The sequence below is a fragment of the Choloepus didactylus genome, chromosome 22 (genome assembly GCF_015220235.1).
Source record: "Choloepus didactylus isolate mChoDid1 chromosome 22, mChoDid1.pri, whole genome shotgun sequence".
Classification (NCBI taxonomy): Eukaryota; Metazoa; Chordata; class Mammalia; order Pilosa; family Megalonychidae; genus Choloepus; species Choloepus didactylus.
The window spans coordinates 10,750,345-10,894,523 of NC_051328.1; the positions used below are offsets into that span (position 1 = coordinate 10,750,345).

The following is a 144,179-nucleotide window of genomic DNA, read 5'->3' on the forward strand; positions in this document are numbered from 1 at the left end:
GTCAAATGTTTTTATTTCTGAAAATAGCTTCATTTATAAAGTGTTTTTAAGAAAATTGGGGCCTAGATTGAAAGTTCTTACAGCAATCACATTTATTCCTGAGTTTTAATTGTTATTTCTAAATTCTGAGATGATGTGCTCTTTGTATATAACCTGGGGGTTCCCTCCCTGGAACTTTGGGTATCTCTGTGACACCTGAGACTCAGAGTTAGAGTTCTGAATCTCTGAAAGACAGCATTACTCTATACAGCAACTGTTAAAGAAGCCGAATATAGATCACAATTCAGTTAAAAATGTGAATGATGCTGATCTGGTTAGGACCAAGTAAATCAGAATGCAGGGAAAAGGATGATATTGTCTGTATTTTAAAACTTTGACTTCTGTGTGGAGACCAAAGGAAGAGATATTTATTTTGTTCAAAATTTAAATTTTCTATAGCGCACTATCAAATTTAACTTATCTGGTTAGTTTACTAAACAACCTAAAATAAGGAATTTGATCTTGGTACTCTACAAGTTAATGTAATACTCTGATGTATTTCAGAGAATTTGGGGCAGAAAATGAAAATGTGTTTGCAAAGTCCCTTGAGGGACTGGAGAAAAAAACATGGAACTATTAAACTTCCCCACCTGGGGAATTCCTGCTATTCTTTAAGTAATAGAGGCTCCCAGTTTAATAAGCCAAGCCCTCAGTCTTGAGTCTTTCCCCCGTGAAACATATTTCTGTAATGGCAAAGCTAAGCCTACTTAAAATTAATGCCTAAGAGCCACCCCCAGAGAACCTCTTTTGTTGCTCAGATGTGGCCTCTCTCTATATAAGCCAAACTCTACAAATAAACTCACTACCTTCTCCCCCTACATGGGACATGACTCCCAGGGGTGTAAGTCTCCCTGGCAACATGGGACATAATTCCCAGGGATGAGCCTGGCCCTGGCATTGTGAGAGGAGGGGAAAAGAAATAAAACAAAATAAAGTTTCAGTGACTAAGAGATTTCAAATAGAGTTGTGAGGTCATTCTGGAGGTTACTCTTATGCAAGCTTCAGCCAGATACGGCTTCAGCCAGATAAGCCACAGTATGCCGAGCCCAACCTACAGTATTCCTGAAAGCCCTAAAGAATACCCTGGGCTCTGTCTAAGACTCTATAAAAGTTTTACTTATTAAGTTTATTTTTCAGAGACATAAAGCCCCCAGATTGTTCGTACACCAGATAAGCCCTGAAACCCAGAGGTACTGTCTTTCTGAGGACAACAACAAGTTTCATTCCTCTACCCCGTAATGTCGACACCCCGTTTTAGCATGAAGAAGTTAGACTAGTCATCACCATCACCCAGGTATCCCTGAAGATTGAGAGAGTGATCAAATGAGATGGAGGAGTTGTAACAAAGAAGTTAGGATTTTACAAATGATTATAATTACTGAATCATTATATAGATGCTTCTTTTCACTTTCTGGTGTGTTAGAATAGCCAGAGGGAAATACCTGAAATTGCAGAACTGTAATCCACTTGCCTTGAACTCTGATAATGATTGTATAACAATATAGCCTTTATCCTGTGAACTTGTGATTGTCAAACCTTGTGACTGATCTCCTTGTATCTCCTTATCCTGCTTCCCAACTTTGGAGTCTTATGATCATCTCCTAGTGTTTATTCATGAAGGGCCCTGAGCCAGTCCAAAACTACCCCCACCCCCAATTCCAAACTATCTAGCTAGACGAAGGTGGATCTAACCAAAATTGGCCCACCTGACATGCACAGTAGCTTAAACTTTAATGTATCAGTGACCTATACCTCATGATAATACTAAAAATCATGCCTATCATCCTATTAAGGCTGCCACTTTCTTACATACCATTCTGTGACTAAGCATGTAAACTATCTGCACATGCTCAATAATTAGATCATCTCTAATCTCATCAACTCGGGCAATTGTGCTCTTTATCCTAAAACCTGCTCATCTTTTGATACTATAAAACTATCAGAGTTACTGCAATTTGGGGAGACAGAGTTTTTGCCTGATAGGGCATCTGATCTCCTGCTCCGTGCCTAGCAATAAACTCTCTCTCTTTGAAACCCTGGCATCTCAGGAATTGGTCATTGAGCGCATTGGGCAGAGGACCCACCACTTTTGATCTGTATCATGGCCATGCGGAAATTGGCACCCAGTCTTGCCAGATCATTGTGAATTTTTTTAAAGAAAACCAGAAAGTCAGATTTTTACATGACATTTCCCAAGTTTCAAAATGCCAATCTGGCTGGATTCAGCCCACAGGCCACGCGTGTACAACCACTGCTTTAATGAGACAACTTTTTCCATTTTCCGTCCCAGCTCTCAGCAATCCAACTTGGCTCTCCAGCTCTCCACAGGATATGGACATGAGCCAAATGGGGCTGGGCCAGGAGGCAATCCCTACCCCACCCCAGCCTGACCCCCATGACCTCAGATTCACCCTCCCGCAAAAGCCAAGGCTTCTCACTGGTTCAGGCTGATGGGCCAGGTCCCTCCTGCGGGGCGAGATCCCTTCCAAGAGGCTCCTTTAAGACTGACTCCTGGCAGCCCAGCAGCACACAAGCTGCCAGACAAGCCAAACTTGACCGAAGCCCACTGAGACCCAAGCTGCAGAGGCTTTTCCGGCCCTTAAGATAAAGGCCAGACCCATCCCAGTGACCACCAAGGCTCTCCGCAGGCTCAGTGCTGCCGACCCTTTCAGCCCCATGTCTTTGCTCCTCGAGCTGGTCCCCGCTGACCCCTCCAGCCCCATCTTGTCATCCTGCACCACACCCCACCATTGTCACATCCAGGGGCTTCCTTCCCCAGTGCATCTTTCCGTCTTTCATCTCAGGGTCTTTGCCTTTGTTGTTTTCTAGACTGGCTGAAACATCCCCTCTCCCAACAGTCCCTCCTTCAGCCCTTCAGTTCTCAGCTCAGGAAGACTTCTTCTTCCAGGAAGACTTCCCTGACTGCTACACTAGTTTAGAGCTAATGGCCAGGTGATGCCATAACCCTCCCAAGTCCCCCATCACAGCTTCTTATCACTTGCTTACTTGTCAGTCTTTCTTGAGAAGAGGGGGGCCCTCTCTGGACAGGGGCCATGAGTGCTGTGTTCCCCCGAGTGTGTCTGGCATCTAGAGCTACGCCTGGGCAAAGTAAATGTTTAAATACTTGCAGAAAGAAGGAAGGAAAGTGGGAAGAAAGAAAGAAGAGAGAACACTGACCATCTATCTTTGCTTCTGACCCTCTCTCCCATCCCTGACCCATCATCCCGGGGAGCATCCTGGACTGCTAGGTGCCCCCAAGAACCACTGCTCTCCAACCTCAGGAACTCAAGGGTCTAATGTTGCCCCGCTAGATGTTTCCGTGCAGCGATCCCCAGACAGTGAGTCCCGATTTTTTTTTTGGGGGGGGGGGTAGGTGGGGTGGTCGGGGGTGGGGTGGGTAGCGGATATAGGGAGTCTGCGCACTGATGATGGACTCAGAGGCCTAGGGTAGCTGGCGGCGGGTAAAGGAGGTGGAGAAAAAGAGGAGGAGGAGGAGAAGGGCGGGTTCCAAAGCGCCCCCCGCCCCCACTACGCGCTGCCAGCTCCCTCCCAGGCCAGCCGGCTACATCTGGCGGCCGCCCTCCCTTGTTTCCGCTGCATCCAGACTTCCTCCGGCTGTGGCTGGAGGCTGCGCATCTGGGGCTTTAAACATACAAAGGGATTGCCAGGACCTGCGAGAACAGGCGGCGGCGGTGGTGCGGGCTGGGGAGCGGGGGCCGGACCATGCGCCTCTGAGCCGGGCGGAGCGGAGCCGACGGAGCCAAACCGGCCCTCGGAGCGCAGCGCTGCGCGGCGGAGCAGGCGCCAGGCAGGCGGCGACGCGGCCACGCGCAGCGAGCCATCGGCCCCCGGGCGACGCGCGGAGCCCACGAGCGCAATGATGGAGGCGGGAGTGGCCTGGGGCGCGCTCGCCGGTCCCCTACGGGTGCTCTGCCTCCTGGGCTGCCTGTTGGGCCGCGCCGCCGCAGCGCCGTCGCCCATCATCAAGTTCCCCGGCGACGTCGCCCCCAAAACGGACAAAGAGCTGGCTGTGGTGAGTTGCCACATTGGCTTCAGCACGCCAAGTTTAAACAGACTTCTGAGGTGGAGGATGGGAGGGGGCGCAGTGGGCACGCGGCGGGGTGGTGGTGGGGCTTCAGTAAACAGACTGCAAGATCTTTGGCATACTGATGGAGAGATCTATTGCAAATGAGGGGGGGGTACTTCGGTAAATAGAGGAGGTCTTTGGTAAACAACTTGGCAACATTAAGGACACAACTGGGGACGGAGAAACAAAGCCGATGTGGGGGGGTTGGTGTGAGTGCTTTGGCAAACTGCTGGAAAGGGCCCCTTTTGCAAATAACCGGGACATTGTCAAACATCTGGGAGCTTTGGCAAGGGGAGCGGACTTTGTAAACAACTTTTGGACGCATCTTGGGAGGTGGCTAGCAGGGCCTTTGGCAAGCATGTTGATAGGCCTTTGGCAAACAGCTAACGGGGTCTCTTTTGCAATTGGGGAGGAGCTTTTGTGCCCCTGAAGGACGCTGGCAAAGAGGTTCTTTGGCACACAATCTGGGAAAACTTTGGCACGCGTAAGTATGGGAGCTCTGGGCAAAGCGAGGCCTGGCAGATGTCTGGGAACCTCTGGCGCACATCTGGAGAGGGGCTTTGGGCAATAGCTCCCGGGGACTGTTTGGCAAATAACTGGGTCTGGAGGAGAGCGGGGAATGCATCTTTTTCCCTTGGCTGGGTGGACAAGTTGGCCGGGAGGGTCAAAGGTTGCACCTCTGAGCCGCGGAGTTTCCTCGAACTTCTCCAAAGGGTCGGGGGACGGGTGGAGGGAGGAGCAGAAGGGCGCAGGAGGGCCCCTGGCGCGTGGGGCGGGGGCGGACTGAGCCCCGCTGGGGTCGGAGAGCGGCCAGCGAGCCCTCCTTCTCGGCCCGCCTCGGCTCAGATGCTGTTTTCTTTGAGCGCCGGCGCCTGACTCAGGGGACACCCTGGCCGCAGCGTTGCATAAGCCGGGCTGGGGGTTAGCGCACTCCCCTTTTGGCCCTGTAAGCACCTCCGCCCGCTCCTGGAGCCTCTCCAAGTGGAAGGGCTCCTTCCAGTTCACAGTACCTCTGCCCCCTTTTTGCTTCAGCCACCCTAGGAAGCTGCTCTCCTCCATCCAACCTGGTCCCCATCCTGCCCAGGACAGGACTCCCACGCCCTCTGGTCACCCTGGAACTCTTTCTCAGGATGTGACACCTCCATTTAAAGCATCAAGGCTCCTGGCCCCCATGCCTAGATAAGCTGGGAGACATCTTTACATTCTTAGGGAGTTGCCTTTCTTCAGGGGCTTAGAGTTGGCCCCATAATGCTGTGGCTGTTGGTTGGGGGTAAGGGTGGAACTTTGGAGCAATGACAAGCTCCCTGGGCCCCCACATCTTCTAAAGCATATGCAGGTCGATGCTGCCCAGAGGCAATTCAGTGGGGTGCTTAGGAAGGGGGGCTCTGGACTTCCACAGTCTGGCTTCAGATCCAAGTGTGAGCCAAGCAACCGGCCTAGCGAGCTTGGGCAAGTGATTTCACATCTCTGAGTCTCGGTTTCTTCATCTGCAAACTGGGGCTAATAATGTTACCTGTCTCAGCATTAGAGAGGTTGTCTTAGACCCTGAGAAGCTACCTGGCATATGGCAAGCACTCCATAAGCATTAGCCGTTGTTATATAATTATCAGTGGTAATATTATTAGTATTATAATTATTAATATGCCCTCCACTTCCCCTAATTTTACTAGCAAAAATGCCATTTTTCAGATATGACTCTTCAGGTCTTCAGGGAAGCCTTCCTAATTACCCTCAGCCCCCTAAACAGTGGGGTAAGGGAGCCATCATAAGGTCTTGGGGCCTTTTCACCATTGCCACATACTTATCATATATATAATTTTTGCATTTGTCTGTGATCCACGTCAGCTTCCCCACACTGGGCTTTGAACCCTAGAGACCAGAAACATTATTTGTCTTGTTCACCAGTTTATCCCAGCACTAACCTGGGACTCACACATAGTAGGTGTCAAAAAAGTATTTGTGACACGGTGCAACACGGATTGACCTCAAAAACATTGTACTGAGTGGAAAAACAAAGGCACATAAGGACAAATACTATGTGATTTCACTGCTATGAAATACCTAGAAATAGCAAATTCGTAGTGACATAGATTTGAGGTTACCAGGGGAGGGGGACGGGAGAGGTGTTGCTTGGTGGATATAGAACAATGGTAAATTTTAGAAATTTTTAAGTAAAACTAATTTTAAGGTAAATTATTTGCTGAATAAATGAGTTGGCTGGTCCGGGAACCTCTGTAGGGGTCTGTTTGGTTTGAGCCTCTGTTGGGCAGAGCCAGCTGCAGAGAACCGTGGTGGTTTTTTTTGTTTGGTTGGTTGGTTGGTTTTTTTGGAAATGTCAGATCTAGATTTGAACCCAGGTCTGTCTGCTGCCAGAACCCTTGCACATAACCCTTGAATCCCCTTATAAGAAAAGGGAGGAAAATAATCCGTATGTCACCAGCTGTTGGGTGGATTGAATGAGATGACGGAGGTAAAACAAGGTGGTAGCATGTTGCAGTTCCAAAGAATTTGGCCCTGGAAACAGATTACTTGGGCTTAAATCCAGCTCTGCCATCTGTGAGCTGTGTGATTTTAGGCAAGTTTTTTAACCTTTCTGTGCATTCATTTCTTTTTTCGTATGGTGGGGCTAGTAATCATATTTACCTTATGGAGTTGTTGTGAGCATTAAATGACTTAAGACATGCTGACATCATTGCCTGGGCATATTGTAAGCCCCTAACAAGTGGTAGCCATGCTGCCTACGGCTGATGTGTCACTCAGCTGGAGGGTGACAGCTGGTTTTGGAGCACAGGCTTTCTGACTGCCAGCAGGGCTCCTGGGCCCCCAGACTGCCTCCTGTCTGGGCTGCGGGGCTGGACTGGGGACGGTTCCTGCAGCCTGCCATGGCCAATGCTATACCGTCCTGATGTGGCTGCCCTCCTCGGGGTACTCATATCTCCTAGCAATACCTGAACACCTACTACGGCTGCCCCAAGGAGAGCTGCAACCTGTTTGTGCTGAAGGACACGCTGAAGAAGATGCAGAAGTTCTTCGGGCTGCCCCAGACGGGCGAACTTGACCAGAACACCGTTGAGACCATGCGGAAGCCGCGCTGCGGCAACCCCGACGTGGCCAACTACAACTTCTTCCCCCGCAAGCCCAAGTGGGACAAGAATCAGATTTCGTACAGGTGCTGAGGCCGGGCTTGGGGAGGCAGGGACACTACACCAGGGCTGGGGGGCCGGGGGACCATGGGGCTGGGGGGCCGGGGAGCCCTGAGTCTCCTTCTGGGCCTTACCTTCTCCACACTCTGGTATCTTTTGTGAGGCTTGGTGTCTTAATGGTTCCCATACAATGTTCTTAGGAACACTGATGCTGATCAGAAAGTCCCGCATCTAATGGCTGTGGGGCACAGGGTGGAGGGGTGGAAGGGTGGGGGAGTGGGGGGCGGGGCTTGCCTTCCAATGCTCGGAGCTTTGGCTTTTCCATCTACAACATGGGGCTCCTCACAGGGTTGCTGGGGAAATCAGCTAGATTGCATATAAAAAGGGCTTTGCTCAGTGTCTGGCATATAGCAAGAGTAGTGCAAATCTTAGTCATTTTTACTATTAGATGAGGTCAGTGGGGGATGGGGCAGAAGCAACCCAATGACTGGTTGCTAATTGGGCTTGGGAGACCCTCCCAGATTGAGAGCTTTGCTCTGTATGGCTGATGCTGGATTCCAAGGGAGAGATCCCTGCTCTGGATCCTATCAGACACTAACTGTGTGCCCCCCACCAGCCTGGAGTAGGGAGGAATGAAACTCCTGGAATAGGGCTTGGATATGTTGGCTGGTCTGGGACTTCAAGAGGCTTCAGACATTGGGAGGGCTGGTCTCACAGTAAGCTCTGCTTGACATGCACACACCTGTACCTGCACATGCACACACACAAATGCACACACCTGCATACTTGCATGTGCATGCACACACTTGCACACAAGTATACACATTCACATGCACACAATCCTACACACCCATGCATGCTTGCATGCATGCACACACTGGTGTGTGCATACTTACACTTTTGCACACTCACATGCACATGCATACACACACACCCACTCTTGCACATCCACATATGCATGTACACACTCACGAGCATTTCTGCCACCCCCAGGATCATTGGCTACACGCCTGATCTGGACCCTGAGACGGTGGATGATGCCTTCGCTCGAGCCTTCCAAGTCTGGAGTGACGTGACACCACTGCGGTTTTCCCGCATCCACGATGGAGAGGCTGACATCATGATCAACTTTGGCCGCTGGGGTAGGCAAAAGAGAGGACAGCAGGACATCAGGGGCAATTGGGACTATTGGGGGAATTATGGATACTGAGGGCAGCTCAGAGAGGAGAGTAGCAGTGTAGCTGGAGGCCGCACAGAGACTGGATGTGTCAGTTAAGGACATGGGGGCTGACCCTGGAGAGTTGTGGCGATGTGAGGGCAGATGGTGTATGCCATGGAGATCATGTAAACCTGCAAGTAAGTGGCCTGACTGCACTTCCCAAGGTGGCGACAATTAGGTAATTGTGGCTATTTAAATTTAGAATTCAATTAATTAAAATTAAATAAAATTTAAAATTCAGTTCTTTGGTCACTAGCCACATCTGGAGTGCTCTGTAGTCACACGAGGCTAGTGGCCATTGAATCGGATAGCACAAAGAACATTTTCCTCATCATAGAAATCTCTATTGGGTAACACTGAGAGACACCGAGGAATGGTAGCTATGAGTGTGGGACAGATACATTGGGGCAGTGTAGACGTGAGAGTAAGTGAAATAGAAACGGGTAGGGGCCACCGTGTGGGTTGGCATGAACCCTGGTGGTAGTGCAGGCATGTAGGCAGGTGGGAGAGAGGTTGTGAGCAATTTAGAGATGAGAGTGAGTTGCACGGGCACAGGAAACAATGTAGACACATGGGTGGGTGGTATGGATCTCAGTGCCAAAGTAGGCTTGAGGGGTGGTGGTATAGATGTTAGTGGTAGTATGGTGAGGTAGGTGACATGGTCAGGAGGGCAGTGTAGACATGAAGATACATGATGGTATGGACACTGAAGACGAGGTAGACATGAAAGTGAGTAGTGAGCCCATTGGTGTGGCAATGTGGGCATGTGAGTAGGTAAAGTGGACATGGGTGGCAGTGTAAACCATGCGAGTAGGTGGTAGAGGCACTGGGGGCCATGAGATGGTAACAGTCAAGTCAGCAAATCTCTATGACTCCGTCTGTTCCCAGTCCTGGGGAACCCCAAGGGGACAGGTGCTAGATGAGCTGAAAGGCTCCAGCCGTGGATTGGGGTATGGTTGGGTCTCGAGGCCCAGCCAGGGCAGCTAGAAGCTGACACCGGACGTGTGTTTCAGAGCATGGGGACGGGTACCCCTTTGACGGCAAGGACGGGCTCCTGGCTCACGCCTTTGCCCCAGGCCTCGGCGTTGGGGGAGACTCCCACTTTGACGACGATGAGCTGTGGACCCTGGGAGAAGGGCAAGGTAAGAAAACAACCACCCGTCTGCCCCAAGCCTCCTCTCCCATCCTCTGCATGCTCCCTGTCACCTAGCAACAAGGGCTATGGTTTCCCTGGCAACCCTGGGCATCCCTCTGCTCTGATGGGACCCAGGAGATGGGAGTGGGAGAGAGGGTCACATGCCAGGGTGAGTCAGAGTCCTGATCTCCAAAAAAAGACCCAGAGAGGTCCACCCGCCATGCTCCGGGCCACTCACCCTCCACCCCCTGCGTCACCCCCAGTGGTCCGCGTGAAGTATGGGAACGCCGATGGGGAGTACTGCAAGTTCCCCTTCCTGTTCAATGGCAAGGAGTATAACAGCTGCACTGACACGGGCCGCAGCGACGGCTTCCTCTGGTGCGCCACCAGCTACAACTTTGACAAGGATGGCAAGTACGGCTTCTGCCCCCATGAAGGTGAGTGCCCGCTTTGTCGATGCTTCCCCACCCCCCTCCACTGCCTCCAGCCTCCCCAGGCTCCACGCTGCCCCCCGGCCCTCCACATGCCCCAGGCCTGGCAGCCAGTCAGCCAGCGTCCCCCCAGCTGCCTCCCCAATTTGAGCCCTCGTGGTGCCCCTCTCACTTGCACAATTATTTACTTCCTATTTTCATCAGATCCATTCACTGTTTTTTTAGGTTTCACCATTAGCAATAATCATGAAATCACATTTGATGGACTAATTCATTTCTTACATCCCTTAGAATGAACTTGGAACTGGTAAAGGCCCTGTGTTTCTCTCAAAAACCACTCTCCGCCCCAGCCAGGACTGGGGTTCAAGGGCTTGAGGAGAGGCTGGGGAGGGACAAAATGCCCACGGTGGGGTTGGGGGACAGGACTCAGGGACTGGAGCTGGCACTCAGCCTGGCATGGGGATTCCCACCTGACAAAATTCAGCTATTACTACTGTCCTGGGCCTGGTGCCGCCTCTGCTAATGAGCGAGTGGGTGAGTATGCCAGTGTGTGTGGGGGGGTGTGTTTGCATAAGTGTGAGCATGAGAGTTTGCATGTGTGAGAATATATGTTGCGTGAGTGTGTGTGAGTATGTCTGTGTGTGTAAGTGTATGCCTATGCATGGGGTTAGCCCGTCTGCCTCTTCTGGTCTCTGTCTGTCTTTCTGTCCCTCCACATCTGTCCTTCTACAAGGCAGTAGGCCTGACTCAATATTTGTGTGCATGTGTGTTTGTCAATGCTTGAGACATAAAATTTCGAAGTCATACAGGGAGGAAAATGTGAAAAAGAGGCAGTATGTATAATTTCATACTCATCAAGCCATCATATTTGACAATCTTAGAGGTTGAGAGCCCAGAAAATTTGGAAAAATGTAGAAAATGCAAAAAAAAAAAAAAAGATAAATACTTCTTTCTTCCCATACAGACTCTTTAGCTTATGTATGCCTTCTTTTTGGCTATAATTTTAAGTAGATGTGAATCTGACCCCATTATGACTAAACACTAAGCACCAACCATCTTGGAAAAAGGAAAGATACAAATAATCAATCAATTGTGTCCCTGTTTACACTTTTATTATCAATGCTAAGCCTTGTATTAAGTACAAGCCCCAGAATTCTAATACAAGTCAGAATTTTTAAAATAAAAATATTTTACGTATCTTGCATTTCCCAGTAGGGATCCAGGTGGAGTTAACCCTTCCGTGTGTCACCCCCTCTGACTGAAACAGACTGCCTTAATAATAGAAGTGGAAACTGGCTGTAATTCATAAGTTTGGGAAAGGTTTTTCCCTGCATTGGACATTGGCCAGCATCGACTTGGTCTTTAGCCAGGCACAAGTACGCACAACATGCACGTGTTCTGTGCTTGGGGCAGAGGTCCTCGTTACTCAGTCCCGCCTGACTGCTGCGTCAGTGTTTGCTTCTCGCCATCCATGTTGGGGGCAGGATCTGAGGGGAGATAGGGACTTCCTGGGTGGTGAAATGCAGCTGATGGGAGGTCAGAGGTGGGGGCTGGACTCAGGCCAAGTTAATACTTTTACTGTCCCTACTCTGAGGGGAGTTGAACTCAGGCCAAGTTAACACTTTTCCTGTCCCCACTCTGAGGCCACTGAGGCCTCGGGCTCCATTTTGCCTCTTCCCATTGTCTCTGGCATTGCAGGAGAAGGTCTCTTGGTTGGGGATGGGAGAGCAGCAAGGATCAGGGACCCCCTGTCCTGAGCCCGCATCCTGAGATGGGGGGCCAGGCAGTGGGCTCCATTCTGGCCGTGGTGGAGTTAATGGGGGCTGATGAGGTCACTGCTGGCACTGCTGTGCGCAGATGGTCCTTGTTACGCACTTGTGGTTTTGCTAGTTGGCAGTTCCAGAGACACACCATTTTGTAATTCTGGGGTGGATGAGGGGACCCAGGATGGGGGGGAACCCAAGACAGACCAGCCCAGACTGAATCCCCACCCTCTCCCCCAAACTCTTCAATTCTGGCTCCTATCTTAGGGAGATCAGAGTAGGAGCCTGGAGTGTGTTTTAAGAAGTTCCCAGAAACGCCTCCCCCTCTCTCCCTCCCACTCTCCTCCTCTCCCTCCTGCAGGGACCACAGCAGGGCCATCCAGGAGGGGCCTGGAGTTGAAAGGAGGGGAAGATTTCTGTGTATGTTTGTGTGTGAGTGTGCATGTGTGTGTGACAGAGCAAGTGAGAGACTGAGATTGGTGCATTTGGTAGTTTGCTCTTGCAAACCTTATCCAGTGCTTCCCTTAAGGCGACCATGAGCAGTTCCAGAACCAGCTTTCTCAAAGCCTCAGTGTTCTAGTTTGCTAATGCTGCCGGAATGGAAAACACCAGAGATGGATTGGCTTTTATAAAAGGGGGTTTATTTGGTTACACAGTTGCAGTCTTAAGACCATAAAGTGTCCAAGGTAATGCATCAACAATCAGGTACCTTCACTGGAGGATGGCTATTGGTGTCAGGAAAACCTCTGTTAGCTGGGAAGGCATGTGGCTGGCATCTGCTCCAAAGTTCTGGTTTCAAAATGGCTTTGTCCCAGGACGTTCCTCTCTAGGCTGCAGTTCCTCAAAAATGTCACTCTTAGTTGCACTTGGGATATTTGTCCTCTCTCAGCTTCTCCGGAGCAAGAGTCTGCTTTCAAAGGCCGTTTTCAAACTGTCTCTCATCTGCAGCTCCTGTGCTTTCTTCAAAGTGTCCCTCTTGGCTGTAGCAAGCTTGCTCCTTGTGTCTGATCTTATATAGTGTGCCAGTAATTTAACTCAGACCCACCCAATGGGCCGGCCAACACCTCCATGGAAATTATCCAATCAGAGTCATCACCCACAGTTGGGTGGGGCGCATCTCCATGGAAACAGTCAAAGAATTACAATCTAATTAACACTGCTAGGTCTGCCCACACAAGATTACATCAAAGATAATGGCATTTAGAGGACATAATACATTCAAACTGGCACACTCAGTTTCCCTAGAGAGCAAATGGAGAGGTTCTCCCCGCCCTGTGAACCATGGGTGATGCATTTAGCCATCATATGGTGTGGGGTGAGGGCATCCACCTTGGGCTGGGGCAGGGTCCCGGAGGTGCTCTGCTGTGTGCCGGGTGTTGACCGTTTTGTTGCTGGGTGTCCAGAATGTCCCAGGGGAGGGATGGGGTTGACCAAGGAGGTGGTGGTGCACTCCAGGAGCTCAGAGAAGCAGCTACTTACCAACCAGTACAGACGGTTATTAAAATGTAGAGAACTCTCCCGCCTCACTGGTGCGATCCAGCAGGTGGGCGGCCAGCCAGCTCTACGCCCGCGCAGGTGCACGCGCACTGCCAGGTGGGAGCTCTCTCTCTCACGCGCCCTCCCCTGTCTCCCACCCCCAGCCCTGTTCACCATGGGTGGCAACGCCGACGGACAGCCCTGCAAGTTCCCATTCCGCTTCCAGGGCACATCCTACAACAGCTGCACCACCGAGGGACGCACGGATGGCTACCGCTGGTGCGGCACCACTGAGGACTACGACCGCGACAAGAAGTACGGCTTCTGTCCTGAGACTGGTGGGTGTCGCTGCCACTGTCCCCTGCCCCTCATGCCCCAGCACTCTGCCCTCCCACTGGAAACCCACAGGAGCACTGCCCCCCAGTCTCCTTTCCCCCAGGACAGGGTGCCAGCCGGGACACTTGATAGCTGATACTGCATGGGCGCCGAAATCCAGGCAGACATCAGGTGTCAACAACCACTTCAGCTGAACTGGCAGCGCTTGAATGTCAGGCCCACCCAGGGCCCCCTCTGCCTGACCCATAGCCTCCCTGACGATCAGTTCTCTCTCTCTCCCTCAGGCCTTGCAATCAGTCTTCCCTTGCCTTTCTCTGTTCCACTCTGCATCTCTACCTTTGTCTGGTTTTCATTAAGGACTCCTCCTTCCCTCCTCTCTCCTTTCTTCTCCTCCTCTCTCCCTCCCTCCCTCTTTTTCCTTCTCCTCCCTCCCTCTCTCCCTGTCTCCTTCCTTCTCCTCCCTCCCTCTCTTCTTCCTTCTCCCCCCCCTTCTCTCCCTCCAGCATGGATTTACTGAGTGCTTGCTTTGTGCAGAAGGCACAGAGGTTGATCCCACAGGACCCTGCCTGCAGGAACTCACCATCTAGGGGAGTGTGTTGGCACCGTCTGCTCTGCCCAGCTCCCTTTGCTTCTGGCTCCTCTACCCCCATCCATAGGAGGCTCATTAATTCTAGCCCTGGCATCCGGCTGCCTGGGTTTGAAGCCCAGGTCTGAGACTTCCCAGCACTCTCTCTCTCTGAGCTCCAGGTCCCCCATCCATGAACCAGGGATAACCTTGGTCTCCACTGCCCAGGTTTGTTGGGGGGTAGGTTAGATGTGCATAAAGCAGTTGACGAGTGCTCAGCGAGAGTGACTTAGTTAAGTCAGCACCCTCGTGGTGGTCAGGGCCCCTCGCTGCCCCCTGACCCATGATCCCCACCCACAGCCATGTCGACTGTCGGCGGGAACTCGGAAGGTGCCCCCTGCATCTTCCCCTTCACCTTCCTGGGCAACAAGCACGAGAGCTGCACCAGTGCAGGCCGCGGTGATGGAAAAATGTGGTGCGCGACCACGGCCAACTACGACGACGACCGCAAGTGGGGCTTCTGTCCGGACCAAGGTACAGGCCCTGGCCATTGGGCAGTGACACCCACCCCCCACCACTTATCTGGACAGAGACGCCACCCCAACCCCCTGCTCCCCTAGGCAGGGAGACTGCTGCCACCCCCACCAACTACCTGGGCACAGATACCCCCACCCCAACTACATGGGCAGAGACACTGCACCCCCTTCCACCTACCTGAGCAGACACACTGCCTCCATCACCACCACCCCCACCCCCACCTACCTGGTCAGAGCCAGCCTGAGAACAGACCCACCTATCCTGGTGGAGGCCTTGCCCAGCCCTGGCGGGTACACTATCCATCCCACAACCCTCAGACTTGCCCACCTGAGCAGACACTGCTCATCCCTTAGGAGACAGGTTACCTGCTCAGGCAGAGACATAGCCTGTTCAAGTTTGCTAATGCTGCTGGAATGCAAAACACCAGAGAAGGATTGGCTTTTATAAAAGGGGGTTTATTTGGTTACACAGTTACAGTCTTAAGGCCATAAAGTGTCCAAGGTAATGCATCAGCAATCAGGAACCTTTACTGGAAGGTGGCCAGTGGTGTCTGGAAAACCTCTGTTAGCTGGGAAGACACGTGGCTGGCATCTGCTCTGTAGTTCTGGTTTCTAAATGCCTTTCTCCCAGGATGTTCCTCTGTAGGCTGCAGTTCCTCAAAAATGTCACTCTTAGTTGCTCTTGGGGTGTTTCTCCTCTCTTGGCTTCTCCAGAGCAAAAGTCTGCTTTCAACAGCCATCTTCAAACTATCTCAGCTGCAGCTCCTCTCTCAGCTCCTGTGCATTCTTCAAAGTGTCCCTCTTGGCTGTAGCAAGCTTGCTGCTTCTGTCTGAGCTTATATAGTGCCCTAGTAAGCTAATCAAGGTCCACACTGAATGGGCAGGGCCACACCTCCATGGAAATTATCCAATCAAGGTCTTGACAGCAGTTGATTGAGTCACATCTCCATGGAAACACTCAATCAATAGAATTACAATCTAATCAACACTAATAGGTCTGCCCACACAAGATTACATCAAAGATAATGGCATTTGGGGGGACATAATACATTCAAAATAGCACACCACCTTTGAAAGAAGAACCCATCCTCACTCAGCATCCCTTTTCTGGGTGGAAACCAGCCCCCCATGAGGAGATATGCTCTTCCCAAACCACAAAGCACCCCCAAAGCCCTTCTACCTCTACCATTCCTCCAGGCATGCCTGTTTCTGCCCAAAAAATGTCTGAATTCTGGGCATAAGTTACCCAGCCCCAGAGAGATGATTCTCCCACAAGACATCCCCACTCCACTAAAGAGAGGCCTTCCCAGGAGCTTGGGCAGGTTCTCTGCAGGCCAGGCGGGAAGGTGGTGGACTTTTGTACTCCCTCCCTCACTAAGATGTAGCAGGGGCCCTTCAGGGGCCAGAGAAAGAGGGAGAAAGGAGTGGTCTTATCTTTGCTGCAAGCCCAGTGCAAGCGCCCCTTTCCCGCAGCCCTCTCTCTGCCCCATCAGCACCATCTTTGCCAAGTCCCTAAACAGCTGGTCCTTATAAGTACTGGCTGCTGAGGACACAGCTGGCTGGACCAGCTGTCTGCCCTCCTGGACTCACAGGCTGGTAGGAGACAGTGACAGTGTCACAGAAGAGAGCCTGTGACAGCTCTTTGTGGTCAGTGCAATGAGCAGGGCGCTGGTGCCATCATGTCCACTCGATTTTGCAGGACTCAGGTCATTTGGCTTAAAGCTCCCTGATGGCCCAAGATGGCAGGTGAAGGGGGCTGGTCTAACGTCTGCCAGGATTAGGTCGGCCTCCCCTCTGCACTTTTTTTAGTCCTCTCACTGGCAGTGAGATGTACCTTGCAGAATGCCAACTGACAGAGCTGGCCAAGGTTTATCTTATTCTACATTAAATGCCGTGCTGGGGCATAGCCTGATTTTACCTGCACTGACCAGGCCTTCTACCTGCGTTGGGATTCTCCATCAGCCTGAATGGTTTAAGGCTCCAGAGCTGACATGGCTCACCTGGTGATGGGGCATGACCGAGGCTTTGCTTGCTATCTGTGCTGAGCCTGGGCAGCTGCTACAAGTGGGGTTGCTTTTCACGGCTTTCCCTGGAGCAGAAAGGGTGGTCCCATGTGGCTAGCTTATTCCCACTCTCTTACCTCTTTGTAGGCTCTAAGGAGCAGGCTTTGCCCTTTGCCTTATAGAGAAGCACAAAATGCCAGGAAGCATGAATTTTAACCCATGGGGCTTTACACAGAGGATTTGCAGATGCCATCTGTCCTCTTCTTTATAGCACATGTGAAGCCCACCCTGGTTGCCTTTGGCTTATCCCACTTGCAAGCAGTAGTCATAGTCTGTTAACCCCAGAATTCCCGGGAGAAGGGAAATGACCTGCCATTTCCAGGTTGTCAGCCCCACAATGGGGATGTCCTCAAAAGTCTCCCTCAGGGCCGTGTCCTGACTCTCTCTCCCATCTTTCCTCCCACCTTCTGGTGGACCACAGGGTACAGCCTGTTCCTCGTGGCAGCCCACGAGTTTGGCCACGCCATGGGGCTGGAGCACTCACAGGACCCTGGAGCCCTGATGGCGCCCATTTACACCTACACCAAGAACTTCCGCCTGTCCCACGATGACGTCAAGGGCATTCAAGAGCTCTACGGTAAACTTCAGCTTGGGAGATCCTGGGCAGGGATCTGTGGAGGTGGCCTGGGGCAGCGGCTCCGAGGGTGGGAGCTGGTGAGGCCTCATGAATCCAGGAGGCAGGAGCACTGCCTGGTCAGGGGCACTCGGGGACTCAGCAGCATCCCTCAGACGATGGTCCCTCTCCTTTTCAAACAACACGGGTATCCGTGGCCTCCAGGGCCCTCCAGAGCCATGCCATGAGGCGGGCAGGGCAGAAACAGATTCTCCTTTGTTCAGGGAAGTAAACTGAGGCCTGGGAAAGGTAATCTTTCTGGCCCAAAGTGACACAGATTTAAGTGACCCAGTCGGGTCTGGAATCCAAGAGAGTTAGCGAAGTAGGGGACAAAATTTTCCAGCATGTCCATGACCATCCTTGATTATGAAGATGATTTCATGATACACAGGTGAAAGTTTCTAGTTTTCATAATTATGCCTTTATTTCATTGTGTAATGAAAACCATTTAAATGGAACCTTGAACCCAGATTTATGCTTGCAATGAGGCTAGAGTTTAAAAAGCAGGTCCATTAAAAAATTAAATATATAATGATATTGGTGGATGATATTAGTGGAATTTGGACCAGGCCAAAATAGAGAAAGTGGGGCTTGGAGCTCAGGGAACGTGGGACGTGGGAAAAAATCTGAGATGTGGTGCTAGAGGCTCCAGGATTGAGTGCTGCCCCCACCACTAACTACTGCAAGAGACTGAACGAGCCTTCACCTCTCTGAATCCAGTTTCCTCATCTCGAAAATGTGGCTGGTTATTGTGGGGGGTAAAAGAATAGTCCTTGAGGAAGTGCCACACTCCCAGTGCTGGAAAGGCAAATGGCCTCTGTCTGCTCCAACTGTCTTGTAGGCTTAGAAACCTGAGCTTTGGGTTTGGATTCTTGGGCAAGTCACAGAACCTCTCCAGGCCTCAGCTTGCTCATCTGTAAGATGGGAGTAACGAGGACACCGACCTTCCAGGGATAGAGGAAAGCTCTGGGTGTTGTGGGTGTTTGTAGGGTGTTTTGTAAAGTGCTAAGTGCCGTGGGGTTCTGGTTTCCCTTTCCTGTCCTTTCCCCCAGTCCAGGCAGCATCTCCCTGCCTTACCTGTGCTTACACTAAGGCCAGGATACGGTTTCTGGTGACCTTGAGCAGGTTGGGTGGGCAGCCCTGGGTGTTCAGCCTGGTGGGGAGGTCTCCTGGAGCTGGGGAGATTCTGAGGCCAGGTGTCCTCCCCCAGGGGGCTCCCCTGACACTGGCACTGGCACTGGACCCACCCCCACCCTGGGACCCGTCACTCCCGAGATCTGCAAACAAGACATTGTCTTTGATGGCATCGCGCAGATCCGCGGGGAGATCTTCTTCTTCAAGGACCGGTGAGTGCGGGAGCTCGCCTCCTGCCTTCTTTGCCCTCTGCCCCTTCTCCATTACTCCTGTGCCCTCTTCCCTTGCTGACCACCCCACTGGGGCTTCTTAGAATGCCTTGTATGAGAGAGATTTTGCTATGGCTCCAACAACCTCCAAATCCCGGTGGCTTACAACACCAAGCGTTTCTTTTGCTCTCTCATAGTCTGTGGGGCTACTAGGGCATCTTGGCTTCAGGTTGCAATTTGGGTTCAAGTCTGCTCAGCATGTCACTCACTCTCCTGGGTTAGTGGCTGCACCTTGCAGATGGTAGAAGGGCAAGAGGCCAAGTCAAACCACATACGCACATTTAAAAGCTCCCCTCACATCATGTCTAATATTCCACTGTCTAAAGCAAATCACGTGGCCAAGCTCAGTGCCTACTGAGCAGTATTACTTCTAAGTCACAGGGCAATGCACATGGATGCATAATTCTAAAATAGGGTTGGAGTGAAGAATTGGAAACAATACTCCAGTCTAGTAGAGACTTTTCCTGAAATGACTTTGACGTCAAATGGCCAGATTGCCACAGGTATGGGGAGCAAGTAACCACAGGGTAGAGAAATATGGTGACCATTCAGTTGACCAAAATCTGAGACTCCCGTGCTGCCCTATCCACCTTGGAAACCAATTCAACTAGTACTGGAGGATGGTATGCAGTATCTGGGACTGCATTAAAGAGTCCATCTACCCATCTATATACCATCTATCCATCCATCATACATCCATCCATCATCCATCTATATACCCATCTATCCATTTGTAACGTGCAGTAGTTAAGAGCATAGGCTATGGAGTCAGATCATCTGGTTAGAATCCTGGACCTCCTTCCTACTAGTTGCATAGTGACCGCAGGCAAGTTACTTATTTATCTCCGTTGTACCACAGTTTCCTCATGTATAAAATTTGGCGAATAGTCAAACCTATCTTATGGGGCTGTTGTGAGAATCAGTTAGGTTTAGTGCTTGGAACATTGCCTGGAGGCAGGGTGGCTGCTTAATATCCAGATCCTTGTTTCTTAAAGAAACATCCATGGGCCCCTTACACCAGGCCCACCTGGAAGGTGAGTGTTAAAATTACGGTTTCTGTCCCCCCACCCCTGGAATCTCTGGGGAGGGGTCCCAGGAATCCACATTTTAGCAAATTCCCCAGATGATTCTAATGTGCATTAAAATTTGAGCATCCCCAGCCTGGTTTGGGAAACAGAGACAGAGAACTCATGGCAGAGTGAAAGAAATGTGGTTGCAGAGGCATTAGCAAAATGCTTCTGCGGGCACTTGGGGAGGAGTGATTGTTGACCAGCAAGGCAAGGAAGACTTCACAGATCAAGGAGCTTTGACTGGGTCTTCCATGGAGAAGTAAGACTTTGGAGGATGGCAGTGGGTGACAGGGTGGGCCAGTGTTAGAGGTGGAGGGATCTGCAAGAGCAGAGGCCTAGACATGTGAAAGTTCCTGGCTTTGCCCAGGAGTAACAGAGCTCTTCATGAGGCTGGAAGGTGTTCCACGAACTTGTGAAGGGCCTCCTCTGCTCTGGGGTTCAGATGCCCTGCCCTTCGCTGTGTTTGTAGGCGGAAGGAGAGATGGCAAGAATGCAGAGATCCGCTCGGGTATCATGAGAAGTCAGGTACCATCAGGCCCCGAATGCTCGAAACAGGTAGTGTTAGATAGATACCTGTGCTGCCCCACAGCTGCCCATGATAGGGCTGGGGAGGGGGTGAGGCAGGGGGCCCCACTCTCCAGCAACATCACAGAGAATAAGTCAGGCATATTCTGAATTTCAGAACTGACAGTGACCTGGAGCACTTCTTAGTAGGGAAGCCCTGACCCCACACGCAGAGCTGAGACACATGCACCTGGGAAAGGCCGGAGCCCAGGCCATCCCTGGCCAGCAACATCACACTTTCTTTCAAAATGAAGTTGTTAAGTGTTTAACAGACTCGATAAATTCATCAGCACATATTTAAGCACAAGCCATGTGCAAAAATTGGTGCCAGGTTCTTGGGGGGTGGGGGTGGAGGACAAGAAGGGCAGTATTACAGGATGACTAAACTCAGACTTTCTAGTCAGACCTGGATTTGAATCCTGGTACTACCTTAACTTCTCTGAGCCCTGGTTGCTAAATAAAGATTTTGATGCCTTTCTGGATCAGGATGTTTTGGCTGCAAGTAACAGAAAACCCAACTCAAACCAGCTTAAACAAAATGGAGAAAAATTGCTCTTACCTGGTGGGAAGTCCAGGGGTAGGGCTGCCTCCAAGTGCAGGAGGACGGTTAATAATGCTTTCTCTGTTGCTGTCCTCTGCATTGACTTTATCCCAAGGCTGCATGCCCTCATGGTCACAAAATGGCTGCGAGTAGCATTTGGGGATACTGCCCTGCCCATGTCCAACAGTACAGGGAGATGATAAAGGAGGGAGAAGGGGGGTGAGGGAGGGAGAGGGAGATGGTGAGGCGGAGAGAGAGAGATAGGGAGAGAGAAAGTGGGGAAAATGTGTCGGTGGGTGGGTGTGTGGTGGGGGGAGACTGACTTCAGCCGAATATGAAATACAATTTTGTCTTCTATCTGATTGTGCCAACATAAATCATGTGACAACTACTGCATCAGTAACAGTTGCTGGGGAATGCTAACCTCTGATTGGCTTAGACAAGTGGTTTTCAAACTAAAGCATGCATTAGAATCATCTGGAAGGCTTGTTAAAATACAGATTGCTGGGTCCTAGCCCCAGGTAGTCTGTTCCTGTAGGTGTTGGGTGGGACCAGGGAATTTGCATTTTTAATGAGTTCCCAGGTGATACTGGTGCTGCTAGTCCACTGACCTCACTTTGAGAGCCAGTGGCTTAGAGTAATCAGGATCTACTCTTAGAAGGGACATTGGGGTTACCAGAGGGAAGGATGGATCATAAATCTGGGAGTTCCGTGAGAAAGGACGATGGTGGAAATGGATGCTGAGTAGACCTCCAAGAGTGCATATTGTCTTGTGATGTGAGGATTAAATGCTACAAAGCCTATTGAATGCTTGGCATTAATCAGCCCTCAATAAATAACAGCTCTTACTCTTGCCAAAATGTATGAATTATTTTCCTTTCAATTCAGGAAATGGTTTTGGGTGTCATCAGCCCCTGCAGCTTCTAATGTAGTAGACAAGATAAGACATATTTTTAAAAAAACCACAAAAACTGCTATTGCAGACTCGATGATTTTGAGAGGCTCAAAGGAGGGAGAGCACAGTTTGGACAGAGGGAGTCAAGGAAGGCTTCCTGGAGGAGGTGGGAGGTGAGGTGGGGAGTAAGGGGGTTGCCTCTTAGCCCTGGCGTCTTGCGGAGGGTGACTCTGCCTTTTCTCTAGTCCTTCTCCAACCTCCCTTTGATCTTGCCTTCTATTCCCAGGGAATGTTGGCTGGGATGTTTCTGGATGGGCTTGGGGAGTCACGTGTGGTTAGAGCTGCAGAATGACTGAAGTGTGATTTCCTGCACCCCCTTCCCCACCTCCAGGTTCATTTGGCGGACAGTGACACCGCGTGACAAGCCTATGGGGCCCCTGCTAGTGGCCACATTCTGGCCTGAGCTCCCACAAAAGATCGACGCTGTGTACGAGGCCCCGCAGGAGGAGAAGGCTGTGTTCTTTGCAGGTGTGTGGGAAGGAGCTCTGCACTGGGGCTCCCAAGGGGCCTGGACCCACTCCCTTTCCCAAACCATTTTCCTCAGCACCTGTGGGTGCTCTCTCTCCTTTATGGATACATTTGTTCAGCCACTATGCCCCAAAGCATGAATTCTTCTGGGAGACTGATTCAGAGACCCAGCATCAAATAATACTGACCCACATAGTGAACATTTCTTTTCCTTTTTAATTGAAAAGGAATCCTTATGATTCCTTGTCCAGAAAAAAGAACCTCATTTTGGTACAAGTGTGATTCTGATACTTTGCTAATGCCAGAGCCCTTGGCAAGCAACAATTTTGGTTACATTTTTAAAAAATTGATTTGTTTTCATTTAAAAATTTTAAAATCAATGTATTTTTAAAGATTTTGAAATGAATTTATTGAAAGCACAATTTTAGGGAAATAATATAAGGAGTATCCAGATGTGGTAAAAATTATCAAGGTAGTGTGCATATGGCTGAAATGTGGGGCACACTGCTGATTCCTCATTTATTTCAGACCCTAACCCGTGCCAGCCCTGATGGGGCCCACAAACTAGTGGGAGAGACAGACGACTAGGCTATCATGAGAGAGGGAGAGAAGGGCTCTGGTGGATGACAACTGAGGGGGTTCCTACCTGGTTTGAGATGGGGGCACAAGGAAGGCTTCCCAGGGGAGCTGAAGGCTCAGCCAAGGCTGTAGATACACCTCGTCCCACCCAGCCTGCTCTCCATCTCCTCCATCCCATGGTGATCTTGATTCCTGGCCCGGGGAGCTGCTAGCCTGCTGGGCACCTTGTGCAAATTAGAAAAAGTGCCTCTTGCTCGCAGTCATGGCACCCAGGGTATATGGCCTGGGAGCAGAGCTAGGGCTGGCTCTCATCTCCCACTTGCCTCCCTGACCAGGCATCTTCCACAACCAACTTGTAAAACTACATCGGGGAGCCTAGATCTGGGCACTGAACCCAGTCCCCTGAATGTATGCAGGAACCTGTGTCTCTGTGGAGAGCGGCCTCAGGGGGGTCCACTGGCAAACAGATGATGGGAGGAATAGGTTGGCCTGGTGGATTTCAGTGCCCGTCACCAATGCACCCTTTGCTTCCTCCCCAGGGAATGAGTACTGGGTTTATTCAGCCAGCACCCTGGAGCGAGGGTACCCTAAGCCACTGACCAGCCTGGGGCTACCCCCCGATGTTCAACGAGTGGATGCCGCCTTTAACTGGAGCAAGAACAAGAAGACATACATCTTTGCTGGAGACAAGTTCTGGAGGTAAGGGAGGGCAGTGGGTAGGATAGCAGAACAACCAGCTGTGCAGAGATAGACAGGAAAGTCATGCTGCAGCCTCATGTCTCCTAGGTAAAGTTTGGAGGTCAGTGGGCCATGGATGCCCCCACCTCTGACCTCCAATCTTTCAGGGCTGCAGCCCCTCTGAGAAGTCACCAAAAAATTGTACATGTTACTGGTACAATTCTGGTCAGAACTCCTCTCCCTTCTCAGAACTCTTTTGATTGGGCCCGTGTCTGTCTAGTCTGGAGTCTTACAGTTTGGGGTGACTCACTAAAGAAGGGGATAATCAAAATAAAGATAATAGCTGTTACTATTGATACTGTGTGCCAGGCACAATTGCAAGTGCTATATGAAGTGGGTATTCTGAATAGGAGTAGTATTTCCATTTCACAGATGAGGACACTTGGGATCAGAGAGGTTAAGTAACTAGCTTAAAGTCACACAGCAGGTAGTGGCATTTTGGGATTCAAATTCTCACACTTTGACTCCCAGAGAACATACTGTCCCTCCCTATACCAAACAATGGACACCTGAGATAGTAGGGGCCCAAGAGATGGCGTATAGAGGCAGGGATGGCAGAGAGTAAAATTTGAAGAAGACTGAGAGACAGCTGCCACAGCAGCCCAGAGGAGCCAAGAGGAGCTTCCTCTTGGAAGCAGCAGGTACCCTCTGGCACCTCCACAACAGGCCCGGTGGCCATGGGCACAGACTGGCGGGAGGCAGTTTGAAAGCAGGTAGCTCTCTGCTCCAGGTCATCTAAAAAGAAGGGTTACATTCTAAGAGGCCATGGTCAAGGCTAAGGGCTCAGAAAGCCCAATATCTAGGAATGGTCACTGAGAGGCAACCCAAATCTCAGGCATTTGATTATAATTTTTACATTTTTCCAAATGAGGAAACTAAGATCTAAAGAAGTTAAATGACTTGTCTAAGTTGACTGCTGGTCACAGAACTAGAATTATAACTGCATCTCCTGTCCTCCAACCCAGTGCCCCTCTCAGGGTCATTTGGTCAGTGAGGAAGGGGTAGCAGGTGCAGAACAGCTTTTGGTGGTGCCTTCAAATCCCCTTCCCTCCTAGTGTCCCCACATTCCTTCGGTGGCTGTCACTGCGTCTGGGCCCTGCGGTAAGAGGAACTACTTACAGGGCACTCTCTCAGGCCTTTGTCTGCCATCCCAGAAAGAATGCCGCCTCCTTCCCAAGTCCTCCCTCTTCTCCCCCTTTCCCTCCTCACCCCACCCCACCCTCGCTGCCCTGCATTCAGAAGCTGTTTATGTCCCAGGCCTGCCTGTGTCAGCGTGGAATTCCAGACATATTGCTAAGATGCTTAGCAACTTAAGCTGATTTGCTATCTCAAGTCTCAAGAAAGAAAACAGCCAGCCAGGAAACCACAGAGCAGACTTTCCACCCACAGGCTCCGGAACACTCCAGCACATACACATACTACAGATGGCGTTCCAATATCGTAGGTACTCTGTGAGATCCCCAGAAGCACAGAACCAGAAAACCCTAGCATCGTTGAATCCTCATGTTGGGAGGACTTGTATAATCACCTTCCTGCCCCCTAAGATGTAAACATACAGTAACACACATGTCCATGTGTGGACATGACACAGAGGCTGTTGAACATGACACTCTCTTAGGCTTCCAGGCAGACTTATCTGCCTCCCAGTCTCCTTTCTGCAATAAGCCCACCTCCCAAAGCTGGGGGACATGGCTGAGGAAGCCCAGTGAGTCCCTTAAAAGGTGTGGGATTGAAGGGCCTCTCTGCATATCACAGGCTCTGGGCCAGATTTCCAGCGGAGGCAGAGCTCTCCCAGGAGGGCTGGTTAACAAGCTGGAGACACTGGTCCAAATGTGGGGTCCATAGGAGCCCCTGAGGCCTCCTTGTTGGAGAAGGAGAGAGCACCCCCGAATGATGGAGGATGAGCAGCTGCCTCCAGCCTGGGGCATCCCCTAGCTCACACCAGGGAGGGCTCAGCCCCAGCTTCTGGAAACTTCCCCTAAGCCCACAAATAAGATTCAGCGTCTCCTATATGCCAGGCTCTTAGCTATGTGCTGGGGAGGCAGTGGTCAAGAAACAGTCACTGCCTTCCCTCACAGATCTTACGGTCGATTGAGGAAAATGGAAATAAAACATATTAGAATAAAATGATAGTGGTTCTCACAGAGTAGGCCTGTCCCACTTTCCAGGCCTGAGGCCATGCACCACTTTACCCATATTTCTCATTTAAGGTAAATACTGTTATTAGCACCATTTTCCAGGTGTGGAAACTGAGGCTGAAGTGATTTAGTAACTGGCTCAAGGATACACAAGTGGCCAAACTGGGGTGCAAATGTCTTGTTTCCTTAACACCTCTACATTGTATCCCTGCAGCTGCAGAGTTTAGGGGCTTATGGGAGACCCAGCAAGTGGGAAGCACTGTCAGAGGAGACTGTGGGGACAGTGGAGAGAGGGGGTCCCTTCAGAGCCAGCACCTTCTGATGCCATGATGCTCTGTGTTCTTCCTAGAGGAAAAGAACTGCTAAGCAAATTGCTTCTTCACTTCTCTGATCCTCAGTTTCCTCACCTATCAAATGGGGTTGATTCCTGCTTTCCCCATCTTCTGGGGTAGAATGAGAAAGAAATAAGGGCAAGTTCCGTCCTGGGTACATACCTCTGAGCCACCACTAACTCTAGGGAACATAGTTTGAAGGGTCAGTGGAGGTGACGTGGATGGGAGTGCTGGGATTTTGAGCTGGGGATCTTGAGTTTGGTGACCCTGGTCAAGAGGAAGCAAGAAAAGTCTTATGATGCAGCTAGGCCTAAGGAAGGCTTTTGTAGGGTGATGGGCTGCGAGGAAGGACCCCTGTGGGAAGGAGCCCATGGGGAGGCTGATCCTGGAGTCCACAGTTGTGATGATACAGCTGGCTTGGGGGAGAAGCAAGCCAGCTATGAGGCACTGCCAAGGAAAGCTTGGCTGTTGCTGGGATGGGACAGAAACACGGAAACACAGAACTGTCTAGAAAATTATCTCCACGAGGGCAGGACTTTATCTAGTTTCTTGTGATATCCACATGTATATAGTGGGAGCTCATGAAATATTTGTAGAATACTGGCTTGGAGAGTATACGTGGAGAAGCCAAGGAATAAAAATGGCAGCAGCCTTTAAACAGTTCTCCAAAAATTAATAAAAGAGATTTTTTTAAGTATATTCCATTATTTTGCATTTTTGATGTGTCAGAATTTTGACAGCTTTTATGTAGAATAAAAAGTATTTTTAAATTTGTGTATTGTTATATATGTTTGCATGCATCAAGCTAGCATCTAAGAGGTTAATTGTTACCTTTTCTATAAAAATTAAAAAAAAAAATAGAAGCAACATTGCTAGCCAGGAAGAACATGCCAACTGGTGGCCAAGGTATTTAGTTGAATTAAAGGAGGGACAGAGGACAACCACCAGCCCCGAGGGCTGCAGCTGGGACTGCGGTGGCAGCAGGTCCACCCTGTGACCAACGGGCCTCTTGGACTCACACACACCACCTGGTACTGGGATCTCCCTGTCCCAGACACAACCATCCCTTAGGAGTTCAGCAGGACATGGATTGTCATCTCCACTTGCCAGATGAAGCAGCCACAGTTTGCCCAAGCCACGCAGTGAAAGAGTGACAGGGCAGGAGCCTAGTCCAGGGCTTCTTGCACTGTAGCAGGTCTCAGGGTTCATAAGGAAAGTCGCATTTCTCGGGTACCCAAGTGCCAGATCCTGGTATAGATACTGCCTGTGCTATTCCATTTAATACACGCAACAACCCCATTTTAGAGCTGGTGAAACTGAGGGTTGGAGAGTAAGTTACAGTCCTGCAGCCAGACAGGGCTGGGTTGGAGTTACCACTTTTTTAGCCTCGGGTCTGTAAAATGGGGATTACTGTAATAATTATATCATAGGATTGTTGTAAAGATTGAATGAGAAAGTGTATGGGAAGTGTTTAACTGACTGCCTGGCCTATAGTACATACTCAATAAATGTTAGCTGTTATTATAAGGTCTGTTTATGTGATTGTCCCAAGTCACCTAATTAGTAAGGAGCTGAGTTAGGGTTCAGAGCGGGCCTGACTCCATGTCCTTTCCACTAGAGCCGGCTGAAGGACCAGGCCTGGTGGCCCAGGGCTACCTGGGAGGTGTCAGCAGGGCCCTCCCTTGCCATGTTGGCTGGCTCACCGTGTCCCCTTTCCTTGCAGATACAACGAGGTGAAGAAGAAAATGGATCCCGGCTTCCCCAAGCTCATCGCAGATGCCTGGAACGCCATCCCTGATAACCTGGATGCCGTGGTGGACCTGCAGGGCCATGGTGAGCCGCCCGGGCCTCTCTCCGCTTTCTAGGACTCCCTACCCCCAGCCAGGGCCCCGCTCTTTGCAAGCACACACACCCTCATTGTGCAGGGGAGGCATGCTGCAGTCCCGAGAAAACAAACCAGCCCCTTCAGCCTGATGCTGGGAAGACGTCCAGACCCCTGACCTCTGCTCACTCGGCCTGTCTCCAGCCAGTTAGACCCAGAAAGGCCCCTCACAGCTGCCGGGCCTGGAGCCAGGGAGGGGGAGGGCGAAAGAGGCCTGGCAGGGTCGAGGAGCGTGGGCCTCAAGCCCTGGAGTCATTCTGGTGTTTGATCCAGGCCTTTTTGGATTCCATAGGAGGCCTTTGAACCATCTCCTGTTAGCAGAAGGATATCTCCATTTGAGACAGGACAAACTTTGTCAGGTTCTGTTGCTGATGTGGCAAAGATCCCCATGCAACTTGGTTTGACCCTGTTGCCTTGCTGAATAAAATACACAGTATCAGCGAGGGATAGAATTTGGAGTTTAAGGACCATACTTCAGAAGAGGCTTCCGTGAGTTCTCCAGGGGCCTGAAAATGAGCCAGTTTGGCATTTTAGAGGAAGAATTGATGAAATTTCACAAAGAATTGTTGAGCCCCTACCATATGCTGAACACACAGCCCAGACTTCCAGTGGCTGAAAAGTCAAAGAGAAAGAAAAAGCAGTATACAATCAGGTATTAAATTAAGGATTATCTTCAAGAACAGACTTCTATTAAGCACTTACTATCAGCGAGGGTTTTAAAGGAAGTAAATGAGATGGTATTTGTCAGGAGTTACAAATGCCAAAGCCTGTAGGGGCCAGACAGGTATCACAAATGAGTGAAGCAGGCAAGGCCAACAATCGGGAATGGTGAGGTCTGTGGCAAACTGGACAACACATGGCTCATTTACAAGGGGCAGTTGCTTCTCAGCTTCTGCTGATTGCTGCCGTGTAGGAACATGGGCCCAGGGTTGTTAGATACTCTGGTTGTTTTAAAAAGAAGCCTGAAATCTATTTTTTTCCCTGTGAAATTTCCAGAAATTGGCAACCTATTCAGAATTAAAACAAAGTAAGGAACTAGGAACCTTCAGTGTGCCAGAATGCCTGAGGATGGGGTAGTCAAAGGCTCTCTCCTTTCTCTGTCCTAGGTCACAGCTACTTCTTTAAGGGTGCATATTACCTGAAGCTGGAGAACCAAAGTCTGAAGATTGTGAAGTTTGGAAGCATCAAATCTGACTGGCTGGGCTGCTGAGCTGGCCCTGGCTCCCACAGGCCCTTCCCCTCTACCACCTTCCACACACCCGGCCCTGAGCACCAGGGAAGGAGCTAGATGGGCCTGGCAGCCCTGCCTTCATCTCTGTAGTTAATCATCATTCTCATCCCCACCTGGGTAATTTAAGCTTCTGGCAAGCAGCCTGCTCTGTGCTCAAGGAAAGGTGCTGACTATACTCATCCCGGGGGCTCCTGCTTCCTCTGATCCCACCAGCCCTCAAGAGCCACCCCCAAAGAGATGCCTTGATATTTTCAATGCAGCCCTGCCTTGGGTTGCCCTGGTGCTGCCCCCACTTCAGGCTCTTCTCCTGCCACCACTTTCTGTGGCTCTCAGCATCCTCAGAGCCAAATGAGACTGTCTCGAGAGGGCACTGGTGGCCCAACAGCCTGGCCTGGCATGGGGCACTGGGATAGAGGCGTGGCCAGGTGGCTGTCCCAGACACCTGGCTGCTCACTGCTGGCTGCCTTAGAAACTTGCCTACATTGGCAGTTTGCTTTTTTATGTACTCTGTTCTTTTAGTTCGATCTTTTATTTTTCCACTTTGAAACTGCATATCCTGACCAAAGGTCTCAGGTTGTCTGAAGTCGCTGCATCTCTGTGCATCTCAGCCCACCCAGCGATGGTTGCTTTGTTCACTCTATTTAGTGTGTCCCTACCCCCTTGCTTCCTCCACTGGATGGAGGAAAGCTAAGCCATGGCTCCCCGCTCAGCCCTCCCTTCCCTTCCCTTCAACAATTCCCCATGGGAAATGTCAGTAAATAAGAATAAAGACACCAACTGAGTGGCAGTGTTTGCTGGCTGTGTTAGCAGAGCACAGAGAGAGGCCCCGGCCCCAACCACAAGGGAACGTTAAAGAAGTCCAAATCTCTGCTCCCCTGCAGGGCCCTGGTGACCTCCGCAGAAAAGGTCTGAGCTGCCAAAATGACCAGAGAGCGACCCTCAGAGTGGGTGAACTGGAGTCCCTCTGTTTCGTGAAAAGAGCCCCGAAATAGCAGCAATTTAGTCGTGGGGTCTTGCTCAAGATTTCCTTCCTCTCTAAGTCAGTTTCTTCATTAACAAACTACCAGTTCTAATGAACAACAACAATAATCCTGCCCCCCATTAATAGAATGCTGATTATGTGCCAGGCACTTTACTTACAACACTTAATTTAACCTTTACAACAACCCAAAGGAGGGGAATTTTATTCATGAGGAAACTGAGGCCCAGAGAGAAATGATTTGCCCAGGGTCCCACTGCTATTAGGTAACAGCCTGAATCAAGTCCAACAGGTGACCCAGAGAAGGAGATTTAAAGCTTTTAGCCCATCATCTCCGTCAGTAGCATTACCCACCACCATCCCAAAGACACCCCCAGGAAATGCATCTAGGGGAGAGATCCGAGCTTGTTTTCCAAACCCAGCTTCTAATAATGGATAAGCTTCTTACCCCTCCTTCCAACCAGACTACCCACCCCCAATCTTCTCCAACAGAGAAAATCTGTAGCTGCTGCTAAACAGATTTAAAGCTTGGGTTTTTTTTCAGAGGCCCCTTCCACTTCTGCACCTCTGATAGTTTACTGATTCAGGCCTTTCATGGTGGGGATGGTGGGGAAGGAGGGTGAGGAATGGACAGGACTCTGAGGTGTCCTTGGTGGGTCCAAAGTTACCTTTTTCTCCTCTCATGGCCTACCCATGGACACAGGTCTTTGAGGGTCCTGGAGAGACAGCCTCTTGTTCTGGTATCTGGTGGGGGAACCACATGGGTCTGCCAGCCCCTACTTGAAGACACCCAAGGCCAGGGAGACCCTTGTCTCCTTAAGGAAGCTTATATCCTGAGTCTAATACACTAAGATTCTCTGTTATATTAAGAGAGAATTCAGGTGACCCATAAAAGAATATCCCTAAAAGCAGCCATTTCTTGAGGGCTTTCCATGAACTCTACACATGCACTATTTTATTTAACTCTCACTACAACTCTATGGGGTAGGAATTACTCTCCTCTCCATTCTTATGGGGAAGCAAGCTCAGAGAGATGAAGTGACAAGCTCATGGTCACTGGTGTGGTTGGAAGACCCTGAGATTGTACAGTGGATACAATATGGAGGAGCAATTGTCCTAGGGCCCAGACTCAGTTTCTCTGCCTAGTCCCCAGCCTGCTGTGAACCGAATTGATCAGTAAGGATGTATTTGCCATCACCATCCTCTGATCCTCAGCCACACTCAGGGCTCGACAAGCTGGTCTCAAGTCCTGGGACGACTGTCTCCCTCCTCCTACCCCCCATCACCACCCATGACCAGACGCCCTCAGACTTCCCCAGGGTGAAGGGGAACCACAGCTCGAGTCATTTCCGTTTTCTGGGCCAGGTTCCTCTGTTGGAAATTGTCTTGTTTTTTGTTTTTTTTTTTTTTTGGCTTTGTTCTGATAATAGCTCAATTTTCCTTCAGAGGACCATCACTCTACTCTCAGTCCATATGTTTAGAGTTGAACAGATTCTACTCCAGGTACCAATTTCTTTGTTAGTCAGGACTCTTGTCTGTATCTGGCAAAAACAAACAAACAAAAAAACAATTCAAACTGGTTTAAGCAAAAACAAACACATACCAGAAATCAAACATAAACAAACAGAACCCTGAATATATTAGCTCCCTTAGTGGAGCAACCCAGGAGATAGTGGTTGTTTCTGGTATTGCTGGAGCCAGGTTCTCTGGATAATGGTTAAGTTGCTTGAGACTACTGTTCTGGAATCCTGGGCATTTTTGTACTAACCTAGTAAAAGATTCCTTCTAAGACTAACCAGAGTTTATTCCCTGGGCCTGATCTGCAAGAACGTGGTGCTAGATTTTTGAGACTATTGTTTTGTTGGGACCTTATTATTCCCTCCTCATAGAATCCCTCATTTTTGCAGCTGCAGTCAATGGGAAAGTACAAGCTCACCTGCTAGAGGCTCTTCAATTACAGGGATAACCAATGTGGAACAAGGGGTGGGGTTTGGCCATGTGGCTGAAGGCCTAGAAAGAGCAAAGGACCAGGGCCTTTGTCCAACCACCCTGCTCCTCTGGGGCTTTCACCCACCCTCAAAGGCTTCTGTCTAAATCCAGGAGGAGGGAACAGCATGGGGAGAGAAGAAACAGGGAGACCTCATCAACCATAAGCTCTAGGCAATTCCTTTGTAAGGGGGACACAAGGATGGTGGTTTCCAGGGCACTGGAGTGTCAACAACATTGGGGAAGCAGGTGGCAACTGCAATTTGTTGAGTGCCTTCCATGTGGCTTGTCCTGTGTAAGCCACATTTCATGTGTTCTATCATTTACTCCTCATGACAACCCTCTGAAATATGTTTATCCCCATTTTGCAGAAGGAGGCAACTGAGGCTCATGGCAATAGTGATTTGGCCAAGATCACAGAGCCTGTAAAATAGATTGGTAATCCAGGTATGCCTGCCCCTAAGGCAGAGAACTCTTCCTAAACTCTCTCTCACTGAGGTGACAGGAATATTGGAGTAACCTTCAGGGTCATTGCTGCAAAGAAAAAATACTCAACTCCAGTGGGCGGAGCTATAATTCCTGAAAAGGAAGAGCCTGGGGTGGATCCCGCGGGGGCGGAGCCAGGGCCCAGGGGGCGGAGCCAGCGCCCAGGGGGCGGGGCGAGACCTGACAGGCCCCCTAGGTAACTTTAGCGCCTGCGCAGCGGTCTCCGAGCCGCGCCTCCGGCTAGGGCCCCCGAGGGACGCGAACACCCTCTTGGCCCCCGCTCTAGCTTGGCCTGTGGCGCTCAGTCGCGCGCTCAGCGTCCGTCTCTTGGTTCGGGTCCGACGCCCGGCCGGGCCATGAACCGGTGCGCCGAGGCTGCGGCCGTGGCGGCCACGGTGCCGGGTGCCGGCGTCGGGGACGCGGGACTGAGGCCGCCGATGGTGCCCCGCCAGGCGTCCTTCTTCCCGCCGCCCGTGCCCAACCCCTTCGTGCAGCAGACGCGGATGAGCGCGGCGAGCCGGCTTTGGGTAAGGGGCGTGGGTCTGAGATGGGGTGGTCTGAGGGGGGCGTGGGTCTGAGCCGGGGTGGTCTGAGGGGGGCGTGGGTCTGAGCCGGGGTGGTCTGAGGAGGGGCGTGGGTCTGAGCCGGGGTGGTCTGAGGAGGGGCGTGGGTCTGAGCCGGGGTGGTCTGAGGAGGGGCGTGGGTCTGAGCCGGGGTGGTCTGAGGAGGGGCGTGGGTCTGAGCCGGGGTGGTCTGAGGAGGGGCGTGGGTCTGAGCCGGGGTGGTCTGAGCGGGGCGTGGGTCTGAGCCGGGGGGGTCTGAGGAGGGGCGTGGGTCTGAGCCGGGGTGGTCTGAGGGGGGCGTGGGTCTGAGCCGGGGTGGTCTGAGGAGGGGCGTGGGTCTGAGCCGGGGTGGTCTGAGGGGGGCGTGGGTCTGAGCCGGGGTGGTCTGAGGGGGGCGTGGGTCTGAGATGGGGTGGTCTGAGGGGGGCGTGGGTCTGAGCCGGGGTGGTCTGAGGGGGGCGTGGGTCTGAGCCGGGGTGGTCTGAGCGGGGCGTGGGTCTGAGATGGGGTGGTCTGAGGGGGGCGTGGGTCCGAGATGGGGTGGTCTGAGCGGGGCGTGGGTCTGAGCCGGGGTGGTCTGAGGGGGGCGTGGGTCTGAGCCGGGGTGGTCTGAGCGGGGCGTGGGTCTGAGATGGGGTGGTCTGAGGGGGGCGTGGGTCTGAGATGGGGTGGTCTGAGGGGGGCGTGGGTCTGAGCCGGGGTGGTCTGAGCGGGGCGTGGGTCTGAGATGGGGTGGTCTGAGGGGGGCGTGGGTCCGAGATGGGGTGGTCTGAGCGGGGCGTGGGTCTGAGCCGGGGTGGTCTGAGGGGGGCGTGGGTCTGAGCCGGGGTGGTCTGAGCGGGGCGTGGGTCCGAGATGGGGTGGTCTGAGGGGGGCGTGGGTCTGAGCCGGGGTGGTCTGAGAAGGGGCGTGGGTCTGAGCCGGGGTGGTCTGAGGAGGGGCGTGGGTCTGAGCCGGGGTGGTCTGAGGGGGGCGTGGGTCTGAGCCGGGGTGGTCTGAGGGGGGCGTGGGTCTGAGATGGGGTGGTCTGAGGGGGGCGTGGGTCTGAGATGGGGTGGTCTGAGGGGGGCGTGGGTCTGAGATGGGGTGGTCTGAGGGGGTCGTGGGTCTGAGCCGGGGTGGTCTGAGGGGTCGTGGGTCTGAGATGGGGTGGTCTGAGGGGGGCGTGGGTCTGAGCCGGGGTGGTCTGAGGCGGGGTGTGGGTCTGAGATGGGGTGGTCTAACGGGGGGCGTGGGTCTGGCGGCTGAGGGGGTCTGACGGGGGCGCGGACCTGAGAGAGGAGGTTGACTGAGTGTCCGTCAGTCTGGGAAGCAAAGTCGACGGAGGGGTAAGAGGATGTAGATGTGCAAGGGGGACTTTTGAGGAGGTCACGAGTCTGAAGGGGCTGGAGATGTGGGTCTGAGCGTTGAGGGCACTTGGGGGTGGTATGAGGGCGAGTGTGAGAAGAGGAGAGAGAGAGAAAACATGTGCCTCTAGAGAGAAGGGTAGGAAAGGCAAGAGGGCACCAGCCCGCCAGGGGCAGAGGAGACATTCTCTGCCTGAGGAGGTGGAATGAATCTGTGAGAGGAACTTCGACTTGAGTTTGTAAGAGTGGACTGGGAGGCAGAACTACCGCGAAGCGTGGGTTTGGGAAAGCCTTTCTTTCACTGAGGCAAGGGGACGGAAGAGGAGTCTGGCTTGGGAAGAGTGAGGGAGAAGGAGGAGATCCCGGGCCTGGAGTTAGAGCAACAGGTGAAGCTGGGATGATCTAGCTTAGCTGGAACATCAAGGGAAGGAAATTAGAATCAAGGAAAAAGGATAACTAAGTCAACTTAAAGTGTTCAACAGTTGTCCTGAATTCATCTTCACCCAAACACTTCTAGATTCAAGGCTGAGAGGTAGCTGGGATTTCCTTACACTGTTAGAAATGACTATACATGTACATACAAAGGAAGGTCCCTTCCCTTTCCCCTTCCTTTCCCTTCCCCTTTCCCTTCCCCTTTCCCTTTCCCTTTCTCTTTCCCTTTCCCTTTCCCTTTCCCTTTCCCTTTCCCTTCCCCTTCTCTTGCAAAGGGCTGCTTCTACCATTTGCAGTTAGGCTCACTCTTTGTACTTCCTCTTTGGTGAAATTAGTGATTAGAGAACAAGATAGAATATGCATGCTGCATTCATCCTGTGAGTTCTGTATGGGGGGGAATAGTTTTGATGTTTTCCTGTCCGTTTCACCATTAATTTGGATTTGAAGTAGTGTAATTTTTGCACAACCTGCTTGTAAACAGAGACCATCATCTGCTGCAGTGGAGACAGGCTAAGGGCTAACTAAGCAGCTGCCATGTATACCACATGGGGTGGTGGTTAGAACAATGGTAGATGGATGACTAGTTGAAGGGTGTGAGAGGAAGAGGAAGGCAAAGAATGTGGTAACACCACTTTGTAAAGAAACATTTAAAAATACGATCTTCATGTCTTTAAATGGATAGATGATCCCCTAATATCTTGAAACTTTTAAATACGAAGGCTACTATTCAAGATTAATTTTGGTGTGAGTTAGTCAAATCAACCATACTTAAGGAAAGTACATCTATTTGGCTTTGTATTTCAGAGGGCGTATCAAAGTGATATGTTTCTAGATATTTACCTTGCACCTTAAGTGAATCATTAAGTTTTTTATAGCATCACCTATTAATTGTTTGAGAGCATTTCTGCATAACTTTAAGAGAGCTGTAGTATAACAGAAAGATCACTGGTTGTAGTTAGAAAACTGCTCAGGACCTGTGATACACTAGTTTTGTGACTTTAGCCAAGTCACTTAAACTCCCTGAGCTTAACTTTCCTTGTCTATTAATTTGAAATAAAATACCCTTTTAAAGGTGGATTAAAATTAAGTGAGGTAATTTGTGCAGGAGTCTGGTATGTTGATCTTATTATGATCTGAATGATGGTAGTTATGTACTATTTGTGGTCTACAAACTATACTGCACTTAAAACTTACAATTTGGATTGCAAGGGATTGAACATGTTCTGGATATCAAAAAATAAAAAATAAAAAATCCATATAGACTAGAGATACGAAAGAGGTTTCAACGGCTTGAACGGTTTGGTAAAGGTCTATATTATCCAGCTTTAAAGATGAACATAGATTGATTTAAGTATGACCGATATGATTAATTCAGACTAAATTTAATCTTGAATAATGGTTCAGCCTTGCTTAAGTACTGTTGCCACTTTTGCATTTCATTATAGGGTTTAGCTTTGTTCCTCTCCTCCCACTCTTTTTTTAGCCTTCATTTCTTCAATAGAGAATGGAATTGAAATGAATGTGATTGTAATTGTGGAGTCATTCATTCCAATAAAAAAAAAATTGTTGAATGCCTACTATGTGCAGTGAAGAAGAGAAATAAGGGCCCTGACCATTTAAAGGTTACGTTCTACTGAGAGAGCTTAACAAAAAAATACAAAATATATAAATCCATGTTGTAGTAAGTGCTAGGAAGGAAAATCAGGGAATAGAGAATAACCATGATGAAGTGTTAAAAGAAGACCTCTCCACAAGGATTATGAATTACCAAATGGAAATATGGTGGAGAGTCCTCTTAAATTGTTAAAGAATTACCTCAGAGTTGGTTTACTAAGTACTATTATTTTGTCACAAATCTTGGAAATGGCTGAAAAATATGTTGCCCAATATTTGACAGTTCGTTCAATTAATATCTATACTGGTTGCTCAGTGTGGATGCGAGTGAATCTTACGTGAATATACTTAAATGCCTTCCAATTCTATCTTCAGTGTCTATGATACGGTCATTTCTTGTAGTCAGGATTACTTCTTCATGTTCTAGTAATGAGACCCCTTGAAAGAGAATCTCAGTCAGTGATCTGCCAAAGAGTGACTTGGGAACTTTCGACATCTCATCTTACCAAAATCATACCACTCTAAATAAATATACATCTATTTTAATACAGTGTGCTTGCTGTGTGTACGGAGTTTCAGGACAAGTCTCCTGGATCCCAGACTCCTTCTATGTGATAGTTCTGGAACTCCTACTTGGCTTACCGTCTACATAATTCTATATTATAGAAAATAGAGTTATGGCAAAGTCTCTCCAAATTTCTAAGTCAGTTTTCAAATGAAGAATAATTTAACAGGGCTAGTTCTGTTTCCAGGAATGGTGGAATAGCTTAATTTAGATCAACCTTCCTGTAAATAAACCCTGGGAAAAAAATATTTTGAAAGCTCTATAAAAGCGCTATAGAGCAACAAAAAGAAGACAGAAACTGGAGAGGATTTGTTCCTTGAAAGAAGAGAACTGAATTGTGTGAGACTCCCCCAACCTGCCTTTTTTTTCTAAGGGTTCTCTCTTGACACTTTAGAAGGGGATTGCTAGACAGCCTGAGTATTATTGATCTGAAATATCAGAGAACAGAGTCCTGGGCTGCCAGAGGGGATGGAATTGAGGGAGAACATCCCACAGAGGAGGGAGAGACAAATAGAGGGAGCTCGAAATCAGCATATAGACACACACACACACACACACACACACACACACACACACACACACCCGCTAAAATCCTTAGCTGCTCTCTGAACTGAGTATGCGCAAAGGAAGCTTCAAGAAGCCTGGAGGAAAGCTACAACTGGAAGGATGATGAAGCTGAGCAAACATTTCAATTGCCATCCACCTCAAGGGAGACAGTTAGAATCCCACCAATTTAGAGGGTCTTGGTAAACACCTCAGACTTTACACCAAAACCTCAAAGAAACTTATACTTTAAGAGGAAAGCTGTGTCCTAGGATTAAGGCTTCAGCCTAAGACTATAGGCAAATTTGAAGTAGACTTTCCCTAATAACATGTAAGAACAAGCCTCTGCAAGTCGAAGGTAATCAATCAGTATTTTACTTTACTTATCTGCTAGAACAAAAATAAAAACTCTTCAGAGGAGGATCCAGAATATCTGCAATATATCATCCAAAGTGGCCAATATAGTTTAAAAAATTATTAGACCTGCAAAGACATAGGAAAATGTAGGCTGTGATCAAGAGAAAAAGCAGTCAAGAAAAACAGATTCTGAAAGATCTCAGATGTTATAATTTGCAGATAAGTACTTTAAAGCAGCTATTATAAATATAAATATGTTCAAGAACTTAAAAGGAAGATGGTATTATAATGAGTGAATAGTGAGGGAGACCTTAGCAGAGAAATAGAAACTACAAAAAACAACTAAATGGGAATTCTAAAACCGAAAATTATTTTACCTGAAATGAAAAATTCGCTGGATGGGCTTGATAGTACATTGAAGACAAAATAAAGAGTCAGAGAACTTGAAGATAGATCATCAAACATTATTCTATCTGAAAAACAGAATGAAAAATAGTTGAGATGGGGCATCAGCAAAAAATGGTGGTGTAAAGGCTTCTGAAAAACATCTCCTCCATAAAAGCAGTGAGAACAATGGCAAAAATTGTTAAAGTCAACTTTGTCAGAAATCTGAAAATTAACCAAAGACTTACATCCATCCAAGAAAATGTGCTGAATCTAATAAGTGCAACAGTGTTTGTGGCATTTTAACTTGTCTCATTCTCATCCCCACTCCAGCTCTACATAGCCTTGAAAACCAATGTCTGCAATCACAGTTAAAACTAGCAACCTAGCAGCCACTAGACAGGGCAGAACAGGGTTGGCTCCAACTTTTAAAGCTTCATTCCCAAAGAATTATTATTATTTGATCTGTCAGATCAAAAGCAATTGTTTAACATCACAGCTGCCAGAGGTGGTAGGCAATAGTTGGAGCAAATAAATAGGATAAACAAAAAGCTTAAAAAGAAAATCTAGGTAATGAGGTGCCCCATTGGGGGACTTTGAAAAGCTCTGACGTATTCCTGAGAATCTAGAAGGTCACACACGTACATATGGCTGTGTGTATGCCCAAAAGGCTGTACATGTGCCCAGGAAAGACCTGAGAATGCCCTGAGCTCTCACTTCTGGCTAATCTTGAAACTCTATGTAAGCAGGAAGTGAAGGTTAAGGCAGAGTCATGAATTGCCCCCTGGCTGTTGAAGGTATACCCCAATATGCACACATGGACCTTTAGCCAACACTGGGAGACTTATTGGTTCCAAGCACTTAAGGAACCAATTAGAGATTTCAGTGGCCACACATGACAGAGAACACAGACTTTATAGATTTAGTCAGAAAAGTCACTAAACAAATAATAACAAACCACAACAACTGCAACAACCACAACAACAGAATGTCGAGGGGATACTCTGATTTTGAGAGTTATCATATTATATTATTTGAGATGTCCAATTTTCAGCAAAAATTACAAAGCATGCGAAGAAACAAGAAGGACTGGCCCATTAATAGGAAGAAAGAGGTCATAGCAATTGTCCCTGAGGAAATACAAATGTTGGGCTTAATGTACAAAGACTTTAAATATGTTCAAAGATCAGAAGGCAACAATGTCTAAAGAACTAAAAGAAAGTACTAGAACATCTCACCAAATGGAGAATGTCAATAGATATAGAAATTATATTAAAAAAAAAAAAAACATTGTGGTTTTGACTTGCATTTCCCAATATTTTGTAATTTTGTTTGTGGTTTCTTCTTTGACCCATGGATTATTTTGAAGTATGTTGTTTCATTTCCAAATATATGGAAATTTTTTCTCAGATATCATTCTCTTATTAATTTCTAATAAAGTTTGTCATGGTGAGAGAACATCTCTGTAAGATTTCAATGTTTTGAAATTTATGAGACTTCATTTATGTCCTAGCTTTTGGTCTATTTTGGTAAGTCTTCTGTGTGTTCTTGAAAACAATGTGTATTCTGTAACTGTTGGAGGGTAGTGTTCTGTAACTGGCAATTCAGTCAAGGTGGTTAATAGTGTTGCTCAGATCCTCTATATGCTTATTAATTTGGGGGCTATTTTTTCTATCCATTACTGAGAAAGGAATGTTAAAATTCTCACTTATAGTGGGATATTTCTTTGTTTAGTTCCCTCAGTTTTAGAGTCATATTTTTGAAACTGGTGTACACTGCACACTAGTTTAGTGCTGTTTTCCTGATGAATTGACTCTTAGTTGTATAAAATGTCTTTCTTTGTGTCTGATAATATGACTTGTCTTGAAGTCTGCTTCATACAATATTTATGTATCCATATCAGTTTTCTACATTGACTATGTGCATGGTGTATCTTTTTTCCTTCTTATTTGTGTATTTATATTTAAGGTGCATGAATTGTAGATAATGTATTTTGGGGTGTTGTTCTTTTGTCCAGTCTGACAATCTTTGCATTAAAATTAGAATGTTTTGTCCATTTACACTTAATGAAACTATTGATGTATTTGAGTTTAAGTCTACTGTTTTGCTATTTGTTTTCTATAGATTCCTTTAATTTTATGTTGCTCTATTTCTCCTTTTCTGCTTTCTTTGGTATTCATGAAATATATTTTTAGTGGTCCATTTCAATTACTCTAATGGCTTCTTATCTTTTTGTATTATTAGTCGGCAATTGCTCTGAGGATTACAATATGTGTACTTAACATTTGCAGTCTACTCAGACTTAGTATTGCATCACTTCACACAAGACATAGCAACAACGGTGCAATTCCATTGCTCCTCCCCCTATTCCTTTCTGGTATTGTCATCATATGTTTTACATCTGCGTATATTACAATCCCCAGAAAATGTTATAATTTTTATACTAAACATTGTATATGTGTAATGTTTGTATTAAACAGTCTTAATTGTAAATAAACCAAGGCAAGAAAAAAGGATAGTCTTTAGTGTTCCTTCCCATATTTATCATTTCCAGTGCTCTTCGTTCTTTCCTGTCTATCCATCTTCCTACATCCTGAGGAACTTCCTTTAGTATTTCTTATATACAAGTCTGATGATGTATTACCTCTATTTCCATTTATCTGAAAATTCCAGGATGACAGGTTTAAAAACTTACTTAAATTAAATATTTCATTCCATTGTCTTTTGTACTCCTTCTATATTGTTCATCTCTCTCTATATATATATATCCATATATACATATATGTATAGATAGATTTATAGATAGATATAGATAGATATTACTTTTGCCTTTGGATGCTTTCAAGATTCTCTATTTTTCGTTTTCAGCATTTTAACTGTGATTGAAATTTTCTTTAATTTATTCTGCCAACCTAGTGGGTGTGAAGTGAGTCTTTCGGAGGAAACAAAAGAGAACTAAACATAAAATAAAGCTTAATAAATTAGACTTTGATATGATAGGAGGCGGGGCAAGATGGCAGCATAGAGAGGAGTGGAAGCTAAGTAGTCCCCCTGGAACAACTACAAAAAACCAGAAACAACTAGTAAATAATCCAGAATAACTGCGGGGGGACAAACGAGACCATCCACTCATCATACACCAACCTGAATTGGGAGGAATGCCCAAGAACACAGCATAAAATCTGTAAGTAAAACCTGCGGATCCAAGTCGTGAGACCTCCTCCCCCATAGCCCGAGCTGCAAAGCCTCGTGGTGCCAGAGAGAAGCTCTCTCCCAGCAAGCAAATATAGCTCAGCTGAGCTCCAACTGGGGTTTTAAGTAGCGAGCGTGAACTGCTCACTACAGGTACGCATCCCCAAAAAACAGACAGAGGCTTTGGGTGACGACTGACCTTGGAGAGCCGGAGGGTCGCCTTGGACTGGGTCTGAAGGGGACTATCTGTTTCTTTTTCGGCTCAGTGGAGAAAGCCCCAGTCATTTTCAGTTTCCAGGGCTGTGACTCTGGGAAGGGTGGAGACAGCACAAGCAGAGAGCGAGACCATTGAAATGCTAATGACCTCCACCTGCGGGGTCTGTCTTCTCTAGGAGGAAAGGGGTGGGGCCCTTTCCATTCAGAACCAGACCCCAGAGCCTGGGGGAACACGGCCATACCTCCTCACACCAGTCAAGAATTATAGGCTAACAGGCGTCACCTGCTGGGCAGAAAAGCACAGTGACCTGAGGCATCAAAGGGTGGAGGAATTTTCTAAGACACACCCACAGAGAAACCAGATACTGAATATTTCTTCCCTCTGGGACCTGAGCCTGTTCTGGTCTGGGAAAACCTGATTTGGATAACCAAGGAAACCATGCCTAGACAACAGAAAATTACAACCTACACTAAGAAAAACAAAATTATGGCCCAGTCAAAGAAACAAACGTACACTTCAACTGAGATACAAGAATTTAAACAACTAATGCTCAATCAAATCAAAAAGTTTAGAAAAGATACTGCAAAAGAGATAGAGGCTGTAAAGGAAACACTGGGCATATATATGGCAGAAATCAAAAGTTCAAAAAAACAACTAGTAGAATCTATGGAAATGAAAGGCACAACACAAGAGGTGAAAGACACAATGGAAACATACAACAGCAGATCTCAAGAGGCAGAAGAAAACACTCAGGAACTGAAGAACAAAACACCTGAAAGCCTACACGCAAAGGAGCAGATGGAGAAAAGAATGAAAAAATATGAGCAATGTCTCCGGGAACTCAAGGATGAAACAAAGTACAATAATGTAAGTATCATTGGTGTCCCAGAAGGAGAAGAGAAGGGAAAGGGGGCAGAAGCAATAATAGAGGAAATAATTAATGAAAATTTCCCATCTCTTATGAAAGACATAAAATTACAGATCCAAGAAGCACAGCGTACTCCAAACAGAAGAGATATGAATAGGCCTTATGCCAAGACACTTAATAATCAGATTATTAAATGTCAAAGACAAAGAGAGAATCCTGAAAGCAGCAAGAGAAAAGCGATCCATTACATACAAAGGAAGCTTAATAAGACTATGTGCGGATCTCTCAGCAGAAACCATGGAGGCAAGAAGTAAGTGGTGTGATATATTTAAGATACTGAAAGAGAAAAACCGCCAACCAAGAATCCTATATCCAGCAAAGCTGTCCTTCAGATATGAGGGGGAGCTCAAAATATTTTCTGACAAACAGACAATGAGAGACTTTGTGAACAAGACACCTGCCCTACAGGAAATACTAAAGGGGTCACTACAGGGTGATAGAAGACAGGAGTGCGTGGTTTGGAACACAATTTTGGGAGATGGTGGCACAGCAATGTAAGTACACTGAACAAAGGTAACTATGAATACGGTTGAGAGAGGAAGGTGGGGAGCATGTGAGACACCACAAGAAAGGAGGAAAGATAAAGACTGGGACTGTGTAAGTTGGTGAAATCTAGAGTATTCAACAATTGTGATAAAATGTACAAATATGTTCTTTTACGAGGGAGAACAAGCAAATGTCAACCTTGCAAGGTGTTAAAAATGGGGAGGCATTGGGGGAGGGATGCAATCAGCATAAACTAGAGACTGTAACTAATAGAATCATTGTATTATGCTTCCTTTAATGTAACAAAGGTGATATACCAAGGTAAATGCAGATAAGAGGTGGGGATAGGGGAGGCATGTTAGATACTTGACATTGGTGGTATTGTCTGATTCTTTATTCTACTTTGATTTAAGGTTATTTTTCCTTTTGCTGCTTCCTAGCTGTCATTTTTTTTTTCCTCTTTCTTTTGCTTCTCTACCTTCTTTGACTCTCCCTCCTGCCTTGTGGAAGAAATGTAGATGCCCTTATATAGATAGTGGTGAAGGTGGTGAACACATAAATATATGACCATGCAGAGAACCATCGATTATTTACTTGGGATGGAATGTATGGTGAGTGAACAAAACCATTTAAAAAAAAAATGGGTTGATGACAAAACCTCGAGGGCAACATACTGAGTGAAATAAGCCATACACATAAGGACAATTATTGCAGGGTCTCACTGATAGGAATTAATTATAATATGTAAACTCATAGACATGAAATATAAGGTACCAAGATATAGGACGAGGCTTAAGAATGGGGAGTGGTTGCTTAGTATGAGCAGAATGTTCAATTAGGATGAACTTAAATGTTTAGAAATGAACAGGGATGTTGGTAGCAAGATGTGAGAATAACTAACAGCGCCGAATGGTGTGTGAATGAGGTGGAAAGGGGAAGCTCAGAGTCATATATGTCACCAGAAGGAAAGTTGGAGGTCAAAAGATGGGAATGTATAAAACTGAATCTTGTGGTGGGCAATGTCCACGATCAACTGTACAAATACTAGAAATTGCTTCCATGAACCAGAATAAATGTATGATAATACAATTAGAAGTTAATAATAGAGGGGCATATAGGGACGAACTATATACCTATTGCAAACTATATACTACAGTTAGTAGTATTTCAACATTTTTTCATAAACAGTAACAAATGTACTATATCAATACTACGAGTCAACAATTGAGGGGGGTTGGTTAGGGATAGGGGAGGATTAGAGTTTCCTTTTCTTTTTTTCTTTTTTCATCTTTCGCTTTATTTCTTGTCTGGAATAATGAAAAGTTTCTAAAAATTGAACAAAAATTAAGTGTGATGGATGCACAGCTGTATGAGGGTACCCAGGGGCAAGTGATTGTACACTTTGGATCTTTGGATAATTGTATGGTATCTGAACAATCTCAATAAAAATGAAAAAAATAAATAAATAAATTAGACTTTATTATTCAGGTTCTCCAGAGGAACAGAACTGATATATATCTCCAAATTCTACAGGGCAGGCTTCAAGTTGGGAATTCCGATGAAGGGGGCAATGAATTCCTCAGGAGAAGCTGTCTGTCTGAAATAGAGATAAAAATTCTTCTTTCCCTTTAATGGTTCCACTGATTGGATAAGGTGATACTCATTTCATTGCTGAAGGCAATCTCGTTTATTGGTTATAGTTGCAATCATCTGTAGATGCAATCAACTGATGAATGATTTACATCCATCCATGAAATACCCTCACAGTGTCAATCAAGCCACCTTGCTTGACCAAACAACTGGACATCATAACATAGTCAAGTTGACCCATGAAACTAACCATCACAGACTTCATCAAAATTAAAATTCTTCTCATCAAGACGCCATTAAAAAAATGAAAAGGCAGGCCGCAGAATGGGAGAAAACTTTTCTGTTACTCACATTGACAAAGGACTTGTATACAAAATATGTAAATAATGCCTAGAAATTGATAATATAAAGGAAAACAATCCAATTAAAATGGGCCAAAGACTTGAGCAGACGGTTCACATAAGGAGATAAAGGAATGACCACTAAGCATATGAAGTTGTGCTCAGCATCATTGTTTATCAGGGAACTGTAAATTAAAGCCACAGTGAGCTATCAGTTCACAACCACTTGGATAGCTAAAATTAAAAAGACTGACAACATGGAATGTTGGTGAGGATGTGGAGCAACAGGAACTCTCATACATTGTCGGTGAGAATGTAAAATGGTACAGCCACTTTAGAAAATGCTTAGTTTCTTATAAAGTTAAGCTTACACCTTTCCTATGGCCCAACAATTTTACTTCCAGAGAAATGAAAATGTATGTTCACACAAAGAATTGAACATAGGGACTAGTAAATGTTCCAAGGAAATATATTCATAAGAACTAAAAATTGATAGTAGGGAATATGGGGGAATAGGGAGCTCCAGGACTCACTCCTTTTCCAAAACAGCTAGTGAGCAGGTAGGAACTGCCTGAAACAACGGTTCTGGGGCTCTGGAGGCCAGGGGAGCATTGTACAGCCTCCAAGGAAGAGTGGTAGGAAGAGGCTGAGAAACTGCAGTAAAGAACTGTCGGTAACTCACTCTGTGGCAGCTGTCAGTGCAGATACCCCATATCACACTCAAGGTGGCTGGTTGTTGAAGTTCTCTTCTCCAAGAATGGGGAAGGGAGGTATGGCCAAGCACTAATCATCTTTTGATTGGTGAATTTGTATCTCTGAGTCACTGCTCTAAACTACTGTTACAGCCCTCAGTGAATATGGATGGTCTGTGGTCACTGTTTCAATCCCGCCCCTGACAGGGGCAGAGGTGGTGGAGGTTTATAGACACAATACCTCTTTAGGGATGCTGAAGAATGCCATCTCCTGGGCAGGCCAGGAGAGTGCACCTTCATGAAGTCATCAAAAAGGTTTTTGGCATCGTTCCTGACCCTCTCCCCAGGGCCCTTTGGAGGTGGTCTGGGCCCCCTTCATAGGTCTCTGGCCTTCTTTTGACTTGGAAATATTAACTTGGGAAAGTCCTCTCTTGGGTGACCCACCTCCCAGAATTTTTCCCTCAGGCAAAAGCAGCTAGAAGCAAAGAAAGGAATGTTAACAAACAAACAAACAAACAAACAAACAAACAAAACACTATAGAGGCAAAACAAAAGCAGATCAAGATTCCTGGAGAAGGAAAAGAGGGAAGGAAGCTCTCCTCTGGGGGTGAAACAGTTGCACAAATAGTGCAACCTTAAAAACTGTACTGTATATCCAGGATGGGAAGCAGATGAAGAAGAGCTGGAAAATCTGATCAGTTAAACAGGGGCAATTCTCAAGGTCTAGAATAAGTTAAACCAAGTGTCAAAGAAGAGCCTTAACACAAAGCTAATCAACAATAAAACCCTAGACAACAGAAAGAAACTGACCTTCAGAGTAAACTCATCAAGATATATGACTAGACAGCAACAAAAAATTATAAGCCAAAATAAGAAACAGGGAGATATGACTCAGTCAAAGGAACAGATTAAAACTTCAGAGGAGACACAGAATTTGGAACAACTAATCAATGATGTTCAAACAATTCTCTTAAATCAATTCAAGATGATGAAGGGAAATGTAGCTAAAGAAATACAGGATATTAAGAAAACACTGTGTGAGCATAAAGAAGAATTTTGTATATAAAGAAACATAACAAATTATGAGAATAAAAGACACAATAGAAGAGATTAAAAATACACTAGAGGCATACAACAGCAAATTTGAACAGACAGAAGAAAGAATCAGTGAACTAGCAGACAGGACAATCAAAATCTTACAGATAGAGGAAAGAATGGAAAAAAATTAAGCAGGGTCTCAGGGATTTGAATGACAGCATGAAGTGCACAATCATATGCATCATGGGTCAAGGGTCTCCTGCATCAAGGAGCAGAAAGAATATTTGATGAAATAATGAAAATTTCCCGACTGTTATGAAAGACATAAATATACATGTCCAAGAAGCACAACGTACTTTTAACAGAATAAATCCTAATAGACGTTCTCTAAGACACTTTACTAATCAGACTGTAAAATGCCAAAGATAAAGAGAGAATCCTGAAAGCAGCAAGAGAAAAGCAATTCATCATATATAAGGGAACCACAATAAGACTAAGTGCCAATTTCTCATCACACACCATGGAGGCAAGAAGGCAGTGGTATGATATATTTAAGGTACTGAAAGAGAAAAATTGCTGGCCAAGAATTCTTTATCCAGCAAAACTGTCCTTCAAAAATGAGGGAGAGTTTCAAATATTTACAGATAAACAGAAACTGAGAGGGTTGGTCAACAAGATATCTGGTCTACTCTAAAGAGAGTTCTGCAGAATGAAAGGAAAAGACAGGACAGACAGCCTTGGAGCAGTGTGTAGAAATGAAAATATCAGAAAGGGTAACTAAAAGGGTAAAAAGAGAGACAAAGATAAGACATGACATATAAAAACCAAAGGGATAAAATGGTTGAAGTAAGTTCTGCCCTTACAGTAATAACATTGCTTATTAATGGATTAAATTCCCTAATCAAAAGACACATATTGGCAAAATAGATAAAAGTATGATCCAACTATATGCTGTCAACAAGAGACTCACCTTAGACCCAAAGACACAAAAAAGTTGAAAATGAAAGGTTGGAAAAAGATATTCCACACAAACAGTAACCAAAAAATTGCTGGAGAAGCTAGCTATACTAATATCAGACAAAATAGACTTTAAACATAAAACTGTTATCAGAGACAAAGAAGAACACTATATATTAATAAAATGGGCAGATTTGTTTGAACATCATTGATTAGTTATTCCAAATTCTATGTCTCCTCTGAAGTTTTAATTTATTCCTTTGACTGAGCCATAACAATGACAAATATTAATGCACCTAACCATGATGCCCCAAAATACACAAGACAAACACTGGCAAAACTGAGGGGAGAAATAGACATTTCTACAATAATAGTTGGAGACTTCAATACACCATTCTCATCAATAGATAGAACATCTAGACAGAAAACCAGTAGGGAAACAGAGAACTTGCATAATTATGGTAAATGAACTGTATCTGGCAGAACATTGCACCTCAAAACAGAAGGATATACGTTCTTCTCAAGTGCACATGGATCATTCTCCAAGATAGACCACACATTGGGTCACAAAACAAGTCTTAATAAATTTAAAATGCTGGAAATTATACAAAGCTCTTTCTCTGACCATAATGAATAGAGCTGGAAATCAATAACAGGTGAAAAGCTGGAAAATTCACAAATATATGGAAGTTATACAACACACTCTTAATTATGGGTCAAAGAAGAAATGGCAAGAGAGTTCAGTAAATATCTCAAGACCAATGAAAATGAGAATGCAACATTAAAACTTATGGAATGCAGTGAAGGCAGTGCTGAGAGGGGAATTTATAGTCCTAAATGCCTACATTAGAAAAGAAGAAAGAGCTAAAGTCAATGACCTACCTGCACACCTGGGGGAACTAGAAATAGAACAGAAAACTAATCCCAAAGCAAACAGAAGGAAAGAAATAACTGAGATTAGAGCAGAAATAAATGAAATTGAGAATGAAAAAGAAAATGGAGAGAATTAACAAATCAAAAGTTGTTTCTTTGAGAAGCTCAATAAAATTGACAAACTCTTAGCTAGATTGACAAAGAAAAAGAAAGAGAAGATGCAAATAAATAAAACTCAAAATGAGAGGGGAGGCATTACTACTGTCCACACAGAAATAAAAAGGATCATAAGAAGATACTATGAACAACTGTTTGCCAAATAGTTAGACAATTTATATGAAATGGACAAATTCCTAGAAACACACAAACAACCTACACCTTACTCGAAGATAGGAGACTTCAACAGACCAATTAAAAGTAAAAAGATCAAATCAGTCATCAAAAACCTCCCAACAAAGAAAAGCCCAGGACCAGATGACTTCACAAGTGAATTCTGCCAGTCATTCCAAGAAGAATTAATACCAGTCCTGCTCTAATTCTTCCAAACAGGTGAAGAGGAGGGAACACTACCTAACTCATTCTATGAAGCCAACATCACCCTAATACCAAAGCCAAATAAAAATACTACAAGAAAAGAAAATTACAGACCAATTTCTGTAATGAAAATTTTCAGGAAAACACTTGCAAATCAAATCCAATAGCACATTAAAAGCATTATGCACCATGATCAAGTGGTTTTTTCTAAGGTATGTAAGGGTGGTTTGACACAAGAAAATCAATTAGTGTAATACACCAAATTAACAAATCAAAGGAGGAAAACCACATAATTATCTTGAGTGATGCAGACAAGACATTTGACAAAATCCAGCATCCTTTCTTGATAAAAACATGTCAAAAGATAGGAATAGAAGGAAACTTCCTCAACATGATAATGGGCTTATATGAAAAACCCACAGCTAACATCATACTCACTGGTGAAAGACTGAAAGCTTTCCCTCTAATATCTGGAACAAAACGAGGATGCCCACTGTCACCACTGTTAACTCAACATTGTGCCAGAAGTTCTAGCCTGAGCAGTCAAGCAAGGAAAAGAAATAAAAGGCATCCAAACTGGAAAGAAAGGAGTAAAACTTTCATTATTTGTAGAGGACATAATCCTATATACAGAAAATCTCTAAAAATCTACAACAAAGCTACTAGAGCTGATAATCAAGTTCAGCAAAGTGGTGGGATACAAGATCAACATGCCCAAATCAGTACTGTTTCTATACACTAGTAATGAGCTATCTGAGGAGGAAATCAAGAAAAAAGCTCCATTTACAATAGCAACTAAAGGGATCAAGTATCTAGGAATAAATTTAACCAAGGATGTAAAAGACTTGTAAACAGAAAACTGCTAAACATTGCTAAAATAAATCAAAGAAGACCTAAGTAAATGGAAGGACATTCTGTATTCATGGATAAGAAGACTAAATATTGTTTAAGATATCAGTTCTACCCAAATTGATTTACAGATTCAATGCAATCCCAATCAAAATTCTAGCAGCCTATTTTGCAGAAATGGAAAAGCCAATTATCAAATTTATTTGAAAGTGTAAGGGACCCCAAATAGCCAAAAACGTCTTGAAAAAGAACGAAGTTGGATGACTCACACTTCCTGACTTTAATGATATTACAAAGCTACATTTGGAAAGTTGGAAGATGAAACATGGGACTGTATAACACAGTGAACCCTGTTGTGGGTGATTAACTGTGGTTAATAGTACAAATATAAGAATTTTCTTTCGTGAGTTATAGCAAATGTATAACACTATTACAAGGGGTTAATAATAGGTTGATATATGGGAAAAATATGGACTATACTAACAGTGATATTTCAATATTCTTTCATCAGTTGTAACAAAGGTACCACACTAATGCCAAATTTCAACAATAAGGGGGTATATGGGAATGTTGTATTTTTAAATGACTTTTTTTGTAAACCTACAACTTTTCTAATTAAAAAAATATTTTTTAAAAAACTAATAATAGAATAAATGTCTATGAATAAGTGAATGGATAAATGAAATGTGATACATACATAGAATGGAGCTATACTCTGCAATTAAATAGAATAAACTGCTGATACATATGACAGCATTGTTGAATCTCAAAAGTATCAAGTGAAAGAAGCCAGACATAAAAGAGTACATACATACTATATGATTCCATTTATCTGAAAATCAGAACAGGCAAAACTATAGTGAAAGAAAGCCTGTCAGTCATTGCCTGGGGCCAGGGAAGTTGTATTGTATGTTAAAGGAGCATAAGGGAACTTTCTGGGGTGAGGGGAATGTTCTATATTTTGATCGTGGTGATGGTTTCAGAGGGGTACGCATTTGCAAAACTTACTTAAAATGGTTGCATTTTATTTTATGTAAATTATACTATGATAAACTTGATTTTTAAAAAAATACTTCCAACACCAAATGTTGGCAAGAACGTAGCACACTGAAATTCTTGTGCTTTGCCAGTGGCAATTTGAAATGATACAACCACTTTGGACAGTTGTTTCTCAGTTTCATATAAGTTAAACTACCTCTGTGACCTAAGAATTCCTCTCCTATATATTCACCTAAGAGAAATGAAAACATATGTCAAGAAAAGCTTGTACAAGACTTTTCATAGTAGCTTTATTGTTCATAATATCCCACAACTGGAAACAACCCAAATCTTCATAAACAAGAGAAAGGATAAACACATTGTGGTATAATTATACAGTGGAATAATACTTCGCAGTCAAAAAGAATGAATTATTGATATACAAAACAACATAGTTGAATCCCAAAAATTTTAAGTGGAAGAAGCCAGACACACAGGATTATATAATATATGATTCCATTTATGTGATGTTCAAGAACAGACAAAACTAATCTATGGTTTTAGAAATCCAGCAATGGTTGTCTAAGGAGATAGGAAGTGACTGGGAAAGGGCACAAGGTGGTGGTGAATATGTTCTGTACATTGATTGGAGTGGTTTTGCAAGTTTATCAAAGCTCATTAAGATCTGTACATTTCCTTATATGTAATTTTTACCTCAAATGCACATGTGCATGCAAATAATTCAACAGACATTAGATAACTAGAATATTTTTGGCATTTCTTGTAAATGATTTGATGATGTTCCTAATAAGGGCCAGTAGGGACAGAGGAAGGATAACACCATTTGAGTAGTATAACTGACATATAGAGAAAAGATCATTTGTTATACATAAAAACAGTTTATTGTACTTAAAAGGCATACGGTATAGGATAAAGAGCAAAGGCTTTGTAACCAAATTGGATTCAAACCCTAGTTCTGCCATTTACTGGCTATGTGATCTTGAGCAATTTAACTCCCTCTGTGCCAGTCCTTTCTCATCTTTCTTGAAGTATCAGTTTACTGCATGCCAGGTGCCCGGAGTGCCTGGGACATTTCTTATTATTTATTCTTATTATTTATTCACTTTTCTCTCTTTTTAATTTATATTTTCTCCTTCTCCATCTTTTTATTGTTATTAGTTATAAAGGACTGGCAGCTATATAAAATAATGCACTTACTTCTTCACAATCTAATGTCTTGTTTACACTCTTCCTTTTACCGATAGCTCAAAAATTTTTTTCTCCTTTTGCCTTGCTATCTCCTGCTTGTCTTTCAAGACTATTCAGGCTTTGACTTCTCTAGGAGGTTTTCTGTTAAGTAGACAATCCTTTTATTTGTTCCTCAATATCCTTTGTTCTTCCAAACACAGATAAACTTGTATTATAGTGATTGGTTTTCTTTAGTTTCTCTTGCTATGGAGTAGGTTTTGTGAGACCAGATATAATGTCTTATTTTTCTCTGTATCTTTATTGCTTGGGTCCTTGTCTGTCACAGGGTAGTGCACCATTCATCCTTCAATGAATGCATGCATAAATACCATAAAAATTTCCTCTTGCATGTTTCTGTAAAGTGTTTCTATCATTTTAAGTTGCTACTGGAAATGTATGAGAATTTCAGTTGTGCTATATCCTTGCCAATATCAAAGTAATATCCATTCATTCATTTTTATCTAACTTTGACTTTCAGATTTTCCTTCTTGGAGTTATCCTGCTTCCAATTCGTGCCTTACTGGTTGCATTAATTTTATTATTAGCATGGCCATTTGCTGCGATTTCAACAGCATTCTGCCCTGAAAAGCAGACCCACCCAGTAACAGGTTGGAGGAGGTAAGAAACAATTATGTCAAAATAAAAGGTAAATCATGATAAAAAAAAAAGAGTTTATATGGTTCAGTAAGTAATCAATAGTTTTATGCAATTGCTACCTAATCAATTTTAATAATTTATTTTTTTCTCAGATTAAATTGGCTTTAATTTATAATATGTAGAAATTACTCTCCAAGTACATTATAAACATCTTCTGTTGAAGTCATAATTTCCTAATATTAAAACATCTTGCTTTCAGATATTATTCCAAAATAATAGATCTCTGGTTCTAAAAAATACCCAATTAGTATACCTAAAACAATTGCAGTTAGAAAATATCTGACTTTCTTTTGCTTTCCCTCAGTTTTCGCATTTGCTTTGTCCCCCTATAGTAACTACATACTTTTTGAACAAGTTTTACAGTGGAATAATTAAGTGAATCAATTATGACATTTTTATTAGTTACTTCAGTGTTGGTTATTAATAACAGTTTATTTATTAAATCAATATAGACTGCCTCTTTTGAACATTAGCTTTGAGGTATCATGGAACTGCTTCTCAAGCATTGCCCATCAGCATAGTGAGAGAGAACAGAGTAATCATGATTTAATAAAACTACCAACAAGAGTTATTCCTCTTTGGCAGAATCAGCTTCTTGTCATCTGTATATCTTGAAAGTGTGGCTCTTAACGTGGAATCCGTGGATTCTATAGAAATCCATAAATGGGCTTTAGGGCACTGAATGTCGGACTCCCTGAAATCCGGTATAATATTTTTTTTGTATACAAGTGTCTAGCCTTCCCATCCATGTTTAAAATGAGGATAAGTCTTCAGAAAATTTAAGAAACACTGTTCTAGAGATTTTTTAGGAAATTTGCAATTTGCTGTTTAGTTCATTTTCTAGTAAACAAATGTCAGTATCAAACCCAAGGCTGGTTTCAAGTGGAACTGAATTCAATGCTGGCAATACTCCCAGAGAACTAATACCACCTCAGTCGTTGCAAGTCATATTTCTTAGCTTTATGACTCAAGGTTTGTGGTGTAAAGAACACATTAAGAGATGTTTCACACCTTATCAGTTCCTTTCGGTTTATCTCTTTGGTTTCTAATGATAATGGCTTATGAAAACCTAGGATGATGGAAGAAATAGGCTACAAATTCAGAAAATAGATCTAATAAATGTTAGAAAAAATGTTCTGCATTCAATTAAGCCAGTGTCTCCATGTCCTCTCAAACAGATAAAGTTGCAGTTATTAGGCTGCACTAGACTCACAACATTTAAATAATGTGTTTAATTGCTCTTAAGATGGTATATTTTGGAATGTAGCTGTCAGATACTATGTTACTATAGATAAAAAATGGAAGTTTTAGAAATTCAGTGAGGGGGATGCTCTTTGTATCCTTACAAGAATGGAGACTACATCTCAAAACTAAAGGGGGAAGAAGGGAGGTGTAGTCACTTCCCAGTGTCCTCTCCAAAAGTCATTTGTCTTAGTGGGTCTCACTTCTTGCTGTGAAATAGAAGTTATAGAAACTTCAGTAGCTAGTTGCTGATAGCTCCTCACTATATTATTTTAAGAATGTTGAAAGAATTAGACAGGAAGCCCATTTTAAAAATCACTGGATACTTGGTGAATGAGACACATATTTTTTCCATAGGAACCTATAGACTTATTCACAAACTGAGATATTCATCCTGTTTTTGCAGTTTTAGAAGTATGTTTCTTTTTCCTAACTTGACTGAGCTTATTAAGGACAGAAAGTGGATCTTACTTGTCTTGTGTGCCCAGCACAGTTGCTGGTACAGTTTGATGAATTAATTTATCTTTAATGGCAGATTCTTCTTAAAATAAGTAAACAACCAGATTTCTGGAATGGCTTAAGTACATCTCTGTTCCAAGGGAGTAAAATGTTAGCTTTACTTCTTAAGATCCTTGACAATCTGTAAGAGCTCTGATTGTAGATAATATGGCATACTTTTTAAAAATTACTCCTAAAATAACTCTGAGGACAGTTGGAGCATGAGAGTTCTAAAAATGTTTTGGGAGATAGTAGCATCTTCCTTATAAAAATAGAGACTCCCAAGATGACTACTCTGAAGGGTACTACTCATTTCATTGTCTCAGTGGGGTATGGGTAGTGAAAAGTCATTCTTATCACTACAGTAGCAGAATAATGGAGCCACTAACTCGTTGTGTATCCCTAGACAAATTACTTTCTCTCTTTGTGCCTCAGTTTCCTCATCTGTAAAGTGGGAATGACGACGATGATGATGATGATAATAATAATAATACGTACTTCCTAAGGTTGGGCTGAGGATTAAATAAATTAATATATGAAAAGCCCTTAAATCAGAAAAGAGCTCCGTGCATTAACTATCCTTTTTAGCTCATATTTTAAAATGAAGTGTTCGACATGTTTGGTTTTCTTATTATATTTTAGAGTAAAGCCCTGCTGTTAGCTTCAATTAGCTTAGCTAATTATGTCTTTTTTATGTTAATTTTCAAAGGAAGTTTACTCAACCAGCTTTGAAGTTCCTGGGTCATGCAATGTTCTTTGCAATGGGATTTATAGTTACCGTGAAAGGAAAGATTGCAAGTCCTTCAGAAGCACCAATTTTTGTTGTTGCTCCTCATTCAACATTCTTTGATGGAATTGCCTGTGTCATCGCTGGGTTACCTTCTATGGTATCTCGAAATGAGAATGCACAGGTTCCTTTGATTGGCAGTAAGTACTTGTAACGTAGACAAAATATTTTCATGCTCACACTTTAAATTCAAAAGTCACATGGTTTATTGGTAGACTTTTTAAAAACTTTAAAATAAACTATTTCAAGCATATGTCCTTTTTTATGAGATATTATATTGAAGGAATTAATATATGAAAAGATTGGTGACTTCCCTATCTGTACCATTATAATTCTTTTAAACTCTTATCTTTATCTCTGTACCATCATGTCTTTCTATTCTTTTATATATGACCAGAAAGATCAGCTTTCAGACACCAAGCATGATTGATTTTTTTGAGAGAGAATTTAGCCGAAGAATTTGTGAAAAAACACCAATTTGTCACAATTTACATGCTGTTTCATGAATATTTCTTCAGGGTTTTAGGCTCATAAATGCACTAAGTCTTTTCTCCTGTTTTCTTCATTATTGCCCCCAAATCTCCATGAGGGATCAGTGTGTAACTCTTTGAAAATTATTATGTGGAATAATAAGTGCTTCCTGCCATAAAAAATAATAAAGCAAGTGAAGTGTTCTCCCACCAGATGCTTTGGTCTCTCCCTCAGGTACTAGTCTCCAAGTAACTGCTCCCAGTTGTCACAAGGTTATTGCAAACATCGAGTGATGAGAGAGTGGGTGTGAAAGTTGCTGGTGTTGCCTTGGTGATTTGGAGAAATATTAGTTCTCGCAGCTTTGTCATTCAGATAAGAAAGATGTCGTGTTGTTTTCTATGTAACTATCTTCCTTTGTGTAATATGCCTATTTCCCAAAAAGTCATGTAGCAATAGATTTTTGGTAAATTGAGGCTTATTTTGCATGTTCCAGGAAGCAAGCTATTTAGAAGACTACTGTGCTGAAAATTTTAGAAAAATGAGTAATAATTGCCCACTTGTTATCTGAATGTGAATTCACATAATCAGTTTTTGAGATATTCCTACAATAAAGTAAGATAATCTTGTAGTATATTCCAAAAGTTTAGTGTCAATCAAGGAAGAAGACCTTTAGGGAAAAAAGTGCATTTGCTTTATTCATGTACTTGCTACCTACTTCCGTTAAATCAGTGAAATATTTGTAAGTATAAATATCCACTTCTCCTTTTGAAACTGAAAGCTAAAGCTAGATTCTAGTGAACTTTGAATTGGAGATATTTTTGTTGTTTTCCATTGTTCTTTTTGATTTGCTATCCTTTAAGTTTTCCATAAAAATTGATTTATGGTTTATCCAGTACCATTGCTCTGGTAGCTTTAGACAAAAAAAAGATTGTGACTTTTCCTTTGTTTTAAAGGACTATTACGGGCTGTGCAACCAGTGTTGGTGTCCCGCATAGATCCAGATTCTCGAAAAACCACAATAAATGAAATAATAAAGCGAGCAACATCAGGAGGGGAATGGCCCCAGGTAAAACACAGTAGATGTTCATTTAAATGTATTGTGGGTTGATTTCTTGTAAGTTGTAAGTGTCTAGATGTCTTTAGCATAATAGATGCCGAATGAAGTACTTAGTAGTAAGTCTTCCTCTCCATGAGATACTCCATGGACTTGAATCTATTATTCTTTTAATTCTCCAAACTCGGAACCAAGTTTTACTTTGTGTCATTTTTAAAAGAAGTCTCTAACTCTGAATCTATCATTTTAAAGATGAAATACTGAAGCTCAAATATACCCAACAGCATGGTAGGTTTGCTGAAAAAGTGATTACAATCTTTTATTTTATCGAAGCATATTTAGATAGTGCTTTCCAATTCAGGGGGCATATCAGAATCACCTGTAGAACTTTTTCAAACTGTGCCGTCTCACCACTCTCTTTCCTCTGGAGTGCCAAGAATTTTAAGGGTGAAGGAAGGACAGCATTTATTGCACAAAGAAAGCCACATGGGTAATTCTGACAAACTCTTCCTCTACTTTGCCTGATTGAAAATCAGTGGTCTGTAGTGCAGCTAATGATCCTCCAGTGGTCTGGCCACCCACGATGACCTGTAAATGTTAAACAATCAAGAGGAGTATGACCAAGTAGGAGGTTTTAAAAACCAAAGCAAGTGAGGAATGATTGAAGGAATTACTGGGGGAAGAGCTGGCATTGAGAATAAGGGTTTGATTTTTCTCTTTGAACTCAAGGATATCTAGGATTGGTAGGAGGGAGATAACAAGTAGAAAGTTTTCACCTCTTTTGCTCATCTTGAAGGAGAATATCTTCATCTTGAAGAGAATATCTTGATTCTCTATTTGGATTCCTTTTTTGGAATTGGCTAAGCAACCACTTGGTGGGGATATTGTAAAAAGAATTCAAACATTAGTGATGTTAGGTGACTTTTGATGCCCCTTGTAGCTCTGAGATTTTATGATTCACTCTATATTCATTCATTGTCAATAGTGTAGCTAATAGAATTTCTGCAGTTGAATAATATTTGATACTGTATCCTATTGTAAAAAAAACCCATGATTTTTTAAATTGGAGGATGGAATTATGCCTATTCATAATTTTTATTTTACACATAACCTGTTATTTTGGCAATATAGCCTTATAATGGTTCCTTCTTTAATTATTATAAAATACACATGACTCTCTTCTGTACACAGGGATTTTCTTTTTAAATTTTATGTATGTAATAATTTACTCATTGCTAAATTCTAAAAACTTCAGAAAACCAAGCTGCTGTTTTATTCAGTTACTGGGGAAACTATACTGCAGATCTTTCACATGGAAAACATAAAGAAGTACATTAAAAGCTAAAACACTTCCTCAAAAAAGGATAAGTTGTATTTATTCCATAGGTCAACTAATTCACGTAAGCGTTGAAGTGTATTGTGAGCATTTCTTCCTTTGTCTTCAAGATAGCCCTGATCTATATGTTGTGGAGTGAATATCATTTAATGGGAAAACTGAAGCAAAGAAGTAGGGAATAATTTCGTTAAGGAGGTATACCACCAGAAGAAAGAATTCAATATTAAGTAATGTACACTTCGACCTTGATTTACAGCCTCCATCGTCTTTGAAGTTTATTCAGATTAGTATCATTATTAAGAAACATTTATTAAATATAGTCTCTGTTCAGAACTTAAATCCATTTTATAGTATCTTAATGATCAGAGTATACTTCTTTTAGAGGAAAACTGAATAATCTGATTCTAGCTTTCATTAGAATCAAGTGCTAGCCTTTTATTTCATTTTATTTGTTTTTTTAAGAATTGGCAGCTATTTGCGGCATCAGAAAGTGAGTAAAGAGGTAATCTATTAGTGAGATTGAAATATTAAATATGTTCCTTTTCTCCCAAGATACTAGTTTTCCCAGAAGGTACTTGTACTAATCGTTCCTGTTTGATTACTTTTAAACCAGGTGAGAGAAATTAAATTATGTATTATGACAAAGTACTATGGAAGATTTCTTAGATGATTTGACAATAGTACATGAAATAATTCTTTAGGATGCTCTGGATATCCCTTATTTTTTGATAAAAAGTTTTTAATGTGAACCTACAGAAGTCACATCTTTACTTTCTCTTTTGATATCAAAACCTTATCTCCCTTGGAGTATTTTCTCCGTGTGTACACATGCACACCTGTGTGTGTGTGTGTGTGTGTGTGAGCAGAAACCACTGACAGACTTTTTTTTTCCTCCAAGGGTACCCTTGCAAACATCTGAGGTCCTACTTCATCAACTAGAAAGTCTATTTCATTATCTTTATAATGCTTTCAAATGCTTTCTAAGCTTCACTCTTTTTATAACATTAAGAACTCTTGAATGCAGCTTTCATAACTGTTTGTTATGAAAATGTTTGTTATGTTTTTGAATTGGCTGCTAGAATGCTCAGAGCTAAAGTTCTGACTCATTTCTAGCAAAACTGGTAGTCTTTGTTTTAAGCCTTTGGGTTATCTAGATTTTCTTCTTATCTTCTCTTTGCCTTGATTTTGTCAATACTTTTTCTTAGTCCTGTTCAATAATAGGTATTTGAGAAATGAAAACAAGTGGGAAGTATAAATAAATATTTTAAGTGACTTAAGCATGGCATTTAATATTTTGTTTAAATAATTCTGAATCTGGATAATCTTCTTTGGATAATCACTAGGGATTTACCAATGTTCAACAAATGGTTTCTTTTATGTCTGCTCTTAAAATATTTATTTTATTTATACTATTTATTGCTATTTTTTTTTCTTTTTTGTAAAACCTTTATTTGTATAAAGAGTATATTATAAGATTTCAATGTGGTTTTAGGAGCCTTCATTCCAGGAGTTCCAGTGCAACCAATACTCCTCAGATACCCAAACAAGCTGGTAAGCATCATATTTTAATATGGAAGAAATGCCAGACATTCCAAATAGCACTATTCCTAAAGGCCCCTTTTAATATTTGAGTAAAGGTATGAATACATAAATGGTGGAAGCAGATGAGTAGAACCATTTTGTTTGCCACATTTAGTTTTTAAAAATATACAAGATAGGCATATATTTCTTGATAGCAACATTTAATACTGTTTTGCTGTTACTAAGATTCAGGAAGATATTTCCTTAGCCTCTATTCTATTATCACTGTGGTGATACGATTAAATTTTAGATTCAGAGTGTCATTAGACTGGACATTAGAACACTTGCATAAATTTGTATTTTTCATTTAGCCCAGGAGGAAACTTTTCTTGGTTCAATGATCATTACTGACAGAAAAGGATTGAAGTAGCTGGATGAATTGGAGGAGGCTTGGTGCTTAATTACTGGCTCAGTACTTACTAGCTTAACTAAATAAGGAAATATCTGAAAAGAACTTATCATAGTATATAAAGTTCAGAGTTGGCTCAGGGAATAGTCTCTCTTTCCTTTCCAGCTGAGTACATTTTTTTTTTTTAATTTTTTATTCAATTTATTGAGATATATTCACATACCATACAGTCATCCAAAGTGCTGAGTACATTTTTGTATTCTGAATATTGATTCTGCCACCAATTTCCTAAAGAAAGTTTTTTGTTTGTTTTTGTTTGTTTTTGTTTTTTCTTGGTGGGTGTTTTGCTCTGAAAAGAACTTTCTTTACTAGGGAATTTACATTAAGAGGCAGGAGGTAATTATTAATTATCCATCATATTTAAGATTAAGAATTCTTGATCAATTCAACTTTCTATTCAGTGGCCGGTTTCGTAAGCCTGGACCTCTTTAATAAAAATAGGAATTAAAATCCATCACATTTTTGTTCATTGTGCCTTTGCCTGTAGGTTTGAATTTATCACATATTCAAATTCTTTCACTATGCACTACTACTTTAATCGTTCTTCCCAAATAACCCTTTTTAGGGGGGTAGAATTAATTGATTCTGTTTTTTTTGTGAGTACATTAATTATCCAGGTATGTTCATGTTAGGAGAAAAATAGCTAAGCATGCATAACAGTTTTTAAAAATTTAGAGCAACTTATTTCCATAAAAGAAAAAATTGGTGGTGACTAAAGGATATAAATAAGCCAAGTATTCATAGATTAATTCACTGTTATTTAATAATAATAATATGTTTGTTTTGCTTTTAAGCATATTGCTTTTAATTTCAGGACAAAGTATATGAATACAAATATTAAAATAGATCTTTGGGGTTTTTTGGGTAGTTTTTCGCTGGGCTAACATTTTATGTACTTTTTTATTGTAGGATACTGTAACCTGGACATGGCAGGGATATACCTTGTAAGTTGCTTATGTCTATTTTTAGTTAATTTAAATTTTATTTCAGTGAAGAAGAGGAAGAATTATTTCTTCTTTTAAAATAAAAAATCTTGATTTTGTAGAAGTAAAGACTGCTCGTCTTAAATCATGTAACTCGTAAGTCTCAGCATGAGTGTATCACTAACTTACCCATTAAACCCTGGGGTCTTCGTGTACAGAATTCTAGTCACCTGTCATGTTTTAATGGGTCTAAGTGTTTCTCTACCAGTTCTTAAGGAATATTCCGTGGCCTTGTTTGCATCATACTTAGCTTTAATTTTGTAGTTTCATTTCCATTGCAGATTTATTATCTAGTGTCTCCATCATTACTTAACTATGTTGGTTTGAGCAGTCCAGAGCCATTTAGTCATCTGGCCTGAAGTAATTATAGTGTGTCCGATTTGAGAAAATAGCTAAGTAAGTTTTCAGTTCTGTTTTTGGATTTTAAAAGCATAGGGATCAGCAGTTTTTCTAAGCATTTGAGAGAAGAGAATGTAGTTTCACTATTAAGCAAGCTGAAGTGAAGTAAACCTTTAAAAAGAACAGAACATGTAGAATCTCACTTTCGCTCAGGAAGATCCTTTGTTTAGTTCTCCCTGGGTAAGTCTGGTTTGATACTGTGTTATGCACAGAGCTCAAATAACATAATTGATTGCTGGTTAACAACCACTTGGAAATATTTAAAGGTAAATCATCATTTGCCTTCAAACGCATTGTATTCTTCTTTAGAAGCCTTTTTGACAATGTAGCCAACTTTTGAGAATTAGAATTTATTTTTAATATTATGTACTTATTTTCCCCACTTTTTTATTGTAAATTGTTTTGAAATCAGTTTAAATAAAATAGGTAACTGATGGGCCAATGGAATAAACATTAATACATGTGAGGCATTTATGCTTCAATCCTTGGTCGTTGAAATTAAGCAAATAGCCCCCAAAATAGAGACTAGACATTGTAAAGGATATCTACACATTATATTATCTTTAACTCTTCAGGAAATCAATTCATTCATTAAAGATTACATATGTCATGCCATTATTGAATTTTAATTCCTTGTTTTAAGCTTTTATACAAGAGAAGGATTAGGAGAAACAAGTAGTATTTTAGAGATTATTTTAGAAAAAAGCAGTGCCTGAAATCGGGTGGGTAGCATATTTATATTTCCTGAGGCATGTCATCCTTTGGGCTTTTGAAAGTTAAATTCCTTGTGGAGATAGTGACTTTGGGTTCACTCTGTGATCAGTATGATGTTTTCAGTTGGGCAGCATTCCAGGTAAATATGAAGGTCAAGTAGGAGAAGGCTTTTCTGGAAGGGGGATTAGCATAGAAAATAGAGTGGTTTAGTTAATCTAACTTTATAACCTAGGAGGTGTGATAAAAGGAAAAATGAAATAGAAGAGAAAATTCAGGAAAAGAAAGAGAAAAAATATTTTAAGAGTCAGATATTTCTTAGGACTTACAAACTTTAAAACTTTAAAAGGCACAACTTTGTTTTTGTTCAAATACCACATTGCACTTATCTGTGGCAAATCTCATTTCCACCTTTCTCTTATGATATAATTAATGTTATTGTTAACACTGTGTCTATTACCTCTAAATCAGTTTTGTCAATTGCCCTTGCTCACGTGTCATGTACACTCAGATTCTAAAGATGAGATTTTAAACCAATCCTAAGGGAGAGGGTAGTCAGGCAATAACATTAGAGAAAGGGTGGCTATGGAAAAGGTATTTTGTATCCATCTAAGAAGTGTTGTTGGTTTGTCTGTAGTGTGGACAAGACAGGTTTAATGAGATTTTGTGTCATTTCATTTTTTTTTAATAGCATTCAGAATTTTCCAGTCAGAACATGCATCTATTCAAATATTTGAATTCCATTGCTCAATTTAAACAATTAAAAACCACTTTACTGTGGGTAATGTGAATTGTCTTTGCTAGGAGTTGATAGTAAAAGATCTTTTCCCTTTCTGGTGACACTTATATTAACAATTTATAGTAATTATGGAAGTGGTAAACCTATTGCCTAAAGTCATTCTTGTAACTAAATTCCTTGTTTTAATACTTAAATTCCTTGTCTTAAGTAAATCATATTTTAATTTCTAAATAGCAAAAAAAAAAAAAAATGGTTCTTTTCTTAAACATGTAGTCTAATACAGTTTGCCTGATTTCTGGATCATCTCTCTAAATGAGGCTAAACTAAAAATCCCATAGAAATCTTATCCAGACAGTCTAAATATGTGCTGGAGGGCCACAAGTAGGACAACTATGTCAAAAATTATTTTTGAAAGTGTTGGCTAACCACTTTAAAGAAAGCCTTTGTCTGACTTCTTAATGCAATTTGAAACTTTACAGAAAGTTTCCCCATCACTAAAACATTTATTGCTAACTGGGACAATTATGATAAGGTTTCTGCCCTTAAGGAAAGTCCAATGATTGTTTTTTAATATCAGAAAAGAGTTTTAAAATGTAATGTTCTACTCAGGAGTTTTCCTATATACACATATAAATGTAGCCTTGGGTAGTTTTTGTAGGGAATTAGGCCTGAGTCTGTGTTCTCAAGGAGACTTCAAATTTGGGGTTTAGTCTGCTGAGCTGTAGCTCTGACTCACAGATACATATTTGGTATTACATTTATTGATTTAACTTTTGAATATAAAGAATAGTCGTCTAAGCCCAAGGAGTGTTATAGTTTTTGTGTGATATTTATAAAACCAAAATACGTATGAAGTTTGACACGGCGGGAGGAGAGTATGCAAAAAAAGAATTATTTAATAGTATTACATGACACTTGTATTACCATATAAAGACAGCCTTCTCCTTATTCTCTTCAGCATTCAGCTTTGTGTGCTTACTTTCTGCCAGCCCTTCACAAAAGTGGAAGTTGAGGTAAGTTGTTCAAAATGTAGCCTTGGAACTTGGGATTTGGTCTTTCCATTTATTTTGAACTTATAGTCTAGAGAGACCAAATGAAGAAAGGTTTGAAGTTAAATCCAACACCTTCAAAATAAGCTCTGCTCTTTTACAAATTGTGTGTCTAATCCAGGCTGTCATATCCAGTCCTAAGAATTGTGTTAGGAAACACCTCTAACTTTCGGGAACTTCCAACATGTAACCACCCTGACTAGTCACATCTGCATCACCTGCTTCTATCTTTTTTCCTTTTTTTGAAAAAACACCTGTTAATGCTGACTTCTGCTAAATTGAATGATATGCCTTCTGCCTGCCTCATGTTTTCACACCATGACAAAAGGAGCCACGGTAGCTGATAGAGCCACACAACTTCTTGAGTAGCAGGCTCTGTAAAATCTGAGAGATGCTACTTGAGGCTTGGGGGAGAGACACAGAGGTCAGTATGGAATTCACTCTGTAGATGGAAAACCTGAAGAAATCATGTCCACTAGACAGCTCATATCATCATCCATAGGACAGAGTCTTTAGCACAGGGGGGTAGCTGAAGTAATTAGAAAATTCCGAAAATGCTGACCAGATTTATAAAACTCTGAAGGTGGTTTTAGATTGATGACAGAGCTGTTCTTAGTTTCTAGGTGTGATATATAATGGATTCTTGAATTCAGAATCTTGTTGGTTTTAGTGATACCCTAGGTAGCCTTGGAAGAGAAAGGGTCAGAGTTGGAGTCTCCAGACACTTGCCTGTATTTTCTAATTGCATCCATGGATTGTGTAATGAAAACCTTATTTTTACATATACAACGCAGAGCCCTTAGTGGACAGATCAGTGTTCTAAATGACAGGACTGTGGAATTTAATTCACGAGAGTACTGTTTTGCTTTGTTGGATAGTATAGACCTTCAGCCATTTAGAGGTTGTCAGCAATACTAACTGCTGTTGTAGTAAAATTATTTTTCAAAATGAGTTTAACTTCAGTGAAACGTCTTGAGTTTTGCATGTTCTCTGACTACTTTGAAAATATTGTTTATTAATTGTATGTCACCCCATTTCCCCCTTTAAAATTAGCTCAGCATCTCTCAGTGTGGTCAAAAACACTAGTTTTGGGGATGTACTTGGGTATTTCTAGAACAGAAAAATTAATCCATGGCCTAATAAGTTTACGAAGTACTGGGGTAAAGAAAAAATGAATCAGATTTCTTTTCTCAAGACTTTTCAGGGCCTTTGAAGTATTTGAACTACAGAACCCCTTTCTCTCTGGATATCTCCCATGTTCCACCATGTTCCATAGCATGTATTCAGAAAGCCTTGTATTATATATTTCTAAGTACTCTGACTACTGCTCTTTTTTATTTAATAGCTTCCCTGTTTTCTTTCTCTTAAAAAAAAAAAAAACCAACACTTAAAACAGCCAGGCTTCTCTCTTCTCTGCAAATTTGGAAGATACTGTATGTGCATATATGTGTGTTTAGTGTATATGTGTTCCTTTCTTTAAATCTGGCCCTCTCCAGCTAAAACAAGATCTAGAGACAGATGGAGAAATGCCCATGAAATGTACTTTTTTGTCTAACATCATGTGTGTCAGTGGTCAAACTGCATTACAACAGAGGTATGCAAATTCCTCATTTTTTGCCCTGACCACTGTTACCACATTTCCTTTCCGGGTCGTTACTTTTTTTTTTTTAAATTACAACATTTGCATTCTCCAGCCAGTTCATAGACATGTTTGGGTAATATTATCTGGCAAAGAAAAGAATGTATCCTTTGTTCACAAACAAAATGATTTTCAATCAGTTTAAAATAGCCACAGCTGTAGGAGTTAACATATTAGAACTGTAGTGCAGAACAAGAGGATATAAATATGTAAACTTGAGTTTTGGCATTCTTATTTTAAATGATATTTACTTTAGATTTATGGTGCTACCATTCAGCAGGAGAGTCCTAGCCACTTTAAGATTTCTGAATACTTCAACTCCCCACTATTTGAATGTAGCTGAAAAATGGATCCCAGTAGCACTTTTGGCTCAAGGCTCTGTGGAGCTGGGCACTATCTCTGAGGCTGCAGCTTCACCACCATGTCTGAGGAGGCTCAGTTTGAGCTGCTCCACATGTATCTTCTTTAGCAGTCTCAGTTCATTTATTTTTTGCTCCAATTTTAATTGTCTTGGTGGTTCTGAAGCTCTTGGTTGTTCTGAAGTACTCCTTTACTGTTTCTTTACAACTGATGGAAACTCTTATTAATTTTAACATATTTTTAGAACTTCTTGAATATTAGGTAAACAATTCAAGAATGTATTATTCAAGAATATGACATTATTTCTGATTTTTAAAATGAAATTTGAGTGGATTGTCAAAGAGCCCTTTTGAACACTCTTGCTCTTTGAGTCATAGTACATCTCAGTCTGTTGACTGCTGTATCCTTTAGTTTCACAAGTCTCCCCACAATATGATGCTTAGCAAACTCTTTAATTACCACAGCATTAAATATCTAAAATCTATGAATGTAATATTTCCTTACCTCCTCTTCCCATTCCTCTTTGTCTCCCCAACACAGAGACACATTTTTGAAAAGGCTATTATGTTCTTGACTCTTGAGTCTTAAAAATACAATAGGTTCCAAATGTTATGACCTTTGCAATCGGTCTTTGACAGCCTTGAGCAGTGATGAGGTTATGTGTGTCTATAGAATGGTTCTATCGACAGTTTATTCTTTGAATGGTAATGTGGCATAGTAAAGCGTCTTTTAGTGATCACTTTTATCAGCCAGCTCCTTAGTAAGTATACCTTTATAAACATATGGCTTAGGGGCATAGGGGACAAGATAGTAGGAAATATACCAAAATATGCCATAATTTAGAACCTGCTTTTTTATCTCAAGAGAGAGAATACATGTTAAGTCAGACTATAACAGTATGTGGGCAGCAGCTAGTGTATGTGAATGGAAATGTGGCTTTCACAGCAACTATACAGTTTTCCTTCTTCACAGGATATATCTCATGTGCATGCAAAGTATGTGCATTCAAAGCCATCCAGCAGATTATGGATATGTAAAAATGATTTATCTGTATGTGTGTAGAAATATTTTGCCTTAGGAATATTCCTTTGCAGAACTTACAGTGAGCTTATGATGGGTAGCATTAGGCCTAAAATACTTAATGGAAGGGCAATTCATTGACTTAAGTAATAGAAAGGGAGTTTATTTTTCATTCAGAAAACTCAAGACTTTTTTCTTGTAATTTAGGAAAGGATTTTAATTAATAATGAGTGTTATGATCAACATTTATAGATATGTTTCACTTTTAAAATCTACGAAGAGCCAATTACTTAGGAAAAGTTTAAGTAATTTATACAGTATATTTAAATATCAAAATGTACAAAAAGATTTGTATTATTTAATCTAAAATAGGCCTTTTAGAAAATTTTTGATCATGCAAATACACACACACATATATACTTATTCTGGGCTTTAAAAGCAGTAGTAGAGAAATGGAGTTTAATTTAAAAAAGAGTATTAGCTGGGGCTTTTATTCCAATTCTCACACTAACTATCTGTGTATGCTTTAGCAAATTACTTGAACCTCTCTAAACCTGTTGTTTTCACAATGGTAAAATGAAATTAATAGCACCTATTTTATAGGGTTGTAAGGATTTAATAAGGTTATGCATGTGCTGGCACATGGTAAGTGTTCACTGTGCCAGTTTGGATGTATTATATCCCCCAAAACACCATGTTCTTTGATGTAGTCTTGTGGGGGCAGATGTATTAGTGTTGATTAGGTTGAAACCTTTGGATTAGGTTGTTTCCATGGAGGTGTGACCCACCCAACTGTAGGTGATAACTCTGATTAGATAATTTCCATGGAGGTGTGGCCCCGCCCATTCAACATGGGCCTTGATTAGTTTACTAGAGCCCTGTATAAGCGCTCAGACAGAAGTAGCTCATTGCTGCAGCTTAAAGACACATTTTGAAGATGGCTGTTAAAAGCTGATGCTGACATTTTGGAGAACACTATTTTGAAACACAACCTGGGAGCAAGCAGATGCCAGCCACATACCTTTCCAGCTAACAGGTTTTCTGGATGCCAAAGGCCTTTCTCCAGTGAAGGTACCCTATTGTTGATGCCTTACCTTGAACACTTTATGGCCTTTAGACTGTAACTTTGTAACCAAATAAACCCCCTTTATAAAAGCCAGTCCATTTCTGGTATTTTGCTAACAGCAGCATTAGCAAACTGGAACATTCACTAAGCATTAACTTTTATTTCCCTTGTCACCTAGATGTTTGTTCTTTGGGGAAGGAAGCAGGAAATGCTGTTCACAAAAATCATCCTTCTTTTGCGTTTTCTCTCTTTGAAGATTTCAAAGAAGAATCATGGAAAGAACTAGAAAGTACATTTGTTAAGGTTGAGATTTTAAAATCATTTTCAGTTACTAGGAAAAGAGAAAAGATATTGATTGTAGTATTATCATTTATCAGTCTTCCTTCTTCTTATCATCATTTATTTAGCAGAAAGGAATGTGCTTGATGTGGTCAGGAAACAATGAATAAACCAGTTTTACTGTTACTGAGCATTTATGTAAAGGACCAGCTCTGGATAATGGGTAATCTTAAATAACAGGCTGAGGAATTTTGACTTTATCTTATGAGCAGTTTAAGGCTCAGAGGAGGTGGGAGGCTCTGGGACCAAAAGCTACAAACAAGAGGTGTTAGACCAGGAAACATGTCAATTAATCTCCCCATCTGGGATAGCATGGTACAGAGTAGAGTGTGGTGAGAATTTAGAGAATACTTGAAGTGGGGAGGAGAATGGAGCTGTGGCCTCAGTCTCAGATGCAATGGAAAAAAGAACTGAAGTATTCAGATAAGCTGACTTCTTTCAAAAGTTGAAAAGTGAAGTGCCATTAGGCCAGGGAGAATGAGATGAAAGTGGGATTGCAACTTGAGAAGTATGGAACGTGTTCTAAACACTGAAATATGATGGCAGTAGGTCACTGAGAAAAAGGACTGCCAAGCAGCCATGAGGTTTCAGTTGAAGTTAGGTAGCATGATCCTCTCTGTCACATAAACATGAAGAAAATAAACTCAATATTAAGATCACATTGTTGAACACACCTGCATGTGTTAAAAAGAGAAAGGGAGATCTTAGGCCAGAACAAAACAAAAGGAAGAAACCTATTATATTTGGAAGCAGTATAGTCACCTTGAAATAATTTTCAAGCAGCTATGAACCCTCTGTGGAAGTTAGCATGAATTTGAGGTAGGCTCAGTCGACAGGGTTTTGTAATGTTCTTTAGCATCCCTCTGGTCTCTAACAGTAGCATCAGGAGGGGTGACCAAGGGTTTGTGATTGGCATCATGAAGGTGGCAGAAGTAAGAGCTGCTAGGTGACAGAAAGGCCACATGGAAGTGTCTGACTCTGAAGGCCTGTGTAGATAGCAGGCAAATGATGCCAGAGGGGAGGGGATAAAAAAGAATGTGTAGGTCCTGAGGGTGAACTCTAGGTTCTCACAGTCTATGCAAGGTTAGGGGAGAAGTAAAAACTAATGGATAATGAGAGGAAACTGAATGAAAAATTTGTCATATGTTTGTTTCTGTGGCTGAAGTGGAGTTGAAACTATCTGCAGTCAGGTGAAGGGACTGGGAAATCAAATGTCAGATGTGTCATCAGTGTGGAAATGAGAGAAGGTGAATGTGGAAAGGAAAACTTGAGGTCCTGAAGTCACTGGAGAATTTAGATATGTGTTTGGGGAAGTAATAGATAATGGCAGTCATGTTCCCTCCTCTTGGGTTTATCTTCCTTCCGAAATAAAGGGCATGTTCAGTCTGTGAGCCTTGAATGGTTTCATACAAAATGGAAATGTGATATAGAGGGCAAGGCCTTGTCTTAGAAGAGGTGACTTTTTATTAGAATTTCCACGGAAGGCTTCACAGGAGGCAGGGGGCTCTCTGAGGTCTGTGAGTGTCAAATCCAGGCTTTTAATTATTTTGTACTCTCAGTGAAATTTTTTCCCAAAGAACAAAATGCCGTACCAGTATGAGAATTATTAAAAATCATTTCATGGAAAATATTACCTGCACTAATAGGACCCAAACCCATAGTTCATTGTATTATATTTGGTTAACAGTGCAGTAGCAATTTATTTTTCAGGCTTTTTCAGTAGGCGCTTTTATGACCTACAAATCAAATGTATTAAAAATGACCACTTGGCTTTCTTAAAAAATGAGGAATTATATGTCAATTTAAAACTTTAATCCCTTATACTATTTGTTACTGATTTTATGAGCATTTGATTTTAACTTAATGTTTTCTTCTGTGGATTTCACATTAAGTAAGTATAGGAGATTTTACTAGACCAGGATGGAGGGAATGTTTAGAAATATTTATTTGCAGAGATAGCTTGTTGTTCTGGATATATAAGTGATGTGGGGACCTCTGGTGGCTTATTTTTCCATCTAAAAGAATAACTGGATGCTAAATAGAAAGCCAGGCACTGAATTCTAGTTGGAAAGTCCTTAGAGATCAAGTAGTCAAACTTGCTCATTTGATAGAAGAGGGAACTGAGGCCCATAAAAGGTTAATGACTTTTCCAGGATCTCACAGCAGTACCGAGGCAAAAACCATAGCCAGGTTAAGTACTTTTCTGCAACATGGTGCTGCTCCCTTGGAGAGGAAGTTAATAAATGTGAAAAGTAAAATGACATGACACCTTAGTCTATAATTTCTATCCATTTTATCTTTGAAATATCACTTGCATCCATGCTGTCCTCTTCATCCTCACTCCCTGCTTCCGTGGTCTTACCATCTCTCCTGGGGCAATTGCAGTAGTCTCCAGAGGTTCTCCCTGCTCTTGGCCTCTTCCTCTTCCTTGCATCCAGTCGCCATCACCAGAGTTATTGCTGAAAAACTTGGACCTGATCATGTTACTCCCTTACTTAAACTTCATCTCCAAGTCGCCATTGCCTATAGGCTTCTTGACATGATTAACAGGGTTTGAAACCAGGTCCATATAAATCAAAAGTGGTGTTTTTAATGCAGATCTTTCTTTTTCTTTCAAACTGTGGCCCTGCGACTTGTGTGTGACCCTTAACTATATTGTTTAACCTCTTCAAGCCAAATTCATCATCTGTCAAATGGAAGTGGTAGTACCTGTGGAGAGAGTTAATGAGTTAAAGCCCTTGAATATAAAGTACCAGCACAAAGTAGTTGCTTAATAGAAGGTAGCTATTATCAGTATACTTACCTCATTGTATCATAAATTCTATGTTCCTGAGTCTTTTTACCCCATTAGATGGTGAGTTCTTTGAGGGAAGGGACCATTCCTTGTTGTGTCTTTAGAGCTTAGGGCAGTGCCTGGCACATGACAAGTACTTGAGCAATATTCATTGAATGAAACTGGGCCATCAGACCTTGGGCAAGTCATTTAATCTTTGTGAACTTCGATTCCTTATGACTAAAATGAGGGGGCTGATGACTTATGAAATGAAGTAATATATATAAATCACCTAGTATGGTGCCTGGTTCATAGTTACAATTCAATAAATGGTAGCTATTGATGAATTCATATTTATTCTTAAAAGCCAAGATTAAGTGTAAGTCTTCTGTAAGCCTTTTTGGCTGCTTTTTCCCTGCCCCCTAGTAAAATTAATCATTTCTTTCTCCTCACTCCCATACTCCAGGAAGGATGATTTCATGGGGGAGCAAAGGCTTTAGAATCTGACAGACCTCCAACTGAATGTTGGCAATGTGACCTGTATAACTGGACAAGTTAATTAAGCTTTTAAGCTCCTTCTGTAATTGGGGATAATGAGGGTAGTGATAATTAGCTTGTGGGGTTAGGGATGTATTCGTCTCTCCTATTAAAATAAGATCTCCTTTAAGCAGGAATCAGGTCTTTTACACTTAGCTTTCATGGTGCTCAAAAAGGTATGTAATGACTTTGAATATGACACCAAAACCTCATTAATATTAGAAAACTATAAATAAAAATGAGGACAGTACAAATGAGGCATCACAGCATATCAGGTGGAGAAAGAAGAAAAATTAAAAGTGATAAAGCAAAAACTGATGTTAAGTGAAAGCTAGAAAGCCAATACCAAGGGTAAAATAAAATAAAAGCAGATAAATGACAAAATATAAGTTCAATCAAATGATAAAAATATGGTTGGCATTGGGAAGGCCAAAAAAAAAAAAAAAAGAAAAGAAAATGTTTTCACAATAAGCAGTAGGGGGTGGTGGCCAGTGCAGCTCTGAGAATAAGCTCTTAGTAACTACAGTTTTACAGCCTACAGAATTCCTTCACAGACAACCAAGGGAAATAGGCCATTGGAGAAAGTTTCAAAAGTTAAATCACACAGGAGGAGTCACGATTTGTATACAGATGTCCTGAGTTCTAGCCCAGTGTTTTTTACATTACATCATGTAACCATGCTCTAGAAAAATAGGGGATTTAATATAATGATTAATAGCTTTAAATTAATTTGCTTACATTTAGTGCTTTAGTCCTAAGGATTGTTATGGAAAGGTTATATTTGTCTTTCAGTTTATGCCTGTTCAAGTACCTAATGATGAAGAAAAAAGGGATCCTGTCCTTTTTGCCAGTAGAGTCCGGAATTTCATGGCAGAGTAAGTGTCTATAGTGATTATAATTAGTAAATAATTTGAAAATTACTGGTAAATGGCATTTAACATAGTTTTAAGACTTTCCTCTGAGGGCTGCATTCCCCAACTCATTTTGGTAAGTAAAATAGAGACATGAGACATGTCTTTAAGACATTTATAAATATGTTCCTCATATACAGCCCCAAACTAATGGAAATGCATTTTTGCCAGGGAGTACAATAACCTGAAGAAACCAGGCAGTGCCTTCTATGGGGTGGGTTCAGCCAAAGCCTTGCGATGGTCTCAGTGGTTGCTATTATGAGCAGCCTTCTCTCCCCTCAATTGCCACAAAGCAGCCCAAGCTGGATGTTTCCATGACATTAATCATGTAGCACCAAAAAGGAGAAAGTCTGAAAGGGAAAAAGATTCTTAGAAAAGGGAAAAAGTTGCCCCTATTAAGGAATGGGTGTAAATTTAGGATTTGGAAACTGCACAACAGAAAGCAAATATTTGCCTGCAGTTAAGGGATTTTTAACTGGCCACTCTACTGACTAGATAATCATCCTCTGCCTTATAATGAAAGAATGCTTTATACTATAACCACCACCCAGGTAGCCTCAGAGCCATCCAGGTGTGCACTCTCTCCCTAGGCACCGCTTCCTTCCATCATTTGGAGTGCTAGATTTGGAGCTAAGAAGTCAGGAGTACTTATTCTCTTATTAAAAATTCAATGAGAACTCTGAATTTAAGCTCATGGAGCATGGCTTCATAGCAAGATTGAGATAGATATATATATATATATATATATATATATATATATATATATATATGAACTTATCTTAATATTTCACAGCAGAATAACTATTTTCAAAAAAGAATAAATGTTTAAGTACTCAGCAAATAAAAATGCTTAATTGTTTAGCAAGTTCTTTGCTGCTATGTGTACATAGATGTGTTTGTCTTATCTAGTTTCTGGTCCAGCCACAAAATTTGCTTTTACGTTGTTTTCTCCTCTTACTTCCTTATATCTTCCTACCAGCTCATATTCAAAAGTTATTAACTAAAATTAAGTGTTTGAAACCAAGGGAATTTATATCAGATATTTCAGCTTCCCAAAATATGCCTAAAAACACAGAAGGAATTTGTTTAGGCAGCCTTTCTCTGAATTTGGAGGTATGGAGGTATAAGGACCTTGAATAAAAAGGAAGAAAGACCTTTCTTAGCTGCACATCCTAGGGCAAGTACTATCCAAGGCTCCCTTTCCTCATGTGTAAAATGGGAACAGTAGTCCTTGTTTTGCCTTTCGCATAGTTTTGGTTATGATGAGACTCAAGTACAAAAATATATGATAAAAGCATTTTGAAAATGGTAAAGAGCAAAGTAGATGTAAGGTAGTGGTGGTACATCTACTAATAAATATTTATTAAGTGGTTAGCATATCCCAAGTCCTGTGCTAGGCTCTTTACTTGTGTCATTTGACTTAATGCTCAAAACAACTCTGTGAGGTAAGTGAGGAAACTGAGACTCCAAGGAGTAAGTAATCTGCCCAGGATCATACTAGGTATTAGTGTTTGGGCTGGGACTCAAATCCTCACTTCCTGTTACCAAACCCAAGCTCTTAACTGCTAAGCCATCCTGTTTATTATTATAATTCCTGAAATATTTAAAATTTTATGTTCAATCTTATATACTCTTACACCAGAATATTTATTAACCAAAATAGCCTGGTTATAGAAAGAAAAAAAAATTTTCATCCCGATTGCATTCACTTGAAATTTAATGTTCCTAGCAATGACTTAACAAAATTAAATATAGTCAAAGACATAATTTCACGATTTGCGCTGAATTTTCATGGAATCAAAATGTAGTGAAGAAGGATATTTAGAAAATTATTTCTGTTCTACATACCCTTTCTTCTTGGTACTCAATGCTTTTATGGTTCTTATTAAAATATATATTTTCAAATCTAGTTCACCATCATTGGTTCTCTGATCTAGAGGGAAGTAGTAGAGGTTATGCTCTTCTTTGAGGATGGAGGACATTTAGGTTTGGAAGAAATATTAGCCTATTATCAATTCTCTTCCACTTTTAAAAGATGATAAAACACATATAGCTAGAAGTTTGTATAAGCCACTTATCTGTTGACACATTACTTCCTTATGCATTCTTTGACCTTACAATAACCTGTGGAGTGAGTCGAGTAGGCATTTCTATGTACAGATGAGAAAAGTGAGGCTTAGGTTAATGCCAGAGGGTCCACAGCTGGTAAAAGACTCCTCTAGGACTTGAACCTAAGTCTTCTGATTACTTTCCCTGAGATTCAAATCAACTATTATTGTTGTAGTTAAAATACAAAACAATAATGATCATCTGCAGAGAAGCATGAAGATAGAAGGAGATTAACTCCGGTACAGTAAGTCAGTGAAGAAGTAGAGAAATAAGTCTCTTTGGCAAGAAAAAGAGTTACTGGTTTAAAAACTAGTAAATATGTTTACTGTGGCTTGTTAGCCAATTCAGGACTAATGAAAAAATCATTACCTTTTTTTAAAAAAATTGAATTTCAATTTGCTTTTTAATACTCTTAGTGCTCTGGGAATACCAGTAACAGATCACACGTATGAAGACTGCAGATTGATGATTTCAGCAGGACAGCTAACATTGCCCATGGAGGCTGGGTTAGTGGAATTTACTAAAATTAGCCGGAAATTGAAGTAAGTATATTTTAAAATACTACACTTTCACAAAGATGTCTATTTTCACTTGCTTTATTAATGCTCAGCTCTAGGACCCACATGGCATTTGCTAGGGAAGCCAGGGATGTGAATTTATCTCCCATTTAATTCATCTAGTTTTGTTTTCTCAAGAAAGTTAACTCAGAGATAACTGTCTTGGTCACAGGAGGAGACCAAAGAGAGGAAACGTGGATCAGCACAGACCCCCTCCCTACTTGGAAATGGCTCAGAGTAATGGGTCAGTCCTGCCACCTTCTTTTAAGAAGGATAGCTTAATTAGAGGATACTGGCATGTGGTGTCTGAACTTCACATATGAAAAATGAATTGACTTGTATAGTAGCAATTCTGGTCATCAGTGAATTTTAAATACTTACCCTAGATCTAACCTTTTCCTTCTGAGTACCTAATTTAAAAAAACAAAAAGGCAAAATATTCTTCTGTGTTTTTAAGCTCTAGTTTAAGCCATATAGAACATTCCTTTGAACTACCTGGTATGAAAAATTGTAACCCTCAAGCTTCCCTGTTATTACAGTTCATTCTGTTTCAGCCCTTTTAGGGATTTGCAGAATTTATGGATTTCATAGGCCTCGTTATCCTCCATAGAAAGAAGTTACAAAATCAGTTACTGTATCAAAGTTCAATAGTAATATGTAATACTTTGATAACTGCTATAGCAAATATTATTTGTATCTTCTAGATAGCAAAAATGGTTCACTTATTGTTTTAATGTTATGCTAACAATATTCCCATAGATTTGAATGTTTGGAAATTGTTTAAAAAAAAAAGCCAACAACAAATCCCAACTTGGTAAGGAGAGACTTTATTTGAAAGGATTATTGTAAGAGGGAAAGGAACTATTGCAATAGAGAGCAGGGACTACTGCAATAAGGGAGAATGCTCTGACCGTAAGTTCTGCAAGCATGTCAAGAGTTAGGTCAAAAGGGTCTTTTCTTTACTAGAGAGGGAAGAACTGTGTGTAGGTTGGTGTGATCAGATAGTAGATCTGAGTATTTTATGCTGAGCTCAGCCTATTCTGGGAGGAACCCTTAAAGTGGAACTATATGCTGTCTCAGGCTAAGAGTAAGCCAAAGTTTAGGGGTCTGGGGAGGAAAAAATCTTAACAAAAGTTTGATTAACAACCATTTCATTCCAATAGATGAGTGGGAACAAGTAGTTCAGCTAATCATTTATGAAACAAAGAATGGGAATGTGGAGGGTCTGTGTCCAGCCTTGTCCTAGGTAAATAAGAGGGGCATCTATGAGTGTTATCTAAGTCATATGCAGAAAGGGGGTTCTTTGCAATAAGCAGCTTTCAAGAACAAAAAGGTGGAGAGATTTTTTAAACTTTGCCGTTTTCCAGAAAAACAGGGCTTGGGTAAAATTCAACATTGTCAATAGTCATTGAAATTGGATACAGAAGAAGTATGTGTTAGGTCACCTGCTTGCTTCTTCAAGACAAAAACAGATGTGATTTAAGCTACAGTATATTTTCCAGTGTTTTATCATCCTGATTTTTTGTACCTAATATTGGAGGATGTGTGTATAGTCTGATCTCTCTAACACGATTTGTTGTGAAATGTGAATTCTGACTTCATTATAATCCTGAAAGCTCCTGAAAGCAAGAATCATCATTTCTTTTATAACAACTCAATAAGTACTATTGACTTACTGAGTTAAGTTTAAGTTAAAATCTGTTTTATTTCTTCTCATAAGTCATTTTTTATTCTACCACATTGCTCTTCTGCTCCATTACTTTTTCCTTCAGATGTGGGATAATCATCAGTGAATCAGTTATGCTAATATCCTTTTAAAAATTAAATGCCTGTGTATGTGTTCAATATACACTTTAAAATACTTATTTTATTCTCCTTTTCAAATTTGACACTTAAAACATTTTCCCTCAGATACATTAATAAAACAGTATTCATTAAATTACATGTGAAATGTAAAGGGTTAATAGCATTTTTTTTGTAATTCTTTGTTTAGATTGGATTGGGATGGTATTCGTAAGCATTTAGATGAATATGCAGCTATTGCAAGTTCCTCAAAAGGAGGAAGAATTGGAATTGAAGAATTTGCAGAGTATTTAAAGTTGCCTGTTTCAGATGTGTTGAGACAACTTTTTGCACTCTTTGACAGGGTATGTTAAATTTTAAACTTTAACATATAAACATTTTTATTCTATCTGTTGCCAAAGATCATAAATCAATTGTGTTGGAAAAAAAATTGTGTTGGATCAGTCTAAGAAAAAGCAAGACTGGGTTTAATTGCATGGTTTTGTTTATTAATAATATAATAACTATTACATGTGTATATATTACAGTATTTATGATATTGTCTATTTCTTTAAAACACCAAGTTAGAATTAAATATTGTGACCATAAAAGCACATTTGTAATATGGAATTGGGAAAGCTTTCTTAACTAGCCAAAATTTAAAAATTTATATGTCAAACTTATACATTGATGACTTGAGGTGGTACTAGTCTCAAGGATTCTGGACTTCCCCCAGAATGTGTGAAGACCAAGAATTGTTTATTTTCAAATGAACTTTAATAAAGATTTCAATTAAAATTTGGTCATTAGGCATTATACTGAGGGTACAGTATGTTACATGTGAATTTGCAAGTACATGTAGTTAGAAAAATTTGAATTGTCAAAAAGTTTCCTTAGGAAAAATTTATCAAGATTTCCTGTTCTCTATTTTTTAATTTGTTTTTTAATTAATAAAATTGACAGTAAACTTCACTCTTTTGGTTACAGTTCTATGAGTTCTGAAAAATGCATAGTCATGTAACTACTACCACTCTTAAGACACTAGACAGTTCCAAAAATAATTCCCTGTGCTACCTTTGTAGTCACTCCCTTCCCCACCTGTAACCCCTGGCAATCATTAATCTGTTGTCCATCCCTAAAGTTTTGTCTTTTCCAGAATGTTACATAAATGGAATCATACAGTATGTAACCTTTTGAGTCTGGCTTCTTTCACCTAGCGTAATGCATTTGCAATTCAGCCATGTTGTTGCAGTTATCAGTAATTTGTTCCCTTTTATTGCTGAGTAGTATTCCATTGTATAGATGTACCATAGTTTGTTTATTCATTCTCAGGTTGAGGAACATTTTATTTGTTTCCAATTTTGGGTGATTTTTAATATACCTGTTCTAAGAATTCATGTATAGGGTTTTTTGTGAATGTAGGTTTTTATTTCACTTGGGTAAGTATTTTAGGAGTGTAACCACTGGACTGTAATTTTGATAAAATCCAATTTATAGTTTTTTCTTTTATAAATTGGGTGTTTGCTATTGTATCTAAGAACTCTTTACTGCTGAGGTCATAAAGATTTTCTTCTAAAAGTTGTATGGTTTTACATTTACATTAGGTCTGTGGTCCATATTGAGTTAATTTTTTTTTTTATTAAATTCAGTTTTATTGAAATACATTCACACACCGTACAGTCATCCATGGTATACAATCCACTGTCCACAGTATGATAACATAGTTATGCGTTCATCACCACAATCTATCTCTGAACATTTTCCTTACATCAGAAAGAACCAGAACAAGAATAAAAAATAAAAGTGAAAAAAGAACACCCAAATCATCCCCCCATCCCTCCCCATTTGTCCTTTAGTTTTTATCCCCATTCCTCCACTCATCCATACACTAGATAAAGGGGGTGTGATCCACAAGGTCTTCACAATCACACTGTCACCCCTTGTAATCTACATTATTATATAATTGTCTTCAGGAGTCCAGACTGCTGGGTTGGAGTTTGGTAGTTTCAGGTATTTACTTCTAGCTATTCCAATACATTAAAGCCTAGGAGGTGTTATCTATATAGTGCATAAGAATGTCCACCAGAGTGACCTCTCGACTCCATTTGAAATCTCTCAGCCACTGAAACTATTTCGTCTCATTTTGCATCCCCCTTTTGGTCAAGAAGATACTCTCAGTCCCACGACGCCGGGTCCACATTCATCCCCGGGAGTCATACTCTGCATTGCCAGGGAGATTTACACCTCTGGGAGTCGGGTCCCACGTAGAGGGGAGGGCAGCGAGTTCACCTGTTGAGATGGCTCAGTTAGAGAGAGAGAGGGCCACATCTGAGCAACAAAGAAGTACTCAGGGGGCGACTCTTAGGCACCATTACATGCAAGTTTAGACTCTCCTTTGTGGTAATGAGCTTCATAAGGGCAAGTCCCATGCTCAAGGGCTCAGCACATCAAACCGCCAGTCCCAATGTTTGTGACAACATATTGAGTTAATTTTTGAATAACATGTGAGGTATCAGTCAAGGTTCATTTTTTTTCCATATACTTTTATGATTATTCCAGCACCTTGTGTTGAAAAAACTATCTTTTCTTCACTTAATTGTCTTTGCACTTTAGTTATGTACGAATCAATTGAGTCACTGAAATGTTTGCCTTAAAACGTTTAATTTTGCTAAGTGAATTTTACCTCCATAATTAAAAAAAAAAAAAACCTGTTATTCATAGCTATGCTGAAAAGAAAAAGATTCAGTTGACCATATTTGGTCATTGGTCAATTGTTCATTGATATTTATTCTATCCTTTCACCAGTACCACACTATTTTCAATACTATAGATTTATTGCAATTCTTGCAATCAGAATATGTGTATCACCTAACTTTGTTTTTCCTTTTCAAACTTGTTTTGGCTATTCTAATTCTTTTGCTCTTCCACATAAATTTTAGAATCATCTTGATATCTAGAACAAAATTTTGGTGGGATTTTGATTGGTATTGCATTACTCTATAGTTCAGTTTGGGGAGAGTGGACATCTTAATACTGATTCTTCCAATTCATGAACATATTATATCTCTCCATTTCTTTAGATCTTTCCTGATTTCTTTCATAAGTGTTTTGTTGTTTTTAGCACACAGAAACTGCACCTATTTTGTTAGATTTATACTTGAATACTCCAAGGTTTTGTTGGTGCTTTTGTAAATAGTATTGTTTTTTAATTTCTCATTCCAATTGTTCATTACTAGTATGCAGAAATACAATTGATTTTTGTATATTGTCCTTAGATCCTGTGATGTTGCTAAATTCATTTATTTGTTCTAGGAGCCTTTTTATAGACTCTATATGATTTTCCATGTAGATAACATGTCATCTATGAAGAGAGACAGTTTTATTTCTTCTTTGCCAGCTTCTGAGTCCTTTCTTTTTCTTGCTTTATGGCACCAACAAAGACTTACAGTGCAATGATGAATAGGAATGTTGAGACTTGACATCCCTGCCTTGTTCTCAATTTTAGGGAAAAAGCATTCATTCTTTCGCCATTAAGTATGACATTAGCTCTAATGTTTTTTGTAGATGTCCCTTATCAAGTTAAGGAAATTATCTTCTATTCCTAGTTGGCTAGAATTTTTATCATGTATGAGTGTTGAATTTTGTCAAATGCTTTTTCTGTATCTATTATATGATTATATCATTTTTCTTCTTTAGTCTGTTAATATGGTTAATTACATTTATTTCATTTAATTCTGATAACATATATACAAAGCAAAAATTTCCCACTTTAATGACTTTCATATGCACAATTCACTGATATTAATTACATTCACAAATTGTACTACCAACACCACCATCCATTACCAAAACTTTTTCATCACCCCAAACAGAAACTTTGTACCCATTAAGCAAGAAGTCTTCATCTATCTATCTCTATTTATTTGCTTGTTCTAGGTATTTCACATAAAATGAAATCATACAATATTTATCCTTTTGTGTCTGGCTTATTTCCTTCAATATGACGTCTTGAAGGTTCGTCCATGTTGTAACTTCATTCCTTTTTATGGCTGAATAATATTCCATTGTATGTCTATACCACACTTGATCTATTCGTCTGTTGTGAATACTTGTTTTGCTTCCGCCTTTTGAATTATTATTGTGAATAATGCAGCTGTGAGCACTGGTGTACAAATATCTGTTCAAGTCTCTGTTTTCAAAACTTTTTGGTATATAACTGGAAGTGGAATTGCTGAATCAAATTGTAATTATATGTTTAACTTTCTGAGGAACTGTTAAAACTGTTTTCCACAGTAGCAGCACCATTTTACATTTGCACCAGCAATGCACAAGATTTCCTATTTCTCCACATCCTTACCAACATTTGTCATTTTCCATTATTTAAATACATTGATTGGTTTTTGTATGCTGAACTAGCCTTGCATTCCCAAATAAACCCTGGTTGGTCATAATGTATTATCCTTTTATATGTTACTGGATTCAATTTCTAAAATTTTGTTGAGGATTCTTGCATCTATATATTTATGGGAGTTACTGGCTTATGGTTTTCTTTTCTTGTGCTGTCTTTGTCTGATTTGGGTATCAGAGAAATACTGGCCTCACAAAATGAGGTGGGAAGTATTTCCTTCTATTTCTAGAAAAAGATATTTTGCAAAGAAATTATAGCTTAGTGATAGAAACTGGGACAGGGTTTTTTTCTTTTGTGCCGGAGCACACTAATGTTCTTAATGATTTCTTCTGTAATTTCATTGGTGAACTATTCTTTAACATGATGCTATTAAGGAATATGTATGCAGTACTATATGTAGTGCCTGAGCTTCTCTTCTGGGCTTTCTTGCAGCATGCAATTAATCTTTCCTTGTCCATTAAGTGACAGTGTATCACTGGAGTGGTACTACCATAAAGTGCAATGAAGATTTGGGGGAAGGAATAAGTAAATTATTGTATATAAATGTGCAAGTTACAAAATTAAAGATATCTATTCACTTGTATTATTGCTAGTCTTTCTGTAAGATTTATATAGTATCTTCCACTATAACTCTAGAAACCACACAAGTAATTTTAAATAAAGCTTAAAGTTTAAGAATTTTTTGCCAGGAAGGAATATTGCAAGTACTTACAAACAAGGACAGGAGATGAGGAAATGGGAAAGGACATGAAACAAGAACCAAGGAGGAAGTTTACAGCACATCTTGAACATTGTGCTCGCCCAGATTTTTAATCAAAATTAAAAATAACATCCATGGAGGTTGTCCTGTCCAGGTGTCAGACTATCATAGCTAGCAGTTACAGAATTGTTATGACACCAGTTCTGTCTTTTGATGACTGATGATACCTGCCAGCAATCCCATTGTTTCTAAGCACTGGTAAGTATAGATGATTTGGGAGTGGGGAAGGGAGTATAAACCAAGGATTAAAATAGCTTCTCGTGAAGAATTTTTCACAAAGTGCTAACTTGCATAGGTTGTAGTCCCTCTGTCCCATGATAAATGCATCTGATACCTGAGCTGGGGCATTCTGAACCCCCAGCTAACTGTGTTGACTCCCTCTGAGCTAGGGCAAGACAAATGGCTTCAGGCATTTAGGAGGCTGCTGGGTCTTCACAGCCAATTTGGTCTTTCACTTTTCTGCACAGACTGTTGCATCTTCTCTCATATTGTTTATAACTGAGTTTTCTTCACTACTTTGTGTGGTGTGGCTTAGCCTGAGATATGGACCATAAGCTGGTCTTTAAAGCACTTTTCTTTTCATCTCCAGCATACTGGCAAATAAAAAAATTGTCTGGAAAATTAATGACAAAAGCATTTGACTGATCTTTCATTCTGTCTTTCTGCTTTCAGTCTTTCTATCTTTCTGACTTTCTTATACCACCTGTCTGAACCTGTGAAGAATCGTTGTGAGAAGCTGAATTGTGCAATTGTGGCCCCACCCTATGCACATCTCAGTTCCATGCTAAACCTGTTCTCACTGTCTCTTTAAGTTATTTAGCTGGGGAATAGTTGATGAGAAAAGCAAAGCAATTCAGTAACTTCATGTCTCAGCATAGCTTATCTTGATATGCTTTGGGGAGCGGGGAGGAAGGGTGGGAAGGAGAAAGGGTGGGTGTTCCTGTTGCTCTACCAGTAGCTATAAATTCTTGCAGGGCAGACCACTCCCATGAGCCCCTCCCATTTGCCCTTCCCACTTTATTCTCCTTCTCCCCTTACTTTTTTTTCTTACCTTTTCCCAAGTCTAGTGTTGTTGGTATTTTGGGGATAGGAGAAGGACCTGAATATGCCTCCACCATTCCCTTACTCTCTCTTCCCACCAAATTCATAGCTAGGCTACAAAAACTCCATAATGACTTTTCTCTCAATTTGTCATTAAAAAAAAAAATACACTGTCCATTCAGCTCCTTCTGCTGTGTTCTTTTTGATTCTCAGATATTTGATGACAGGTGATTTGAAGGTCCAATAGAAATGTCATTCACAATCCAAATCCTGGCATACTTCACTAATTTGGAATAATTTCTTTTGTAGATGTCTCATCTCTTCAGAAACAAAAGACCCTTTTCATCTTTGGATTTAATTTAGCTTTAATTTTGCATGAATGTACACTGAAATCTCTGGATCAGAGGTTAATTTAGGATTAGTCAAACATCAAGATGAGTTAAGAGTTGAGGGATGAGATGATGGTTTAAAACAGTGGCTTCTCATCATTTTTCATACTCATGATTCAGTTTTAAGTACCAGATTTTTTGCTAGTACACTTGAAGGGATTTAAAGATACTTAGCAAGATTAAGAAAAAATACTGGCTAAATCAGATATAATTATAACAAGTCATTTCTGCAATATAGCAATGTCTTCCAGTGTCCATAACAACATCATTGTTTATTTTGCCCTCCTTCAGCACTATGTTATTGAGCAAAGTCCTCACATATTTTAGTAGGCAGGCAATCTTTGTTGCTAGCTTAACAGTATACCATGTGTATCTGCCTCTTAACTCGTATAGCAGCAAGTCATACTCTCTTCTTCCCTACTCTCATGATACATTCAGCTTAATGGTTCATCTGACACACATCACCGTAACAGTACGTATACCCACTGGTTAGTCCAGGGGTTGGCAAACATTTTCTGTAAAGGGCAGATTGTCTCTGTTGCAAGTATCCAACTCTACCATTGTAGTACAAAAGCAATCTGTATTAGTTTTCCTGGCTGCTCAAATAAATATCATACAATGAGTTGGCTTAAACAATGAGAATTTATTGGCTCATAGTTTTGAGACCAGGAAAAGTCTGGAATTGAGACATCAGCAAGGTGATGCTTTGTCCCTGAGGACTGGCATTCTGGGGCTGGCTTCTGGGGATCCTTGATCCTTGACTTTTTTTTGTCATGTGGCAGTGCACATGGCAATGTTCTCTTCTTTCTCCTCCTGATTCAGTTGATTTTCAGTTTCTTCCCCTGTGGCTTCCTCTCTGTGTGGCCATCTCTACAGGGCCCCCACTAATAGGAACAAGACCCATCCTAATTCAGTTGGGCCACACCTTAATTGAAGCAACCTCAACAAAGTTATATTTACAATGAGTTCACAATCTTCAGGAATGGATTAAGATTAAGAATATGGTTTTCTGGGGTACATAACTCCAAGCCACCACTCAGCCATAGATAATACATAAACAAATGGGCATGACTGTGTGCGAATAAAATTTTATTTACAAAATAAGCCCCGGGCTGGATTTGGCTTGCAGGCTGTAGTTTGCTGAACCCTGCTATATTTCATAAGCTGATGAAAAGAAGCATGCTGTTAGATATAAGGGCTGGATTGGAGGATTGCCATCAGTGTTTATGGTAACCATTGATCATTTGTGGAATATTCCACAGCTGATTTAAAGAATCTTTATGTTAACTAACCTGTCTACCTCTTCTTGATATCATCCCACAGTTCTAACTTGTGTATCATTCAGCTTCATAGATGGAAGGGAAAGAATGAGGGAGACTGATTTCTAATTCTTCAGATATAGTATGTTCCAAGTTCACCTTTTCTTCTTACTAATACCATTATGCCCATAATAGACCATCATCTAGTAGAATGTAGGTAGATAATTACTATTTCCATTCAAGAAAAAATTTGCAACATCATGTTTTTCCTTTGCTGCCTTCCAGTTAGTATTCATTTCTTTTGGCATTCTTATGTCCTTTGTTTAACTTTTAGACAGGAAAAGTTTGTGTGTACTTTAGAACTTTGGTGATCCAGTGTTTTTGGCTGTTGTAAACTTCTGTAGATATTTTATTACTGTTTCACATTATGTGGAATGAATATGTTCCTTTATTCCAAGTTCTTCCTGTCAGGTCTGTTCTTGGAATTCGTTCAAGTGTGAAATCTTGAATGCCAATAATAACAAGCATCCTTGCTTGCCCCTTCCTGTTAGAGAAGGTAGAGTGCTGCAGTGTGCAGGTTATCTGCTCATGCAGAGTTAGCATAGGGCACTTGGGTGGCTTAGGTGATTGGAAATAAACAGTGAAGTCTTCTTTACGTTTCTAGTTCATGTCTGATAGGTAATACAGTATTTCAAAGCTCATGTAAAAATAAATCATCTTGATTTCAATCCCTGTTAATTAGGATTAGTTATATGAAATATACTCAACAATTTGTATGATATAATTGGCAGGAAAAGGCCATGACTTTCTGGGTGGTTCAGATGAATTTTTCTATTCAGTTTTACAAGTTGTCCCAAAAGCTCGGTGGTCCTACATATCTGGCCATTTCCCTCTTAGTTCTTAAGTTGACTTATCTCCCCCATTTAGTCTAACATGGTATTTTCTTTTACCAAGTGTTATTACAGTAAAAGTATCCATTTAAACATGAAAATCATATGCTTTATTTTTAGCTTCTAAATGCAAGTATATATGGGCAGTGCATAGGGGAAAAAGAAAAGAGACTTCAACAACTAAAGCTTAACTTTTACTAGAGCAAGGGGGTGATTACTGGCTCTTCCAGTAGCAAAGAACAGGGCTTTGTAAAGAGCAATTGGTGCCAGGACAATTCAATTTCCTCCTAGATAGAGTGACAGTGCCAATGACAGAGAAAAGAAATAGATATTATCTATATGGGCTTTAGAAAGGCTTTTGATTTTCATCCAACATGACTTTCTCATCAGTAAATTAGGAAAGTCTGGTCCAGATCATGTTGCAGTTAGGCGAAAGCCCCACTTGGCAGAAGGGCTTCAGCCACACTGGGAGTTGAGAGTCCCTCTGTGTTATCCCAGAACAGGTTCAGTCCTCTCCCCTTGGAATTCTGTCTGGGGGAGAAACATATGTAATAGGTTGCAATCAGGAATACCTTTGAAAACCAGACAATATGCCAAAGTCGGGGAAATGATAAGTAAGCATGTCTTTAAAGGTCATGGAACCAGACACAAGATAAAAATTAAATTAAATTAATATGTGGCTTAAAAAGGCTTAGGCACCAGAAGGAAACTAAATTCAATATAAGGATGCTGCTGCTGTCACTGTTTCACGGCACATTAAAATCTAGATTCAAAATTTTGTAACTGCCTTGGTTAGCCAGGGCTGCTATGACAAATACCACACAATGAGTTAGCTTAAACAACAAGAATTTATTGACTCATGGTTTCGGAGGCTAGAAGTCCAAAATCAAGGTCTTGACAGGCCATGCTTTCTCCCAGAATCTGTAGTATTCTGGTACTGGGTTGCCGCAATCCTTGGGGTTCCTTTTCTTGCCTCTCTGCCTCTGTCATGGTTTCTCCCCCTGGATTCTACTTCTCCTGCTCAGTTGTCTGTGTCTCTGTCTAGACTTCCTGTTGTCATAAGGACTTCAGCCCAATGGAATAGGGCCCACCCTGATTCAATTTAGCCTAATCTAAATAGGATCTTCACAAATGAGTCCTCACCTTAACTAATAACATCTTTAAAGGTCCTATTTACAAATGGGTTCACACCCACAGGAACATGGATTAAGACTTGAACATGTCTTTTAGGGGGTGGCATGATTCAGTCTCCAACCGAACTAAAAAGGATCTTTGCTGTCAAATTGTCCATCCTCATTTTGCAGAAGGCTTCCAGCCAAGGGAGAAAGTCACTTGCCCAAGTCCACATAGCTAGTTAATTGCAGGACCGGGACTAGAATTCCTAGTTCAGACTTTCACTATTGACTTTTTTTTTAAAATATCTTGACTGAGGCATAATTTACATTTCATATAATCTACCTATTTCAAGTGTACAACTCAGTGATTTTTTAGTAAACTTACAAAATTGCACAAGCATCACCATAATTCAGTTTTGGAACATTTCTATCACCCTAATATGATCTCATATGTCATTAACTATTAATCCCTATCCTCCTTCTCTGCCCAGTCCTAGGCAACCACTAGTCTATTTTCTGTCTCTATAGATTTACCTTTTTAGAAGTTTCATATAGATGAAATCAAAATAACCTATGGTCTCTTGTGTCTAACTTCTTTCACTTAGCGTAATATTTTTGAAGTTTATCAATGTCATAGCATGTATCAGTAATTCATTCCTTTTTATTTGCTAAATAGTATCCCATTTATGGATATACCACATTTTGTCCATCTATTCACCAGTTGGTGGATATTTAGATTGTTTGTAGCTTGGGGCTATTATGAATAATGCTGCTGATAACTTTCATTTATCACTGCTGACTTTTTTCAGTGTTCAACAGCTCTTCCTCTCAAATTGGGGTTAAAGTTCCCATCAGATGTTACCTCTTCCCTACCCTGATCCTCTAGATCTGCACAGTAGAGTTCCCCAGATGGCAACTAAAGTTGCTATTAATGTTCTAATAAATAGCTTTAGGGGATTAAATGGTCCAGAGAAGAAGAAGCTTGTTAGTCTAATAATAGTCTTTTTTTCTGTGTGGCTCATGAGAAACTCTTAGCCAAATGAATGAGAGGAATTGGATTTAAAACTCAGCAAAAAACACTTCTGTAGGCATAGGAGACACATTTCATATGACAGTGGACACTATCAAGTTAATTTGCAATATTATAAAAACAAAACCCATGTAGTTGCCTCTGAGAGGTGCTTATATGAGTGGATTTAAATCTTTCTGAGGCCAGATGGCCCTTGTGATCCCCTAAAAGGAAGACAGTCCTATTGTGGTGCTCTCTTTTGTGTGGTTAAGACATTTTGCCTTTTGTGTTCAAAGAGTCCATTTCATTGTGTTCGTGAGAAATAAAACCAGTCATTGGAAAATTTTATGCAAACCACTCTGTATGGCAGATGGAGACAGAACATTGCTCCAGGGTCTTAAACAGAGCAGTGTCCTCTCGCTGCTGTTCTCTCCATAATAATTGCTAGCATAAGCATTCTTCAATTCTAGATTTTTACAGTTTACTAAGTATTTTCACATCTAATCTCCTTTTCACTTCACATTTGAACCTTTAGTGGTTCCCAGACTCGCCCGAAGGATAGCCTGTCACATGGCAATTCAAAGCCCTTTTCAATCCAGTTCCATCTGGTTGGTCTGCCTTCATCTCCCATCACTCCCAGCAATGGACTTGCATTTCCTTCCTCTCTGCATTTCATAGACCGTCTCTCCTCAGCCCTTGTATATTTGGAGAATTCTGACTCAGCCTGTAGTCAGACCTACACATTATCTCCTCTGTAGGAAGTCTTTCCTTTGCCTCAGCAGAATTCATTGATCCTGCTTTTGCATACCCATAGTGGTTTGATAATACAGTACAATGTATTAGCTGTTTGACCTTGCATAAGTAGCTTAACTTATCTGAGCTTTTCTTTCCTTATCTGGAATATTTTTGCATCTTTCAGAGGAGTTGTATGAAACCCAAACGCCAAAGCATATTACATACAAGAGTAATGGATTAATATTAAGAGTAGAAATGTGAACATAGTACTTCAAATTATAATTACAACCAATTTTCTGTGGGTTTGCTTGATCCTTGAACACGGCAATCCTATTGCATTCGCCATTGTATTCCAAGCACTAAGCAAAGTTCTGATACATAATAAATCTGATTAAATCATTGCAAAGTAGGCAGGGGAGTTACTTTATCATCATTTTTTAAATTAGAAATTGAGGCCCAAAATGCTAAGTGATATAATAATTTAGTCATTAAGTCCTGTTCACCTTTCTCTGAATTTGATAGACCTTCTAAAGGCCTCTGGAAGATGTGATTTTGGCTGTACCTAGTATCAAGAGCAGTGTTTCTCAAGGTATTGTCTGAGACCACATGTCACAGACTCACTTCTGAAGATGCTTGTTAAAAATATAAAAGCAAATCTCACAAATGTAATGTTGGGGTGGGGGTTGGGGAGCCAGACACAAAAAGAGTATATACGCTATGGTTCCATTTATTTGATGTGCAAAAACTAATTTATGGTGTTAGATGTCAGGGGGAGGAGGCAATGGAGGAGAGTAACTGGGAAGAGACATGAGAAGGCTTCCAGGGTGCTGGTGATGTTCTGTTTCTTGATCTGGGTGCTATAACGTGGGTGTGTAGAATTTGTGAAAATCGTTGAGCAGCACATTGAGATTTGTACATTTTTATTTATGAGTGTTATTACACTTCATAAAGGTTCCAAAAATGTGGATCCATGGGCCCCACAGCAGACCTACCAAGTCAGAATCTCTGGGGATAGGGCCTGAGGACCCTGCATTTTGATAAGAATTCCCTTTCAAATTTTTCTTAGGCATGTTGAGTATTGAGAATTACTGCTAAAGAAAGAGGATTAGGAAAATATCCTTCCAATGCCCAAGAATTCTTCAATTCTATCCTAACCACAAATATTCCTTAGAAAAGAAATCCGGGAGTCAGTTGCCTTTTGTTAGGAAAGTGCATGTCATCTTCAGGTACTTTAGAGAGAGAACTAAGAAATCAAAGATTTATAGAAATGTACAGTTTTCTACTTTTCCTTTTAATATTATTATTATTCTAATGTGTCATACACAGTATAATTTGTGAATATTTATCTAGAAGAATGGAAAATGATTTTATTGAGGCCCTGTAAAAACTTGGCAGGTGCTAGGACCTAATGGAATTCAGGCAACTAAAGTCTGAGGTGAGACATCACATCACAGGGTGTGGTGCAGTGTACACAGATATGGAAAAGCCAGTTCTTCCACATGTAAGCTACTTAGACTCCATTTCAACTCTCTTCATACCAAGTCCAAGATTTCAGCAGCTTTTACATTTGCTTCTTAAACTGAAAGCATGTTTCTTGTAAAGGCTTTTTTGGAAGGGGCAGATAGAGGCCTTGGAGAAGCTTTTGGAGGTCTTCTGAGAGGAGGTGGTCAGAGAGGAGGAGGAAATATTGGAGGGATAGTTGGAGGAATTGTGAATTTTATCAGTGAGGCTGCAGCAGCTCAATATACTCCAGAACCACCTCCAACTCAGCAGCATTTCACAAATGTGGAGGCCAATGAAAATGAGGAAGTTAGGCGGTTTCGGCAACAATTTACACAGCTGGCTGGACCGGACATGGAGGTGGGTGCCACTGATCTGATGAATATTCTCAACAAAGTCCTTTCTAAGCACAAGGACCTGAAAACTGATGGCTTCAGTCTTGACACCTGCCGGAGCATCGTCTCTGTCATGGACAGTGACACAACTGGGAAACTGGGCTTTGAAGAATTTAAGTATCTGTGGAACAACATCAAGAAATGGCAGTGTGTTTATAAGCAGTATGACAGGGACCATTCCGGGTCTCTGGGAAGTTCTCAGCTGCAGGGGGCTCTGCAGGCAGCAGGCTTCCAGCTAAATGAACAACTTTACCAGTTGATTGTCCGCCGATACGCCGATGAGGACGGAAGTATGGATTTTAACAACTTCATCGACTGCCTGGTTCGCCTGGATGCCATGTTTCGTGCCTTCAAGTCTCTGGATAGAGATGCAGATGGCCTAATTCAAGTGTCTATCCAAGAGTGGCTGCAGCTGACCATGTATTCCTGAAGTGGGCACTGAGAAGTCAAGACCCCCCCTGGAGGACGGGACTCTTGAGAGCCCAGCTTTGCTCTCCACAGTGTCACTGACACTGCCCCACAGCTGTCCCTTTTAGGCCAGCTCCTGCACAACTCTGCAGATTTCTGAACTTTGCTACTCTTTACCACTTAATTCAAATAGATTTTACATGCTAAATATTTTGAATGGTTTGTACACCAGCTTTTTGAGATATTCGATTCATATGCACTGGGGGGAGGGAATGATAAAGATTTTAAAAGGTTGTTTGCTTGCTTGGTAAATGAATTCCACTGATTAGGAACTTTCCTGTTGTTGTTCAGAATGAAATTTTGAAAAAAAAAAAAAAATCCTGGAATAAATCAAGAAAGCACTCAGGAGTTTTATTTTTCCCATTTAAAAGGTGAGAGAAGAAGTTCAAAATGTGTTTTATTCTTAATTTTACATCTGGTCTTTCTATTATGTAAAAAATGAAAGGTGTTTTTCAGGAAGTCTCTATAAAGAAACAGCTTCAGGTACGTGAAATAAAGCAGTTTCAGATAAGCATAGCATTTTATTATGGTAGAGCAAGTATCTAAATTCTAGAATTCTTTAGTCCTGTTTCTCTGATTAAATAAGCACACGGGAACTTTGGTTTGTTTTGAGGTATTTGTAAAGAGAGTTAAGGACATTGGAGAATAAAAGGATATACCTGTAGTTCAAAATGTCTCTGGCTGCCTTAATGAATCAAAATGATCACTCTTATATGTACTTCATACAAAATTAGGCATGCCCAGCTGAGATTAGCCAGCTCTTGTCATGGCTTGCCCTGCCTTGGAGCAAGGAAAATTCTTCTGTTTCTCTTTGAAAACTTCATTTAGGAAAAAAGTAAATGAAGAAAAAACAAAAGCTTAAATAAATAGTAATCAGTTAAAGGGAATAAAAAGCAATATAGAAAACAAATATCATTGACTATTTATTGCCAGTGGTTCTCAGCCCTGGCTGCACTTTAGACTCTTTCAGAATATTGATGCCTGAGTCCCACCCCAAATGAGTTAAACAAGGATCTTTAGAAGTGGGGCCCACTGATGAGTATTTTTAAGCCCCCCTAGATGATTCTAACCAGCAGCCAAGGTTGAGATCCACTGTTTTAAAGTAAGGTTAGCATGCAGTATTTTTTCAAATCAGTCTCAGCCAAAACTAGGCCAAGCTAGGAGAGTCAGTGTCGACAGTGTCCAAGAGAAGATAGAAATACTAAGAAACCAGCACTCAAAAGCTGTGGTAGTCATGCCTTTCTTGTGTGTAGTGTAGCTCTTGGTTTGGCTTTATAAGTTTGATTCAGGCTCTTTCAGTGGGGCAAGCAAAATCCAGAAGCCCTGTGCAAGTGGACTTAAGGATAGAGAGGCTGCATTCTCAGTTCTCAGTTCACCTGCCTGCTATTTAATTAGTTTCCACTCCTGCTTCTCTGGTTTTCAATGCATCCCCTCTCTCTGAGGCTACCTTTTGAGTGTCCTCATGAGATCGAAGGTAAATTCTTCCTTCCTCTTTTGACTCATTTAGAAGTAGGTTGTAACTATGGAAATGATGTAACTGACCTGTTAACAACCCTCAGCTGCCTGTTAGAAATCCCCAGTGAAAACTGGAGAAGCTGGCATTTGGCCTCTGTGTTCGCCATCAACACCATCATCTAATATTTATGGAACTCCACATGCATATGATTCTGAACTGAGCCGACTACAGAGATCTTATCCACTTTCCTCAAGAAACTTGTAATTTAGGCTTGGTCTGGTGTGCTACTTGGAACAAGTGTGGTTGTGTAAGTAATGAGGCCACTTCCAGCAACCACACGGTAACATTAGCCTCCCTATTTTATAATAAAGCCACTTATGTATTAAGCATAGATGTAGGAGAATAGCCAGGAAAGGGGAAAGCTGCCAAGGTGTCATTAAAGGTCTTAGAATATTAAATTTATAATTTAACCTTTCCCACTTGATGGCTGCAGAAAGGACAGTGTACCCACTGCATTTTCTTTCCTCGCTTCATTTTAAATGTTTCATAAGAGTTAATACAACTGTCTCACACTAGGGGTGGTATGAAGAATTTCCCTTGTCCTCAAGTAGAGGGGTTGCCTACTTTCATGAGTCTTTCCAGCAGGCACGTGGCAAAACATCCTGAAGTTACCTTTTTACCTTCTGTTCCCTTCTGAATTTGTATAAAATTTGTTTAACAATCTCAGTCCACAGAGTGAGGACCCTGGAAAATGCAGTCCAAACTCAAGATTTTCCAAGTAGCCAAATATCTGGCATTGTGTAGAACCAATAGCGTAATGAGTAGCTGAATTTATTTTTTATCCAATATCTGATGTTTTAAAGGTACATTTTCAATGTAAGAAGAAGTATTTACTTGACAACTTTTTAAAAACATAGCCATTTCTATGATGAAGTTCTTTATATCTCCATCCCATTATTTTTTGTTTCTGATATTAAGTGATATAGTCCGTGTAGTAAGTTGAAAACAATATGCAGTGATAAACTACATCATCATATCATCTACATTTTTAAATTTCAAATATTCCACGATTTTTAAAATTACCTTTACCTCAATATAATCCACTGAATGCTATAGCCTGTAATAGCACCTAACAGCAAACTTCCAAAAACATTCAAAATTTGTATGTCCTCTTAAAGGTCACATGTAAAATATTTTTTGAGTAGTAGAGTATCAGTTTATAAAAGTTGATTTGTATAGAAACCTCAGTCAGAAATCTCTATCACATTATTGCACAACTAACCCATAGTAGGGCCTCAAAAAACATTTGTGGAAGCACCTTAGGGCACTGATATTTAATGTGCCTAGTGATCTTGATGCACCTTCAGAATTGCTTTTAAAAAATGTTTGCTTTTAATTCTAAGTCAATTAAAATAATTTAATTCCTAGAAAATTGGTAATACAATTATGTACTTGGATAAAAATATCCTCTTACCCAGAATATCCAGGTAAACTGAATGCCTCTTCCCTGACTCTTCCGGATAACTGAGAATTTACTGTATTTTACTAATAATACTCCTTGGGGTTTAAAGAGCATCTTTAAAGCCTTGAAGACTTTTTTCGTTGATTGCTACCTAGTAAGTTCTGTGTTAAGTAAGCATTTAAAAAGTTATTTTGAAAATATTGATTATCTCTTATTGCAGAGAGATGTTATATCAGTGATAACAGCAGAGCTTCACACATCAAGGGGAAAATATTCCCTATCTTGTGAGCTTACAATTTCAAAAATATGTTCACTAAATATTGCTAAATGTAAAAAGTAGTCAAAAGTATCTGAATCCATTAAACTTAATTAAATTAAATAAAATGTTGGCTAAATCCAACTGTGGAATAAATCCAACTATGGATTAGAAAACTAATTAGGAAACTGAGTCCCAAGATTTAGACACATAAGAATCACCATTTATTCCTTCTGGAATTTTAAATGACAATGTGAGTGAGTGGCCAGGAACTTCCCGCTGGCCCTGGACACAGGTGTCCTTGGACTGAGGGGCTGGAAAGGTGCCAGGGTGCCATAAAGTCACAGTGATGCCAGCACACACTCCCATGCTTTTCTGATCCTGCTGACCATCAGGAAGAAGTAGGGGGCCCTCTGGCTGGAGTTTCAGCTAGGCCTAGTCACCCCTTGTTTTCCAGTGACTCAGTGCAACTCCTTGGTTCCCTCTCTGGGATGACCTGGACTACAATCGGGGTAGTTTATGGAGGAATTAGGGCCTCCCTCCTCCAGAGGACTTGGTCTCTTGCTTTGAAATGTGGCCCTGAAATATTTTCAAGTCTGGATCTTTAATTTATTTATTTTAGTTCATAATTCTCCATAAGGAATTCAGTAGATAAAGACAAAAACACAGATTTGGGGAACAATTTTTATCTTGGAACTGACCTAAATTAAAAAATTAAAGGAGTGCATTTTGCTCTATAATTTTTTAGTCCCTGCTTTTGAATACTTTTTTTTTTTTTTTTTTTTTTGACCAAACTATTTATTTTAGTTCTAATGATCAGGAGTCATACTATCTAAACTTTAATCAAAGTTATGGCAAAGGTGAATTTTGTGACCTTAAGGAAAATTTATGCCTCAGTTTCTTCATTAGTAAAATTATAGAAGTTGAAATGAGTGATTTCTAAAATGCCTTCTAGTTCTTCATTTTATTATTCTAAATATGGAATGTTAAATTGTATCATTTATTAATACAGTAATGGCATCTCTCAGAATCATTTCCATGCTGGTTTTAGATGGAAACTTCCGTGTAATTTCTCATATGGTTGATCAAGGGTCAGCTTTAACATTCTTTTTTTCAGTCAAAACCACCCATACAAGACTAGCTTTAGAAAGTGACAATGAAAATTAGAGGCCCAAAATGTTACCTTGTCCTGTGAATAGCCGTGTTATTAAGTAAATGTTACATTTCTATTTCTCCATCTGAAAAATGAGTTATGATGTTACATGTTATGTGTGATATGTAGGATTTGGTAGCATAGATAAAAATAGGATGCCTCACAGTAAAGACACATTTCAAGGAATATTTCACAACACACATTTAAAGAAGTATTTCTAATCATTCAGACAATCTATGATTGTAACTTCAGTATGCATAAGTAATTACACCATTCTCCAGAACTTCTCTTCAAGATTTTTATGTTACTTAGTGGAGGAAACTGATTTCAGAAGACATTTGCCTGTGTTGAACAATATATCCACAAACTTCTCAACATATAAGGCTAATTGAAACCAATCATCACTAGTGCATGAAAAAAATTAAATGGTGGCACAAGAAGGGAATTATGTCCTTTAAAATTCTGTCTTTTCTGAAACTTTTGGGATTGATGAAAATGTAGATATTGAGTATGATGGTATTACACAGGTGTATACATTTGCCTACACATGGAGATGTACACTTAAAATGGATACATTTTATGTGCGTATAAATTATACTTCAATAAAACTGATTAAAGAAAAAAAAAGCAGCTGTCTTATAGGCTGATGTCTAGACAAAAATGGAAGCCAGGTGACTGAACTTTTGTCTCAGGAATAAACCCTGTTTAGGGAAATCTGGAAATCTGTTCCTACCTTCTCCATTGAGAAAGTGAGATTAAATTATCACTCCTTTCACCTTCCTCCTTAAAGTAAGATAAAGTAATATAGTGAAAGCAATTCTTGACCTGATAAAAGCTACCTTATTTATCACTAAGTTTGCATGCAAAATTGCGTACCATTGTAGGGACTTCATAGCCACCTCTGTCTCCCCCGAACTGATCCATGAAACTCCAATGAAGAAGTTTGCTTGCTTTTGTGTTTTAACGTGCCGGTTCCATGAACCTAACATAGTGGTTAAGGGTAGATGAGAAAGGGCCCTATTGTTTTCAGTACCTGCCTAAATCCTAGACAACAGGAATGTACTGCCACTGCCAGGAGAAGGAAACAACCCTTGCTCTTAAAGGAACTCTTGATTGAAATGTAGGTACTTAGTCACAGTTGAAGATTATAATCTTACTGATGCTAAACATTATTTGTTAATTCATTGAATACTGCTGCTGACTTTGTTGCTGCTAGTTCCTGGTTTATCTAGGAATTTATCACTTGAAGATTTTGCTGCCAAAATGATCTAACACCTGGGATTTATAATCATAGTGTTTGCTTACAGTTCTCTTTCTCCTTCCCCTTTCTCTCCCTCCCACTCTCTGTAGTTCTCTTCCATTCTCCATCCATTTTCTCTCTCTCCTCTTCTCTCCCTTTCCTTCTTTTTAGTTCTCTTTTCCTTCTTTTCCTTTAGTCCTCCCTGCTCTCTGCTTTGCCCCTCTCCCCCTTTCTTCCTTCCTTAAGCTATTTCTTTTTTCTCTCCTTTTTTGTCCTCTGAGTGTTTCCTGTCCAGGTGAGAAGTTGCTGTGTAGGAAAAACTCTCTGTTCAGTCAGCCTGGATTAGAATTTATCAGTCCTCTCTTTCATATTGCCATCATGAAATGCCTCTTGAGGCATATGGTATTAACATCATACTAGTTATGTTTAGTCTCCAGAGGCTTAGAAGCAGCAGTTAATGGATAGTGCAGGATCTTCCGAGGCCTGGTATCTCCAAACAGCCATTGATGCTGCCCTGGTTTGTTCCAGATGCTTCTGCAGATTAAGTCTAGAAGGAAGACAGAATATGGCTGGGATTATTGCTTCAATTTTCCCCTTTTCTTCCCCTTCTTTATTCCACATGTGGAGGGTATTGCTTAGTGACTCTTTGTTGTGTCAAGCTATAGTGGTGTTGGCTATCATGGAAGATGGAATGAATGGTCTATTCCCACCTAGGATGAATGTCCTAGATCCTGTCTCCTATCAGGGTTCCCATCAGGGCTGAGCTCAAGAACCCACACTGGGACCTCAGTAATAAAATATTTATATTGACTGCTAAATAGAAAATATTTTCCCTCTAAATCAGGAACAGGTGGACTACTTGCTTGCTCTTCCACCTCAGTGCGTTCTTTTTTCCAAATGCCTTGGTGCAAGATGATGCTGGACTGCATGGCATACCTGAATTTTACCTTGCAGGCTCTGATTAATGGTAATTCAATTAGTGGCCCTCCTAATCATTTCTGTCATCCTTTCACAGAACCATGATGGCAGTATCGACTTCCGAGAGTATGTGATTGGCCTGGCAGTCTTGTGCAACCCTGCCAATACAGAGGAGATCATCCAGGTGGCATTTAAGGTACTGTCAGCCCTGCTGAAAGCATCCTTGGCTGCCTAACAAACAAGTGTTGACTCTAAGTGTATTATTTGAAAATCAGTGAATCTATTATGTAAGTTTATAGATCTGCTGTGACATGGACACGAGAGTAATGAGATTAAGCCAATTGCTGCTGAAAATAAAGAAAACACAAGCATTAGTTTAAGCATAAAAGTCCTTGGAAGCAGCCTAGTTGACAGCATCAAGACTGAAGAGCAGGTGATTTAACAAATTAACTTAAAAAAGTATTTCTTTTCATCCTCCCCATTTTGAATTCCCAAAGTGAGGTTTATAAATATGTACCACCTGTCACTTGTCATCTTACTTCACCATCCGTAAAGTCCTGGCTCATCCTTATTTTCTCCCCCTGTATGTCAGACATTTTGAGTCATATTTTCCTAATGGAATTTATGTTGTCATTATGTCAGATGAATACCATCATAAATTTCCCAAGTCTCCACCCTGCACATTTTTCTGTAGTATCATATTTTCATAGCAATACAGGGAGCTAAATTGGAGGCAGATGAATAAAATCCATGGTCTCAGTTCCCAGCAGAGCTGGATAAGTTTGAATTGTGAGGATCCAGACTCCCTTTATCACTTACATGTATGAACAGAAAAGGAAGAATACATTCCCAAAGTGTGTTTTCAGTGCTTCTGAGACTGAAGGTACTTCATCTAATTAGTGTTTAGTAGGATATTCCCTTTGAGCTCTAAGCATGTATGGTCAACTCTCAACAGAACCAAATCTTGATCTCCCCACTTTACTTACCAACCTTTTTATACTGACCTCTCCTTGTACAGCAACTCAGTCTCTGCTACCTTCCAGCAGGCCAGCCCTGACTTTCACTAGTCTTGTTTCCCTGCTTGTACATGCTTCCTGATTTTCTCTAAGAAGAATATCCTACTGTGCCTCAGACCAGCCTTCTCTCCTCTATTATCTAAAGAGAGTGTCTCCCTCTTAGAGTCCTTTCTTATGCCTTCTAGGCCACCGGGGACAGCCTCAGGAATTTTCATGTGTTCTGTCACTGACAGAGTCCCCTGTGTTTACTTTTTATTTCAGATTGGTTTAAACTGAGTTACTGCTAAGCTTGTAAAGAAACTAAGAGTTTGATGCTTAGCAGATGGTCATAAGGCAAAGGCCAGACTTTTTCCAAGTTTAAAACCTTTGGCTTTTATAGACTTATTCATCATAAAACCTAAAATTATGCACCCAGCTAATTTATTCCGATCCAAATATTTCTGCTTCTGTTTTGGGATCGTATGTGTAATGATAAGTTTGGTTGGGTAAATGGCCACTTTTGGTTTACCAATGAAAGGCTTGGTAGAAAATTTGGCCCTTAATCATAGTAATTATTGTTTTTAAAGAAGTCGTGAGGTTTTTATCTGGCCTAGACCTTGGCTTGAGGGGAGGAGGTGGGAGGAAAGGAGGACCTAAACTGTAATCAGCTTGTTTTTCAATAAGGCAAAGGTCATGCTTTACATTGGTTATTTTTCAACCTTGCTTTTCAGGTATGCTTTATGATCATGAAAATAATTTTGGTATACTTTTGTTTTTCATGTAACAATATCCTTTTGCATATAGGATCCTTTCACATCCTTTTACTTGGGTAGCATATCACAGTTATAATCACAGAAACCCTTTTATCTCATTTCATCTTTGCAGTGACATTTAGAGGTAGAATAATAGAAATCTTCAGTTGCAAGCAATAAGACTAGCTGACTGGTGCCAAAAAGGAATGAGTGTATGACTGGGAAGTAGGCGCAAGGGAAGGCTCCAAAACAGGCAGCTCCAGAGCACCCGGCTGTGGGGACTGCTTTACTCCCTCCTTTAGACCATGCAGTTGGAATAAGCAAATCACAACTCTGAAATTAAATTTCCAGGGAAGGTCCAAATTGTCTTGGACCATGTGCCTGTTGGGAAAGACAGGATGTTTTGATTAGGAATCACACAGTATTTTATGCAATGGAGAGATATTATTCCCCCAAAGGAAACTAGTCTGTTAAACTTTCTACCAGAGCCCAGATCATGGGGTTTAACCTTAGTTCTGGGAACTTTACAGCAGGGAGACTTGGGGTGGGGGTGGGGGTCTCATGAGGGAAGTTGAGGGTGGTTAGTAAGGGAGTGATCTGGAGTAGTTGTGGCAAGGTACAGATCCAGGAAAGTAGAAGTCCCCAGTATGGACCTATGTAGGGAACTTACACAGGTAAGAATGCCCAAAGCTCCAAATGTGGCAAGAATTTAGATTGTTAAGATGAGTTGGTGAGAACTGCTTAGAGATGGAAGGCAAAGCTGTAATATACCTTTGAAGAAAACTTAGAGCCTGTGAGGAAGAGGAAAGAACTGAATCCTGGCAGTTATTGTTTGAAGTTCAAGGCCCCTAAAAATCCTTGGGACTACAGGTTGTGAAAATGATTGCTAACTCGTTTTTTCACTTTCCAACTATCTTATCCCCCAATTAGGGACCAAGTGGTGAGAAATGGACTAAAAGCCAGGTGCTTTCTCAGCTGGAGGCAGCATAGCACACTTTAAGTTACATATTTCCTCCAACCCTCATTGACAATTAAAGCACTATTCAGTATTTGCTTGTTCTTTTTGTGATTATCACATTTAATCTAATGCATGTTTTTCTCTCTTTTTGAGTATGTGTTTGATCACAAGTTGATGCCTTAGCAGGAACTCTGGATATTATCTGGCTGTATTTGGATGCCCACTCTCCTACTTACTAGTTGCTTAATCTGGGCAAATTTACCTAGCTTCCTTGTGCCTCAGCTTTCTTATCTGTGAGATAGGCCTAATAATGGCACCTCCCTTAGTCTTACGACTATCATGAGACTTAAATGAATTAATACATATAAAGAACACTTTTGACCAGTGCCTGCAAAATATAAGTGCTTATATCATATACTCTTAATACCTTGGAGGCAATTTTGAATATGGGATATTAACTATCCAATAGTTATCCCTGTTTTGCTGCTTGACTTTCACCCTATCCCACCCTGCTGCCTTTTTCCTCTCCACCTAGAAATACATCCATTTTCTTCCTTCCTAAATACAACCTCCTTTTGTACATCTGGCGACACCTCATTCACCTCCTTCTCTTTATTCCATCCTTTATTCCTTTATTTTTTTATTCTTTTGAAAGAAAAATTTGTACTTGTTCCCTCCACCTTTCACCTATATTTATTCCTTAATCCCATTTCCATCTGGCTTCCAGTTCCCTAAAATTGTATTTACTGAAGTCATCAAGACTTCCTAATTACCAAATCCTGCAAAGCTTTTTGCTTCTTGTTTGGATGTTCCATGGCAGTTTACTCTGTTGGCTGTTACCACTGTCTGAGTCTCTTCCTCTTTCCTGAAAGCCTTCCCTTAGCTTCTAAGATGCATGCCGTTCTACCTGGTTTTCCTGTCTCTCTGACTGCTTCTGGTAGGAACTCATTGCTAGTCCCTCTTCCTTGTATATACGGTTGTTGCTGTTTCCAGGGCTCGGTCTTACCTTGTACATTCTCACGGATAAACTCAAATGCACCCACAGTTTCAGTTCTTGCCTGAGTTCCTATCTCAAGTCTCATCATTCTCCTGAGCTGCTATTCTGAATCTCCTGCTTCCTCCTGGCACCTTTAACTCAAATTCCCACCTATTTAGGTCCAACTCTTGATCTCTGCTTGACACTTGTTCTTCTTACTGTTCTTCTCTTGGTTAAGGTAACTCACTTCCACCCAGTTGCCCAAGCTAGAAAATTTCAGCCATCTTTGGCTCCTTTTCTGTCACTACAGACATCTAATTGATATGCAAGACCTGTCTTTGCTCTCTTGTAAATTCTGTGCCTTCCTTCCTGCTTCTTTGCCTGAGACTCTTACATGGTTTTCTTGCATCTAGTCTTACCAACAACCCATTCTCCTGCCTCCAATACATCTTCCACATTGTACCAAAGAGAACTCCCTCAATTGGCATGTGATCACACCACATCCCCTCCCCTCACCTAGAGAATTAGGTGTGGCATTATATAATCATCATGATCTGATATCTGCTTGTCCTTTAGTGTCCTGTCTGGAGTCTCAGGCAGTCACCTACTAGTCCATGTTCTGAGACCCAACTCAGATCTCACCTCATCTTTAAAACCTTCCCTGACCCCTCTGGGAGAGGATTCATGGTGCTCTCCACAGGGCTCCCATGTCCCTTGTACTTACTGTTGTTATAGCCCCTATTTTGAGTCTGTCTCTCTCCACCATTAGATTGTAAGTGCTGTGAGGGCAGCAGGGACGATGCTTTCTTCGTATATGTATCCCTGGCCCCTGTCACGATAAGTGTTTAATTATTAAAGAGTTTATTTTCCAGGATTATTCCATACCACTGTTGCTCTGAGGGAACTAATTCCTATGTTTCATTTTCTTTTTCTTTCAGCTCTTTGATGTTGATGAGGATGGCTACATAACAGAGGAAGAGTTTTCTACCATTCTGCAGGCTTCTCTTGGAGTACCTGACCTTAACGTTTCTGGTCTCTTCAAGGAGATAAGCCAAGGAGATTCTGTTTCCTATGGTGAGTAGGCAATTTGGCCTCCTAATTCAGATTACAAGGAGAGCATCCAGACTATGAATTGATCCACACGCAAGACTATCATTTCCCTAAACTAATTTTATTAATAATAGAAATAATAGTAACAATGATAATGATCATAAAATGATGATAGTAGTGTAATAATAGTAGTAGTAGTAGTAATTAATTATTAATTATTGAGTAGTAATTAATTATTGAGAGTGCTAAGTGCTTTTCTAAACATACGCACTCCTTATAGCAAGCTTATTTAATTAGTACTCTTAATTGTTCTCATTTAATTGAGATACAAAGAGTTAAGTCACTTACCTAAGATCACCCACTTAGAGAATGACAGTGCCAGGATTCGAAACCCAAGGCTGTCTGGCTGTAGAGCCTGCATCACTGACCTCTGCCCTTTACTGCCTCTCGTATCTCTCATATGCTGCCTTCCTTGGGAGGCTTTTCTTTTCTGCTGTCAGTGTGGCCAGGCCAAACTGCGAAAGTTAACCAACCTGGGTTGTAATTCCAGTAGACAGATATAGACAGAGGAATCAACAATAATATAGTAGCTAAAACATTAACTGAGCGTTTACTGTTACCAGCTTGTAGGAGCTTTCATTATCTCCTGTCATCCTGGTAGCAGCTCCAGAGAAGTAGGCACTGTTATGGAAGAAGACACTTTGGCAAACTGGCAGGTCCATCCATCAGTGACTGCCCTTTCTCCTGGTGGCTCTAATCCACACATCAAAACATGTCCCATTTGGCTGAAGGATTTTTTAGATTAGATTCCGTATATGTCACATGCAGTCATTTATTGAGAAACACCCCTCAAAGGAGAGACCTCTGATTGTTTTCCTGCCTTAGCTTTCATGTGGTCACAGATGTCAGGGTGACTTATTTCCCATCTCTTCCCTCTGGCTGGAAGGGGACTAATATTGAATGGTGTTTTCCTTATGGTGTTCAAAGAGTTTCAGCTTCTTAACTTTCATGGGAGGAAAATTGGATCACATGCTTCCTTTACTCTCTGTTTTTAATTACTATCATTTTACCCTGTACTATTTTATTTTAGGTAATTAGGTGCCTAGGGCACTTAACTCTACTGAGTTCAGTTTTTAAAAATGAGAAAGTATAAAGTGGGGAGATATACACTGAGACAAAATATATGAGTTATAAGCCCTATGAGTACTAATTCTTTCTCTGACCGTTTTCCTTTCATAAGCCACACTCTATTGCTCCAAACTTCCAAATTAAAAAAAATATGTATTTTGAAGAACTTTTTCAATGGAAGCTAAGACTACAAATGATTTGTAGATAGTTATCAAATGTAATACTTTTTAAGAGAAATCAGCTTGTTTCTTGGAATTCAGCCTTTTTCTTTTCAGAATACACAGAATATCTCCCTTTCCCCAGTATTATGCAAATCCACATTTGGCACAGTTGGGAGGAATGTTTGAGGTATTTAAGTGTGGATTTTATTTAAAAAAATAGATATTGACAGGTGTCATGAATGTAGCCACTTAAATAATATAAATGTGATTAAATTGTTTTTGCTCTTTAGCTAAATTAATGCCCAAATTCCACTTATAGCCAGTTCACAGGAAACTTCTAGAAATTTGTTAGTTGTTAATACTAGTGACATCCAGCAGAGGACAGAGTCTTTGGTTTTTTAAACAGAGGACAAGGCTTAAAATTAAACTCAGTTTTTGTAGGTCAATTCACATGCTGACTTACTTTAGAAGTTACTTATATCTTCTGCGTTCCGTATAAGTGAAATAGACTTGTGTAGGTGAACCTTATTTTGGATGTTAAGAAGAAACAATAACTCACCTGAATTGAAAGTATAAAATGGTCTATTAATGCAAAATAATGTTGAAATTGTAAAGAATGATTTAGGCTCAATCTGGTGACTTATTCATCACTAAAACCTATGTTTATCTTCAGGAATTATTAAATAGTCTAATGTACCACAAGAATGAAGCAGACTCTCAGATATCAGAGGATTTTTAAAAAAACAAATAGGTAGAAAAAAGGACATTGAGTTAAAGTCCTTTTATTTTACAGTCAAATAGCAAGCTGATTCAAAGACAAGGTTTTCTTTGCTCTAAAAACTCAATAGAGTTTTCTGTACCCAATCAGAAAAAAAAATAGAGAAATTTCAGAATTAAGGGCTCCACTATTTTTCAGAAACTGTAGGTTATTGGAGGCTTGAGGTTTAATCCCTGTTAGTTATCTTAGTAATATAGAAATATTCTATATTTCTACCTCTGTTCCTAACTCGAAAACTCTTGAGATAAAGAGGTCCTCTACTAAGCTCTTGTGATATGACTATTACATATTATATACTCTGCTACCCATTATTGATCTAAATCAAGGCTTAGCTTTTCAAGACTGCATTTTTTAATACCAGAGCTGAGTGTTAGTTTAAAAAGCCAGAAATAGTCCTGCATAGAATTTTTTTAACCGTTTTTATTGTGAAAAGTAACAAAAATTCAGAAAACTGAATAAATCAGAAATGTAGAGTATAATGAAGTTTTATAAAGTGAACACCTGTGAAGCTACCAGTCACGTCTAGAACTCCTAAACCATCATGTAAACCTCCCAACCACAACCTCTTCCTCTCCCTTAAAGACAGAGAGCGCTGTCCTGACTGGGAATCTCTGCCTTACTTTTTAGAGTTTTACCTTGGGAGTATGCATCTTTAATACTCTATTTTAGTTTTGCCTAGGATTTTGAACTTTATATAAATGGAATCCTACAATAGGTGCTCTTTTGTGTCCAGCTTTCTTCATTCAACATTATGGCTCTAAGATTCATCCACATTGTTTCAAAGAAGCTGTTCATTCATTTTCATTGTTTTATAGCATTGTGTTCCATGAATGTTCCACAATATATTCATCCATTTCTACTATTTGATAAACATCTGAGTTGCTTCCATTTTTTACCTATTATGAATAATTCTACTATAAACAATCTTATATATGTCTCCTAGAGCTCAATACACACTTTTCTCTAGGTTATATTCTAGCTAGAAAATTAATGGGTCATAAAGTAAGCGTATCTTCAACATGACGAGAAAATGGAAAAACTATCTTCCAAAGAGCTTGGACAATTTGTATTCCCACCAGCAGTGTTTGAGAGTTGAGTAACAGAATTTTGCAATAATTGTGTTATTAAAGTCATGTGTTAATCTGCATCATGCCAAAAGAAGATCCGCCCCAATTTATTGGATTTTGTTTTTTTTTTCTCCTCTTTTAGAGGAATTTAAAAGTTTTGCCCTAAAGCATCCTGAATATGCTAAGATATTTACAACATACTTAGACCTCCAGACGTGCCATGTGTTTTCATTACCAAAAGAAGTTCGGGCAGCTCCCTCAGTCGCAAGTAATAAAGTCAGTCCTGAGAATCATGAAGAGAGCTCTTCAGACAAAAAAGATGACTGAAAGTGAATATTCCTAATGAGGAAAACGCAGCAGATTTCACTTGAAATTGTAAAGGCATTTATTGATAGTATTTTAAATATTCTTGTTGAGTAAGGATGAAGTTGAAGTTGGAAAACTTTTTAATAAAACTGATAGATTTTCTTATTAAAATTGCTTTTATTCACATGCATATATTAAATAATATTCCTTTTTTGTGTTTTTTGTGCTTTGTTGATTGATATACTGGTGGAAAATATCATGTTTTTATGGATTTTCCATTTTTATTTTCATATCCTAATGAATGTAATGGTCTTACTTATTGACGGGTAAGTGTTAATCATACTGTAGAGTTTTAAAAGTGTAAAAATTTTAAATTTGTAATCTACCTTCCTCTACATAAAAAAAAAAAGAAATTTTCTGTAATTTCTAATCCCTTCCCACCTGGAAATTAGAAAGAAGTGTCAGAGGAGCATAGAAGAGTTTTGTACTTTTAATTTCACAGATTCATTTATTCCATTTGCATTTCAGTTTCTTGGGTCACTGAATATCAGTGGTTGGAATGGAGAACTCCATTAATTAGATGAGACTCCTTGAGAACTCGTTCTCCTTAGTATGCATCTGTATAACAGATTTTCTTAACTACCTGCCGAGGAAGTAATATTCTTCTGCATGATCTTCAGGCTTAGAACTTTGTTGTAAAGACAGATGCTGTGACCAAAGTCTTAGTGGGAATTGCTTTATTGACAGTAACATTGATTGCATAATGAGAATAATGAATTGTTTGTCATAGAGTTAAATTTAATTTGAATTGGATAGTTCAGAATGTAGTTCTTGCCCGATAAATGAAACAGATTTGCTCTATTTATATGATATTAAAATTAATATATTTTACCATCCAAATAGTTTTATTTTTGTTTAGTCCCCCCTCAAATTTTAGAGCTTGTCTGAAATATCAACTTGGAAAATACAAAAGATTCCAAAGAGTCACCAAAAACTAGGGAATCCACAAACCTACTTTACTGATGAAAAACCACAATTTGAGCCCCAAGCAGGACTCTAACAGTGACATTTTTCCTTTAGGGTAAGCAATAATGCCACTCAAGTCCCATTTTTATTAGTTCTCATGAATGCATACAGTTAATATTATTCATTATTTATGTTTGATTTTGAACAAAGAACCAATTTATTAATATAATATAGAACAGTAGTTGCTTCATATTCTGAACTCAGTCCTTGAAATCAAACTCTTTGTTTTGGCTGTTTCTGCATGTGTTGAAGATTCACCCCAGTCTAGTTTTTTAAATCCACTTTTGAAGTGGAGACAATCTTCATTGAAGTGTCACAAGAGGTATCAGAGTTTATATTTAATCTAGAGTCATGATTTCAAGCGCTTTGTCATACTAAGCAATTAGTATTCTAATATTACTGGCAGATATGTATTTGGAAAATTGAATATCAAAAACTTGCATCCTTAAGTATATATAGTTGTTTGCTTTTTATCTGTCTTATTCTATTTAGACAAGGCATTGAAAGAGCTGAAAATAATTGTTTAATCAGAACAGTACATCTTTATAATAGTGTCTGTCATATGTGATTAAATGTATATGATACTCAGGTACCATGATTGTTTATCGCAGAAAATCCTCATATTAATCCCATTAATCATGAAAGCATGGCATTGTAAATTAAAGGCTTCCTATAAGGCTATTGCAAGTGATCCCATTGTTTTCCTGTCTTAAAATAATATCTTACACTCCTTGATTCTGCTAATCGTCTGTCACTGTAATATTCCTATTTTATTATTATGATACTGAATAAACAAACTTGCCACATAAAATCATTCTTGGTCTTTAAAAAATTCTGGTTTTGCCATTTTGTCTCAAACATAATATACCTTTTTAATATTGCGGTTTGAATATAAGTGTGCATGTGTGTGAATGTGATTAATCATTTTTGTTTGCATTTAAGCTTTATGAAATGTCAGAAATGATTTTACTTAAATGAAAAACTCAAATTTTATTCAAAGTTTCAATAGTTATTATTCTTAAAGAAGTTGATTTTTAACTGGTTGGGTTGTAGTTAATAATACAAATCATAGTTATCAATATTACTACTGAGCAGACCTCTGCTTTTATGCCATCCCAACAAAGATTCCTTCCAAACACGTTTTTCTACTCTTAGGATTTAAAATAAGGAATTTGATTTTATTAAATCAGTTGAATGCACTGTGGTTTTATATAATAATATGGAAAAAATAGCTTACTTTTTGAAATGAGAAATACTAGATCCCAAGGCCTATAAACCATCAAAATTTCAATCAAAGCAGTTCTATTGAAGGATAAAGGCATACTGAAAGCTCATAGCCTGTCATTGGTGTTAAGTATATTTAATCGTCCTCTGCCACTGCTTTTAGAGTTTTGGAAGGCTGAGTGTGGTAGCCACTAGTGGTAACTATAATGGATATTTAAAGGAGACTGCCTCCCTTTTAAAAGACATATGGTCCGCTCTTGCATGAGGCATGGCAGCAAAGCTACGTGATTCCCAAACTCAGGAAGTCTCCCCTTCAGACTCTTAACAATTGACACTCAAAAGAGAGTGATTGGAATAGACTGGTTCTCCACCACAAAAGCCCTTGTGTATTTGTTGTATTTATATATATATAGCAGACATTAAAGGGGATAAAAAGATACTAGGAAGAAACCATTCACTAGGAAAGCAGATGTATTTACAATCTTGTTATTTTTGTTTTCTGGTCACTTGAATAACCTTTTTTTAATTTTTTGTTAAATTATTGCATGAGAGTATTAAATCCTGTTTTTAGGGCTTAGCAGAATTGAAGGGTTGTCAGAATTCTTGATCTATATCCAGTATGCATATCACAATCTTTGGTACATAAGGTAATAACTTGAAGAGCTTTTGTCCTTTTTACCTCATTTAATTTAACTCTTGTTTCTAGGTTAAATTATTCTTACATGCTTGACAATATATGACAATGTATATATTATTTTATATCCTATTTTTTCACTTACAGGAAAACATTTTCCTGTGTTATTAAAATTATTTGTAATGTCTGTTTTTGAAAGTGTACTTAATAGTCCTTCAGATAGCTATAAGATAATATGTATAATCATCCTTTTAAGGTTGATCATGTGAGTTTGATTTTCATTTTGGGACTATTATAAATATCCAACACAATACTCCATAACATTATGTTCATAATTAGGAATAGTTTGCTGAGGACTTATTTATATGTTCTGAATTCCAAAATAAAAAATCCAATAAAAATTTTATAACTACTAAATTTGTCTTTAAACTGTAATTTTATTACCATAAAAATTTGATATTATTATCCAGGATTACATACAGTATAGTAATTTTAACTTTTCATGTAGTACTTAACATACTCATGACTTTGAAAGGTAAATAGACTTCATATTTTTAGAAATATTTATTTTCCCTTTGTAGAAGTAAAAAATATTATTACAATAAACAGCAACAATAATAATAGCTATCAATTTGGAGTGCTTACTATGTAACAGGCATGTGCTAAGTGGTTTGCAGGCATCAACTCATTTAAACATTCAATGACACATAGATATGGTTGTTCTAAATTATTGACCAGGAAACTGAAGGCCATCAAAATTTAAAACACTAGTGCTAAATCACTCATTAATTGACAGAGCTTGCAGTTAAGTCCAGTTTGGTTCCAAAGTCCATACTTTTAATCATTTATTTGATGCCACGCAGCTGCCTGATTTATAGAATTTATAGATTTAGCAAATGCCATGTTTTCCTACTTATGGGTTCTAGATATCATATTTTAACTTAGTTCTTAAATAGAGGAGAAACAGCAGTGGTTCAGAATGGTTCTGAGCAGTGGTTGAGAACAGTAGGGAAAAGATTGGTGAACCACTGTCCAGCAAGGGTAACATCCCAGCCCTCCTCTGTGGTCCAAGAGAGGTCAGCTGAGAATCCTGAAACCTTCCTCCATGAATAATCCAAGTACTGTAAACCAAAGGCTAGGTGAAATTTAGGATGTTACAATAATATTTTTCCTTTGTGGGGAATGATCAAGCATGAATTCTCTACTTCTTATTAGCTTCTCTTCTGTGCTGGCCTTTTCAGTCTTAGCTCTGCTCTCAGAATAAAGTAAATGATAAAGTAGAGTTTGGGGAAACTGAGGACTAAGTTGTGGTGTAAAGCCTAAAATTAAGGTCCAGTATTATGTCCTGTCTTGCCATCTGGGGGAAACCAGGAGGGCCTTGATTGGCCTAGCTACAAGTTCCCCTCCCCACTCTGCTTCCATGAATATGGTCCACTTGGCCAAACAACCCTCGTCAAACACTCCAGATGCAGTTCCTGCTAATCCCTGCCAGCCTGCAGAACTAGTCAAACAAGGCAATTACATCCTACTGTGGGAACCAGGGGGCATCCCACCCTCTAGACACTGCCTCCCACAACCCCTAGTCATTTGTTCTGCTCCCGAGCGCAACCCCCTGTGGCCCTGCATGGTGTGTGGTGTCCTCCTCCCCCCTGGCTGTGAGCATATTTGAATAAACTGCTGTCAGTCTCATCTATCTAGTGTCAGATGTTGTGCGTTCAGCCATCCCCATAACCCTAGAGCCGAAATCCCTCACTTTCACCAGTGGAGAGGAGGTGATTTAAAACATATGTCAAAATTGAAATATCTAGGACCTTTCTGTTTTGAAACAATCTTTACTGTTCTCCGTGTGTACTCTTGCCATCCTATAAATTCTCTTGCTATACAAAAGACATAGCGATCTTTTCAAAGCATAAAAAGATATCATTGCTCTGCTTAAAATGTTTCAAAGGCTACTGAGATGGTTAAGTTCATGTGTCAATGTTTCAGCTTGCTAAAGCTGCCAGAATGCAATATACAAGAAATGGGTTGGCTTTTTCAGTGGGGATTTATTGGATTACAAATTTACAGTTCTAAGACCATGAAAATGTCCAAATTAAGGCATCAAGAGACAGATACCTTCTCTGAGGAAAAGCCAATGGCATCCGGTGTGGGGGGGGGGGGTTCTTTTGTCACATGGGAAGGCACATGATGATGCCTGCTGGTCCTTCTCCTGGGTTCTGGTTTCAGAATGGCTCTGTCAGTTTCTGTGGGTCCTTCTTGCTTTTCCTGGGGCATTTTCTTTCTCTTTTAGCTTCTCTGAGCTCTCTCCAAAATGTCTCTTCCTTTTATCCTTTCATAGAGGACTCCAGCAAGGGTATTATGATCCATCTTGATGGGAGGGGTCACATCTCCATGGAAGCAACCTAATCAAACAACCCATAGTAGGGCTGCCCCCACAAGATAGGCTTTTCTGGGGTATGTAACAGATACAAACCAGCACAGCCAACTTGGCCAGGTTATGGTGCCCAGTTGTCTGGTCAAGCAAGCACTGGTCTGATAGTTACTGTGAGGATATTTTGTGGATTTAAATCATCAGTAAATTGATTGCATCTATGGCTGATTACATCTACAACCACAGAAGAGATTGCCTTCAACAATGAGAGAAGCCTCATCTAACCAGTTGAAGGCTTTAAAAGAAGAAATGATTATTTCAGCGGGCAGAAGGAAGAATTTCCATCTCTACATCAGCCAGCCAGCTTCTCCTGGGGAACTCATTGAAAACCTTCACGAGTTCCCAGCTTGAAAATCCCTGTGGAATTTGGACTTGCCCATCCCCACAAATGTGTGAGCCAATTTCTATAAAAAATATCATAATATATGTGTATATATATCCTGTCAGTTCTGTTTCCCTAAAGAACGCTGACTAATGCAGCTATCCAGCAGTTCAGATAAAATCCAAAATTTTCAACATGGCCTGCACGGCCCTACCTTGTCTGGCTCCTACCTTCAGTCTAGATCCCAACCAACCAGCTCAGTCTCCTGCCTCAGGGATTTTTGTCCTGCTATTCCCACTAGCTAGAACCCTCTTTCCCATTGTCATATGGCTTTCTCCTCTTCATCCAGGCATTTTTTTAGAACATCTTCACTGAAATATAACTAATATACCATACAATTCACCCATTCAAAGTGTACAGTTGTACAGTTCAACTGTTTTTTAGCATAGTCACAAGACTGTGCAACCATCACCACAATCTGATAACCTGTGGTCTCAGATTCGATTTTCAGAATTTGCACATTATACTTAGTCCATATTAGAGAGGCATTATAATGTTTGTTTTTTCATTTCACTCAAAATACTGCTCTCAATGTCCATTCACCTAGTTGCATACCTCACAACTTCATTCCTTCTTGTATGTATACACCACAGTTCGCCATTCTGTTCATCAAACAATGTACCCTTAGACCACCTCCACCCACTGCGAATTGTGAATACTGCCACCATAAAGTCCACTGTGCAAATGTCCATTGGTTTTCCTCTTTTCAGTTCTTCCAAGTATATACCCAATAACGGGCTTGCAGGATCATATGGCAACCTTATTCTTAGCTTCCTATGGAACCACCACACTGCCCTCCACATGGCCTGCATCATTCTACTTCCCCACCAACGGTGACCAGTTACCTCCCTTTTGCCCCATTTTCTCCAGCACTTGTATTTCTGTTTCTTTTTAAACAATTTTATTCACACACCACACATTCCCTCCTAAGTAAAGAATCAAAGGTTCCCAGTCCAATCACATGGTTATGCATTCACCACCACCATCTACATGAGGATATTCCATTTCTTCCACAAAGAAAGAGGGAGAGGAGAAAACGGGGGAAAAATAAGGAAAGAAAAAAATGACAACTAAAAAGCAACAAAAGAAAAAATAAAATTAAAATAAAATACAATAAAAAAATAACACCACCAATGCCAAGAATCCCATACCCCTCTCTTATATCCCCCTCCTACAGACATTTAGCTTTGGTATCTTGCCTTTGTTACAATTCATGGAGACATATTACAATGTTACTCTTAACCACAGACTCCAGTTTGCATTGATTGTATTTTTCCCCCATCTTCAACACCTCACAAAGTTGACATTCATTTGTTCTTGCTTATGCAAAAACATTGGTATGTTTCTACATTTAATCACAATCATTGACCACTCTAGGTTTCAGTAAGTTATACCATCCTAGTATTTATCTTCTATCTTTCCTTCTGGTGTCCTATATGCCCCCAACCTTCCTGTTTCAACCACAGTCACAGTCATCTTTATTCACTGTACTTACAATATTGTGTTACCTTCGCCCAGTATTGCGCCATCCATTTCTAGATCCACACAATCAATCCTGTTGAACATTCTGTGCTCCTTCAGCAGCAAATGCCCAATCTTTACCCTCTTTCTGTCAACTGGTGTCTTCATTTCTAAACGCTTCTCCAAACCTCTCTCCTGTCTTTTCCTATCTGTCTGTAGCACTCCCTTTAGTATTTCTTGTAGAGGAGGTCTTCTGTTTGTGAACTCTCTCAGTGTCTGTTTATCTTTGAATATTTTAAAATCTCCCTCATTTTAAAGGACATTTTTGCCAGATACAGGATTCGCAGCAGTTTTTCTCTTTCAGGACCTTGAATATATCATACCACTGCCTTCTTGCCTCCATGGTTTCTACTGAGAAATCCACACTTAGTCTTATTGAGTTTCCCTTGTATGTGATGGATTGCTTTTCTCTTGCTGCTTTCAGAATTCTCTCTGTCTTTGACATTTGACAATCTGATTAGTAGTGTCTTGGAGTAGGTCTATTTGGATCAATTCTGTTTGGGGTATGCTGTGCTTCTTGGATCTGTAATTTTATTTCTTTCATAAAAGTTGGGAAATTTTCATTGATTATTTCCTCTATTATTCTTTCTTCCCCCTTTCCCTTCTCTTCTCCTTCTGCTTCATGTTGTCCTTCAGTTCCCTGAACCCCTGCTCATATTTTTCGATTGTTTTCCCTATCTGTTCTTTTGTGTGCAGGATTTCAGATGTTCTTTAGTTCAGAAATCATTTCTTCTGCCTCTTCAAGTCCACTGTCTTATGTCTCCACTGTGTTTTTCATCTCTTCTGTTGTGCCTTTCATTCCCATTAAGTTTTGCCATTTGTTTTTTCAAGCTTACAAATTGTTCCTTATGATCACCCAGTATCTTCTTTATATCCTTCATCTCTTTCCACACATCTTCTTTCAACTCGTTGATTTGATTTACAAGATTCACTTGAACATCTTTAATTAGTTGTCTCACCTCTTGAATCTCAGTTGAGGTGTTAGTTTGTTCCTTTGACTGGGCCATATCTTCATGTTTCCTGGTGAATCTCATGATTTTTGCTGTCTAGGCATCTAATTTTCTTGATTAGTTTATTCTGGAGGTTGTTTTCTCTCTTTTGCTTTGGGTTTTCTTTTTGGTTTCCTTTGTTCTCTTTATTTCTTTGTTCCTCTCACTGGCTAATTGTCAGTTTGGCTCTGCCCCCCAGTCTTCCCCCTAAATCAGGCACCCACCGTGGTCTGACACATGGATGGTAGGTAGGCACTGGGCACCCCAGAATGTTCACTGTGTGTGGTAATATAGATCTGCTGACTTCCAGTGGTGCTCTGTTTCCCAGGCACTTTTCAGACCGTCCAGCAGATGGCACTGTTCAGTAACTTAATCATCCTCAGAGGCTGCTTTGCCTCAGAGCACAGGATACATACAGGTGAGTTGAAACTGAGAGATTCTTATGCCCTCACTTTGCAAGCCACAATCTGGCTAAATGTGGGGCTACACCTGTGGGAGAGGACTCCCTCAATGACCCAGTACTCCAGACATCCCCAAGGCAAGGAAACAGCTACTGGCTGCTGCGTCCCTCAAGGGTGGGGGAAGGGTTTTCAGACCCAGGGCTGGAAACGCAGTCTCTGTCCATGTTTTCTCTGTCTCTTTGTCCCTCACTGACCTGGGCTTTGAAATGTCCTCCTTTCTCCCCTCAGGTCTTCAAACAGTGGGGGTATGTCTGACTGCTGTGAGAGATTTTAAAATCTGTGCCTCTGGTGGGAGGGTTCCCATTTGCTGATTCTGTGCCTTTCCCAAACAGAAACCGAGTGAGGAGAGGGGTGAGAGGACCAGCTGGTCTGGGATGGAAGATTTCCTACCTGATATTTCTTCTCTTTCTTCATTTTGGCATCTGCAGGGCCCTTCTCCAATGTATATCCTCCTCCAGAGTTTGAAACAATTCAGAATTGTCCTTTTTTCCACTGAATCTCTGGAGAGGAGTTTTCAGTAGCTGTTCGTGGCACCATGTTGATGATGTCAACCTTTCATTCATTTCTGAAGGATGTTTTTGCTGGATATAGATTTCTAGGTTAACTTTTTTTAAATTATTTTAAATATTTCTTTGTATTCTGCCTTTCATTGTCTCTGATAAGGTCAGCAGTATTTCTTTTCATAGTTCTCGTGTATAGAATGTCTTTTATCATCAAGCAGCTTTTAATATTTTCTCTTTATTACTAGTTTTGAGAAATTTTATTATGATTTACCATAGTGTGACTTTCTTGTGGTTCATTTAATTTCTTAGATCTTAGACCTATAGCATTTTCATCAAATTTTGGAAATGTTAAGTCAATATTTCTTCAATTGATTTTTCTACTCCTAATCTTTCTCTCTTCTCTCCTCCAATTACACATACATTAGATCTCTTGAATTGTCCCCTAGGTCACTTAGTTTCTTCACTTTATTTACTCTGGTTTTTTCTCTATGTGCTTCAGTTTTGATGTTTCTATTACTGTTTCTTCAAGTTTACTGATCATTTATTCTGAAGTATCTAATCTGTGGTTAGTTTTCACTTCAGATACTGCAACTTTTGCTTCTAGAAACTCTTATTTGGTTCTTTTTAATAGGTTCCATTTTGCTAATGAGACTCCTTTTTGTTTCCTCATGGATTCCTCTAAAGTTTGGAATATATTTGCAGTAGTGGGTTTAAAGTCTGTTCTGATTTGCTAATGCTGTCATTATGCAAAATATCAGAAATGGATTGACTTTTATAAAGGGGGTTTATTTAGTTACAAATTTACGATCTGAAGGCCATAAAAATGTCCAAATTAAGGCACCAACATGAGTATACCTTCACTGAAGGAAGGCCAATAGCATCTAGAAAATCTCTGTAGCTGGGAAAGCATGTGGCTGGCATCTGCTGATCCCAGGTTGTGTTTCAGCTCCTCTCTCAGCTCCTGTGCATTCTTTAAAATGTTGCTCTTGGGGCATTTGTCCTCTCTTAGCTTTCTGGAGCAAACTCTGGGCTAGTATCTCCTAAGCATCAGCAAAAATCTGCTTTCAATAACCATCTCCAAAATGTCTGTCTTGGCTGCAGCTGCTCTCCAAAATGTCACTCTCAGCTGCTCTGAGCTCTGTCTGTCTGTGAACTCTTTTATAGAACTCCAGTGATTTGAATTAAGACCCACCCTGAATGGAAGTTTGACTTGAAGGCACTTTTCAGAAAGAAGAACATAAAGGCAAATTTTTAAAAAAATATGAAAAAGAAGGTAAAACAATAGACTAGAATGAGAATAATTAGCAAGCATTCACTTGGAATTGGAGGAGAGAGAAGAAGCAATGAGAGAAGAGCTAATAGCTGACAATATTCCAGTATTGAGAGATATAAATTCTTGAATTTGGAAATTATGAACCCCAAATAAAGTTTATAAATGACATTTACATCTAGAAAAAAACATAGCAAACTGCAGAGATCAAAAGACAAAAAGGTCTTTAAAGTAGCCAGAAAGAAAAGATATTACTTACAAAGGAACGCATATTTGACTCAGAGTTGTCAAAGTGCTGAGAATAAATAATTGTCATTATAGAATTTCATAGCCAACTAAACTTATTTTTAAGCATTGAGAGTTAAATAAAGCTATTTCAGACAAAAAGAAGCAGAATTTGTCATAATCAGACTTTACTCAAGAAACTTCTGAAATATATACTTCAAGAAATAGGAAAATGAACCCAGAAGAAAGGACCATAATTCAAGAATATATAGTAAATAAATTAATTCATAAGCATGTAGATAAATCATTAAAAATTTGACTGTAAATAATAATGAGGAGGAGGTGGTGGAGAAGGAGGTTACAGCAATGTCTGGATGTTGCTAACAAAGTGTAACTAAAATATTAGACAACCATGAGATATAGAAGTGGAGAGGAATAAAATCACATTTAAAGGATTAGCCAGGAGTAGGTTTGAGAGATGATTACTTTCAACTTCTACTGAGCATCTGTGTTAAAAATTTAAGGGAATCATTAATAGAATAAGAATGGAGAGTAAAATATTCAAATTAATGCAAGTGGGAAGGATGGAATTTTATTAAAAATTAAGTGAACAAGAAAGCATAAAATAAAAAGATTGGAAAAGCAGAGTCACTATTACAAAAATAACATGATATAAATAAATCAAAATCAACATTAAAATAAATACAAACTTACTAAATATGCAAGTTAAAAGAAATTACCAAAATGGTTAAAATTAAATAATCTAACTCTATGCAGTTTACGACATATGTAAGAAAGGTTTAATATCAAAGAATAAAATGATATAACCTGAAAATACTACACAAAGGGAAACCTATTGCATCCATGTTAAAATAAAATAACATTTAATACAAAAACATTAAGAGAGATAAAGAGAGTCATTATATGGTAAAAAGTACAATTCACAAGGAAGATATAATAATTTTAAACTTATAGGCACCAAATAACATAACCTCAAAGATCTACAAAGAAAAGTTAAAAATTATAAGAAAAAATGAAAAATCCATAATCACAGTGGGAGATTTTTAACATACTTCTCTCATTTATCAACAGGTAAAGCAAACACAAGAAATGAATAGGATTGTAAACTATTTGAATATATCAATTAGCAAGCTTGAGTTTAATGGATGTATATAGAATTTTGCATCAAACAACTAAGAATATTTATTCTTCTCAAGCATGCACGGTATATTTATGAAAATAATTATATACATAACCATAGAGCAAGACTCTAAACAAAATGTAGTCAAGTTAGAATAAAAAATATATAATAGAAAAATCCATATATTTTTAATTTTAAAAATATCAAAATAATGCATGTGGCAAAGAAAAATCATAATGGGAAATATACAATATTAAACATGTGGGATGTGGTTACAGCAATACTTAGAGGGAAGTTTACAGATTTTATTATCTGAATTAAAACAAATGATAAATATTAATAAGCTAAACATCCACATTGAGACATAGAAATCCAAATAAACTCAAATAAAGTAGAAAAAGAGAGCAATAAAGAGCAGAAATCAATTAAATTAAAACCAAAGACACAATAGGAAGCATCAACAAAGCCTAAAATTGGTTTTCTGAAAAGATTTTTTTAAAAAGATAAACCTCAGGAGAAATAGATTAAGGGGGGGGGAATGATCAATTTTACGGATTTAAAACCTCTAGAAAACTACTTCTGAGAAGATTGAGTACACATATATTTCCCTGTTCCTCCTGCTAATTACATTATATATAAAATAAACACAACAATATTCTGAAAGGTGATGAGAGGAAGGCAGACTGACTAGGAACTTCAAGAACTAAAGAATGGCACAGTGGTGAGCAATCTGGGTTTTCCTTTTGCTGAACTTATCCCAGACTTGGAGCTGAATAAGTCAGCAATCCATCTAGTGCAGATGAACCTGTGCATACAAAACTAAGCCTCAGTGAAAGCCTGGTCTCTCTAACCAAGAAACCAAGAAAGGTGCAGCTAGCAAGACATACAAGTTTTAGAAAATAACCACTCTATTCCAGCCAAACAACACAGTAAAAATTGCATCCCCCCCAACACGTGCACCAACAAAGGACAAGTGAGGATTCTAGACTTCCACCTTCACCTGGCAGTAATGATGTGGCACCCCCCTTCCCTACCTGAACACTGTTAGAGGGCACCAAGTAAAAAAAAAAAAAAAAAAGAGTATCTAAGTAAGAACCAGAGTCCTATAACATAATGCACAAAATTTTAGACTTTTAATAGAAAAGTGTGTGTTATACCAATTCCCAGGAAGATCTTAAACTGAATTTAAAACAATCAACAGATGCCAACACCGAGATGACAGAAATGTGAGAATTATATGAAAAAGTTTTTGAACAGCCATTATAAAAACGTTCAGTGAGAAATTATGAACACACTTAAAAAAGTTTTAATAGCCTCCCAGAAAAGAATTAGAAAGTCCCATAAAGAAATAGAATATATAAAGAAGACTGTATAACTGAAAAATACAATAACTGAAATATAAAGCTTAGTGAATGGACTCAATGGAAGAACAGAGAGAACAGAGGGAAGAATCATTCAACTGGAAGATAGAACAATAGAAATTGCCCAATCAGAACAAAGGGGAACTGTGGGACTATAGCAAAATACATAATATTTGTGTCATCAGAGTCCTAGAAGGAGAGGATAAAGAGAGCAAGACTGAAAAGGCATTTGAAATAATGGCTGAAAACATCTCAGCTCTGGAAAAGACATAAACACAGAGACTCAAAAAGCTTAACAAGCACAAAACAGGATAGACCCCCCCAAAAAAGGCAGCAAAACACATCATAATCAAACTTCTGGAAACTAAAGACAAAGAACAAATCTTCAAAGCAGTGAGAGACAAATGGCACTCATAGGAAAAAAAGCAATTCAAATGTTCGTGACTTTCTCAGCAGAAACCACAGAGGTGAAAAAGAAATGACACAATATTTTTCAAGTGCCAAAAGAATTATCAATCCAGAATTCTATATCCACTGAAAATACCCTCCACAAATAAAGGAAAAATGAAGACATACTGGAATGAAGGAAAATAAGAAATTTCTTGCCAACAGACATACTCTAAATGGAAAGCTAAAGGAAACTCTCTAAACAGAAAGAAAATTATGAAAGATGGAAACTTGGAACTTCATGAAGAAGGAAAGAACATGGTATGGTATATTGAATTATGTCCCCAAAAAAGACATGTTCCTAATCTTAATCCACATTCCTGTGTGTGTGAACCCGTTTGTAAATACGACCTTTGAAGTTGTGATTTTTAGTTAAAGTGTGGCCCAACTGAATCAGGGTGATCCTTCCTCTGTATTACTGGAGTCCTTCATAAGCAGAAGAAATTCAGACTTAGAAAAAGTCACAGAAGGAGATCAAAGATCTCTGAAGTGATGGAGAGAGAGAGAGAGAGAGACACAGGCCAATGAACACCAATGATTGCAGTAAGCCAGCACCAGAAAACTATAGAATTGAGGAAGAAAGCATGGTGTGTTACCTTGGACACTTTATGGCCTTAAGACTGTAACTGTATAGCCAAATAAACCCCCTTTTTATAAAAGCCAATCCATCTCTGGTGTTTTGCATTCGGCAGCATTAGCAAACTAAGACAGATTTTGGTACCAGAGAAGTGGAGTGTTTTTGCTGCTGAGTTTGCAAATACCAAACATGTTGGAACGGCTTTTTAAATGGATAATGGGGAGTTTCTGGAAGACTTGTGAGGAGCTTGATAGAAAAGGCCAAAACTGCTTTAGAGAGACTGTTTGTGGAAATATGGACTCTAAAGACACTTCTGACGAGGCCTTGAACAGAGATGATCAATGTGTTGTTGTGAATTGGAAGAAGGGCAATCCTTGTTATAAAGTGGCAGACAATTTGGCAAAATTGAGTCCTGGTGTCAGATGGAAGGAAGAATCTGGAAGCAACAACCTGGAATACTTAGCTGAGGAGATCTCCAGACTACATGTGGAGGAGGTATCCTGGCTTCTCCTTGCAGCTTATAGTAAAGTGCGAGCAGAGAGAGATAAACTTAGAACTGAACTCTTGGGTTCAAAGAAACCAGAAGCTGATGGCTTGGAAAATTACAGGCTTCCAGGGGGTGGAATCCCAGAAGCTACAGCCCAACATGAGGATGTAACCAAACATGGAACCCAGCCGCCATTTCAGTACAAGCCAAGATCGGAGATGGAATTATCCAGAAAGGATTTGTGGAAACTCCTGTTGTCTGATGGCTTTGACCCCTGCATGCTTCATGTGAAACCAACAGAATTTTTGCAAGATCTTTACAGACAGAGCCGCTGCCAGTTGGGACTGGAGGAGAGAGACAAGGAACAAACTAAAGGAAAAATCTCTTCAAAGACAGAGCCATGGAGGTTGAGGTCTGGAGTCAGGAGGTCTCGGGCTGGGAGAGCAGAGCAGCCCACATGCATGGAAAGGGTGAGTTTGCCCTAGAGGTCAACGGTGGGCATTCCACCTCGATGCTCTGGAAGAGTTTTGCCACCTCAGGACCCAAAGAGATTGGAGCACATTCCCAGAGAATTGGGGAGAACCTAGCTGCCACCACACTGTTCTGAAGGGGTTGAGCGTATGTCCCGGAGATGGAAGGGAATCCAGGAGCTGCCCCGATGTTTGAGGAGGGTGGGGCCGAGAAGGTGGTCTCCCCAATGTGTGGGTATGTTGGAGCACTCACCTAAGTGTTTGGAGAGGAAAGGGCTGCCAAAAAGGCCCTTAGGAAGGGTTAGACTCCCACTCTCTCAAGCCCCAAGGATGCAACGTTGTTCTGTAAATAACTCTCAGACTTTGATATCTAATGGAGATTGTCCTGTGGGTTTTAGGAACTGTTTTGGTCCTGTTAACCCTGTTTTCCTTACTCTTTCTCCTTATGGCAATGGGAATGTTTATCCTATGAATGTCCCTCCTTTGTATATTGGAAGCATACAACTTGTTCTAAGTCCACAGATCCAAGCTAAAGGAGAAGTATGCCTTAGGACTGACCACGCCTATATTTGATTTTGATGGGATTTTGTACTTAACTTTTGTTACTGAAATGGTTTAAGTTTTTGTGATATTGTGATGTAATGAATGTATTTTATATTTGGAAAGATAATGTCATTTTGGGGTCCAGGGGGTGGAATGTGCCAGTTTGAATGTATTGTGTCCCCCAAATGCCATTATCTTTGTGGTCTTGTGGGAAAGATGTTTTGGTGCTGGTTAGATTTGCTTGGAATGTGCCCCACCCAGCTGTGGGTGGTGACTTCGGTGGGATACTCCTATGGAGGCATGACCCCACCCATTCAGGGTGGGCCTTGATCAGTGGAGCCATATAAAACATGCTGACTCAAAGAGACTGAACGGAGTGCAGCTGTGAGTGACGGTTTGAAGAGGAGCAAGCTTGCTAGAGAGGAATGTCCTGGGAGAAAGCCATTTTGAAACTAGAACTTTGGAGCAGATGCCAGCCACGTGCCTTCCCAGCTAACAGAAGTTTTCCGGATGCCATCTGCCATCCTCCAGTGAAGGTACCCGATTACTGATGTGTTACCTTGGACACTTTATGGCCTTAAGACTGTAACTGTATAGCCAAATAAACACCCTTTTTATAAAAGCCAATCCATCTCTGGTGTTTTGCATTCTGCAACATTAGCAAACTAGAACACATGGTCTTGTCAATGTCTTGATTTGGGACTTCCAGCCTTCAAAACCATGAGACAATTAATGTTTGTTGTTTAGCCAAACTATGGTGTGGTATTAGTCATAGCAGCTAATGGAAAACTAAGAGACACATGGTAAGCAAAAGTACAGGTAAGTGCAGTGGATTTTCTCTCTCTTCTCTTGAGCTTTCTAAATTATGTTTTATGGTTAAATAAAAAATTATAACATTTTCTAAAGTGGTCTTAATGTGTGTAGAGGAAATATTTAATAAAATTATATTATAAATGATGGAGTACACAAGGACATACAGAGAGCTAAGGTTTCTACACTTCACTCAAGCTGGTAAAATAATGACACCAGTTCACTGGGATAAGTTATATGTATATCATATAATACCTAAAGCAACCACTAATAAAGCTATAGAAAGAGACACACAAAAAAAAACATAGAGAAATTAAAATAGAATTTTAAAGAGTTGTTCGAGTAACCCACAGGAGAGCAGGAAAAGAAAACAAATGAAAAACAGAACAAACAAGACAGAATTAATTCATAAGATATCAATAATCACATTAAATATAAATTGTCTACACTGATTACAATTAGACTGGCAGAATGTATTTAAAAACATGACATGCTTTCTATAGGGAATTCACTTTAAATATAATGAGGAGGCGGGGAAGGATGGCAGACTGGTGAGCTGTATGTTTTAGTTACTCCTCCAGGAAAGTAGGTAGAAAGCCAGGAACTGCGTGGACTGGACACCACAGAGCAATCTGACTTTGGGCATACTTCATACAACACTCATGAAAATGTGGAACTGCTGAGATCAGCGAAATCTGTAAGAATTTGTGGCCAGGGGACCCGCACCCCTCCCTGCCAGGGTAAGTCCTGTGGGAGGAGGGGCTGTCAGCTCCGGGAAGGAGAAGGGAGAACTGCAGTGTCAGCCCTTATCGGAAACTCATTCCACTGATCCAAACTCCAACCATAGATAGACTGAGACCAGATACCAAAGAATCTGAGAGCAGCCAGCCCAGCAGAGAAGAGACAGACATAGAAAAAAACAGCATGAAAAATTCCAAAATAAAAGCGGAGGATTTTTGCAGTTCTGGTGAACATAGACAAGGGAAGGGCAGAGCTCAGGCCCTGAGGCTCATATGCAAATCCCAAAGAAAAGCTGATCTCTCTGCCCTGTGGACCTTTCCTTAATGGCCCTAATTGCTTTGTCTCTTAGCATTTCAATAACCCATTAGATCTGTGAGGAGGGCCCCCCCCTTTTTTTTTTAATCCTTTTTTCTTTTTCTAAAACAATCACTCTAAGAAGCCCAATACAGAAAGCTTCAAAGACTTGCAATTTGGGCAGGTCAAGACAAGAGCAGAATGAAGAGAGCTCTGAGACAAAAGGCAATAATCCAGTGGCTGAGAAAATTCACTAAACACCACAACTTCCCAAGAAAAGGGGGGTGTCCGCTCACAGCCATCATCCTGGTGGACAGGAAACACTCCTGCCCATCGCCAGCCCCATAGACCAGAGCTGCCCCAGAAAACCCAGTGTGACAGAAGTGCTTCAAATAACAGGCACACACCACAAAACTGGGCGTGGACATTAGCCTTCCCTGCAACCTCAGCTAATTGTCCCAGAGTTGGGAAGGTGGAGCAGTGTGAATTAACAAAGCCCCATTCAGCCATCATTTCAGCAGACTGTGAGCCTCCCTACACAGCCCAGCAGCCCAGAACCACCCTGGGGGGACGGCACTCACCTGTGACATAGCACAGTCATCCCTCAACAGAGGACCAGGGGGTGCACGGCCTGGAAGAGGGACGCACTTGCAAGTCTCAGGAGCCATACGCCAATACCAAGGACTTGTGGGTCAGTGGCAGAGACAAACTGTGGCAGGACTGAACTGAAAGATTAGACTATTGCAGCAGCTTTAAAACTCCAGGATCACCAGGGAGATTTGATTGTTAGAGCCAACCCCCCTCGCTGACTGCCCAGAAACATGCCCCATATGCAGGGCAGGCAACACCAACTATACACGCAAGCTTGGTACACCAATTGGACCCCACAAGACTCACTCCCCCACTCACCACAAAGGCAAAGCAGGGGAGAACTGGCTTGTGGAGAACAGGTGGCTCGTGGATGCCACCTGCTGGTTAGTTAGAGAAAGTGTACTCCACGAAGCTGTGGATCTGATAAATTAGAGATAAGGACTTCAATTGGTCTACAAATCCTAAAAGAACCCTATCAAGTTCAGCAAATGCCAAGAGGCCAAAAACAACAGAAAATTATAAAGCATATGAAAAAACCAGACGATATGGATAACTCAAGCCCAAGCACCCAAATCAAAAGATCAGAAGAGACACAGCACCTAGAGCAGCTACTCAAAGAACTAACGATGAACAATGAGACCATAGTACGGGATACAAAGGACATCAAGAAGACCCTAGAAGAGCATAAAGAAGACATTGCAAGACTAAATAAAAAAATAGATGATCTTATGGAAATTAAAGAAACTGTTGACCAAATTAAAAAGATTCTGGACACTCATAGTACAAGACTAGAGGAAGTTGAACAATGAATCAGTGACCTGGAAGATGACAGAATGGAAAATGAAAGCATGAAAGAAAGAATGGGGAAAAAAAATTGAAAAAATCGAAACGGACCTCAGGGATATGATAGATAATATAAAACATCTGAATATAAGACTCATTGGTGTTCCAGAAGGGGAAGAAAAGGGTAAAGGTCTAGGAAGAGTATTCAAAGAAATTGTTGGGGAAAACTTCCCAAATCTTCTAAACAACATAAATACACAAATCATAAATGCCCAGCGAACTCCAAATAGAATAAATCCAAATAAACCCACTCCGAGACATATTCTGATCACACTGTCAAACACGGAAGAGAAGGAGCAAGTTCTGAAAGCAGCAAGAGAAAAGCAATTCACCACATACAAAGGAAACAGCATAAGACTAAGTAGTGACTACTCAGCAGCCACCATGGAGGCGAGAAGGCAGTGGCACGATATATTTAAAATTGTGAGTGAGAAAAATTACCAACCATGAATACTTTATCCAGCAAAGCTCTCCTTCAAATTTGAAGGATTCTTGGCTGATTCAAGAAATGCCTTCACGGTTATAACGTTGAATATAAATGGATTAAACTCCCCAATTAAAAGATATAGATTCGCAGAATGGATCAAAAAAATTGAACCATCATATGTTGCATACAGGAGACTCATCTTAGACACAGGGACACAAAGAAATTGAAAGTGAAAGGATGGAAAAAATATTTCATGCAAGCTACAGACAAAAGAAAGCAGGTGTAGCAATATTAATCTCAGATAAAATAGACTTTAAATGCAGGGATGTTTTGAGAGACAAAGAAGGCCACTACATACTAATAAAAGGGGCAATTCAACAAGAAGAAATAACAATCATAAATGTCTATGCACCCAATCAAGGTGCCACAAAATACATGAAAGAAACACTGGTAAAACTAAAGGAAGCAATTGATGTTTCCACAATAATTGTGGGAGACTTCAACACATCACTCTCTCCTATAGATAGATCAACCAGACAGAAGACCAATAAGGAAACTGAAAACCTAAACAATCTGATAAATGAATTAGATTTAACAGACATATACAGGACATTACATCCCAAATCACCAGGATACACATACTTTTCTAGTGCTCACGGAACTTTCTCTAGAATAGATCATATGCTGGGACATAAAACAAGGCTCAATAAATTTAAAAAGATTGAAATTATTCAAAGCACATTCTCTGACCACAATGGAATACAATTAGAAGTCAATAACCATCAGAGACTTAGAAAATTCACAAATACCTGGAGGTTAAACAACACACTCCTAAACAATCAGTGGGTTAAAGAAGAAATAGCAAGAGAAATTGCTAAATATATAGAGACGAATGAAAATGGGAACAGAGCATACCAAAACCTATGGAATGCAGCAAAAGCAGTGCTGAGGGGGAAATTTATAGCACTAAACGCATATATTAAAAAGGAAGAAAGAACCAAAATCAAAGAACTAATGGATCAACTGAAGAAGCTAGAAAATGAACAGCAAACCAATCCCAAACCAAGTAGATGAAAAGAAATAACAAGGATTAAAGCAGAAATAAATGACATAGAGAACAAAAAAACAATAGAGAGGATAAATATCACCAAAAGTTGGTTCTTTGAGAATATCAACAAGATTGACAAGCCCCTAGCTAGACTGACAAAATCAAAAAGAGAGAAAACACATATAAACAAAATAATGAATGAAAAAGGTGACATAACTGCAGATCCTGAAGAAATTAAAAAAATTATAAGAGGATACTATGAACAACTGTATGGCAACAAACTGGATAATGCAGAGGAAATGGACAATTTTCTGGAAACATATGAACAAACTAGACTGACCAGAGAAGAAATAAAAGACCTCAATCAACCCATCACAAGCAAAGAGATCCAATCAGTCATCAAAAATCTTCCCACAAATAAATGCCCAGGGCCAGATGGCTTCACAGGGGAATTCTACCAAACTTTCCAGAAAGAACTGACACCAATCTTACTCAAACGCTTTCAAAACATTGAAGAAAATGGAACACTACCTAACTCATTTTATGAAGCTAACATCAATCTAATACCAAAATCAGGCAAAGATGCTACAAAAAAGGAAAACTACCGGCCAATCTCCCTAATGAAAATAGATGCAAAAATCCTCAACAAAATACTTGCAAATTGAATCCAAAGACACATTAAAAAAATCATACACCATGACCAAGTGGGGTTCATTCCAGGCATGCAAGCATTGTTCAACATAAGAAAATCAATCAATGTATTACAACACCTTAAAAATTTGAAAGGGAAAAATCAAATGATCATCTCAATAGATGCTGAAAAAGCATTTGACAGAATCCAACATCCGTTTTTGATAAAGACACTTCAAAAGGTAGGAATTGAAGGAAACTTCCTCAATATGATAAAGAGCATATATGAAAAACCCACAGCCAGCATAGTCCTCAATGGTGAGAGACTGAAAGCCTTCCCTCTAAGATCAGGAACAAGACAAGGATGCCCGCTGTCACCACTGTTATTCAACATTGTGCTGGAAGTGCTGGCCAGGGCAATCCAGCAAGACAAAGAAATAAAGGGCATCCAAACTGGAAAAGAAGAAGTAAAACTGTCATTGTTTGCAGATGATATGATCTTATATCTGGAAAACCCTGAGAAATCAATGATACAGCTACTAGAGCTAATAAACAAATTAAGCAAAGTAGCGGGATACAAGATTAATGCACATAAGTCAGTAATGTTTCTATATGCTAGAAATGAACAAACTGAAGAGACACTCAAGAAAAAGACACCATTTTCAATAGCAACTAAAAAAATCAAGTACCTAGGAATAAACTTAACCAAAGATGTAAAAGACCTATACAAAGAAAACTACATAGCTCTACTAAAAGAAATAGAAGGGGACCTTAAAAGATGGAAAAATATTCCATGTTCATGGATACAAAGACTAAATGTCATTAAGATGTCAATTCTACCCAAACTTATCTACAGATTCAATGCAATCCCAATCAAAATTCCAACAACCTACTTTGCAGACTTGGAAAAGCTAGTTATCAAATTTATTTGGAAAGGGAAGATGCCTCGAATTGCTAAAGACACTCTAAAAAAGAAAAACGAAGTGGGAGGACTTACACTCCCTGACTTTGAAGCTTATTATAAAGCCACAGTTGCCAAAACAGCATGGTACTGGCACAAAGATAGACATATAGATCAATGGAATTGAATTGAGAATTCGGAGACAGACCCTCAGATCTATGGCCGACTGATCTTTGATAAGGCCCCCAAAGTCACTGAACTGAGTCATAATGGTCTTTTCAACAAATGGGGCTGGGAGAGTTGGATATCCATATCCAAAAGAATGAAAGAGGACCCCTATCTCACACCCTACACAAAAATTAACTCAAAATGGACAAAAGATCTCAATATAAAAGAAAGTACCATAAAACTCCTAGAAGATAATGTAGGAAAACATCTTCAAGACCTTGTATTAGGCGGCCACTTCCTAGACTTTACACCCAAAGCACAAGCAACAAAAGAAAAAATAGATAAATGGGAACTCCTCAAGCTTAGAAGTTTCTGCACCTCAAAGGAATTTCTCAAAAAGGTAAAGAGGCAGCCAACTCAATGGGAAAAAAATTTTGGAAGCCATGTATCTGACAAAAGACTGATATCTTGCATATATAAAGAAATCCTACAACTCAATGACAATAGTACAGACAGCCGAATTATAAAATGGGCAAAAGATATGAAAAGACAGTTCTCTGAAGAGGAGATACAGATGGACAAGAAACACATGAAAAAATGTTCCTCTTCACTAGCTATTAGAGAGAAGCAAATTAAGACCACAATGAGATACCATCTGACACCAATTAGAGTGGCTGCCATTAAACAAACAGGAAACTACAAATGCTGGAGGGGATGTGGAGAAATTGGAACTCTTATTCATTGTTGGTGGGACTGTATAATGGTTCAGCCACTCTGGAAGTCAGTCTGGCAGTTCCTTAGAAAACTAGATATAGAGTTACCATTCGATCCAGAGATTGCACTTTTGGGTATATACCCGGAAGATCGGAAAGCAGTGACACGAACAGATACCTGCAGGCCAATGTTCATAGCAGAATTATTCACAATTGCCAAGAGATGGAAACAACCCAAATGTCCTTTAACAGATGAGTGGATAAATAAAATGTGGTATATACACACGATGGAATACTACACCGCAGTAAGAAGGAACGATCTCGTGAAACATATGACAACATGGATGAACCTTGAAGACATAATGCTGAGTGAAATAAGCCAGGCACAAAAAGAGAAATATTATATGCTACCACTAATGTGAACGTTGAAAAATGTAAAACAAATGGTTTATAATGTAGAATGTAGGGGAACTAGCAGTAGAGAGCAATTAAGGAAGGGGGAACAATAATCCAAGAAGAACAGATAAGCTATTTAACATTCTGGGGATGCCCAGGAATGACTATGGTCTGTTAATTTCTGATGGATATAGTAGGAACAAGTTCACAGAAATGTTGCTATATTGGGTAACTTTTTTGGAGTAAAGTAGGAACAGGTTGGAAGTAAAGCAGTTATCTTAAGGTTAGTTGTCTTTTTCTTACTCCCTTGTTATGGTCTCTTTGAAATGTTCTTTTATGGTATTTTTTTAAAATTTTTTTTCCATACAGTTGATTTAAAAAAGAAAAAAAAAGTTAAAAAAATTTTAAAAAAATAAAAACAAAACAAGGAAAAAAATATGTAGTGCCCCCTGGAGGAGCCTGTGGAGAATACAGGGGTATTGGCCTACCCCACCTCAATGGTTGCTAACATGACCACAGACATAGGGGACTCATGGTTTGATGGGTTGAGCCCTCTACCATAGGTTTTACCCTTGGGAAGACGGTTGCTGCAAAGGAGAAGCTAGGCCTCCCTATAATTGTGCCTAAGAGCCTCCTCCCGAATGCCTCTTTGTTGCTCAGACGTGGCCCTCTCTCTCTAGCTAAGCCAACTTGAAAGGTGAAATCACTGCCCTCCCCTCTACGTGGGATCAGACACCCAGGGGAGAGAATCTCCCTGGCAACGTGGAATATGACTCCTGGGGAGGAATGTAGACCTGGCATCGTGGGACGGAGAACATCTTCTTGACCAAAAGGGGGATGTGAAAGGAAATGAAATAAGCTTCAGTGGCAGAGAGATTCCAAAAGGAGCCGAGAGGTCACTCTGCTGGGCACTCTTATGCACAATTTAGACAACCCTTTTTAGGTTCTAAAAAATTGGGGTAGCTGGTGGTGGATACCTGAAACTATCAAACTACAACCCAGAACCCATGAATCTCGAAGACAGTTGTATAAAAATGTAGCTTATGAGGGGTGACAGTGGGATTGGGAAAGCCATAAGGACCACACTCCACTTTGTCTAGTTTATGGATGGATGAGTAGAAAAATAGGGGAAGGAAACAATCAGACAAAGGTACCCAGTGTTCTTTTTTACTTCAATTGCTCTTTTTCACTCTAATTATTATTCGTGTTATTTTTGTGTGTGTGCTAATGAAGGTGTCAGGGATTGATTTAGGTGATGAATGTACAACTATGTAATGGTACTGTAAACAATTGAAAGTACGATTTGTTTTGTATGACTGCGTGGTATGTGAATATATCTCAATAAAATGAAGATTAAAAAAAAAAGATAATATAAGGAAACATTTTCAAAACACAGTAATAGGAGGTGGCTTCTTATGCCTTATACCCAAAGCACAAGCAACATAAGATAAAAAAATAAATAAATAAATAAATGGGAACTTCTCAAAAAAAAGAAAGAAAAAGAAAAAGAAAAATAGGGGAAGGAAACAAACAAACAAACAGACAAAGGTACCCAGTGTTCTTTTTTACTTCAATTGCTCTTTTTCACTTTAATTATTATTCTTGTTATTTTTGTGTGTGTGCTAATGAAGGTGTCAGGGATTGATTTAGGTGATGAATGTACAACTATGTAATGGTACTGTGAACAATCGAATGTATGATTTGTTTTGTATGACTGCATGGTATGTGAATATATGTCAATAAAATGAAGATAAAAAAATAAATATAATGAAATAGGTAGATTCAAAAGTAAAAGGATAGAAAAATATATAGCATGAAAAAATTTGTCAAAAGAAATCAGGAGAGAGATGGAAGAAGATGGTGGCATACAGAGGAGTGGAAGTTAGTTAGTCTCCCTGGAGCAACTAATAAACAACCAGGAACAACTAGTAAATGATCTGGAATAACTGCTGCAGGACAACCGTGACTGTGCACACATCATGAACCAACCTGGATTGGGAGGAATGCTTGAGATCGCAGCATGGAATCTGTGAGTAGAAACTGTGGACCTGAGCCAGGAGCTCCCTCCCCCCATGGCAGCCCGAACTGCAAAGCCTCACTGTGATAGAGAGCAGCACTCTCTGAACAGGCGAATATATCTCAGTCCAGCTCCAACTGGGGTTTTAATTGGCAAACGTGGACTGCTCAATGCAAGCTACAAATCCCCAACTAGTAAACAGAGGCTTTTAGTGATGAGTCACCTTGAAGAACCAGGGGACTTCTCTGTCCCAGGAGGGAGAACCCAGAGGACCAGGTGCTGTCTCTGGCCAACAGGTGAAACTGGGGGCCATGGACTGACCCTGAAAGGGGGCTTTCTGTCCCTTTTTCTCTCTCTCAACCGGAGCAGCTCAGTGGGGAAAGCCTCAGCCATTTTCAGTTCACAGTACTCTGACCAAGACAAGGGTGGAGATAGCAGAGTCAGAGAGACAAAGAACCTAATTAAATGCAGATGCTAACTCCCTAGGGGGTGTCTCTTCCCTAAAGGAAGGAAGTGGTGCCCAGCTCTACTACCCGCCTTCCATTCAGAATCGGATCCCAGAGCCTGGGGGAGGGGGGAACAGCCAAAACAAAAAGTAAGCAGGCCACACCTCCTTACACCAGTCAGGAGCTACAGGCTGACAGGTACCACCTGCTGGACAGATTAGGGAAAGCATAGCAGCTTGAGTCCTCACAGGGTGTATCAATCTTCTAAGACACATTCTCAGGGAAACTTGAATATTTCCCCCTTCTGGGATCTAAGCCTGTTCTGGTCTTGGAAAACCTAATTGGGGTAACCAAGGAAACCAGATGCTTAGACAACAGAAAACTACAAGCTACACTAAGAAAACCAAAGTTATGTCCCAGTTAAAGGAACAAACTTACACTTCAACTGAGATACAGGAATTTAAACAACTAATGCTAAATCAATTCAAGAAGTTTAGGGAAGCTATGGCAAAGGAGATGAAGTGTATAATGAAAACACTGGGTGTACATAAGGTAGAAATCGAAAGTTCAAAAAAACAGCTGGCAGAATCTATGGAAACGAAAGGCACAACACAAAAGATGAAAGACACAGTGGAGACATACAACAGCAGATCTCAAGAGGCAGAAGAAAACACTCAGGAACTGGAGAACAGGACACCTGAAATCTTGCACACAAAAGAACAGATAGGGAAAAGAATGGAAAAATATGAGCAACACCTCAGGGAATTGAATGACGACATGAAATTCATGAATGTACATGTCATGGGTGTCCCAGAAGGAGAAGAGAAGGGAAAAGGGTCAGAAGCAATAATAGAGGAAATAATCAATGAAAATTTCCCATCTGTTATGAAAGACATAAAATTATAGATCCAAGAAGTGTAGCGTACACCAGACAGAATAGATCTGAATAGACCTATGCCAAGACACTTAATAATCAAATTATCAACTATCAAGACAAAGAATCCTGAAAGCAGCAAGAGAAAAGTGATTCATCACATACAAAGGAAGCTTGATAAGACTATGTGCGGATTTCTCAATAGTAAACATGGAGGCAAGAAGGAAGTGGTGTGATATATTTAAGATACTGAAAGAGAAAAACCATCAACCAAGAATCTTATATCTGGCAAAACTGTCTTTCAAATATGAGGGAGAGTTTAAAATATTCTCTGACAAACAGACAATGAGAGAGTTTGTGAACAAGATACCTGCTCCACAAGAAATACTAAAGGGAGCATGACAGACAGATAGGAAAAGACAGGAGTGAGAGATTTGGAACACAATTTTGGGTGATGGTTGCACAGCAATGTAAGTACACTGAACAAAGATGACTGTGAGTATGGTTGAAAGAAGAAGGTTGGGAGCATGTGGGACACCAGAAGGAAAGAGGAAAGATAAAGACTGGGATTGTATAAGTCAGTGAAACCTAGAGTGCTCAACAATTGTGATAAAATGTACAAATATGTTTTTTCATGAGGGAGAACAAATGAATGTCAACCTTTGAAGGTGTTAAAAATAGGGAGGTATTGGGGGAAAAATACAATCAATGCAAACTAGACACTATAATTCACAGAAACATTGTATTATGCTTCCTTTAATGTAACAAAGGCAAAATACCAAAGCTAAATGCATGTAAGAGGGGGACATAAGGGAGGGGTATGGGACTCTTGGCATTGGTGATGTTGTCTGACTCTTTATTCTACTTTAGTTTAATGCTATCTTTCCTTTTGTTGTTTCCTAGCTGTATGGGTTTTTTTTTTTTAATTTTTTCCTCTTTCTTTTTTCTTTTTCTTTTGTCTCTCTACCTTCTTTGACTCTTCCTGCTTCTTTGTGGAAAAAATGGAGATGTCCTTTTATAGATGTGGTGATGGTGGTGAATGCATAAATATATGACTATACGTGGCACCATTGATTGTTTACTTAGGACAGAATGTATGGTATATGAGCAAAACAGTCTTAAAAAAAGTGGGTTGATGAAGAAAACTTGAGGGCACTGTATTGAGTGAAATAAGTCAGACACATAAGGACAAATATTATAGAGTCTCACTGATATGAACTAATTATAATATGCAAACTCATTGACATGAAATATAAGTTGCCAGGATATAGAATGAGGCTAAAGAATGGGGAGCAGTTGCTTATTAGAACAGAATGTTCAACTAAGTTGAACTTAAATGTTTGGAAATGCACAGAGATGACAGTAGCACATTGTGAGAATAACTAACAGTGCTGAATGTTGTGTGAATGTGGTGGAAAGGGGAAGCTCAGAGTCACGTATGTCACCAGAAGGAAAGTTAGAGGTTAAAAGATGGGAATGTATAAAACAGTGAATCTTGTGGTGGACATTGTCCATGATTAACTTTACAAATATTAGAAATCTCTTTCATGAACCACAACAAATGTATGACACTATAACTAGAAGTTAATAATAGAGGAGCATATAGGAGAAAAATATACCTATTGCAAACTATATACTACAGTTAGTAGTAGTATTTTAACATTCTTTCATCAACAGTAACAAATGTACTATACCAATACTATGAGTCTATATGGAGTGGGGGTGTTTAGAGGTATGGGAGGATTTGAGTTTCCTTTTTTTGTCTTTGTTTCTTTTCTGGACTAATGAAAATGTTTTAAAAATTGAAAAAAAAATAATTGTGTAGATGGATGCACAGCTGTGTGATGGTACTGGGGCAATTGATTGTACACTTTGGATCTTGGATAATTGTATGGTATATGAACAATCTCAAAAAAAGAGAAAGGAATCAGCAGTAGCTATATTAATATCAGAAAAAGTAAATTCTAGAGTAAAGAAATTTATGAGAGATAGGAGACATTATATAATGATAAAAGTGTCTATCTACCAACAATACATAGTAATCCCCCAAAATATATATACTAAACAACAGAGCTTCAAAGTAACATGAAGCCAAAACTGATAGAACTGTTTGGAAAAATAGATAAACCCATAACTAATATTGGAGACATCAACACCCTCTCTCAACAATTGTTAGAACAACTAGACAGAAAATCAGCAAGAATATAAAGAATTCAACACCATCCATCAAGAGGATCCAATTGACATTTATAGAACACTGCACCCAATAAGCAGAACACACATTCTTTTCAAGTACCCAAGAACATGTATCAACTAATTTTGGGCCATAAAATAAACCTCAACTAATTTAAAAGAAATGAAATAATAAAGGATGGGTTTTCTCACTATAGTGGAATGAAACTAGAATTCAATAACAAAAATATAACTGGAGACTCTCCAAACATTTGCAAACTAAATAACACACTTCTAAATAATCTGTGGATCAAAGAAAATGTCTCAAGGGAAAAATAAAATATATGCTTAACTGAATGCAAATAAAAACACAACATAAAATTTGTGGGACACAGATAAAACAGTGCATAGAGGGAAATTTATAACACTACATGCAGACATTAGAAAAGAGAAAGTCTCAAAACAATAATCTAAACTACCATCTCAAGAACATAGAAAAAGAAGAGCAAAATAAATTCAAAGCAAGCAGAAGGAAGGAAATAATAAAGAGCAGGATCAATGAAATTAAAAACAATAAAACAATAAAGACAAATCAATGAAACAATGAGCTGTTTCTTTGAAAAGATCAATAAAATTGACAAACCTCTAGCAAGATTGACAAATTTTTAAAAAATAGAATCAAAAATTACCCATATCAAGAAGGAACTAGGGAATATCATGACAAACCCTGCAGACAGCAAAAGGATAAGGGAATACTATGAATAACTATACACACATAGATTTGACAACTGAGATGATTTGGACCAATTTCTTGAAAAATACAGTACAAATTACCACAACTCACCCAATATGAACTAGATAATTAGAATAGCCCTGCAACTGTTAAGAAAATTGAATTTGTGATTTAACAATTTCCAAAAAAAAAAAAAAATATTCTCCAGATCAGATGATTTCACTGGGAAAATGCTATTAATGCTATTAAACATTTAAAGTAGAATTAACACCAATTCTGCACAATCTCTTCTAGAAAATAGAAGAGAATAGAACACTTCCCAATTCACTTTATGAAGCTAGGATTACCATGCTTCCAAAACCAGACAAACATAATACATTAAAAACAAAAACAACAACAACAAAAAACTACAGACTAATATCCCTCATAAATAAAGGCACAAAAATTCTTTACAAAATATTGACAAATATAATTAAGCAATTTATAAATGGAATTATACACCATGACCAAATGTAGTTTATTTCAGGGATGCAAGGCTAGTTCAATATTAAAAAATCAATGTGATCTACCACATTAATAGACTATACAGAAAAATCACATGATCATGTCAATCAATGCAGGAAAAGCATTTGACAAACTTCAATGCCCATTAATGATAAAAATTGCCAGTTAGCTAGGAATAGAGGGGAATTCTCAATTTCATAAAGACCATCTACAATTACAGCTCAAATTATACTTAATGGTGAAACACTGAATGCTTTCCCCCTAAGATCAGGAGCAAGGCAAGGATGTCCACTCTCATCACTCTTATTCAACATAGCACTGGAAGTTCTAGCAGGTGCAACAGGGCAAGAAAATATAAGTTCCAATTAGTTCTTTTTTCAGAGTTTTTAATTTATATGTTGAGATTCTCCACCTGTTCACTCATTATGAGAATATTTTCCTTTAAGTCCTTGAACATATATGTTACAGTTGGTTTGAAGTCCTTTTCTGCTAATTCCAACATCTGGGTTATATCAGGGCCAATTGGTTTTGGCTGCTTTTATATTTTAAGTATGGATCACATTTTCCTGTTTCTTTGCATTTTTAGAGATCTTCTATTTCATATTCAACACTTTTAATAGGTTATAGAGACTCTAGATTCTGTTATGTTCCTCTGAAGAGTATTGATTTTTTTTCCCTTGCAGGAAGTGAACTAGGCTGGATTCCTACTCTAAATTTGGTTTATCCTGTAGTGACAGCAACTACAAACTGTTGTTTCAGCTTCCAGCTGCTGCTTTTTGGTGTCTCTGCATCTATGCATAATTTAGTTGTCAGCCGAAGATTTAGAACAAGTTCATATATGGGCCAGAACAACGCTTGATGCTGCACTTGGAACAGCATGGAAAATTTAATGTAGCCAACCTACAATTCAGCAGCTATTTCTTTAGTTCTAGACACAGTACAAGGTGCTGGGAGTCCAAAGGTGGGTAAGGCATAGTCCTGCCTTTCAAAACTTTACAGCTATCTGGGGAGGATGTACATGTCAACAGGCTGGGCCTACCAAATGTTTAACCTCCCAGTTCCACTCTACATATTTCTCCACCCTGATTTCTGGTCTGGGAGTTGAACTGTTTAGACTATATTTCCCTTTCCTAATGCATCTTGTTGAGTTCAGCCAATGTAGAGACCTCTTAGGAGACTTAGAGTGAGCAAAGAGCATGAATTCAGGGTATTTATCTCCCTGGCTTCCTCTCTGCAGTTTTGTCCTCAGGCTGGCTGTGTCCTTTTGCTGTAGATCACAGCTTCTTTCAAGGCAGCCTTCTCCATGTGACTCTTTCCTTCCACGATTCTATTAACCTCCCTCCCCTCACCCTTTTGGGCCTGACAGCGATACGGCCTTCACTGTTACTAGTCCCAGTATAATGCACTACCCATGTGGTTACCCTATATCTCACACAAAACTTTGTGAGCTAGAACCTTTTATAAAGCCTTCCTCAAATTATCCTAATTTGATTGTTCCATCTGTTTCTTGCAGGGTTACTGACTGATACACTGGCCATTTGGAATTCAAAGTAAACTCTGAAGCTCCTGGAACAGGGTCAGTTGACCTAATCTGGCCTCAGGACAAATGCCTGGAATGTTTTCCTAAAGAAAGCAAATTGCAGGTTGTGTCTGGAACTTGCCTTAGCTAGGTAAAAGTGAGGGAGAGGGCCAAGGGGGCTTGCTCCCCTAACTACTGCACACAGTTCAGTATGTCTTGGAGAATAGAAAACTAAGAGTAAGTGAGAGCTGAGAAAGCACAGGTAGCCTGATCGTGAAGGGCCTTGTGAGCTAAAGTACGCAGGGTTAACTCGAAGTCTTAGAAGAGTAATATTTAATGCACGCTATCTGCATTTAATAACATTTCCAGTAAACTTAGGAACTTATGTAATTTAAAAAAGCAGAGAAATAACACAAATTCTATCTTTTCAGAAGATCCTAAGGATTAATAAACGACTCTCTTTAACAAGGCAAGGGGAACTACACTGCCCCTAGGATCATTTAACCCTGTTGTCAGACCAAGACTTACCAGGTGCAAAACAGCTACCACTGCCCTTTCCTTTTAGGATTTGGGTGTGGAACTCCTTGGTTGTTGCTATGTGCCTTATTCCTTAGTGTTTGGACTCCCAAACTCTACACCACCATGAGAAGGTAAGAACCTAAAGCAACACTTGAATTATCTCGATATTTCCCTTTCATTTACCACAAAACCAACCCCCACACCCACTTGTTTCAGCAGTTGTAGGAATCACAGAGAAGCTTTACACCCAGTCCCAAATGGCTCAGAGTGAGAGTGAGAGAGATGGGTAACTACCTCAAAACTTTAGATGTTCAAGCAGAGAAGATGGAAATCCTTTCCTCTGTGGGTAAAAGTGGCAATGGGAAGTGAGCAGGTATCCCTGGAAGAAGAAGATTGGACCAGAAAACATCTAAAGTCCTTTCTAGCTCTGACACTGTGTTTCTAAGAAAACTCCATTTCTTTCTCCAGCAGGTAGCTTCATACATTTTTGCACATATTTTTGCCAGGCATAAATTTAAAGCACATGTGTCTGATGGAGAACATCCTTGTGGACAAATCAAGTGAAAAATTGGAGGACTGCTATGGGAGGAGGGAAAGAGCCTATTCTGGGCTGGTTGCTTGTGTTTTGATCTAGTTCTCTATAGTAGAAAAGCCCAAAGTTTCCCCTAAAAATTTATTTTTACATGCACAGTGTTTTCTTCAGTGAAAAAACATTCATAATATAAACTTTTAACTTTTTCCAGATTTCTTGGATTTGATCATTTGCTTCTCAGTGTTTTATGCTGGAAGGCTCTCTAAATTTAATTGAGATAATTAAAGCAAAATATCTGTGCTTGCCATAATTGTTAGGAAAAAAGCAATTTCTTCTGAAAGGTAAACACATGCCTGTGGACGGGGCTAACAGAGCTCACCAAAAATTACTCTTCACTCTGTTTAGGTTTACTTTGCAGATACATAGGCTGGGGGAGAACAAATGATTTGTCAAAGTTCAAATAAAATGATCAGGGAAAAGTTTAGGGGCCAAAAGGAATTTCTGATATGGCTAATTTCTTTTGAATTAGACAGTTTCTCAGAAATTAGACTCAATCTATAATTAAAGGCAATATTTGTTCATAATCCCCAAACCCCCAATTGTCTTTACATAGTACATTTCCTTTTCCTCCAGATTCTGCCACATCTTCAGGCCTCGCCTTATCTCCTTACTCCCACCATGATGTTTCTGGACAAACTGCTAATTGAATGCTCTCAACCTGAGAAACAAAACATAGAAATCCCAAAAGAGAAGTGCTGTCACTTTCCCCAATAACAATATGACTCTGTTTAGAGTATATGAAAGTGTGGGTGAGCTGCTTTGAAAGCTGCTTAAGTGTCCCTGTCTCCGTCATTGCCCTGAACTCCTGTGTCATGCAGATGAGTAACAAGTTTGGCTAATGGAGAACAGCTGTGGGAACATTTAAGCATAACCCATAAATGGCTCAGAAGAGAAAGAGAGGAGGGGAGGGGAGGAGAGGAGAGGGGAGGAGAAAAAAGAGAATTGGTCCTGTGGAATGTGCAAAGGATCTCTGATCCTTAGAGGCCATTTTTTTTTCTTGTAAAGATTGGTGTTTGTTTGTTTTTTAATTAAATTCAGTTTTATTGAAATATATTCACATACCGTACACTCATCCATGGTGTACAATCAACTGTTCACAGCACCATCACATAGTCATGCATTGATCATCCCAATCCATTCTTGAACATTTTCCTTACATTAGAAAGAATCAGAATAAGAATAAAAAATAAAAATAAAAAAGAACACCCAAATCATCCCCCCATCCCACCCTATTTTTCATTTCGTTTTTGGCTCCATTTTTCTACTCATCCATCCATACACTGGATAAAGGGAATGCGATCCACAAGGTTTTCACAATCACAGTCACCTCTTGTAAGTTTCATTGTTATACAATCATTAGAGGCCATTTTTGGAGAATAGTTTTGCTTTCTAGCTTCGGCTCACTCATGTTAGCCACAAATATATACAACTATATCATAGCTTTATCTTCATTCATTCACTGGATCAGAAAGACATTCAAATAATGGAGCCCAAAAGAAGTACTTCTTTTTTTTTTTTTTTTTTTAGTGGTTCTCAAAGTACTGTCAAAAAGAGGCTGCCTCTTTGGACCTGAGCAGTTTCTCAGAAGAAGCAATAGCCCTCTTACAAATGAGGACGCCGAGGCCCTGTAAGGTGTAGAGACCCCTTCAAGGTCCCACAGCACCGGGACAGAGCTGGTCTAGGGTTCCAAGTTCCCTAAAGCCTAACAGTGCCGATTCCCACACACCCTCCTGAAGCCCCTGCCATCTCTCTGAGCTTCCTCTGTGGCCCAGGGCCTTTGGGAGATCAGATGAGACAGGAGGAGGGAGAGCGCTCTAGGGAAGCCACCCGGGGCAGTCGAAATGGTAATATGACCCAGAGTGGGGCTCCCCTATGCCCGATCCCCCACAGGCAGCCCTTGGGCCGCATCAAAGGCCCGCCTGTCCTCATCCATTGTTTGTGGGTTTATGGCTAAGTTCCTGCCAAGGTCGCCCAGCCCCAGTGCAATCACCGGCAGCTCTGACGCATGGTTCCCGGATGGGGCCAGCTCGGGAGGGGAGATGGAGTGTTCTGGGGGTGGGAGGAAGGGCCTTGTTTATTCCCAGAGGGCTTGATCCTGGCTCGGGACCAGAGCTTCTGTGCACATTGGGGGATGGTGGGGAGGTGCACCCAGAAGATGCCGCAGAGGGCAAAAACAAGCACAAGAACTCAGGCAGCGCCAATCGGCAAGCTCGTTTCTCTCCCATCCCACACCTCCATTTTGCCTCCATTCACCGTCCTCTGAGTGAGCCTGTAATGTAGAGGAAAGAGCACCAGGGCAAGGATTCTCAGGTTCTGGGATCATCCACTGACTCGTAACATCCTTTACCCCTCCCCACAGGACTCAATTTCCTCATCTGTAAAATGAGGATATTACTTCATCTATAAGGCCTTGCCAGGAGATTTTGCAAGAGCCAATTCAGGTGTGTGTGAGAGAGAGAGCGAGCAAGAGAAGAAAAGACAGAGAGCAAGAAAAATACCCTGCCAAGTGTGACATCCTATACAAATATAAAGTATTTCCTCTAAAGCTGACTTAATGCCAGGGCTTTGGGAAATCTGGAGACTCTGGTGGATATAATCTGATATCTTTCTCCCAAGGTGCTGGCTTGTCATCCTAATACCCTGGGACACGTATTTTATAGATTTGTGGAAGGAGGCAGAGGTAGGAACAGAGGGTTGGGGAGAGATGGGTGCTTATTCTCCCAACCACCTCCAAAGGGCAGCCAAGGAGAAATGAGGGAACATGCTTGGAACTACCCGAGGCATAGTCAAATGATATGGCTTTTATCATTATCTTATCTTATCATATCTTATCATTATCTTATCTGCCTTGTTTGGGTGAGGCTGGGAGGTTGAGTGCTTACTATGCACTCAATGTCCTATAGACAACTTCCAATGAGTCTAGATTGCCTTCCTCAAAACAACCATGCTTTTCATTCTTTTCAAAAAGGATACTTTCGTAATGTGAGCCAGAACCTGGAAAAAAAATCAAACTCATTTTCTAAAGCTTGAATCTGACCAGTTATTTTTGTTCCTTGAGTTACAAAGGAATGCTAAATTATGGCTCCTCCCTTACACACACAACATCCACTGATAAATCCATCTTAAAAGGAATCAACTTTTAATTGTTTTTCTATACTAGTGTACTAGAAAAAAGATCCAAGCATCATTATATGATCTGACTTGAGTGGATTTGGTCTGAGACTGAGATTTGTCACATAAAGAAAGAAAATCATACTGAAGTAAAATACCACTAAAAGTTGAGGATCCTTCATCTGACCCCAATCAAAAGAAGCCACTAGAAAACTTCAAGCCTATATCTGGAACAACTTGCGACATTTACTTTTCCTTAGGGAAGAAAACTGAAGTGACAGCTCCCAGGGGCCTGGACTAATTAATACCCAATCACTCACTGCCTGTAAGAAAGGGTTAAGTTTAGCTTTCACTTAAAGGCAACATGGAATAGGGAAAATGGAGACCCGGCGGCAGAACTGGTGTCACCTGGCTCGGTAGTAAAGGGAAGGCGTGAGAGAGAGCCATGACGTAAGCCTAGAATCAGTGCCAGCTCCTTATATGGGAAAATAACCGGGGTTACTGGAATGTGAAGGGATGTGGGGTATAAGCAAAGGCGGGAACTCTCGGCGAGCAATTTAAACTAGTTAACTCTCTCCGACAGGCTGTACAATTTAAAATTCCAAAGGTGGACTAGTTAGCTCTCTCAGATAGGCTGCACCCTCTGGAGTATCCAGCCAATGGAGAAATAGGGAGGGACTTGCGTGTTAGGCTTAGGATAAATAGTGCTGTTTTTTTTTGTTGTTGGGTGCGCCTGCCATGTTTGTGGTTGTGTCCCCATTCTTGCAAGATCGTGAATAAATTCTTTCTCCTCCACAATTGTGTGAGCATTTATTACAGCATTATTTCCAACACTGCCCAGAGAGGGCTGATGTGTTATGTGCCGTCAGAGGTAGTACGGGCTCGTGCAGGCCAGAGCAGCATTACGCAGATTGAATGGGATTGGGAAAAGCAGTGGACGGCTGTCAGTGTGTCCCAATGGAACTGTTGGTCAGTCAGGGTGGGCTAAAGACAACATCTCAATTGACTTTTACTGTCAAGGTCAACCTTCAGCCGTCAGTGTGGAGGCAGCCATAGCCGGAAGTGAAAGGGAACTTGGTACTTTGTGTAAATGTGTTATTTCCAAAGATGGAGCTGGACAAGCTTCAGCAACAGCCCTCCAGAGCCTCAGGGCGCCAATGGAGAAGACTGTAATTGCTCTCTCTCGGGGCTCGAGTTCCACAACTGACCCATGTTTGGATTAGACAATGTCATCCATAAGACACTTTCTGGCTCTCTCCTGACTGTAGCAGAACGTCTGGCCAGGCTCTGAGTGCCAGGTCAGACAGTCAACAAAACTGATGTTGAGCATCTCTCAGGTGCCAGCACTGTGCTAGCAGCTGGGGATATCTGGAAACAAGACATGGTCTTTGCCCTCAAGAAGCTTATCGTCTAGCAGGGAATGCAGGTATTGACTGGTGACGTGTGAGGTGAGGCCTGGGACCAGAATTACTGTGAGCAATTGGAGCATGCACCAGGGGCTCTGACCCAGTCTGAGGAGGGGTTTCTGAGGAAGTTGAGTCTTAAGTGAGACCTGACTAAGCAGGATTCTCCAATCAGAGGAAGAGAAAGAGCACACCAGGCCGAGGGACCAGTCTGTGCACAGTGGAGGACTGAAGAGGACCAGTGTGGCTGGAGTGCAGTGCTGAGGAGGGAGAGCAGGAGAGAAGAGCCTGGAAAGACAAGCATGAGACCATAAAGAGCCTCGTGGGCCAGGTTGGGGATTCCAGACTTCATCCTAGGAATTGAGTGGCTGACAAGTCTCCACAGTCACAGAGAGCTCAGACTGACCACCCAGCAGAACTGACTGCTCATGACCTCTGACCTCTAACCAAGGATTTGCCTGAGAAGAACAAGGCGCCAATCTCGGCTCTGCTGAGAGCTTCCAGGGTGATCAGGCCACCTCCAGGAGGGTATGGCGCCATCTTCTCTTCTGGTACCAGACCAAGCCCAGCAGCAAGGCGGCAGTCCCTGCCCCATGGCTCACCCCAGCCCAGAGGGAGAGAGGAGCAGTTTCTGCCCCCAGGGCCTCCTTGCTGGATGTGATGGGGGTTGGGCTGGGGCAGGAAGCATCACGGGCTCTTCACAGGCTGCCCTCCCATTACACCCAACCAGAGGGGCACCTTCGATACTGGGCATCACGGCCACTCATCACACCTCTGATTTCAGTCTCAGCTGCCGTGGGGAGGCCTTGGTGGGCTCAGACTCACCCTCTGAGGGCAATGCACAATGGCAAGAGGGCATAGTGCATCTTCCTGCTTTCTGCCTCAGGGCCTCCTGCTCGCTGTGAACCCTTCTGGC

The 144,179-nt window shown here is 40.7% G+C and overlaps 3 protein-coding genes across 3 annotated transcripts; all 3 read left to right on the forward strand.

Moving 5' to 3' along the window:
• Positions 1–3,601: 3,601 nt before the first annotated feature.
• Positions 3,602–30,094, forward strand: MMP2 (matrix metallopeptidase 2). The gene is made up of 13 exons (XM_037816434.1): positions 3,602–4,072; positions 7,069–7,295; positions 8,263–8,411; positions 9,502–9,630; positions 9,887–10,060; positions 13,458–13,631; positions 14,555–14,728; positions 17,215–17,370; positions 18,617–18,752; positions 22,271–22,407; positions 23,526–23,685; positions 27,918–28,027; positions 29,183–30,094. Exons 1-13 carry the CDS (start codon positions 3,917–3,919, stop codon positions 29,284–29,286), a joined length of 1,986 nt encoding a protein of 661 aa, XP_037672362.1. The 5' UTR covers positions 3,602–3,916; the 3' UTR covers positions 29,287–30,094.
• Positions 30,095–32,973: 2,879 nt separating this feature from the next.
• LPCAT2 (lysophosphatidylcholine acyltransferase 2) lies at positions 32,974–107,959 on the forward strand. The gene is made up of 14 exons (XM_037815732.1): positions 32,974–33,285; positions 52,964–53,103; positions 55,592–55,809; positions 57,094–57,206; positions 59,083–59,143; positions 60,023–60,081; positions 61,430–61,464; positions 64,311–64,365; positions 72,928–73,010; positions 75,572–75,697; positions 77,706–77,859; positions 98,046–98,144; positions 102,568–102,703; positions 105,956–107,959. Exons 1-14 carry the CDS (start codon positions 33,115–33,117, stop codon positions 106,138–106,140), a joined length of 1,635 nt encoding a protein of 544 aa, XP_037671660.1. The 5' UTR covers positions 32,974–33,114; the 3' UTR covers positions 106,141–107,959.
• CAPNS2 (calpain small subunit 2) lies at positions 85,092–94,526 on the forward strand. The gene has a single exon (XM_037815733.1). The coding sequence runs from the start codon at positions 90,688–90,690 to the stop codon at positions 91,423–91,425; it is 738 nt and encodes a 245-aa protein (XP_037671661.1). The 5' UTR covers positions 85,092–90,687; the 3' UTR covers positions 91,426–94,526.
• Positions 107,960–144,179: the final 36,220 nt, after the last annotated feature.

Coding starts and splice junctions, on each gene's coding strand:
- MMP2 (XM_037816434.1), top strand. CDS start 3,917: ATGATGGAGGCGGGAGTGGCCTGGGGCGCGCTCGCCGGTCCCCTACGG. Junction 4,073..7,068: donor CGGACAAAGAGCTGGCTGTG/GTGAGTTGCCAC, acceptor CATATCTCCTAG/CAATACCTGAACACCTACTA. Junction 14,729..17,214: donor GGGCTTCTGTCCGGACCAAG/GTACAGGCCCTG, acceptor GGTGGACCACAG/GGTACAGCCTGTTCCTCGTG.
- CAPNS2 (XM_037815733.1), top strand. CDS start 90,688: ATGTTTCTTGTAAAGGCTTTTTTGGAAGGGGCAGATAGAGGCCTTGGA.
- LPCAT2 (XM_037815732.1), top strand. CDS start 33,115: ATGAACCGGTGCGCCGAGGCTGCGGCCGTGGCGGCCACGGTGCCGGGT. Junction 33,286..52,963: donor GCGCGGCGAGCCGGCTTTGG/GTAAGGGGCGTG, acceptor TTTGACTTTCAG/ATTTTCCTTCTTGGAGTTAT. Junction 98,145..102,567: donor TCATCCAGGTGGCATTTAAG/GTACTGTCAGCC, acceptor TTTTTCTTTCAG/CTCTTTGATGTTGATGAGGA.